Here is a 144179-nt window from a genome sequence, read left to right on the forward strand (position 1 = left end):
GTGCAGAAGAGAAGACCCAAAAGTCCCCTCAATGAACAAGTTTACACCAGATGAGGCAAATTACTGAGAGAGGGCAACGTAAAAACACACACAGCCTGATGTACAGAACGTTTTCCTATGAGATTGCACCATTATAAAACGCTTCTATGAATCAGGCCAACAGTGAATACTGGACTTAGCTTCGAACAAGGCCATTTCCCATGTCTGACGCATCTAACAGAATGCTTCCCCTGAATAAATCAGGAACAAAATCCCCTTCAGTGAACACTGAAAGTACTAAGGCACTTCAAAATGACAATGTCTGCCAGTTGAAGGATTGGAACACACAGAAAACTACAGCCATAATACAAACTGTGAAAGTGTACATCAGAAACTATGCTTCTATTAGAACCGTGGTGTGTTACACACCTGTACACTCCCACACATACACGGAGGATTCCCTGCTCCAACATCTGTTACAGATGGTTACATCATAAAGGAATTTAGCAAACCAAAATTCAAATAACCAAGTGCCAAGAGCGCCCTTTGAAATGAACAATCCAACGGTATGATCAACTACAACAAACACATTGTTCAAAAGAGCGGCTCCTACACATGAGCAATAATGTCACCAATGCATCCAAAAATAAATTCATTAAGCACAACACAAAGACAAAAAAAAAACAACAACAACCACTTGTTACAGAGAATTCTCTTATAAGGCTAATTTCCCAAACCTAGTGAGTCCCCCAACAGCTTTGCTGGATTTTTTTTTTTTCCTGCTAAGAGTGAGACTTTTTTCCTCCCACTCTTAGGCATGATTTGAGGTATGTCTTTGACTTTGTATGTGCTTATGGGCTATGGGGTCTTTTACTCCATAGGGTATCATCTGTTTTTCATGTGTGTTACACAGCACCCTCAGTGCAGTAACACAGTGGTGTCATAGTGACCCCCAAACATAGACTCCATACCCTGGGACTGACTACTGTCTCCAAGGGCATGTATAGTCACCATTGACTTTACTAGTCCAACATTCTGAACAGAACCAGTACAAACCATCTTATTGTGGAAGTACTGTAAGGGATTAATTCGATTGCCCCTGGGTCTGTTTTCAAGGGGGCACTATCCAGTCCCCCCTTGTCGAGTTTCTGGCTGGTGGCAGTGGTTACCACGCAAAATATTCCACCGCAATATTTCCTATGGGATTTTCCCATAGATTTTAAACGCACCACTTTTTGGTGCAATGTTAAAGACACCGCCGGTTTATTTATTTAATATTAAATCAACGTTTCGGTCTTTTTGCCAGAACTCTTTTCTAAAATGGCGTTCATGTCCGTCTCTGTAACTCCAACCAAGGTCGGGCCCTTTGTTCTACTTTTTGGCGGGCTTCTCCACACAAGCCCTCCAAATGGTGCCACTCTGTCTGGGTTCCACAGGATGTGTGGGGAGGGGAATTGGCACCCTGGACTGCATTGCCTTAGCAACCCAAGTCACACTCTATTCTGATTGGCCCAGTGGTGAGCCGCCCGGCTCACCACCTAGCATGTTTGAGTGACAGCTAGGCTGTTGAATGGGGTTTTTTCTGCATAAAAGCAGGGCTTTTGGGACTGGAACTTCAGAAGTCGCCACAGGACCTAAGAATCCGAAGCGGGAAGAAGCTGAGCCATCTGCAACGACGCTACCCCCGGTGGAGCCCTGCTGCAACGAACTCACCACTTTCCCAACGACAAGAGAAGATCTTCTGCTGGACGAGTCTTCTTCCTTTGAGCTAGTGGGATCAACCAGTTTGCCTCTTTCGCCTTCCAAAAATGTCTCTTGGTCGAATCGCCCGTGCCAAGAAGCCCGGCGGCCTGATAGCCAAGCTTCACCACTTTGACCGCGAATAAAAGGAACGCACCTTTTACCCGACAAACTCTGAGGCAGGTTTCATCCCTGTGCAATGCATCGACTCCAAGTTTCCTCCTCAATGAGATCCTCTCTTCCCCTGGTCGAAACCACGAACTGCAACCACTGACAGGAACAATTGCCACCGCTGGAGCTTCCTTTCTCTTTAAGGTACTGTGTTCTGCCTGGCCTCCCTTTCCATGGATTTCTAAAGGTGACCCTTAAATCCTTGGCTTTCCAACTGGGTTGGCCCCAGACCTTCTGACTTTACTTCTTGAATCACCCCAACCTCTTTTGAACATTCTGCAAAGACTTTTAGTGCATTTTAAACTGTGTGATCTTGGGCACATTTCGCTTTGCTCCATTTAAAGTGGGCCTGGCCTATGAACTTTGGCTCCACAGTGTAAACTGCCTTTACTCCCTTACTTTGAACTTCTAAAAGTGTTGGGAACTATTTTATTTATTTGCCCTGCCCTTTTCTCTCCCTTTAACTTAACTATTGGAGTGCCATCTAGGCTACCCGCTCACATCTGTTTTAACAAATAGTGGTGTGTTAACTCTGACTTGTCTAATAGTTATCAAGGGAGGTGTGCACACTTTACCTGACTGTGTATTAACTTGCTTTTGATTTAGAGTGCTAGTGTATTTCCTAAAGTGTGTTTTAAATCATTAATTATATACTTTTGATACAAAGCTCTGGTCAGTGTTTGTTTGCTCTACTGTGTTTTTAGCCCTATTGTGTATACTCTATATACTGCCATACTAATTTTGAGAGAAATCTGACTGCTCAGCCACAGCTACCAGGTAGATCTGGGTGGTACATAGTGCTACCAAGTGGGTTTACTGCTTACTCCTGTAGTCTTAATCTTCTTGCAGTGTTCCCCAAGGGAACTGCACAGGATTCTGCCTAACACCACTTACTGGCAATGCTGAAGGAGCATGTATTGCAGTGTGGTGCATTACTCTTAGTCCCCCTTAATATGCCATACAATCACATGTTCCAGAGTGAACACAGAGATGTGGAAGACTTGTGGGGACTCCTTCACCACATTAACATGAAGCCAATCAAAGTCTTCATTGATGAGCAAATGCAAATCACTATACAAACATATGGTCCTGCTTCAACAGAGGTAATGATTCCTACCCTGATATGCAGCCTGTACACTACTTTGCGGCCACCATCCCGCATTACCCGGTGGCTGGAAAACAAGGCATACTATTTAGGGTAAACATTAGCATCACTGTATCCCACACACCGGCAATGATAGTGATTTTGCATGCCCTGAAAAGCAACTTGGACAACAGGCCGAAAACTTCGGCGGTCATAGCACTATTGACACACCTGTGACATGCCATTCTGGCCAACAGACAAGTGAAAGTGCATTACCATGTGTCTAGCACTAGCATCTTTCAATCAGCAATGGTGTTTGCACATAAACCAGTAACGGGTAAGGGCTGTTGTTGAAATGTACACTATGCTTAAGGTACTTCATATCCTACTGAGGCCTGACCTATCTTTGTATATCTAGGACTTCAAGAGCCATTGCACTATTCATCCTGATCAGCGATGCACATGTACCCACAAAGTGTCCTAAAACATGCAGATGTCTATCAATTGAATTCCAAAATATATATCATAATATGCAAGTAGTTTTAATTTAAGGTCCCATTTGCGAACATTTACAGCTGAATAGTGCATGCATACTTTCTATCCGTGAGTCAGCAAATTAGAGAAAACATTGGATGAAATTAGTTGTTCATAGCGTTTGCCAGCATCTTTTTTCGAGCAGAACAGTTGTGGTAGACAAAGACATTTTATTTTGTTTTTAGTATTGCAATGCCTCAATTTGGCAACATACATCCATTATGCCATTTGTGCAAGGTACATTAAGTGCTTTATAATTTTAGCGATAGATGATTTTGTGACTGTTTAAAATAGAGCTAATGTGACCTTAAGTCACTGTTCCAAGGGCTGGAACGGGGGTAACCGGGCCATTACACCCCCATTCCAGCACTTGGAATGGGGGCTAAAGGCCATTAGCACCCTGGGTTACCATAACCCGGGGTGCTTAGAAAAAGTATTTTCAGTCATTGAACAGGACCCCTTGTGTGTCCCCTTCATGGCTGAAAATACTGTCTTAAGATGGTAAAGGTAAGGGGAGGCTCCATACAAAGCCCCTCTTGCCTTTCCTTAGTGGCCATCAGAGCCTCAATGGCATTTGTGATGTCATGGGTGTTAGTTTTAGCAGAGAACAGTGGTGGCACGAGTTATTGTTGCTTAGCTTCCCATAACTGGTGAATTCATGTTTTTTTTAGATTTTACTTGTAACCATACAATGTATAGGTTTTTATTAGTGCAAAGTGACTATACTGTCCTTTTAACAAAGTTTTTGCACTGAATTTGATAGGTTTTTATAAGCGCAACTTAACCGTAACGTCCCTTTAAGAACGTTGTTTTCACTGAATTTCATAGGTTTTTACCAGGACACCCTTAATTTGTATAGATGTACCGTACCACATACTGAACTCCCTGGCCCAATGCTGATAATCACAGGGTCCGCGAACTATGCGACTGTCCGCGGACCTCGAGTAGCATCCACACTGCCCAAAAGCTCATGGGTTGTTTTACATTATGGTAGCTTGCAGTAAAGAAACTGAACATGTTTAAAGAGCAACACTGAGTGAATTATAAGGAAAAATGAATTAGCTCTACAAACTCTGTACTTATAAAAGCCACAGTGCAATTGCATATGGTGTGCAACATAATGAAATGCACCAAAGACAAAAATAACCTGCACTTCCAACAGTATTAACTTAGTGCTGCTTTACAAACAAACTGAGATGCAACTGTCAGCGGGAGAAGTGCATAGTATTGACAGCAGAACCACACTAGAACGTGGTAAGGACACTATATTTTTCCCTATAACTGTGCAGTTTGTTCTGAGTAAATGACTAGTAAACAGTTTTTTTCTTTTTTTTTACACAGAAATGGCAAGCACCATGGAGTGGCTTGAGGAGAATTTCCCTCTTGATGAAATGAGGGAAGATAGTAACTCTAAAGGGCACACAGTGCAGTTGAAAAGTAAGAGAATGAATACACATTGCTTCACATGTAACTAAAACATGTTTTTTTGTTTAACAGTACATACAGGAAATGAAGGGAATGGCCTAGACGCACAAGCTACTACACAAGTGCAGGAGCACATAGAAACCCAAACTGACAATGCGGCCAATTAACTAGTGAGTGTGGGGGCAAAAACTGACCAATTGAATGACAGTTTTGCAGATTTAAAGTTACTTTTTCAAAGGCAAATAATGGAAAATATAAAGTACCACTGCCCCACTTACACCTGTAGCCCTTCCTCCTGTCCCAGCCTATCATCCCCACAAATTCCCAGTAAGCAAAGTCATTATGATGAGACCTCAATCCCTTCCTCCCCTGATGACCAGCCTGTACAAAACCCCAATTCACCTGTGTATGTTTCCATTTTCGCTACCCCTTCCCTTTTCTAATTGTGAGTATGTGTGTGTGTAAATATAGTGCTATGTGTATACTGTTGCTGTGTGTGTGTGAGGTTTCTTTTTTTAAAGGCCAGTTAGGAGTCTGCGGAAATGTGCGACTGTCCGGCCTGTCCGCAATGAAAATGGAGGTGTTCGTTGGACACTGCGCCTGTCCAGACATGTCCACTAAGATGTGATGTTCTTCTAATTATTTTGGGGAGCCCACCCCTGTCCTGTGGACACCTGGGTGCATGTGCATCACATTCTCTGTGTCCTATGGACAACGCGCATGTCTGGCATGTCTGCAAAGTTGTGGCGTACCTTTAATTAGTTTGGGGAGCCCACCCCTGTACGGCGGAAACCTGGGCGCATGCACATCTCGCCCCCCAAGTTCTACAAACAACAGGCCTGTCTGGCATGTCCGCAAAGCAGTGACGTACTTTAATTAGTTCAGGATCCCACCCCTGTCTGGTGGACACCTGGGCACATGCGCATCACACCCCCTTGGTCCTACGAACACAGCGTTTGTTCGGAACTGTCCACTGCACGTGTGTCGCACTTTTAATTCATTCGTCGAGCCCAATCCTGTCTGTAGGGCACCTAGGCACATGTGCACAATGGATCCCACTCCATAGGTGTCCTATCGACAGCAGTCACATTCCCGAATTTTCACGATGTCACCACGCTGAGCATCGGTTTTTATTTGCAAACCTGGTCCAGGCCGCTGAACAGAAAAAAGTGCTTTCTTTGAGTAATCCAAGGTGTTTTACTGTGAAACCTCACACTTGCAGAGGTCCCAGACCATGCCCTGGCCATCTAGAGACGTTTTGGAACTGTTTACGTCAAGCTTGGGGTCCGAAGTCTTTCCAGAGCATGTGACTGTTCATGGAGCGCTCCCCAGAACCCCTATAAAAGGCGACACCCCAGTGCTGCTCCTCATTCTGTTTCTGGATTTCCTGAACAGAGCACTCTGCCAGATTGCTGGATTGCTGCATTGCTGGGCTGCTGAGTTGCTTGATTAGCTAGATTACCTGAATAATGGCATCCACTGCTGTTGCATATGCTGCCCCTGCCTCAGCACCACTCCCACCATGACCACTACCTTCACAGGGGCCTGGAGAGGGGAACAGGTGTGATGATGCAGAGGGGGGACAAGGAGAAGAAGAGGATGAGGTAGTAGAAGTCCCACTACCAGCTGCTGACATGAGTCTTGGGTGTGGAGGCTTTTTACCACCATTGTGGGGATAGCCAAGGCTAGTGTGGCCAAGGCTTGCTGCAATGAGTGCCCCAGGGTACTCAGTCATGGCAAAATTGGGCTGTACAGTTATGGCACCACCTCCATGTGGTGACACCTGAGTGCAAGCCACAAAGGAGCAGTTTGGAGGGTCGTCCTCTTCGAACAGGGTAGTAGGTTGAACTCTACTGCAGCATCCTCGACATCTGCTCCTGTCTCCACAAGGGACACTCCAGAGGGGCAGCAGATCCCTGACTCAGCCTCGTAGGCAAAATGCACCACAGTAGATCCTTACCTTTGAAAGGTCACTGTATTATGGGTGTACTGGAATACGGTACTCTGCAGGGGTGAGCAGTTCCGGAGTGGTTTTGAGGATGCAGTCTGGGATCACGAAGTTAAGTGCCCCCGACCTCGATGAGGCCCACCCAACATCTTCCTCTCTCCACCTTCCCCTTCTTATCCCTGTGGTTGGTCTTCTCTCCCCTCCCATCCCTTTCCTTCCTCTTGTTGAAAAACTATCAAAAATAATATAAAAAAAGAAACACACACAAAAAACTCTTATCTTTTCAGAACCAACTTTCACAGTGTAAAAATAGACATTGTACCTCGCTTTTCCATTTGCGGACCAAATGAGGAAGAGAGCAGCCACATCTGTCTCTGGGCAATGCACAAAAAATTACTCAAGTGTTTGGAAACATGTCCATGACTTTACCAAGTGGTTTGTTCATCGCAAACTGCAGAGTGTTTCCAGTAGTGTGGCCTAAACTGTTCCCTCCACAATGAACAATAATAATGGCTGGATGATGCTGCGTCCCCACAGTGGCACAAAGGTGAAGCAAATCCAGCCACTTCATGCCACACACTCCATAGCAGTGCACATCCACATGAGGGAATGCAAAATGTGTAGCCACTCCACAGAGCTCTGCATACACCTGCAACAAATGTCTCCAAGAGTCCTCCAACATCCAGAATCTCTGTCTCCTGAAACACACAGCCATAGCCACAGCCATCTGCACTCCTCTCAGCAAACAGAACCTCTGTAACACTCTCTCATTGCACACCACACCCAGGGAACCTTATTGACCAATCCCCTGGCCTCCACAGTCCAATTTCCATGCCTGCCATCCTTAAAAGTCCCGGATGTGGCATATGTGATCCACGACCTATCGCAGGAGTTCACGTATAAATCGGCCACTTCAAGGGGGTTGGGAGAGAAATGTATCCTCTCTTGTGGTGGCTCTGAATTTTTAGATGCTACTGAACAAACACCTTTTGTTTTCTATTTTTGGGGGGTTCTCTTCTTTTCCTCCTTACTGCCTTACATCAACCTCTGCAAAGCATCCTGAGATTCTGAAAAAAACAAGCATTTCCAAGAATGGACAACGAAACGCTGTCTGCGGTAAAATAGTGCAAACTAATGGAGTCAATGTTATGTTTAGAGAAGACAGACATATCAGTATGTCACAAAACTATACACATGCCTCTATTAATGAGGCACCTTCCAACATTTTGCTGGAGATTAAAGACAGTGAAGCTGTTCCATTGTGCTCTAGGTGGTATTTCATAAAACAAAAAACACCTTTGCAGTAGGGAAAAGTAGCATCTGTTCTTTCACCAACAACTTCAGTAGAGCAACTAAACCTGGAGGACTGATGTAGCCCAATTCCTCTCATTCACAGTGCACCACCAACAACATCAGGATTATCAAAAGTACCCATGTTTCTGCAAAGAGCAAACAGTGCCTGCAAATTGAGGCCAGGCACACTGTACCAAAAAGCCTGCAGGCATGGAAAACCAAGATCAGCAGAAACACCTCTTGCCTTTGCATACAAAGGAATCTCCCACTATCCATACAGTAACTCCAACCATCTTCCCTCCACAACCAACACAGCAATGAAAAAAAGTAATACCCTCCCTTCTGGTAAAGCACACCCTCAACACCTGATTGGCTAATCCCCACAGTCCCATTTCCATGCCAGGCATGCTGAAAATCCCCGGATGTGGTACGTGCAATCCTCGAACTACCACAGTGTTTGCAGATCCTGTAACAGAGGGGCAACCCTTCTTTCCTTTCCACTTCAATCTTTGCAGCACTCTCTCATTGGGTACTGTTAAGCAGTCACACACCCTTCCACCAACCACATACAAGATCTCTACATCTTACTCTGTCAACCCAGTACAATACTGCAGATGTACTGTTCAACATGCAGAGTACAGGTCGCCTATGATTCCGAAACACCTGCATCCAAAAGTACTGTAAAACTCTCCAAGATTTCTACTTCCAGATTCATCCACAGCTACACCCATCAACACAAACTACAGGTATGCATATGTTTTGTAATGCACACAGAAGCCGAACACTGCATATATGTTACCAAAGCACCAAAGCATAGCAAGTACATAGATGGCATGCATATGAACAGGGTGCCTCTGACTTGCCCTGCATAACCTACTCAATAATAAAACTCCCATTTGTCCCAACTCCTGACCTAAACTGACAGTTACTTACAATGCTGTTTGCTTTTTTTAAAGGTTTTCTTTTAATGCCCACGTGCATAACAGCTGCAAATCACATGTTTCAATTTCAGCACCACCGTCTGTGATTTTTTGGTAAAAAAACACATTGGGAACATTTGCACAGCAATTTCAAGTGCCAGATCCTATATAAACTTCAGTACGTTACCGTGGCATACATTCTTGCCCATATCACCCACTGAGATGTGCAAACTGTTATTTTCCTCTTTCCTTCCATCACTTTTGCAACCACTTCCCCACACCTGCTGTAAAACGCCCAGAATGCACACCGAAAACAAAAACTGCATATTACCAAGGCATAACAAGTACATAGATTGCATGCATGTGAACAGGGTGCCTGCCACTTACCCTGCATAACCTAAACATGAAGCATAGTCTTATTTGTCCCATCTCCTGACATCAAGGGACAGTTACTTACAATGATGTGTGCTTTCAAAGTTGTCTTTTTTGCCCACTTGCATAACAGCTGCAAACCACATATTCAATTTCAGCAGCACTCTCTGCACATTGGGAACATTTGCACAGCAAGTTCAAGTGCCAGATCATATGTGAAATGCCCAGAATGAACACAGAAAAGGGAAACTGCATGTATGTTAGGAAAGCATACCAAGTGCATACATTGCACAATTGACAAAATGCACAGTTGGAAGGAAAGCAAAGAAATGCATGTGTTCATTGAAAAAGGTCATATCTGTAAATGTGGATAAATAAATTAAACAAAAGGAAAGGATTTCTGCAGTCATGTAGCAAGCATCTATGTGTGAAAAAGTTAACAACATTCCAAACATGGTAACACCTTTCCAATCTGTACATCTTTCTGCCCGTTCTCTCACCTACTAGGACTTGCACTAATCCATTTTCAAAGCAAGTAGTTCAACAACATCACACACACTTCCAAAAATGCATCTGCATAGGGCATAGTTATCACTGCAGCACTGGCCCACATACCAACAATGCTGATACTCCCAAGTCCCCACTCCTATGCAGTGCTGTACAATTGGAGACACACACTAACTCTTCCTGCCAAAAGATCTTACTACAATCTTAAATAATGTGTTCTCCTAGTGTTATTACTGTACCATTAACACCTATATCCACTAACTTTCTTTTGCAATTGCAGTGAAGAACTGCCTCCTAAAAGCCAGTGACGTCTCTGCTGGAAGATAAAACCCAGAACAAACCTACTCTTCACATCCAACAAAATAAGTGCAGTATTGTCATAGTGTTCTGCCTGTTACTCAGACAGTGCAGTGTTGTTGGATTGTAGCCTAGATAATTCTATCCAACCCACAGCACTCACTTCACTTGTATTCTTTGCACCTTAGTAGGCCCACTCTTTGTATTATCAATACCCACTGGATTTATGAAAACATTGGCCCTCATTACAAGTCAGGCGGTGGACCATGGTGCTATTAGCACCATGGTCCATGCCGGATTCCGCCATGGTGGATGGCGGAATTACCGCCCCATTCCAAGGTGAGTGGGGCGGTAATTCCCCATTCACCATTTGCCCTTCCCCATTCCCATTTTTGCCCCATAGGGCATAATGGGGATGGGGAAGGCACTAATTACGGCACCGTAAATTATGGTGCCGTAATTAGCACCAAGGTCGCTTAGCGCCTTGGACTTTAACGCCTGCAAAAAGCAGGCGTTAAAGTGTGAACCAGGCGTTAAGGGTTAGACTTAACGCCTGACTTGTAATGAGGGCCATTGTAATGTCCTTACTTCTTCAAGCACAGTACACGTCATACACACTGAATTAAACCTTTCACACAGGAATACACACACATACCAGTACAACCTAACCAACCGAAAGTAAGAGCCCTTTCCACAATCACACTCCTCTATGTATGCCTACCCTCATTTTCAGACACTCAAGCACAGTGCACACAAATATATTGCACAACTTCCAAACCCACACTCTTCTTTTTTCTCCAACAGACACAAGAGAATGCCTACCAAAACGCAACTCTGTAGAAAACAATGAAGAAATAGAGCAGAGCAGATACAATTCAAACCATGCAAAATAGCATTCAACCTCTAGCAGACCTTGTACACACATTTCAAACAAAACAGCTAATACTGTCACTGACCAAAATGGAACCAGGTAGCAGTACAAAATGTAAAAATAAAAGTAATGTATTAAGAAGAATGCAAATACCAGTAGTGCTAACACTGCATCTACCAATGTTAACATAGCCACAGGAAAGCATTCCAAAAAAATGATTTTATAAAAAATATTCCACCATAGAATCCATCAGAACCTTATAAAACAGGGGAGTAATCACACTCAACCCTTAAAACTTACTGCAGAAAACCGATTGTGGAAGCTCTCAATGACAGTTCAATTCTCCTCAAAAGGAAATTGTTTATATTAAATTTAAAGAGAATGAAACCACTAACAAAATGTATTAATAAACTACAAAAAGTACTTTGCAACGTACAAAGTATCAACATAGATACCTTTGCAAACATCTGTGCAGGTGAGTGGATTCACACAACCAGCACAGAGCCTATTTTCAATGAAGAGGCATACAAACAAGAGCAAACAAACCCTATTGCCATACATAACAGTGGCAGAGAGTAATACAAGTTAGAAAGTATCATTAAGGCAGAAGAAACGCTGATTGAAAGAATATCCCCAACAAACACACCATCAAATCTCCATTCCACCGAACCAATCTGTCCCATCTACAAATGGGCGTGCACCTCAATGTGTAATGTACAAAAACAATCCTTCAAATCTTTGCGGCAGTTGCTCAATTAGTATGTGAAAGCCACCGACAAATTAAAAATTTAAATATTACAAACCAAGGACTCCTGTCCAGTGTGCAAATAGACAGGACTGCGAGGACATTCATTAGCCTGAATTTCTGGGCCTGCTTGCAAAAGCATCTTCCACCACATCAAAAAGTTAGCAACACACCAGTCTACTATATGAAATCTCATTCAGAGACTGTGCTATGCAAAAAAGTCCTGCTTTAGCACTGGAACATTTAAATCACATTCTCCTACATGGCACAGCCAAAGAACTCTGTAAGAAATAGACCACATACAGAGCCAATATTTTGGAAGTGAAGAGCCCTTACAAAATCCAGTAACTTTATAACAGAACAGCGACAACTTTGCAGATGCCAACCTTCTATTACACATGTACACAAAAAAAAATAGCAAAGTTTAAAAGCAGATCTGCTGAAGTACCAAACCATGTATGTGTGTGTTGTCGCAGAACTTTTTATACAAAGAGCACCAACCTGTAGATATAACGTACAAAATAGAAGACAATGAGGAATCCCAATGGTTCCAATAAGCTCTCTATCTTATAGCAGAAAACAAATATGAAATGACTAACCCCTCAATACTTTGCACATACTGCACTGGAAAAATTGATGATAACAAATGCCTACATGGGTTATCACTAATAACTTGAAGATATTCCCACTTCCAAAACCACTCCAACAGCTTTATTTGTATGTTAAATGTTAAATGTTAAAGGTATGTGTACTGCGCACCGTCACACCGTCGCAGAGTTGGTCCTGAGGCGCTCTGGCGGATCTGCAAACGAGAAGGCGGGATGGTTTAGTATGGTGAAGAGTGAGTGGGATAGTGAGAGAGGTGGTGTTCTGTTGGCTGCTTCAGCTCACTATACACTGGGCCTCATTACGACCCAGGCGGTAAGTTACCGCCTGGGCCGTGACTTTACCACCATGGCGTAAACTACGTTTACGCCATGGTGGTTGGCGGACTTACCGCCCCATTCCGAGGTCGGCGGGGCGGTAAGTCCCCAATCCCCATTTACCCTTCCCCATTCCCATTTTTGCCCCATAGGGCATAATGGGAGTGGGGAAGGCGTTAATTACGCCACCGTAAATTACGGTGGCGTAATTAACTCCATGGTCCCTTAGCGCCATGGATTTTAACACCTGCTAAAAGCAGGTGTTAAAAGCGCCATGGCGCTAAGGGACCTCGTAATTGGCGGTAAGGGGTCGGCGCAGCTAACGCTGGCGTTAACTCCTTACCGCCAGGGTCGTAATGAGGCCCCCTGTGTGTTGAGCTTTGGTGCGAGTATCGGAACAATGTCAGTCCTCGTGTAATGTTGGGGCAGCTTATGTGTTGTTGCGGTGTGATGAAGTGCTTGCGGCTTGCTGTGCGGGAGATGGTTGTGTGAGTTCTTGAGTGAGTTAAGTATGCAGAAAGTTTGAGCTTTTTGGTTTGTGGGTTATATGTTTCACAGCTAGTCTTCACAGTATAGCTAAATGCCTAGGGGTACTTCCAGATGTGAAGCAGGCTAACATCCACAATTCTATCCAAGTGAGGCACTTGCCAACCTTCACAATATCATCCAGATGTGAATCAGGCCAACATTCTCAACTCTGTCCAAACGTGGGACATGCTATCAATCACAAATCTGTCTAGATGCGACACAGACTCATCTTCACAACTCTATCTAAGTGTAATGCTTGCTAACATTCAAATTTCTATCTGTATGTGGCACATGCCAATGTTCACAAATCCGTCTAGATGCGGAACATGCCAACATCCACATTATGTCTAAATGTTGCACATGCTAGTATTCACAGTTTTAAGTGTGCCGCTTGTCAACCTTCACAACTTGCAGCACTTGCCATCAATCTCATCTAGACACTACATAGGCTAACATTTGGAATTCTGTCTAATTGAGGCACTTGCTAACTTGAGTTTTACCTCTATGAGAGCACTGTAATCCAAACAGTACACCCATTTCAAGCTATAATACACCTTCAACCAAACACAGCCAAGTTACCTCCTTCTGAATTACAGAAAGGCATTTGTGGCAAAGTAGTTAATATGTCATTAGAAATTAAATAAAATGTAGACACTCTGGGAGTGCAATAGCCAATTGATCAATCTTTGATTATCCTAGTGAATGGTGTACCTACAAAAGAAAAACATATTTGGCAGCAACTAGTAGACTTAAACAAAGTTAGAAAATCTCTGAAATATCTTAAAGAGAACAATGTATAATATAAAGAAATAAATATTGAAGAAAGCTTGAGAGAAACCACCGAAATAATTTAGGATGCCACATCAACTGGCCAATTTGAACTTCTAGATCCTACTACAGCCTCCAATATGTTGGACAAGTATACAATTCACCTACTACACTCCAAAGACAGCATAGGCGATGCACTAGAATCATATCAAATGCGGCAAGCCAAAGGATTTCCAATCAGCATTTGGGAAAAAAGTGTAGAAGCACAAGCCTTTCCTCTACTCTTTCTGACTGGAAAAGGTGGAAGGTATGATGAAATATGCACACAAATAACAGCATCAGTATACCGCTCTTCACAAATGTGTTCTGAAGACCCCAGATTCAGACAAAGTGTTGAATACATATTCCACATCCTGTTTGAAAGTGAATTAGCAACTCTATGTTACGGAGTTGCACACACATTGAAAACAGGTTCCAATTTATTAAGCATGTCAGCTACGCAGCTACTTCAAAAAGTGCAAGAGATGAAGTTTTACAGTCAAGTATTACAAATCTCTTGGAAGACATGTGTGGTACGAAAGAATACTAGTCCCAACATCACACAGATGTACAGTGTAAGCTACGCAACATAGGCCCACCCACATGGTTTGTCCTTTAAGTTGTGCAGAGAATGCATGGGAAGACTTGCACAATATCCTACGCATAGCAAACTAAAACAAAGAAGGGATAGACATGAAAACACCAGGAGAACTCTGCTTTCTTGACCCTGTAAATGTGTCAAGGTACTTCCTTCACCACTTTATTGCCATGATGCACTTCATCTGTAATAAAACAATTCTTCCCCTCAGAGACGTGCAACAATTCTTTTAGAGAAAATAATATCAATCCAGAGGAGCACCACACATCCACATGCTTTTGTGGATTAAAGATGCTCCTATATTTGGTCAGGACTGTGATGCCACTGTTTCTCAGTTCATTCACAAATATGCCACTTGCGGTTTCAAAGACATACATGTAGAAGTATTGTCGACAAAGATATAAAAACAAATTCAAATACTACACCAAATGCTGCTTTGGTTTCCATAGACCAGTTTTAGCAAAAGGACAAGTAACAGGTTCATGTCTTCTGTTAGACACAGTGTGAAAGGAAAATCACCTAAGGACACATACTGCATTAAAAGAAGTGAAACATTAAAGTACATCAATGATTACAATGCAATAATTGCCCTCCTGTGGAATGCAAACATAGATGTGCAGTACATTGCAAACAATTCCACTGCAGTTGCACGATATGTTACAGCCTACTTAACCAAAGCTGAGAAAACAGAGCTGAAAGACCTCTGGGATGACATATCATCTGACAAAACACTGTCACAAAAATGATATAGCTTTGGCATAAAAATGCTCTCCCATAGAGAATGTGGTTGCTACGAAGTCGCAGACCATTTAACTGGCACAGCCTTGTATGGGAAATCTGAAAGCATATTCTGGCTAAGCATTGGTCCTGCTGCAGCCAGAAAAAGAGTTCTCAAATCCTACCACGACATAAGGCCTTATTATAACATTGCCGGTCAGGTAACAGCGGTGCCGGTAGGCTTTCCGCACTGTTGTTACCGGACGAGCAAAATATAAGTTTGCGGCTGGGATGCCGTTGTGAGGGCAACCTTGTTAAACTTACCAAACAAAGCCTGATGAATCATATGAAGCTATCATTTAAAACTCCTCAACATAGAGAACTTTACTAAATGTCCCTACTGCAACTTTTTAAACCATGGAGAAAAAAGAAGATTTATTAGACACCCATGCCTCCTATGAAGATGCTTTCAATGTGGGACATAAACTTCAAACAGTACAAAAACATGTTGGATAATGAACGTCAACAAGAGGAAGAATTTCAAGCACAACTAAATGTAGACACTCCTGAGAGCAGTCAACCTTCTCTTACAGGAAGCCTATAACCACTTGGAGAGCCACTCACAGTAAATGAGGCAGAATTAGCCATTTCTGAACTAGAGAACACCATGGGCCTCATCATGAGTCTGGAGGTAACCCTTAAATGCGGCGGTAGTGCTATTACCACTAAATTTAAGGGTCCACCAGATCATGGCCTTGGCAGATTCCCCCCAGATCTGAGCTGGAGGGAAATCTGTGGCAAATTTGCAGATTCTTGGTGCTATTACCACCTGCGGGAAATCCACCACCTGTGATAGCGCCAAAAATTGGGCACAATGTGGAATGAGGAATTCCCAAATGGGCCCAATGAGGAATGGGCACTAACGGTTCTGCCAAACCCGTGATCCAGCGCTAATAGCGCCAGGGGTTTGGTGGTAGGGCTATTAGCGCCGGTGGTATTACGGCCAGCACTATTAGCCCTACTGCCAAACCCCCCGCCCAACTCATGATGAGGCCCATGTGTCAGTATGAGGAATATGACGAAAACGTTGCTCTACTGAAATCACAACTGAATGATGAACAGCGTAGCATTTTTATGTAAGTAGCTAAAGCAATTGAACATGATGTGCACCATGAAACTTGTACCTGTCAAAACTATAAACTTGTACTCTTTTATGTAAGTGGTGAAGCTGGTTCAGGCAAAACATTCTTAATAAAAATCATCAGCAAGTTCCTCCAAAAAATGACAAATAAGAAGCTTTCAGCTGTTGTAACTGCCCCCACCGGTGTAGCTGCCTAAAACATAGGTTGTGTTACTTTACACAGATAGCTACGCCTTCCAGTAGAACACCAAAACAAGTTTGACTACTACAAACTTTCAGCAGAAGCTGCTATGGAGCTATGCAGAATTTTGAAACACATGAAAATGCTCCCAATAGATGAGGTGAGCATGTTCTCCAACCTAATGTTGGCTTTGATTCACCTCTAATTACAAGAGGTCCATTAAACGGAATACGAAGAAATCTTTTGAGGAAAACACGTTATTGTTTTCAGGAATCTTCTTAAATTAACACCAGCAAAAGGTGAACCTATTTTTAAAATCTTAGGACACAAACTGTGCCGTAACAAACTTGGCAGCATAGGAAATGTACATCTCTGGCAACCTTTGCAATGCAGAGAACTAACAGAAAACATGCGTCAGTCTTAAGACCTCACCTATGCTAACATTTTGAAAAGCATTCAGAGTGGTGTGATTTCTAAGGATGCACAGTCTAAATAGCAGACTTATCCATCAGCTATACGGCCATAACACATCCGCTACTGATGTCATGGACCAATTAGCACACAACAATTTAAAATGTATGTTATTAATACCAACCCTAGCAAGCTGTGCACAATTCAATGAGACAATGTTGAAAAAAGAAATGCAACCAATAGTGCAAATTTACTCCACAGATAAACTGGACGTGCATAGTATAACAGAGCTGGTTTTGAGAAAATCTTAACATTGTGTTTAAACTGTACAGTAATGCTAAAGTGTAACCTTGACGTGGAGCAAGGTTTAGTTAATGGCGCAATCGGTACAGTTGTTGGCTTCTAGACATACCCACGTGACAATAGCATTCTGTTTGTCACCATCCACTCTGACAAACTTTCAGAAGTTAAAAGGATAGGATGTTCAAAAGCCAGATTCCTTCTTTTTAAAGACATGTATGTACGCAGAGAGCAGTTTTCTCTGCCTCTTGCATATTCAGTCACTATTCATAAATCACAAGGTCTAACCCTAGATCAAGCTTTGATTGACATTGGCAGCACAGTCTTTATGAAAGTATGAGTTACATAGCACTGTCATGCCTACGTACACATGAAGGACTATTTCCATTCAATGTTGATGCAAGCAAAGTCAAGGCTGAGACTCCTTGCATCGTAGAGTACAACAGACTATGTGCACTGTACACGCACCCATCTTAAAATCTACCTTGTTCCTCAAAAATACAAACTTGGTAAAAGAAGACTAGTGCAAACACAATTTATACGTGATCTGCCAACAGTACCACCAAATAAATTGAAAGCAGCTGCAACTCCATCAGTTACCACAAACAGAGAAGAATGTACAGAAAAGACAAAAGCATGCGCAACTGCACAAATAAAGAGAAGTACCTTATCATAAAGCAAATGGACTTCCATCAACTGACTCAGACACAGAACTGTCTGGTCCATTCAAATTTTCCAATACAACTGGTGTAAATTGCTGTGCAAATGTAGCAATCAATGTTCTAATTCTATTGCCACCAATTGTTGAAAACATTTACTTATACAGCACAGATCAGATGTGTTTGCAAATGCTACTCCTTCATAGAAATGCAACAAACAATCTTGACCAAACTTACAGTGTCTCAGGAATAAGGCAGGAAATGAACTACTGTGCAGGAATGGTGAGATTCACTATAAACACACAAGTAGATCCACAAGAATGTCTAATGTACTTACTGCAAGTACTGGAAAGCACAAACATACCTATGAATGAGATCCTCCAGATTTCATATGTGTGGAAACATGCATGCACTCTTTGCAGCCATCTGGTACAGAAACAAGTCCCTAATGAGCGCTTTGTAAATATATATATATATATGTCTAACTATGAATCCATTTCATTTCAACAGCTGGTACAAAATGCAAATCGTGGTATATTATGTACTACTTGCAATTCAGACAATTGTTCCACCTTACAGATACAGTCATATAGCCAATATGTAATAGTAATGCTTTTGTGATACAATGCAGATGGTACCAAAAACAACTGCAAGCTTACTAGCTTCAAACACTGGCAAGAATCACTTGGCAAGAAAACCTTCACAACTGTAGGCATAATCTATCACACAGGTGCCAAAACCACTGCAGTCACTACACTGCATACATCAAAAAGAAATGTGGGTGGTTTGAATGCAATGATACTTCCACTACTCTGAAGCAGAGATTACCAGCAAATCTTGCAAATGCCTACTTAATAATCTTGAAACCAAAATGTATTCACTGATCTACAAAAGTAGCATCGCCTACTGCTCAATATCCACCAACAGATATGTAACTGCAAACAAAAAATTACCTTCTGCTCTGTGAAATTGAACAACTGGCCCATGTGTACATCACTTGCGTTTCTATACAGTTTTCTTTCCTCAATGACCCAATTATTATAGTCACAGAAACAACAACTAATATTGTTTAATCCATAGTACTTAAAAAGAAAAGTACTGAGTATGAGGGTCTACCAACTGTCCTCAATGACCTGCAATGACCTGTAAAACAGCCAACTTTTAGAATAAGGCAACAGCTGTCTAACAATGTCCATACTACTGCAATACATTTGCAACTGCATGTAACTACACTCCTAATACTGCAATGACACTTGGCAATAGTGAAACATGGAAATCCACCAACAAGAATGAAGCTGCTTGAAAACATACCCTGCAAAGCTGTGAAACTGTAAACAGTTAGAATACGCCAACTGGTATCTAAGTGCAATCATAATACTGCCATATTACTTCCCATTACTACACAATTTAAAATCCACCCGTTCTTCTGAGGAAACCCTTCAAGACAAATTAAGTATCAACAACCAGAATACACCAACCAGTATCTTACTAGACCCGGAGTACTACAATGTTACTTCCAGCGGTCAAACTTCTAAAATCAACCTTTAGCAATCAAAGTGCTACAAAACATACCCTCAACAACTTTCAAACTACAAACAGTTAGAATATACCAACGGGTATCTAACTGCCCCACAAAACTGCAATATTAGTTTTCAAAAGTACAGTACTTAGAATAAACCAACAGCAATCAAACAGCATAAACAGATACTGTTAAAAAGAGGAAACAGATAAACAATTAGATTACGGCAACTGGTATTTAACTGAAAACATAGCACCACACTTCCAAAAAGCAAAATACATACACTATTTCAATTCCTCATACTGCAACAGGGTTTATAACAGCAAGACCACATAGATGTTCACCTTAAACCTTAAACATTACTGTAAGTACTGCACACATCAATGAAGGAGAGTGTGCCACATAACATCATATGAATGTAGACATTTTATTTTTTTATCCTGCATAGATTTCTTTCCCACAGACCCAATGAGTATACAAAAAAAAACAGGAACTGGGCACATTGCACAGTATACTTGTTTGAAGCATAGTACTTGTAATGTACTAATTATGAGGGTCTTCAAAGGACATACATGTCTGAAATTGAGTTCAATATGACATTATAAAGTACATTCCTTAACATATGATGTTATTTTTTTTATCACAGACAATGAACCAAAGATTCCTCCTGCATTTCCAAATGTAACAAAGAAAATATGTGCCCTCAGTGCCACAATATTCAAATCTGCTATTGGCACTTCAATGGTATTCTTTCACTGAGTTCAAAGAAGGTATACAGTTCCTCAGCAACATATACAGTGAGTATACGCTTATTGGTGTAATGCTTCTTTGTAATCAGCAAATTGCATTTCTATACACGCTTGTGCAATCCATATGCCAGTGTCTCATTCTTGGGTGCATAGCCGTATTATGGTTGTGGCCAGGCCCTAAACTCTTGGGTGTATGGCCTACAGCCTCCAGCCATGCACCCAAGAGTATAGGGCCTGGCCACAACCATTGCAGTATAATACAGCCATACACCGAAGAATCTGCCCAGTAGCCACAACACGCACACATAAGGCATCCACCTGAGGCCCTGTCCAGTTCAGTCCACATACTATTACATTACTTGCACCAACTGCACAGCCTACCATACACCCAAGAATCTCGGGGCAGTCCATTAAGCCACCTGCCACACACCCTTTCCACTTCTGTACACTGTTTGTGCCCTCCCCATCTTAGACGTGCAAAAGAAAAAACAAACACACCCCTGACGGGGAATAAGGCAAAGAGAGCAAGCTGCGAGAGTTCAAGAAAAGGTTTTATCTGATGAATAATATTCAAGAGATATTTGAGAGCGCTCTGCATATGTTATCATTACATTACGTTTTATAGGGTAAATGACGCAACTAACATAGGATACTACATTGGTCCCGGATTGGTCAGTTCACTCGATGTCTCAGGTGGGGTGGCATCTCTTCATCCGGGTTGGTCGCTTGGTTGGCGAGAGGATTGACGTCAGTCATCTGCACTCCACGTAGGTGAAGGTCAGGTCGCTGGGAGGTAGGGTGGTGACTATCTAAGCTAACATAATATATTCTCAAAAAATGCATGCACTAAATAAGAGTTGTTCAAAGACCTTCAGTAGTTTATCATGTCTCTATAAAAGTCACACATTTATCTATACTATCAATAACATAGGATTATACAAGTCTTAGGTTAAGGGTCTTGACTGCTATAATACGCTGGTTGAAGTTAAGGTCTGTGCTCATAAGAATCTCTGGTATGTGGCATTTGTTAGTGGTAGGCAACAATATATTGCAGCATGGGTCTAATGTTAGTTGGGGATCTGCTGGGTGGGCATCATGGCATGGTCAATGATCTGGCACATGAAAGGAATATCTTGCAGGGGCACAGGGTCACAATGGCAGTAGGTTTCCACTGGCGAGGGTGTGGGAGGGGCAACGACACGTTTGTGGAGATGGACGAGCTATGTGCTTAGCTCATGCTGGTTCCCATGCAGGACAGTGATCTCAGAGGAAGAGCGATGTGTTACATTTATTATTGTGTTGCAAGCATCTCCGACTTCAGCGTGAGAATGGGCCTGCAGTGTTTTCCAGTCAGAGTGAGAACGAGGGTGGGGGCCCTGTGCCCTGTGCGCCTGGCCGTGCTGCTGCGAGACAAGGGAAGAGAAGCATTTTTGTACTATTGCAGTGAGGCCTAGTCACCCAGAGGGAGTAGAAAGGGGGTACAAAAATGGATGCCCCGTGTCCTGCTCAGTGGTCCCATCTACGCGAAAGTAAACCAAAGTTAACATCGCATAAGGGCAAGGGGCGAACCCACTACTGGAAGTACTTGGTCCGAGTTTTGTACTGAGAAGTAGTGGACGCGAGGGGCCTGATGGCCCCTCGCACCCACACAACACATACTATTACACTACTTGCAGCCAGTGGGCAGACTCTAGTAGCTGGCCACAATTACCACAGCATAATATAGTCAGGCACCTAAGAATCTGCCTAGTGGGCACAACCCTAAAGGCAGTCCAATAAACCAGCTGCCACGCACCCTGTCCACTTCTGTACAGATACTATTGCAGTAATTGCAACCAGTCAGCAGGCTTTTGGGTGCAATAAGACAGCCGCCTGATGCCCTGTGCACTTCTCTACACATACTATTACAGTACTTTATCCAGTGGGCAGACGCTTGGTTGCATGGCATCTGACCATGCACCCAAGAGTCCAAGAGCTTGCCATGACCATCACAGCATAATACAGCCTATACAAACATCCTCATATCATCTACATTCCAATCAGATATCACACATTTTTGTTACACCTACAATTTGCCTGTTTTTAAAAAAAAAAACTACTTTCACCGAATTTACAAAAGCATGCTTTCCGTACCAAGCTACCGCTCCTGCCACAAATTTGGTGAATATCCATCCAGCGGTTACTGTAGGTGTGAGCAACATTTTTTTTTCATTCAGTCTTTTTTTGGACCCCACTATAACTTTGCCCCCCCCCCTTGGCGAAACCTCACCAAACTTGCCAAAGTGATTCAGAATGGGCCATATACTTGTTTTGCACAGTTTGCTGAGGATTTGTCCAGGGGGAGCAAAGTTATAAGCCACCCAAAAAGTACTCTTCCTATGAGTTGAGCAACTTAACTATAACTACATGTGTGCTACCGCTGGCCTTGTAATGAATTGCCATAAGACTAGAAAACTAGCTATAAACAGTGCTATGTTGTATATATACAAAGAGAAAAGAAGAGGCACACATACACATCCTTGACTTACTCCTTCGATCACAGGGAATGGCCTTGTATTCTGCCCCATACCTGCCAGCACCCCAAGCACACAACCACAAAGTTTAGAGAATAAGACCTTGGGTCCATTACAAGTTTCCCGGTCCAGAAACAATGGTACCGGTAAGCTTGCTTGTTGTTTCCAGACCGGCAAACTACGAGTTCTGCAGACCTCAATGGATGTACCGGGACCATTCATGTATGGTGCCAATGCATCCGTCCTCCCCATTCCCATTGAGTCCAGTGGACTCAATGGGAATGGGGAGTGATATATTCTGGCACCCTGGTAATGGGGAATTACCGGGACCGCCAGGGCTGTAATTCCCCGGTAAGTCCCCATTGTCGGGTGCCTAAAAAAAATAACTCCGCGCAGCCATGCCAGTATTTACTGGCATGGCTACCGCCAGAGTAATGATAAGGCCCATTGAACCCTTCATTGTGGCCATGATCCCCGATGGCAACAATAGGGTCCCCAGTTACATATCTAAACACCATACAAATTGCTTACTTTCCTAGGTCAGACCATATTTGGAGTTGCACGTTCAGGCAGAAGTCTTGTTTGTTTCTGCTAATGCTCCACTTCAATTGCACATTAATTTGAGATAGAATATTGTATTCTAAGGACCCAGAATCTGTTTAGCAACAATGTAGACTTGGGCAAGAAAAGTAGCAGGTAGTTTAATAATTTAAGAGGTTGCCACTGTCACATTCATTTTTATATGTATTGGTATGATTTTAACTCCCTTCCAGCAATCTAGAAATATTAAATTACATTAATGCTCTTAAAAAGTTTCAAAATAGTGGGATTCCAAATTCCTGAATCTTGCTTAAACAGTTCTATCTGCATGCTGGCTGGGAACGTGGCTTCATCTACTTTACTGGATTCTAGTGCCTTGGCTTTTTTTCTGGGGTTTGAATGCCTGTTGATGCACCACTGGTTCTAGTTTACACTGGAGTATTTGTCTAGCACGAGGTAAGACCTTTTGATGTGTCATACAAACTCAGTTGACAATCTATGACTAACAAGAATAACAAATATTCCACGACTCATGAGCTCTACTCCTGGTCTTAATGTTAGCACTTTTTTTAAAGCATCATCATTGTAATCAGTTACTATATTCGTAAATGCATGTTTATACTTGTTATGGCAGTATGCGATAACATTCAATGTAATGTCTTATTTACTAAGACATGGTTGAATCATTGAATGTTTATTAACTAAAAGTGTTGTCTGTCATTCTTTGTTTTAGAACATTTGTATTATGTATTTTAGACAGTGACTTCATCAAATTTCTACAATCTCCACTTTAAATATCATTTCAATTAATCTGGGACCTTAAATTGTGATAGTGTCAATTCTGTATCACCTCCACACACATTGATCTATATGGGATATCAACTAAATTGTGATCCATATTTGCAACTGTATACTACAATTATTGTACTTCTAGCTCCAATATGTTTTGCCCAATGCACTAGTAAACCAGATATTCCTATGCCCAAACTACTGATTGGTCAATTGGTCATGTATGAAGCAGTTGTCGTGCTTATAACTCATACAATTGCCTAAACTACTGGTATGTTCAGTAGACATTTCCATAACCACTAATTAGTCAATACATGTTTTGCCTGGTGACAGTTTTTTCAAGGCTGTAGTGATTGTGGTGCAATCTGATGTAATTAAATGTCATTATATTAAGTTAGATGATCATATAAAAAGTGATACAAATATCAGTCTTTGGTGCTTCCTCGACCACTGATTGGCATTATGGAATCCTGAATAAGTAATTTGATTATTGCTTGTGCCCTCGATTCAATCTATTGCTATAGTTGATAACCTTCGTATTGTGCTCTAATGAACAATTAAGATGTGATCCTGGTTAGAGGGATCATTCATAGTATATAAGGGGGATTATGTTGCTTCCATGTGTCATGAGTCTCCATATTCGCATTCCGTCCCACGTGAATATATTTTATACTTTTTACTTAACCATACCATGTTTATGCTGCACTACACTTAAATCCAATTGCCATGTTTTTTGCCGTATAATTTAATCATGGCCATACAGGGTTTAAAACTGCCTAAACCAGGTTTCTCCATTGAAGTTAACAATCATGCGTTATTAACATCTTCAATGGTGTTCTAAAAAAACATTGAGGTTAATTGCAAATTGGGTGGTTGCAGCTGTGGCGTTCGGCTGAATTATCAATGTATTTATTACAAGATAACGCAAGCATGCACAGACCATCAGGGGTAATTATAATTACATGTGCCAGAATTATCAACAGAATGCAAGTTGTGAATGCAAGTTCGGATGGTAAATCCACAGACTCATTGGGCCTCATTAGAAGTTTGGCGGTAGCCTTGCCGGTAAATCTGGCATGCTGTCGCCAATCTTGCAATTTTTTCCAGCGCCAGCAAATGGGCAATTACTGGGTTATTACAGCCCTGCCGGACCTGGTACTTGCCTATTTGCGGGCACCTGAAAAAAGATGCTCCCCATTCCCATTAGGCCCCATATGGCTGAATGGGAATGGGGAGGTCGGATGCACCGGCACCGTTTATAATGGTGATGGTGCATCTGACAATCTGTGCTCGCAGGTGCCTTTCTGCTGCCAGGTCTGACAAGGTCCCACTACCCAGGTGAGCCTCCCTCGCATATCCACCCACAGGGTCTGATACAAGAGCAATGGCCTTTCCCTGGCCACCTGAAAGGAATATCCAAGGGGAGTCCCTTAGCCTCCTCACAATAGCTAAGGATAGTAATCCTATTACCTAATGAAAACCTTAGAACAAGGATCACGATTATGGTAACCACTGAGACTTAATCTGACACTCATCTACACTCACAGACTGATAACACAATATATGCAACCCAACAAATCTACTGAGTTCACCACGCTTGATTGAATTCACATACCACCTGTCATTTGCTAAACGACTAGAGAGTAAATGTAAGGTGAGGATGTGAGGGTCCATCTTCCACAGTTCTTCTGACCAGTAATAACATTTAGAAATATGGCTAGCTTAAAAACAGAATAGGAAGTCTGGATAAAGAACATTCACACATACAGGTATGAAATTTATCTGCTATAAAGATGGTCTAATCCCTGGTCATACGGGACTTTTGGAAACTCCAACAGGATGATATGATTGTATGCCTAATGCAAAATAAAATCATGTGCAGCATGCTGATTGCGATAGCCAAGTTGAGCACTCTAGTGGCCACATTAAACAGGAATAACCTGCCTCAATACACTGAATAATGGTAACAGGTAATTCAGTGAGCTAATAACATGCATGTATTGACGCACAGGTGTACAATCAGCCTACATCATTGCATTGTCATCTAGCATTGCTCATATGATATTCAGACACCACTTGTAAAGGTCAAAAACTTGTCTCGGCACTGACTTGAGTGCCCCTTCTGCAAGGCAGTTAGGGCAATAAAAGTCAGGTATCCAGGGGCGTGTGATGCACCATAATAGAAGCAAAGTTGCAAAATATTAAGTCTTGGGACAAACGTGATTCACACTACTCTATGTGCTGACAAAGGTGTCCTAAAAATCATGATTCTGAGAACCAGTTTGCAACCCATAACAACCATAGTAAGTTAAATTATCATCCCGTAATTTCACTGCCAGGTAACCACAAGGGCAATAAAGCCTGGCAGTTATGCAACCACTTCAAATGAAACAATTAAAATCAAAATCAATATCAATTCCCTTAGGAGACAGCAATCAGAGTAGGTCTTTCCAATGTATCTCTTGTTATTGGAGATGCTGTAAAATTTTACCACCCCGCTTGGAGACTGTTACTTGTTCCAGGTCGACACATCTTAGTCGAGCCACTGTATGCTGTTGTTCTTGAAAGTGTGCAGCAACTGGTGATTTTTGACTCTTATTCCAGATCTGTGATTTGTGTTCAGTCCATCTCAATTTGACAGGTGTAGTAGTTAGGTCAACATAGTACAATACACAGGGACAGCGTAAAGCATACACAACATTAAAATAATCATATGAAGCAAAACTTGACAGTTGAATCTCCTTCCCACTTGCAATGCTAGTAGTTTTAGGAGGGGGAAGTCCCTAATCTGGTGGGCAGAGTGGACTCCTTACTGCTATCTGCATGTACTAGCATCTCAGAGATAGATTTTGGATTTCTTGATGCAATGAGTGGAGGTGTAGTGAATAGATCTGCAATGACAGTGTCATGTTGTAACACATTCCAATGATGCTTTACAATTTTTTGTACCTGATCAATCTGCCTGGAATATGTATGCACGTAGACCAGAGACATACTTTCTTTATTAGAATGTTACTGTAGCAACTGCTCTCTTGCAGCTATCTCTACCTTTGTGGATGCATCTAGTAATATCAGTTCCTCATAACCTCTGTGTTTAAAGTGGTTTAACATTTCATGACACTGATTATTATAGTCAACAGGTCAGAAATTACTTGTTTCAACCTGCATAGTTGCTATAGGGCAATCCTTTAAATGTACTCTTTGGATGAAAACTGCCACCATGCATTAGGCTGTTATGGTCAGTAGGCTTGACATACAGGCCTGACGTTAGTTTCCCTTCAATGATTGATATATGCATGTCCAAAAAGTCAATCTAATACTGATTGTGGCTCCAAGTAAATTAATCTTGATCCAATGAGAGAAGGAGGTCAGTATATTGAGAGAAGGATGATCAGCCTTTGGATGAATGATTTCTAAATAGCCAACTGAAGAGCATATTTGCTGTACGACTCTCTCAAGGCTGATCAGAAGTCCCAAATCAAAATGTAGATTTAGCCCCAGTTATATGGGACACAAAGTGAGTAACCCCTTTAAAGCCCAATGCACTTTATATTGCGAAAAGAAATGTAAAACTGAATACATATTGTTGCCTCTTAATGATGAATTGTCTTTGTATAATTAATGTAGTAGTTTATATATAACATTTGTGGCTTATGCCAACTCAGTGTTTACTTGGGTCATGATATTGTTGAAAAGCACCATTGCCTAGAGGAATATTATACATTCATGCAACTAGGGTAAGTCAAAGATTAACTGTTTCCACAACAAAATGCATGCTGAGATAATTATGTATATTTAAGATGAATAGTGCTAAGTACAAACCCCAGAATTTCCTTTTCTTTCAATGCACATGCAGACTCATATGTAAAGTGGAAGGTTTGTTTATTTTAACTACGAGCATGTTACAGGGGAACGCCTCATTACATGTATGCTGGTATTTCAGAGGTAAATCCTCTGAGATAACACCAAATGGATTTACAGTTACCACCACTGGGTCCCGTGGGATTACTACAGGATTACAAATGGTGGTAGGCAGCATAAATGTGGCAGAATTACCACTGATTGAATTACCTAGTGGTAATTCCATCAATTTTTATAGGAAAAGTGGAGGATTCACCTCCAAGAATAGGTGGAAATACCACTCAGTAATTCCACCAATTGTAATTCTGCCAACACCTGTAATTTGGTAGTGCATAAAATATGGAATTAACTGCATTACCTCCACTTATTTCCAGCACCACCAAACGTGTAATGAGGCCCATGTATTTTCAGCCCGAAAATACATGCAGGCTGAAAACCATATACACAGATGCATTAAAGGTATGCAGGCATACATAGATTGAAAAGTTGCATATGCAAGAAGCTTGAAAACAGTATGCACACGTGTGAATTTAAAGTTGTATATTTAGCTTCATTCGCAGTCATGAATATACACACAAGTGCATACTACAAGTAACATACTCATGTTTTGTGAAAGTGGCACATGCTTGATTAGTGAAAGCTACACCCACATATTTTGAGAACACAGTATGAATATGTATTCAGAATAGAATTATCAGATCCCTATGATTTTTACAGGAGAATGCAATCTGGCCATGGTCTACATGTAAGTGGCTTAAATGGAGTCCATGCATTCAGTACTTCACGCTTATATATAGGGAAGTTCATGTGAATTCATATGTATTCTAGATACATTGTTCAATTAATTTTCTCAGATACCATAATTTGATTGATACTGGAGACAATAAGATGTTTTAAACACAGTATGTTTTGCCTTATATTGAAATGCTTTGAATTTCTAGTATCATTTAGAATGCAAGATATTTTGAATTGAGAGTGAATGCCTCATTGACTATCAATAGTGAGATTAATATAGACAGGTAGTTTTTTTTTTAAGAGTTTTGCAATTGCCATACTTAGCCTGTTATTCTCTATGGCATAAAGCTGGAGACCAAGATGGTTGAAATTACATTATTCTTTTAAATATATTTTGATTTCTTTCTGAATAGTTCTATGTCTATGCCTTAACCAGAATTGTGGGTTGGGATTGTATAAATGGGAATGTGAGACTGGCAAACAACACCTATGTGAACCAAGTCTATAAATAATTAAGTACATAACATATTCAAAACTGATAAAGGGTTATTTCAAATAGTGGAGTGGACAAGTCTACTGATTGCAGTGTGATTTACAATTACATTAAAATGTTTTTGCCCACATTCGTTTTTGTCTGTGTCACACTTTAAGAAGCTAATCAGATGTTCAAGTATTTTTTAATAGGGGCATGTACAATTAGAGCACATTTTTTAAAAATTTGGAATTAACACAGAATATCTTGGAACTATCATAGATACACTTATGACACAGTGAAACATGCAGTTCCGGCTTTGTCTCGTTTGCTTTTATTTAAATTGAGAATCACTTCCACTTAACTTAAATCACCAGTGAGCATACAATATAAATGTCTTTAAAACATGTTGATTAAACATGATTTTAATTTGGATGCCCTCAAAGCTAACATTAATTCAATTATACTTTTAAACAATCGATTTTGGAAAATGCATATAGTTCCTGTAATAACCAACTCTGAAATTAATGTATACTTAACTAAAGTTGTTGAGAAGTGAAGCAAAGCATGACGCAATAGACCACATTTTGTTAAAAAAAAGTAATTGTCCAGAGAGGACCGTTTCCATTTGCACTAACGTGCAAACAGGTCCCCCCTGGTCCTTTGCATGGCAGAGTGCAAATGAGAAGTGTAAAGAGATGAGGACACCTTGTTACACTTCTATATTTGCACTCAGAAGTGCCAATAGAGTAAAGGCCATCTAACCACATGGCAGGCATGGTTTACAATGATTTCCTATGAAAGACGTCTACTTTTTGCAAAAAGCATGTGGTGTCAATGGAAAATAATTAGTTCCACACATGCATGAATATTTCATGTTGGTGAGAAACCAAGTTGTTTTTGAAGGAAGAGGTCAAACGGGTTAGGAAACATAACGCTTTCCCCAGCCCTCCACCATCAAAAACAATGTCTATCCCCAGAGGCAAAATGGAGGCATTAAGTCAGTAGTAACTGTGTCATGCTTGCCTTTAGCTCTTCCATTTTTGATTTGGGGAACAGAAAAATGAACTCCAAAGTGGTTTCAAATATTTTGAATCAGCTTGTGTCAAATCCAATGAGTCCTTTTTTTGCAGTAAAATGTTCAAATTGGGTAAACACATATACATTTCTTTGTAATCTTAAGCCTGATGTTGGCCTTTAAGAATATAAGGGTGCTTCAGTTAATAGATTTGTGTGCAAATTCTTCACGGAACTTCCCAAATCATTTTGAGAACAGAATATAATATAAAATAACGTATCTCTCACCTCCTTCACCTTGTCTTTGGGCAATTCTCCTCCTCATATCCTGCAGATTTACATGCACTCTGTTCTGTTGCACCAACCCAGTAGGACATAGTCTTGATTTTCCTTTCCTCCCTCTCATCAAAACAATTGCCACCTCTCCAGTCACCACATTTGTTGAAATTCTCAAAGTACCAATTCTCTCCATCACCGCCTCTGTCCTTTCCATTCCACACACTCCTGTCATCCTAATAGCATCCATAATGCAACAGTATACTCTAACTACAACTCCAATTTCCTCGGGTGGTACAAATCTGTATTTTTGTGCACGATGCCACACCTCACAAATGATTTCCCATTACCTTCCCACACACTGGGCACCATTATCCATAAATATACTCACAATATTTCTTTTGCTCCCAAAACCATCCACTAAGACATGCCAATATCAAACTTGTGTGAGTCTCCCTAACAAGTTTAACCTCAATCCAATGAGAAAGACAATTCACCAGAACCACAATAAACTTTTCCTTGTCAATGCCTGCATCTACCAGCCCTATCGTATCAATTGCAACCGCTGGGCACACCAATGGACTTAAGCGTGCATCCATCCACTTTCCTGCTGTCTCGCACACTAGACACTCTTCCAATCTTCTTTCCACTGATCTGCCAAATCCTGGCCACCAATAGTCAGCCATTAGAAACCGTTCAATCTTAGCTATACCAGTATGCCCTATATGTGCAAAATCACTCAATTTGTCCACTAAACAACCAGGGACCACCACCATACCTGACCTGTGAAGCAAATGACCCTCAATGCTCAACTCATCCCATTCTTCCTAATACGCCATCATCTCACCTTCCATTCTACCGTTACTCGGACACACTGACTGAGCACTCTCCATTGACATTATTACCCCACTATGTCCTCCCCCTTCCTCCTTCGATTCATGTGACTTTTAACCCCATCAAGGGTTACACACAGTTGTTGCCCTGCCTCATCTTTACCTCCTAACCATGACAAATTATCAGTCAATTATTATCACTCCATGATAGCACTTCCCTTTCAAAAGAATTACACTACATCCTTGTACCCCGACTTGACAGTCTATGAAACATATATTCCAGCAACATTGATTCAGAAATTCCCTTCAAAGGACTGTGATTAATTTGTAAAACAAATTCAAACCCCCAAACAAACCTTAGTAACTTCTGAACTGACCATTGGCAAGCCAGCAACTCCTTATCTTGTTTCTAGTTCTGTCGATAACCTTGAAGAATGCACAATTACCTTGTCTTCTCTATCCCCAACCCTGTGAGTCACAACAGCTACAAGCCCATTATCACTTGCACCTCGGTGATAACAGTTTCTCTGCTTGTGTCAAACTGTTCTAATGTTATAGACATCTCTATTTCATACTTTAATCTACAAATCTCTTCCTAACACTTCCAGTTTCAATCATTGTCTAGACCTCTCCTGATCAACCTATGGATCTCACCTACTCTTTATGCAAAATTGTTCACTAATTTCAGGGAGAACACCACCATACCCAAAAAAGACTGCAATTAATTCTTATTTGTGGACGACCCAACTTTCTTCATCTCCTCAACCAATTCAAGCTTGAACTCTCCCAATACGTCATGCCCCAGGTTTTCCATGAACATTTGTTGAAAAGCCACTTCTCTGTGGTCAAAGCTAACCCTCTCTTCTCCAACACACCAAACACTCTGCCCAAAATGTCATCACGTTCCTCTACATACTCGTCTCATATCAAAATATGATCCTGAAAGCAATGCAAGTTTTGCATCCTTCCAAACAATGCATTGCCTTCTGAAAAACAGAGGATTTTACTTATAATGGGCCGGGAACCCATGAGCATCAGGGCTTACAGAATCACAAGGATATGAACATATATAACAGGAGTCAGCTAAGGCCATTATAATTTGAACAGTCAAGTTGTTATATTGAATGGAAGGGTTCTAAGTAAACAGGCAGGTTTTCAATGTTAGGTTAAAAATGTCCTTTCATTTTCGTTCAGGCGTAGAGTGCTTGGCAGTGAGTTCCATACCTGTGCTGCCAATACCGGGAAAGACCTTCCTAGGCCCTTCGTCCTTTTGAACTTGAGGCTGTTGATTAGTGCAATGTTAGCAGAACAAAGGCTGCAATTTGGTTCATACAAGTAAATATGTGCTCTTAGGTAAGCCAGAGCTTTGCCATACAGGCATCAGGCATTTGTGTCCCAGAGAAGCCATGTTGAAATGAATCCGAGCAGAAATGAAAAATTGGAAGCTAGTGTAATGATTGTCTTGGTACACCTTTAACAATGTGCACAGCGTCCTTATGGAGGGTCTATAGTTGGTGTATGCATTTTTTGCTAGCTCCCACCAGTAAGGCATTCAACTAATCAAGACGTGAGAGAATAATGGCTTGAGCAATTGAGCAGCAGTTAGCTTCGGATTGATGTTTTATAGAATTTCAGATGGTAATGGCTGATCTTTGAGATGGAATTGGAATGGCTGAGGGATGATTGGAACAAAACCCCAGGCGTCTTAACTTTACGGACTACTGGGAGGTGGCAATCCTTAATACTGAAAGGAGAGATGGGTGGGCACCACTGATATGTTGAACGGTAATTGGAGATAACACAAAAAATGGTAAATTCAAAATTAAATTGACCATACCATTAAAGCCTTGTCACAAGGATCTAAAGAATCCAAAAAAGAAGAACTAGGAAATAATCCATAGTTCATAATACGCGCATGCTGTGCACTTGAAACAAGTTGCACTTGTTTGCTGATTGTTCACATAATGTTCCTAAGATTTCAGAAATATAGGCCATATGTCTTTAGGAAAAAGTTTCCCAATTACTTTAATTACATGAACGGCAGTGTGCATCCAAAAATATGGTGTCCCAGCAGTATTTGTCAATGCATTTCGAAAGTAAATCAGTCTTCAGGGCTGGACACTATATACATGACATTAGATCAAAATATGAAACATGAATATTAATTTTAAAAAAATCACTCAGGAGTGAATACATACCCCACACATGTCGTTCACACCATATAGTCGATGTGGAATAGAAAAAATTGAAAAACCAGAGTCAACTCAAATGAAAATTCGTCATGCTTATGGGATTCATCCATTAACACTCAATAGCTCTCTCTATCAAATTATCGGGCTGATTCATGGAATAAATGTGCGCCGAAAAGGGGAGCGCAAGTGGGAAAATTGCAGCGCAAATGTGAAAATCGCAGCGCATGCGTGCCAAAGCCGCGCACAACGATTCATGGAATTCAGTGCACGTGTAAATCCTGGGATGTGCGCTAAAATCGGGGTTGGCGCACGCAGGTGCACACATCATTAAACGGCATGTGCTATGCGCACAGGGAAAGCGCCCATAGCGCAGCGCACACAACAAAAGTGGGTGGAACACGGGGCGTAACACGCGGAATGGGGAACAACACGCGAAAATGTGGGCGTTACGGGGGAAGTACAGGAGGTAAATGCTCGCAATGCCCACACCCGCGCCAACAACACGTATTCATGGAATCAAACGGGGAAAGGCATGCGCCAAAAAATATGCGCTAATCCAGAAACACGTACGCCAGCAGGAAGCAGGCATAAGCGGCCCCGCGAAGCATAAAAGTGCACGCAAACAACAAACAAGCTCAGACGCTATGATGAATATACTGTTCCTCGCAGCAGTGGTCGTGGGACACCGCAGGAGGAGGAGGATAGTCAGGCCGCACATTTTTTTTACCCAGGACCAGCCTTTTAGGGATGCCTGATGACCAGGTGTATGGGAGGTACAGGTTTCCACCACACATAATCCTAGAACTGGTCAGGGAGTGGGAGGATGACCTCACATCACCCACCCTGTGCTCACAAGCACTGAGCCCCTTGGAAAAGGTGCTCAATGTACTACATTCTTGGCTACTGGGTCATTTCAGCGGACAAGTGCCATAGTGGGGGGTGTGTCACAGGCCATGCAGTCACGCTGCCTACACCAGGTGTTGGCCATCATGACTACACGCCCTTCAGTGCGCAGGCAAATATACATGCCCAGAACACCTACAGAAAGTCAGGCCGTGGTCCAGTACTTTTACGGGGTGGCACACTTACCCAAAGTGCTATGTGCCATTGATTGCACCCATGTGGCTCTACGTCCTCCCATGGCCACTGAGCACATCTATTGAAACTGCAAGCACTGGCATTTAATCAACGTGCAGGTTGTTTGTAATGCCAAGGGAATAATCACTTCAGTATATGCCAACTATCCAGGGTCAAGCCATGATAGTTTCATTTTCAGAATGTCACTCCTAAACCGGGACCTGGAAGCTGGGCGGCATGGAGACACATGGCTAATTGGTGAGTATAAATGCCTCTGCACATGCATGCATATCAGAAACTGAGAAATGGGAAAACCCACTAATGAGAACCATTATCACCTCCCCAGGGGACAGTGCCTACCCTCTGAGCACCTACATGATGACGCCAATTCGTAACCCCACCACACCACCCGAATAAGATACAACACAGCCCATATTGCAACCCAGGGCATAGTGGAGCGCACATTCGGAGTGCTCAAGTCACGCTTTTGCTCCCTTGACTGCTCTGGTGGGCAGCTGCTATATGCGCCCCCAGTAGTGTGCAGGATCATAGTGGCAGCATGCCGGCGCGTGCCGGTGGACATGGTGGTGCCCCCACATCCCCAACCACATGCATGGCTGCTGCTCATGGGAGGTGAAAAGGCACGTGGTGAGGCAGCCCGTACCCAGCTTGTGGCACATTACTTCACCTAAAATCACACCCCTGCGGAGTGCACACAGCCCTGGCACATGCTACAGTGGGAGAACTGCCGTGGCTCTCTTCACCCTCTGCTGCTAGATCAGGAGGTGGCCGTGATGTGGGAGGCAGCCCACGCAAAGCCCTGGTAGGGTCCTCCATGGCAGCAAGCATGCGGGTCTGGAAGGTTTGGTTCTGCAGGATGATGGTATGGAGATCCCCATGCAGCACCTCACGGGTTGCCTGCATTTCTGCCTGCATGGCCTCCCGTGATGGCCGGGTTGCCTGGAGCTCAGCTGAGAGTGAATGTGTGAGCTGCTCCAGCTGCTGTTCTGACCTAAAATTCCGGGAAGCCTCAAGTTCACCCAGAGTATCTCTGAGGAACCCGTGTTCTAACCTCAGGGCTTCCCTGTGGGCCTGTGACTCTACAGATATGGCTTCGCGCAGAGCTTCCAGTCCAGCCCGTCGGTCCCTGTTGGATGCCAACATGTCCTCCCTGTGTAAGTTGCAAATGGAGTCTGTTGCCTGCTGCTGGAGCTCCACCTGCCTTTCAGGGGGGAGAATGGAAGTGGCCACCCTATCCATTGCCTGAGCCAACATTTCACACAATGCTCCCTGTTGTGCTGCAATACTGTAGATGGAGTTCTCCCACACAGTATTGCCTGGTGGTGCACGGCCACCGCGTTGACGGGCACCACACCTGTTTGGGGCAAGGCGATCTGCACCTTGCTGTGCTGGCACTGCCTGAGGCTGCAGGACTGCATTCCTCCTTTGATCTGCTGGCCCAGGAACACAAGCAAATATTGTGGAGTGTGACCCTGCATCCATAACCGCCACAGGCAGACTTTCCAACACTGACATCCCCAGAGAGGGGTCTACCCCCGGTGCAGGTGGGTTGGACAGAGCAGCATCCCTGCCAGAAACACTCACCTGCGATGGCACATATGTCCCACTGTCCGATTCAGCACCTGATTCATAGAGGTCTCCGGAGGTGTACCCAGAGACACCCGTGGATAGTTTGGTCTGCAAGAGAATTGGGTTTTCACCCACCACCACCCCACATCCTCCACTGGTGCCCGGTTGTGGCTGAGATCCCTCCTGGGTGTGCACCAGCCCCTCCTCCACAACAGCATCAAGTGCCTCATCACCTGCAAAAACATGAAAGACAACAAATGGAAACAGGCATGAGCACCATAACACACACATAGGCCTAACGAGCAGAGATCCAGTACATAAATTGCACATGTCCCACATGAAATAACTCTGGCATGTATGCACTGTCAATGAGTTGGAAGGGGAGGCAAAAAGCACACACTGAGGACTCCAAGATGGAAAAACAACACATGTGCAGCATGCTGGATCGCACTGGCAGCACACATTAGCCTGTGAGTGGCATGTCCAATACACATACATGACACATGCCATCGCACAGATGTCACATAACATTGCCATGGTACATTTGACAACTGCAGCCATATGGTAGTGAATGAGTACTGTCACCCATCCATGTGAGATGGAGATGATGAGATGAAACATGCAAAATAGTGTGACAAAATACGCATGTGCCACACACTGCAACACATCCAGTGTTCAATTACACAGTGATGGCAGGCAGATGGATACATCAATGGTCACTTCAACATGACAGAAGACAACAGTCATGTTCTACATTCAAACAGGGCCCAAAAATGATTGTGTGCAGGCCATTACTCAATCAGCCTGAATGGTTAAATCATTCCCATAGCAAGGTAATAAATGTGGGCCATTGTGGGGTGTAATCTATGACAGAAGCATGTCACATATGTGGCAGTAGGGTAGAAAAATGCATCGTAAAAATGGCAAGGATTGAAACAATCAGGCTGAATGAATAGGAAATTTTTTTTAACAATGTTGTTGCAAGATGACAGTTGATGGGCAACTGCAGTAATCTGGTGCAAATTGTGACTGTGGTCAGAAGGGATACTGTCATACCCAAAACCAAGGCCGGGGAATCGTTTGGAGGAACAACATGGGTGACCCATACCAGTCATTACTACACACCCTCACCTGGTACTCAATCAGAACACATCACCCAAGCAACATACACATGGATTACACACACATGCATGGGCACTCACCGGACAATGCTTCAAGATCTGGTAGGTCTCCAACGCCTCGGATCTGTTCCTCTGTGACGAAGGTTCCAGCGACAGATTCATGTTCAGTGAATTGGTCGTCTTCTGGTCACCAGAGTAGAGGCATGTTTGGAAGCCAGCTTGTTTGTAGCTCTGCGTTTCAGGTCATTCTACTGCTTGTAGCAATCATCAGCGTGCGCCTCACAAATCTAAGGGCACAAATGTGGTCTGCGATGGTCTGCCAGTGGGCCCTACGTTGAGCAGGCGTAGTCTTGCACCCGCAGTCACCCCCCATTTCACGTCTATGTGCCAACACATAGGCCACAAGTGCATCTAGTTCGGCGTCATTGAAGCTAGGCTTCCTTGATGTGCCAGAGTGTATAGCCGTGTCTGGGGTCTCAGCCTGTAGTGCAATAGAACCCTCCTTCTTCTTGGAAGGTGGTGCAGATCCTGAGCGGCTTATGCCGCTCTGGTTGGTAGGGCAGAAGCGCAGGTGGACTGGGTACTGTAAGTTTGCGAAGGCACAATGACCAAAGGACAAGCATTGGCTGCAGGGTGATGTTGGCAGGACCAACATCGGTGTGATGGACTTGGACCGACACTGTCCCAGCTGGGAGACTCGGAGCTGGGGTGGATTGAGCTGCATCTGCCCCTGCAGCCTCCTCACCCTGGCTACTTGGGGCAGCAGATGACATTGTTGCCCCAGATCCATGTGGCCTGGTGACAGCAACTTTCACCGCCACACGTGGCTTAGACTTGGTGACCTGGAAGTAAGCCTGGGAGTTATCCTGTGCCGGTTCAGTTGACAATATGGGTGGGTTTAAGAAGGGCTGAGGTGGGATGGTGTCAGCTAAATTTCCCACAACCATTGGGGGGGCATAGGTGGCCCCGATTGGTCCTCCACACACTGGCCTCTTGGGGCACCCTGCACATCCTAGCCACGTCCCCTACCCGCCCACTTTTTGGAGGTTGGCCACCTTTCCCTCCCTTACTGCTTGGTCACCTTCCAACCATGGCACTGATGTTGTGTGCATATGGGAGTTGCAGTAAACAATTGTCTTGGGCAATTGGGGTGAAAGGGGTAGGGTACTAGATGGAATTCGTACCCTAGTGCTCTAGCAAGGCCCCTGGGGGAAGATGACGGGTCACGCAACGGCACCCCAAAAACAAAAGTAAACGACACACAACCCCTGGTAGACCACGTTCGTGGAGAAATGAACCTGCACTATGCTGTGGCACCCAGAAACACAAAAATAAGCATACACGTGTTACACACAGCCTACAATGACCTCTGAAGGGGTACGCGACACACGGGGGCAACCACAGTTGGTAAATACGTGCACGGATCACTGTCTGCCTGGAAAAATAATGTGAAAAAGACACGCATGTGTGCGTTGGCAACACCCCCGCCAAAAGAAGAAATGAATGCAGTCTGAGGAAACAGGGAGTACGAACTAGAACCGTTGTGAAGTAATTGCGTGTGAACCGACAAGAAGTACAAAAATCACCCGCTCGCTCTCCACAAAAAGCACGTACAAGAAAATGGTGTCCTACACGTACCTTTTAAGCCAGCCCACACGTGCAACGTCACTTAGGCGCCGACGCGCTAAGGGCCTTTCCTCCAATCACACGCAGTGACACCCAGACATGCAGTTTTTTCATGTGTACAATAAACATGCACCCGTGTTGTGGGAAATGCCCGTGCGTGTAACGTCACAGGCGCACTTACCCGGTAAGGGCCTTTCCTCGAATTACACGCTAACGTGCTGTTTTTTCACGTGCCAAATCACTCCGTATCAAGCTGGTCACGCAAAAACACACGGAAGACCACACTCCTGCCCAGAAGGTCAAATTACTGAGCCCCAAACAAGCTCCCACCTGCCATCTGCTACTGCCTGCCTGCTGGCCACGTGCCCTGCTATTTGGTGCCTGCATGTCAGCCATCTGCAAGCTTCCAGTTGCTGTGACCACCCCTGCTGGAACAGAAGACTCCCGACTGGAGTACCATCTTGCTCCACAGCCCAGCCCCAGGACCCAATTGCCCACCCACACCTGCCTCGGGGGTTGCCATGTCGGACACAACACCATCTGGCACCACTGGCAACCCCCAGCCAGAGAGGCAAAGGGCTACCAGCTTCAGTGCTGCAGAAGTTGGTATCCTGGTGGAGCAAGTCCTGGGGCATTATGATGCCCTCTTTGGAAGTTCACGCGCCGACAATGAAGGACGGAAGAGGATCCGGATGGACATCGTGGATGTCATCAACGTGGAGGAGGTGGCAGCCCGTGACTTGCAACACGTCCCGAAGCGCTGGGAGGACTTCGGGTCCAGGACTCTCAGCAAGCCCCAGCGTCTCCTGAAGGCAAAGCATGCAAAGGGACACCAGGTCCGCCTTACCAACATGCAGATAAGGGTCCTGGAACGCATACACTCAGCACTCCACCTCCAGGTCCTTGGGAGGCAGACCCGTCCGGAGTCGAGCGGTAAGTGTGCATGCATACTGATTGGATGCTGTGCATATTAAGGTATGGCAGGTGTGTGCAGTTTGCACATATGTCTTGGAAGGCCCATGTATGGATGTGTATGTACACGGACAGGATCCTGCTGCGATAGAGTCCAGTCATGTCTGAGGCACATCAACGGTGTATGTGTACAAAAGAATTATGGCCAAATGCATGTTGGGGTGCACACATGTTTACATATCTGAGTATGTACCATGGCATGGTTGGGGTGTGACACATGGATGCGGGTTCCACCTTCATGTACGTGCACGGTGTACATGTGTGTGTGAGGGTATTTGACATGTGTGCCACTGTGATACACCATGGATGCATGTGACACTGACATGTAGAAGGCTGATTGGCAGATGTGACATGGATGCTGAGGATTTCACTGCAACAGGTGGTGTAGATGTACAGATGCATGTACGTCTGGTGGTGTGCGTGCATGCGTTTGCCAATCCCTGTGTTGCAGGTGACGTCAGACTAACCTTCGGATGGTCATGGTGTTGTACGTGTATGGATGGTGCTGGCTGCTGTAACATTCCTGTTCATTTGCACGTGCGTGTCGCTAGAAATTATATGTGTGTTGGGGAGTGTGATGCCATGTGTGAAGTTTGAGACTGCCACTCATCTGCAACTGTCATGTGTGTATCAGACCATTGTACAGTGCCCTGATGCCTGCGTTCTGTCTCTCCCTGTCTGCAGTGTCAACTGATGAAGAGGGCGGAGACGGTACTGTGGAGCACACAGGCAGGGATCCCACCGCCAGCCAGAGAGGCAAGGCCCAGCTACCCTCCCAGGTTGCCATCTCGTCGGGGAGTGAGGAGTCTGGTGCTGCCTCCGTGGCCACAGCTGCCGGGGGTAGGTCCAAGAGGCGGAGGTCAGAGGTGGACTCCTCGGCAGCAGAAGGGGCAGCTGAGACCCCACTGGGGCCTACGGAGGAAGATGGCACGGAGTCATCCAGGTTGGTGGGGGGTTTGGTTGGGGAGGAGGCCGTGGAAGTCACACACACAGGGCCTGGAGGGGGGATTCCACTGGTGCCAGTGGTGCAGTCCAGGGGCAGGGACAGGAGGCGTCACAGGCCACCGCGGAGGTACATGTGTGTAATCCTGTTCCCGATCCTGTGACTGCATCATCCGGCACCAGCAGGGATGCCTTCGTCCAGACCCGTTTTCAGGGAGGGGATAGCCGCACAACAACTGGCCTTCTGCTCCCTGCAGACGTGGCAATCCGGGACCGGCTTGAGCCTGACCTGGGTGGGGTGGCGTTGCGTTTTTGTGACATTCGGAATGACGTGCAGAGTTCTCGCGAGGACAGCGCACGTCATTTCGAATGTCTCAAAGACTGCGTCAACCTACTGGGCGGGGTCACCAGTGCTGGGTTCCTCCGTGTGCTGGAGTTTCTGCCGACCCCCTCCTCAACTGAACTCCCTATTCGCTTGTCATCCTCTGTGCCATCTTCCTGCCCAAGTATCACCCAGGCACCCTGTGGAGCTGTCCCTGACCCAGCGGCCAGGCTGGTGGAGGACACATCCCTGCCACAGTCGGGAGTCAGAGGTCCAGCAGGGGCGGCCACCCCAACAACTGGACCCCAGCAGGTGGATGACATGCAGGCACAACGGGCAGGGCACAAGCAAGTCAGCAATATGCTCAAGGTGGGAGCGATGATGTCTCGGGGCCAATAACATCAGAGGGGCAGCATCGGCCGGAGGGCAGGAGGAGCCTGGATTGCACGTGTCTTCTGTGTGGCAGCGGTTGGGCCAGGCCATAGATACGGAGCGGGGGCGGGAGGAAGAGGCACGGCTCACAATGGTCAGGGCGGAGAATGCCATGCGCAGGGCGCTGAGGCGGGCCGAGTGCCTCGAGGTAATTCGTAGGGAGTTGGAGTTGAACATGGCATCGTCCCTGCAAAACCTCGGGGACATGGAAGAGGCCCGCCTCCAGGACATAGACCAGGAGTTCAATGATGCGCTGGCCCGGGAAATCGTAAAGTGAGCCATCGGACTAGCCTGCCCCCATTGTATATAGTTTGTAGTGTTAGGTTTCATTTTCATTTTCCTTTATTTTGGGGTGATTGGACTATGCCCCACACTTTTGTATATAGTTCTTTTCTTAGGTAGTTTTTTGATAGGTTTCATTTCTTTCGTTGGGTTCATGGACCCTGGATGAAATCGGTCTACATAGTTGAACAGTGGATTCATGAGAGAATTTGATTTTTTACTCACCATGGATCAATGGATTTGGTGGACCGAGAGTTTGGAAAAAAATTCTTTTGGATCACTTTGGATTGGTTCATCATATGTTTTTTTATTCTGTTTTGGACATACATTTCATTTCATGTTTGAAATATGTTTCATGCTTTCATTTCATTTCATTCATTTTGTTCACAAAACATTTTGATTTCTTACTTCCATGTGTGGTATTCGCTCATTGGGTTACAGCATGTGAAAAAGTGGATGTACACAATCACTGGCACCCAGTGTGTGTGTGTGAGGGACATGTATTGATGTGCATAGTTGACTTTCGGTTTGTGTCATGAAATAGGCATTTCAGTATGGGGTGGATTGAGGACTTCATTGCCTCTCAAGACTGGGGTGGCGTGCTGTGGGATTTTGGTGGACATGAGGCCCATGATTGTGTTGGGGGGGACATGAGTCAGGGCCTGCTGACAGGTGCCCGTCAATGCTGGGTGGGTGGGGGTGCACGGGGACATGAGTGTGGGCCTGCTGGCATGTGCCTGTCAATGCTGGGTGGGTGGGGGTGCAGGGGGACATGAGTTGGGGCCTGCTGGCAGGTGCCCGTCAATGCTGGGTGGGTGGGGGTGCAGGGGGACATGAGTCGGGCCATAACCGTCAATGCTGGGTGAGTGGGGTGCAGGGGGACATGAGTCGGGCCATAACCGTCAATGCTGGGTGGGTGGGGGTGCAAGGGGACATGAGTCGGGGCCTGCTGGCAGGTGCCCGTCAATGCTGGGTGGGTGGGAGTGCAAGGGAACATGAGTCGGGGCCTGCTGGTGGGTGCCTGTCAATGCTGGGTGGGTGGGGATGCAGGGGGACATGAGTTGGGGCCTGCTGGCAGGTGCCCGTCAATGCTGGGTGGGTGGGGGTGCAGGGGGACATGAGTCGGGCCATAACCGTCAATGCTGGGTGGGTAGGGGTGCAGGGGGACATGAGTTGGTGATCACTAGTGCAAGGTGAAATGTGGGCTGGCTGGGGAGCATGCCCATGATGGATGGGCTGCCTGCGGGACATGACCAGGGGTGCAGGGTAGTCCCCTGTGGTGTGGGCTGCCTGCAGGGGCTGGGGAGGGGGTAGAGGGCACACCTGGGAGGACTCACACTGCCAACTCACATGTGAAACACCCCGCGCACCCCACTGAATTCACGTACCCCTCTCTGCAAGCAAAATTGCGTGTGAAACTTCCCGTGCACCCCTCAGAATACACATACCCCGCTCTGCAAGCAGATTCGCGTGTGAAACTCCCCACGCACCCCAGAAATACATGTACCCCACTCGCCCAAGGCCTATCGCGTGTGAGACTCCCTGCGCACCCCACTGGATACACGTATCCCGCTCTGCAAGCAAAATCGCGTGTGAAACTCCTTGCGCACCCCACTGGATACACGTACCCCGCTCTGCAAGCAAAATCGCATGTGATACTCCCTGTGCACCCCAGAAATACACATACCCCGCTCTCCCAAGGCCTATCGCATGTGAGGCTCCCCACGCACCCCACTGGATACACGTACCCCGCTCTGCAAGCGGAATTTCATGTGAAAGTACCCGCGCACCCCTCAGAATACATGTACCCCACTCAGACAGCGAAATCACATGTGTAAGTACCTGCACAACCCTCAGAATACACGTACCCCGCTCAGACAGCGAAATCGCGTGTAAAACTTCCCGCACACCTCAGAAATACACGTACCCTTCTCGCACAAGGCCTATCTCGTGTGACACTTCCCGCGGCCCTCAGAAATAGTTTGTTCCCCACTTGCACGATTGCATTGTAGCGGCCCTGTTAGCTGGTCCAGGGTTAGCGCAGCCCTTTGCGCTGCATTGAGGATTTCAATGGTTTTTCCTTGCGTAAGGGGCGTTGTTGGGGGCATAACTGGCGCTGCGGGATGTTCTCTGCGCCAGCGCTCAAAATGGCTTGGCAATTCCATAAATACGCAGTGCGCCAGAATGCTGTTTAGCGCACACGGCTGGCGCACGCTGGCACACGCTCCCTCTCTGCGATGCTCGCATATGCTGCCTCTGCGCTGAAATCTATGAATTACCCCATAAATTGTTTACCTGGCTGTGGAAAAGCCTTAAGTATCTACAAAGAAACGAAAGGGTAACAAAGTAATTGCATAAAATATATGTCTAATACAGTGTCAAAATATGTTCAAAGAATTAACTATAATGCATATATGTCATGTGAGTGAATTATTTATTAATTACCTGGGAAAGTATAATCATCCTGATGACTGAGTAGATCCATCTCTACCTGATGTTATGTGGAAAAAACAAAAATTGATAATAGAATAATCCACTCCTTTGAAAAACTACTAATGTTAAAACAAGGAAGCGTGGATAGCTATCCCTGGATATAGACAGGAAGTCTTACCTGCCACTGTACGGGTTATGGTATCCTGACATCAGGTAGGAGAAAGCTCAGACCTCGAGCGAGTTTCCAATGTTTGTAATTTTGGAGCTGTTGTTGCTAGGTGATGTGATGTCACGTGTACGTGCACACAATGATTTCACATATGCCTCACGTCCCGCGTGTCCTGGGGACAGGGCGCACGGTAAGGCGGCCATGATGTGAATGGCATGTATCCAAACCATCTCTGAAATGTGGATGACATTATTGTAAGTCAATGGCCAATACAGAAATGGATGTTCAGTCAGAATTGATGAGTAAAATACTTTGTCTATAAATGGACCATTGTGATTGCGGAAGTACCCACCGGGGTTGCATTCATATCTGTGCATGCCTCACTTTATAAAACAATATCATATGTAGCTAAACTAATATTATTGTATTAAGTATTCTATGAGAAAGCTAGATATAGAGCATTTTGGTGCTGGACTGCCCCTGGGCAGGACAAAGACTGATATGCAGGGATATTTCTTCTCTCTGGAAGGGACAGTGAGCTAAAGACTTGGTTGAGACTCTCCCGGGGCCATCCACCCAAGAACAGGTCAATGGGCTGTTCTGTTTTTGTGCTGGTATAGAGACTCCCAGCACTCCCTTTGTTTTGCATATTAAGTAACTTTGGGTCTCAGCCTAAGTTAACAGGGGAATCCAGACGTGGACCCCTTTCTCACTGTTCTCAGAGAGGTGCAGTTACACCTCACTGATGATACCCAAAAAGCCTGAAACACGTGAATGGGGTTGCTGTTGGTACTCTTGTTCAGCGGAGAATTGCCTAGCATTTCGGTTCTGGACTGCCCCTGGGCAGGACAAATACTGATATGCAGGGATATTTTTTCTCTGTGAAAGGGACAGTGAGCTAAAGACTTGGTTTAGACTATCCCGGGGGCCATCCACCGAAGAAAAGGTCAATGGGCTGTGTTCGTGCTGGACGAGAGACTCCCCGAAACCCCTTTGTTTTATAGATATTCAGCAGGCTATATGTTACATTAATGTATTCGTAACAACATTGATATGGTTGTCGAGCTCTGAATATGTTTTTCTCAGTACAACACAGTAACAAGTAAAACCAACTAATTCTAAGATCAATTACAATGAAAAGAAAATGAAAAATACAGGTCCATCAATACATGAGGATACTTCTCAAGACTACAGATAACATCAATTATGGAAATAAAATGAATAGACTACAAAACAGTTCATAAGGGTCAGTCAGGATTTAAAGATAACACATGAAATTGATCTCTTCGTTTGTGCCCCCGGTGGTCATGGTGTCGAGTTGCTCTATCCAATAGGTCTCTCTTTGGTCCAGTCTTATAGCTAGGTTCTAATGTGCATTCCGCTTCATAACCACCTCTACTATCTGAAAGCGGATCTGTGTAATATTGTGCTTCTTCTCGACCCAGTGGCGGGCCACTTCTGAGTTAATGTTACTGTTTCTGATACAAGATCTGTGTTCATTCCATCTTAGTTTGCCTTGGCGATTTGACTGTCCAGCATAATATATCCTGCATGGGCACTTGATAGTATAGATAATGTTAGCAGTGTCATATGTTGCAAAGATATTGATCCTAATTTTCTTGCCTGTCTTTGGATGGTAGATGGTATTCCCGTTGGTTACAAAGCCACAGTTGCTGCAATGTAGACACGGAAAAGTACCTTTTCTTGTTGTCAGTGATTGTTTTCTCTTGGTCTTGGAACAAATTATCTAGTATAGAATCACTGGTCAGAGTCCTCCAGTTCTTTTTTATGATTGACTTAATACGGTGGCTTTGTATGGAGTATTTTGAAACTAGAGAGGGGGAAGCTTTCTCTCAGTGAGATGTTCTTCGTGTTGTATATTGATCAGTCAATCAGTTGCTGTTTTAATCTCATCTGTTTTGTAGCCATGGGCTAGAAACCTCTCCCCCATCCTGTCCTGTTGATTTCCTTCACATATTCATTGGGATCCCATGCAGTATATAGTATGTTGGACAGTCGAAATGTCACGGCCAACTAAGATGGAATGAACACAGATCTTGCACCAGGAACAGTAACATGAACTCAGCAGTGGCCCGCCATTGGGTGGAGAAGAAGAATAATATCACACAGATCTGCTTTCAAATAGTAAAGGTGGTTACAAAGTGGAATGCACATTAGAACCTAGCCAGACTGGACCAAAGAGAGACCTATTGGCTGTAAATTGGCATAAAGTTGGGAAATTGTGTGACTGTTTCCAACACACACTGCCGTGGAAGGAAGAAGCATGGCACAAGCAGGTGCAAGGAGTATGATGCAGGAATCAGCACCCAGAAGTGTTCCTTGACCTTTGGGTTGCTGGGGAGGCACAATCCAGGGTAGGCAATGACAAGGTGATTCTTGCTGTTCTCTGCTGCCTCTCAATCATGTTGGCCGGCAACCACAGATGATCCTTCACCTTCAGTGAACAGGCTCCTTATTCCAGAGCAGTCAGGATAGAGGCAGGTCTTCACCCAGAGAACTTCATCCTCACTATTACATGGGGGTAGTTTGGCTATGGGACATAGCTTTCCTCTGCTTTGAATGCCTTCAGTCTCATCTTCACTGGTAAAGGAATGTGGAATTGAATGCATTCCCAACAATGGTGCTGTGAATTCTTCTTGTGCTTCAAGAGTCCAAAGATGAATCTAAGGATAAGGGGTGCCCCACTCCTTTTAAAGACAAACTGTCACAGAAAATTGGGCAAAAGGAAGCTTGCTTTAAGAGGTCCAATTCAGATGGCGAGCACCTGTTAGTAGACAGGAGGGGGCAGGAAAAGGAAGAGAGCTCTAATTGAAAGCAAGATTGTGGGACCTGGCCATTAGCCCACCTCATGGTCAGAACGGTTATAGATCATAGTATCAAATCAAAAGGATCGAATGATAAAAGCGTCAAGTCAATTCGACCGAAAAAAAGGATCAAAGTTTTTTTTTTCTTTTCAAACCCCTGTATTTGGTGTAAAAACACCCTTTTAAAGCTAAACTAGTGCAAAAAAAATAAAAATACATTTCTGTTTTTTTTTATCCTTTGGTTTTCAGTCGACTGCACTCTCACCTTTTGCATTCGATCCTTTTGTTTTCAAAACTTTAACTGGACACCGGTCAGAACCCTGATGTCAAAGTGTCTGTGTTATGTCCATTCGGCTTCTAAAGCTCCAAGTTCTAGGTGACATCAAGGTGGAACCTTCCATCCCACGGGGGAAGGTGTTACCATGCCTGCAGAAGAATCAAAGATAGAGCACCCTGGCTATTCTTCCACATGTTGCTGTGAGGACATTTAAGCCACACTGGATATGTCAGACAGGACGTAGCTGAGTGCTGCAAACAGAGGTGACACTACTTTGATATCAAATTGCTGTGGCTGTACATGTGTGTTCTTCTAGTGTTCCACAACCAGACATGGCTTATATTTAAAGCTTTAAAGCTGTCTGCCCCTGTCTGCAACAGTACCCTACCTAGCTGCCCCTGCCCCTGTGATGGTTGAGTGTGTTCCCTCTCCCCCCTTCCCCCTTGTGAGGGTTGTGTGTGTGCCCCCACACCCCCACACCCCTGTGATGGTTGTGTGTGAGCCCCCATTCCCCCTTACCCTTGTGATGGTTGTGTGTGTGCCCCCACCCCCCTTGCCTCCGTGATGGTTGTGTGTGTGTGCCCCCATGCCACCTTGCCCACCGCGATGGTTGTGTGTGTGCCCCCCTTTCCCCCTGTGATGGTTGTGTGGGTGCCCCTTCCGCCCTTTCCTCAAGATGGTTGTGTGTATGCCCCCACCCACCTCCCCCTCATGATGGTTGTGTGTGTGCCCCCTCCCGTTTGCCCCCATGATGGTTTTGTGTGCCCCCTCCCCCCTTGCCTCCTGTGATGGTTGTGTGTGTGCCCCACCCCTTTTCCCCCCTGGATAGTTGTGTGTGCCACCCTTGCCCCCATGATGGCTGTGTGCGCCCCCACCCCTCCCATCCCCCTGTGATGGTTGTGTGTGCCCCTACCCCCTTTCCTCCGTGATGGTTGTATTGATCCCCCACGCCCCTCGGGTCTCCCTTGATGGTGTGTTGTTACCCCCTTTCTCCCCCTCTACGCTCTCTAGCACTTTGCTATTCATATGTTTCTCCTGAACAGTATGATAGTTGCCTGTCTGTACCCCCTCCTTTTGTTCTTCTCCTACCCCTCCCCTCCAGCACTACTCTGAAAGTTTATCTGGCCTAGTAAATTGGTTGCTTGTTTTGTCCTTCTCCTCCTCCCTCAGGCCTTTGTCCCCCCCCCTTCCCCTCTCCTCCTCTTGTTAAATTCCAGCACTACCTGAATTGCCATCAGGCATAGTAATTGTAGCAGTCTGTCTTTCTCATCCACCTGCCCTCTCCTACTTCCCACCTCTTGTTAAATTCCGGCACTACCTCAATTGCCGTCAAGCATAAATTGTAGCCACCTGTCTTTCTCTTCCACCTGCCCTCTCCTCCTCCCCTCGGTTTACTGTTCTTAGCACTTACTCTATCATTTGTCTCGTGACTTCTGTGATAGCAGTTTGTTTGTCTTCTCCCCCTTCCCTCTTTGTCCTCTTCTCCCACTTCCCCCTCCAGCACTATTATGAATTGTTGTCAGACCTAGTATGCTAGTCGCTTTTTTTGTTCCTCTCCTTCTCCCTCACTCCATATCTCCCCTCCACTCCCCCCTCCTCTTGTTAATAGTCCGGCACTACATCAATTGGCATCAGGCATAGTCATGTAACCGTTTGTTCTGAAATGTTGTCAGACTGATTAAGGTAGTTATTTTTCACATTCTGGATTGTTTCAAGTACTTTTAAGAATGTAACTGTATTCTCCCATGTTCCCTCCCTCCTTGAAGCGCTTTGAAACCCATTGTGTATATGTTCTAAACAAATAAATAATCAATTCAATTAATTAATTGATACCATACTGACAATGCCATAGAATAGGTAAGGTTTAGATCAGAGGTGCCAAAGATTAAATTAAAATTCCACCTCAGTCTGCACAAGCTTTAATGAAGATGGGTGTGATTAATAGACCTCCCATTTAGAAACAAAATTGCTTGGATTCGTTTCTGTTAATAAAAATAAAAATAAAGCTAGGGCTTTCACACTCTTGCAAGTGACAATCCTTCACAGATATACTTTGTTTTCCTAATTTACATAGGACATAATTGCGCAATAAAAGAGTTCATTTCGAATGTTCTGTGCTGATATATCAGTCTAAACTTTGATTTACTAGGTAATTTACAACTTCACCTAATTTCACACTGTTTCCAAATTGGTGGAGTGAATAATACAGTTGATTAAATGTGTGTTCGCCCTAAATACTTTCATATCAAGATGCTCTTATTTCAATGGGTTTTGGGACCTTAGCTGGAATGCAAATTAATACAAAAGCTACCTCATTGAGTGCATTCGTTATACTTGCAGTTTCATATTTCTGACAAGCAAATGCTTTACTCCATTTCACTTTTCTTGCAAGAACCATTACACTTAGAACTCTACAGACATCTCTGTCATGAGATTTGAATGACACTTGCAGTGTAGCATGTCATGTATGTCATATTTTGACATGCAAAATCCGTTCATCCAGAATCTCGCATTCCATACTGTAAGAGGATTCAATTCAACACTACAGCTAAGTCAATGCCTAGTCTGGGATACTGAATGGAAACCCTTATTGATATATCTTTATGTCCAGTTCATGCGTTCTGGATGACTACCCCTATATAACACCCCTCCCTTGGAATCCCCCTGACCCCACTGAGCCAAGAAGTAGTTCTGTTTTGCAAGTTAAAAGGTTTATTTGATAATTTAAACAATAGATATATATATCACACTTTATAATAATTTAATAATTGAATATCACACTGAATCTGAGCAGTAATCAATAATGGATAGTCTGGCACTAGCACACTTCTTTATAATCAATGATGAGTGGTTATAAGATGGATAAGATAGCAACAAGACTTTATGGTTTCAAATGGATGCAAGGTGGAATGAAAATGCAGTACAGAAAATACTCAATATGCGTTCAACAAAACAATGTAATCACTTTTCTCTGGCAATCCACTCCCCCCTTTATGCAATGCAAGGAAATGGAAGGGAAGCACACAGTTCTCAGAAATGCAATCAACTGTAATTCAGTTCACCCCAGCAAGCTTACACTACAGAAGTTGGAAACACAGGCCCAAAATGCTTTTATATGTGCTGGCAATGAAGTGAGGAATATGCTGAAATGCTTTTAATTCCCTCTAGGAGGTTCAGGGTGAGTGAAATATCAAGTTAATATTAGTCTAGGAGTAACTAGCAGGTTAAACGAATTTTTGGCAACTGAAAGCAAGAAAACTGCTGTTTTCACACGTAAAGAAATTTTGCAAATCGTGGCGAATTCGTGAGTGCGTTTTTTTGCGATTACAGAGGAACTACAAGGACTAGCACTATCGTTTTGGGGTCCTAGGACAGCCTAGGATCTCAGCTTCCAGATGAAAGTTACTGCATCTGGAACGGTCACGGAGATATGAGCGATATGGTAAAGGTCGTTTTTCAGATTTGAAATTTTAAAGTTCAAAAAGACAAGTGACAGCTAGCAACTAGAAAATGACAGGTGACAGCTTTACAAATGACAGGTGACAGTTAGGAGGCAGTTCTACTTAGATTAAAATAGCTTGGATTAGATTATTTTAACTAATAGATTGGTTCTGCACAGTTCTGCTAGGTACTCACAATATATTTTTGAAATAAAATGGGCCTCGCCACGAATCTGGTCAGGTTTTAGACTGGACTCTGGTCTGGTCTCTGCACTTCACAGTGATCTGGGTCAGCTCTCTCTGCCTCTGGTTCTGGATATTGATAGATTTGAAGTCTGGATCTCTAGATGTGGATAGATTGAAGTCTCTATGTTGGCTCTCTGAAGGTTGATGGAGGTAAAGTATGGATTTTCCCGGCAGAGCGTCCCGCAGCAAATGGATTTGAATGTCTCTATCTGTCCTGACTGTCTGCTTTTATGTGTTTTGAAAATGGGTGTGTGTGCAGCATCACTAGGCTCTACCCCCCTCCACTTGTCATTGGCCAAGCTTTCATTTCTCCCCTGATTGGGGAGCTAAATTGTGTCAGAGTGATGTCATTTTACAGCCTGCAGAAAGTCCACTCCTCCTGTCAACTTGCACACAAATCTAGATTTGAACCAAATACATATTTGCAGAGGTACATATTGTTTTAAAATCATATGCACCCATCACATATTACAGGAGGTATACCCTGTCCAAATCTGCTCTTCCTGGGAGCTTGCATTCAGAAATGGCGACATTTGCACTTTTTAACTGGTTTCGCAATATCGGACATTACCCCAAATTTACACACACATGCGCAAGGAGTATGGACATTAATTGATGAAGTGTCAGATTTTTAACATGCATACATTTTAAGTAATACCCTCTTAACTGCTAAAACCCCCCTGAACATACCACCGGGTCCTAACACGTCTTCAAATGTGCACCGAAAAATCACAAGAATTATGGCATCATTTAAATAATTATGACAAGTCTGTACTATGAGTTATTCATCTTTTTCTAAAACCATATTCTGGCTACAGGGGTGTGTCTTTTCAAGTCACATGGTACAGAAACCAGTCTTTCCAGTTTCTGCCAAGCTCAGAGACCCTGCCCCTCCCAGCTTCTGCCAAGAGGAAGCTGTTTTACGACACCTGCAATAAACCATCTACCTGGGCCCTGGAAGGCCCATTGTTCAAGAGGAAGCCATTTATGGCCCCCATAATAAAACATTTGCCTGAGTCAGGACAGGGCTTTGTTCAATTTCCTGCAGAGCTCAGGTAATTCAATCAGAGAAATGTCATATCCCTTTTGGTGGGAGCAGCAAAATGCAGGTCGGCCTGGGAACACAGCTGTTGTGCAAGTCTCAACTCCTGTCGGGGGTAGCTGGTGGGCAGAATTCAGTTCCTTAAGCCAGGTTTCAGATAAAATGTCACTTTTTGTTCCCCAGTTTAAGTCAAGACAATTTTTACATATGCAGCTAGAATGCTGATTCTAAGTTCAAAACTATGACATTTAAACAATTGCAACCTATGTGACACTCAAAAGTAGGTCACTCATTTAATTTAAACATTTCGATTTTGGTGGTTTTAATCCAGTTTCAGTTAGGCTGCTGACATGCATAGCTCAGCCAGTTTTGTGATGAACATTGTTTTAGGCTCATCCTCTTTCCAGATTTTGTATGCCCACAAGACTTTATTCTGCCAGATGTCCGCTGGTGTTCAGTGAGATTTTTGGATGTGTTGCAAATAGGCATTTTAAGCTGGCATTCAGAGAAACAAAAGGTGATTTTAAAGTGCGGTTTTTCCTTTGGCACACATTTCACTCATGGCACCCCGGCCCATCCTGCTCGCACTGGTGGGTGGCAAGTTAGGCAACCATTTTAGTGTGCACAACTGCGCGGTTTTCATAGATTCTGGCGCACATGTGGGCTTTTTCGGCCATCTTGGATTTCCTAAGCCCACAGCACCAAATGTTGTAGCATAATAGTCCAAACGTGGGTCAGAACACCCAACAAACCCCCCCGCCCGACGGCACTTGGATTGAGTCGAGGGGTTGTCGGGTGCACAAGGGTTTTGACCCACGCACTGGTATGTCCGCATAATCTTCTTCCAATTCTGCAAATGGCACAGTTCAGCATCTTTTCCTCCATCCGGTACTGATCGATCGGTTCTCCTCGCCGGTCCTGATGGGAATATTGGGCGGTACCCTGGGCCCCTCGCGTCTCTGCTCCCGGTCTCCGGATCGTCCTCCTTGGCCCGTCTCCAGGTTTTCTTTCTCCTAGGACGACAAAGGAAGAGCGGCAATACCTATTCATAGACATTTTTCCACCACTGGTGAGATAGTGGGGCAGCATATGCATTTCATCACAACGAAACATTACATTCTTATTTTGAAAAAAAAGCAGTATAACTAAGAGACAGTTTCATGCAAATCACAATATTTTAGAGACTAGATGTGGTATGTTTTATGGTTGGAACTGAATTAGTCTGACACAGTACCCGCTAGGATTCCAGAGGATTCCTCCAGTTGTTGCAGAGTGTGCCTGGGATGGCAACATTTCAACTGGTTTATGTGGACCCACTTGTCTTCCCCCACTGCCAAAGGACCTTTGGGGATGTGGATTTTGTAGGCCACAGGGGAGATCTTGTCGATGATCTCAAAGGGTCCCTTCCATGTAGGCAAGAATTTCCGCTGTTTTGCCTGGTTTCTTTGGAAGTTGTATAGATATACCCGGTCCCCCACCTGATATTCCTTCCTGGAAGTCTTCAGGTCATAGTGGGTCTTAATGCTATCAGCCAATCTTTCTAGATTCCGCTGAGCGTAAGCAAAAGCATGTTGAAGGTGTTTCCTTAAATTCTCCACATATTCATGAGTTGTGGAGGCATTTATCAGTGTCTGCTCTTGGGTCCTGTAGAGCAAATGCTGAGGAAGCACCATCTTGCGTCCAGTCATCAACTCAAATGGTGACATTTTGGTTGCAGATGAAGGGGTAGATCTGATGGCCATTAGGACCAGAGGTAATTGGATATCCCAACTTGGCCCAGAATCTGCCACAAACTTCTTTAATATGCTCACAATGGTTCAGTTATATCTCTCTACTGCCCCAGAAGAAGCTGGCCTGTAAGCAATGTGTAGCTTCCTTTTAACGCCCAGTATCTCCCACATCTTTGTCATCACTTCACTGGTGAATTGGCTACCTCTGTCTGACTCAATCCTTTGAGGTAGACCGAAACGGGAAAAGATGTGGTTAATCATCAAGGCAGCTGCGGTTTCTGCCTTGCAATTTGGGGCTGGGAGACATTCCACCCACTTGGTAAACAAGCATGTCACAGTCAACATGTACTTATTCCCCCTAGCTGAGCGAATCACGAGGCCTACGAAGTCGATTTGTAAATCTGACCATGGCAGTGTCATCCCCCTCTTTTGGAGAGGCGCACGGTGCGTGAGGGATGATGGCTGAAATTGTGCACACACAAGACACCCCTTCAAGTATTGGTCGAGGTCCTGCCCCATGTGTGGCCAGTATGCAACCTCTCTTAAGATTTCCAATGTTGTGTGAAACCTCCTATGACCGGCGGTGGCCGCATCATGGGCGTGACTTAACAACAGGCTTCGGAATGAGGTAGGAACCACCCACTGATCGTGGCCAGCTTTGGATTTCCTTACCAACAAACCGTCTTGGATCCGGAACATTTTTGGACATTTCATCAACACTCTTAGGTCCTCTTTCCCAGTGTAATCGGTATCCGTCAGGGGAAAGTTCTCAGGGTCATCAAGGTGTTGGTAAAACTTAGCAATAATTGGATCCCCCTTCTGTGCTGTAATCAAATCAGCATCAGGGGTCTCCTTACTCCATTGTGCAATTGAAAGGTCGTTGTGAGCATTTGTCTGGGACCTAGTGATAGCAGTGACCTGGATTTCCCCCAACAGGGACTCAATCTCAATTAGATCCCCTTGGATGGCCCCGGTTTTGGCCAGCTGATCAGCTAAGTCATTTCCAGTTTTGTCTGGTCCCTCTACTTTGGAATGACCCTTGATCTTTTTCCAATAGATGGTCATCTCATTCGAGGTGACCAGATCATCAATGTTTTGGATCAACTTCCCATGTTTCAAGGGTTTGTTGTTAGCACATAACATGCCTCTGTTTTCCAATTAACCAGGTGCTCCACGAACCCGTTCCGTACATAATCCGAATCTGTGATTATGACCAGTTCGTGGAGTTGATGCTGGACAGCAGTGAGGATGGCCTGATACACAGCCATCAACTCTGCCACCTGACTACTTCGGGGACCAATTTTGTACCCAGCGGAGGGTTCTGGCAACTCCTTCACCCATGCATTCCCTACGCCAGCCACCAGTTCTTTCTCCCCGTCGTTGTCAACATGGTAAGAGCATCCATCCACATAGACAGTGGGCATTCCCTCACACTTGTCCTCTTCAAAGACTTTGTGTGGGGAATTAAGGTATGCCTCCGTGTTGTCCTTGATTTTTAGACTTTCGTCCTCGAGACAGTTTTCTCTGGCACAATCATGCAAGTCAGCCAGACCTTGCGCGAGGGGACTCTTCTTGTTTTGGCCATATCTGACCTCCACAGGAAAGCCTTGCATTGACAGAATCCAGGAAGTAATTCGGGAATTACTCACATTTCCGGCCCGGATTCTGTCACTTTGGAGATATTGCAGAGGCTGGTGTGGAGTCTCCACTATGATGTGTTCCCCCTGGATAAACGGGCGGTAATTCTTCAATGCCCACACCGTTGCCAGGAGTGCCTTCTCACAATCGTTGAATTTTTACTCCACAGAGGATAAAGTTTTGCTCGCATAGGAGATTACTTTATTAACCTTGTCATGCTTTTGGTATAATACTGCCGTCAAGCACGTATTAGAGAACCCTGTCTCCAGGAAGAACTCCTTGTTTCTGACAGGGTAAGCTAGGCAAGGCACTTGTGAGAGGCTTCTTTTGAGTTGTCCTACTGCCTCGGATTGTTCTAGACCCCATTACCACTTGACCCCCCCCCTTCAGGAGATGGATCAGGGGTCTGGTGATCTCTGCGTAGCCCTCAATGAACTTTCTGCTGTAATTAGTCAGTCCAAGGAGGCTCCTTAGTTCCCGCAGAGTTGTGGGGTCTTTCAGTTTCTGAAGTGCTTCCACTTTCTTTTCCTGGGGACAGAGACCCTGAGGAGTAATCTCATGCCCCAAGAAATTAACACGGGTTCTGCACCACTGTGCTTTTTGAAAGGAAAGTTTTGCTCCGGCGGCCCTCAACTGCGTCAGAACATAACGGATCTCCGCTATGTGTTCCTCCACAGATGAACTTTTGATGAGGACATCATCTACATAAGCCAGGTTACCCCTCGCACCCAGGTCGGGCATGGCCTTATGTAGGAAAATGTTGAATTCATTGCCGGAGTTGAGGTATCCGAAGGGAGTCCGGGTCCATGTGTACTGCTGGCCCCCAAAGGTAAAAGCCAGCTTGTATTGGTCCTCCCTACTGACAGGCACAGTCCAGTATCCATTGGTCAGGTCTATTGCAGTGAATACCTGTGACCCCTGGATCTGGGCCAGCCCTTGGTCAATGTAGGGAAGAGGCCATCGGGAAGTATGGACCCGTTAGTTGAGCTCCCTGAGGTCGGCGCAGAGTCTCCACTGGCCGTTTGGCTTTAATATTCCCAGCACCGGATTATTGAAGGTGCTGTGGACTGGACAGATTATTCCCCGGGACTCAAGGTTCTTAATTATTTCAGTAAGGGACTCCATTGATGCGAGAGGCAAGCGATATTGCTTCACAAACACTGGAGTCATGCCAGGGTCCGTGGGGATTGTTGTTGTGTGGATGTCGGTGCGACCACAGTCATATGAGTCTACCGCAAAGAGATCTTGGAAATCCAAGAAAACTTGTTTCAACTTTTGCTTTTGTTCCAGAGTCACACAGGCATCAGCTAGGTTGACTCTCTCTTCCACCATCTGCCTGAAGCCTGGAAAGACTTCTGGTTTGGCTATCTCAGCGGCCTCCTCCAGCTGGGTGGAGAAGTCCCTGGTCGGAGTGCTGATTTGGACTGGAGGCTTCAGGTGGGAAAGGCAGCCCTCATGGACCTGGAAAATCACCTCATCCCTCCTGAAGTCACAAGTCACATCTTCCTTACCATAAGGGCAAGAAGTGTACACCAGGAAGTTCCCCCCATACCGGGTAAAAATCCTGTCTGGTGTTGTATTGTCATCACTGTCACTGTCAAAGCAGTCCTTGGGGATTGGCCCTAACAGTTCATTACCTAAATCTACGGAAAAATGTCGGTCATCAACCGCCATTCCAATAATGGTGCCTGCGGCTAGAGTAATACTCTTTAAGTCGCTGTTATCCACCTCTATTGGAATGGTGTCATGTTCTATGTTGACTAATGGTGTTGGGTTTACCCCTAACCCTTGCAGTTGGAGAGAAGCATTTAGATGTATGTAAGCATCAGGGTTTTTCAAATGTTGTCCTCTTTTAGCTTTCGCTTCCAGGGAGAATTGTCGGGTCCTTTCTGAGATGGTGACTTCCTCTTTAATCTGAATTTCAACTGCATAAGGAAGTAATTGAGCTGACCTAAATGCTTTTTCTGGATCATCAAAGCCCATGGGATTATCCGCTAATCGGGACCAAGCTTTGAAGTTTATTAGGTCCAAACTAATGGCAAAGCGATTGAGAATGTCACTGCCTAAGTAAAAGGCGGCAGGGACGTCTCGCACGACCCAACAATTGTGGACTATGCTCTTGTTGCCAATGGAGATTTTGAGCATACACCTGCTTGGCAGGAGATATTTGGAATTAGGTGCTTCCAGGTCCATTTCCCATTTGTCTATCAGTTTGAATGTGGGAATGGCTGGATCTTTTGGAAGTTGGCGAAACATGGCTTCGCTGATGAAGCTCTTACCGTTGTTCACACACACTCGAGCGAGAACAGGGTCCTTCCCAACATTTAACTGAACAGGGATGAACAACTGCTCTCCTATTTGCTGAATATCAGCCAGCCTCTGAGCTGATTTCACATCTTTCTGGACTATAGGAGTGGGAGTTTCTGATTGTGGATTAGTATAGAATCTCAGAGTGTTTCCTTCCAGCGTGGAGTACCACTTTAGACTGGAAGGAAGGTTGATTTTCAGAAATAGAGAGGACCCCCCATCACCAGTCTGTTGTCCTACTGCTATTACTGTCACGTCTGGAATTTGGTTGTTCTGGAAGTGAAATTCTACTTGGTCAGATTTTTGTTCAACCATGTGGCAGGTGCCGTTTAAACTAACATGGTTGACACTCTGTTTTAATTTTATTGGTCGGCTAGTCTGGGTCCAGAGGACCTTGTTTACACAATCTATTAGGGGTGACAACCTTCTCAGGAGGTCATTCCCCAGTAAACAAGGGTGCCCTCTGGAGTCACTACTATGACCGGGTGTTTCACCTTGTGTCGCCCGATCTTAATGTCCAAGTCTGCAGTCCCCTCAACGGGAATTTCCTTCCCGTCAAAGTTCTGCAGTTGTCCAGGAAGAGAGGTGAGAGGAATTTGGTAATTCTTTCCCCTTCCTGCATTCAGTTCATCAAAGGCCCTTCTGGACAGAAGGGTAGCTTGAGATCCCGTGTCCACCAGCGCTAAAATTGTACCCTGCCCCTGTACTTGTACCGGGGCATAGTATCTTCCCTCCTTCTCCTCAAGGGGGCACAGATAATGCACATTTTTGGACAACTGGTGGGCTAACTTTCTGGTTTTGGACATCGCTAGCGAAGAGATTTGGGCAGAATTCTGTGGAGAGCCTTGGGAATCTGAAAGAAAAAGTTGGCAACTGGAGATCAGAGCCATGGTGGGTTCCCCTGGCTCCGGTTACGGGCCGCCCCCCCCTTTTTGGAGGCAGTCACCAGGATGGGTTTGAACCAGGGGATTTTCTTGCTGTTGGTTCTCGGATGAGATGGTGGGCGGCGGTAGCTCAGTCTCCACGTCTCCCCAGTCTGGATTTGCATCCCTAGGGACCCATTTTTCTTTGGGAGGAGTTCCCCCCTCTCTGAAGGAGAAGATCCTTTTCCCAGGATCCTCTGAGGATCCCTCTCCCTCAAATTGGAAGATCTGTACCTCCTCCTCAAACTGTGTCTGTTTGGGTCTTTTGTTTCTCCTACCCCCCCTCTGTTCCTTAGGAGGCAGACTTTCAGGGGCAAGAGATTTTGTTTCCGGTTCCTGGGTTTCCAGGGGCTGTTTACAAGTGAGGAAGGAAGCTTGCTCCAAGGCTTTACACCCCCCTTCCCTTTGTGCCTCCTCCCTGGGAACCGGTGAGTTATCGGGGTGCTGCCCCCGTCATTGTTCTGGAGCACCAGGTCCAGAGTTGGGTGCGTTCTGCGCTGGCATGCCGATCTGAGGGTTCTGCTGAGCCCTTAGTGACCCAGATCCCGCGCCATGTTTTGAACCTGGCGCTCTAACTGGGAAACCCACTCAGGCTGATACGGGGCCCTGTTTTCTCCCCTGGGCTGATCCCGGGAAGGGTAGCTATCCCTTCTTTGGTAGTACCCCTGGTTGGGAAGATTTTGGTACCCCTCCACCCTTGGCCTCCCCTCTCCCGGATTAGGTTGTCTGGGCTCAGGGATTTGGGGAAAGAAGGATGGATGATTTTGGGGCTGGAAATTGGGTGGATACCTGGGGAAAAAGTTCTGCCCAGGATTTGGTGAGTTTCTGCCCTCCTGTGAGAAGTTGGGAGGGAAGTTCTCTGGGTTAGGTGCTTGGCTGGATCCCCCCCTTGGGCTGGAGGAGTCCAAACATAACCCAGGATGGGTCTGTTTCCTTTGTACCGGGGGCTTACATAATCAGGAGAGCGAGGGACCCCATTTGTGGGGCTGCCTCCCTGGCTCCCTGTCTGTGACTGGCCCGAGGACCTTCTGGGCCTAGCATTATTAGGTGCAGGTAGGTTTTTAGGCCCCCCCATCTCCAACTCTAAAACGGGGGTGACCTTTACCTCTGCCACCTTGGCAGCAGCAGGGGTGCTGTTAGTTTTGGGGTTTTTGGGCTGGTTTTTGTTTTCCACCGGTTCCTGCACCTGGTAGATGCGGGTGGCTTGTTCAATGACCCATTCTAAAGATCTTTTTTCATGAAAATCTCTCACGAGCTGGGTCATTATGTATTTGGGCAAGGCATGGAAAAAAGTTTTAACAAATTCTCTGCTGTCTGTGCGCACCCTTCTGGTGGTCTGCGCAAAGGCACGTTTCAGTTCTTGCACAAACTCTTGTGGGGCCTGATCCTCCCCACATTGCAAATTGTAGGCTGCCTTGCGAGCCTCTTGGGGATTTCTGTGAACAGAAAAATGTTTTAATATGGCCGCCCTATAGGTGGACCACCTGGAATGATTTTGGTCCTCCAGCCCTGCAAAGAAACTGAAGTACTCTGGGGAGAATGTCCACTTTACATATTGGATACAGCTTTGGCTGTCCTTCAAATGAAAAGTCTCCATCATTTGCTCATAGAGCTCCAAGTGTTCCCAAACAGAGTACTTGGCGTTCTTATGATAAGGCGTGATGACACTCCTGATTGCCTTAATCTGTTTCAATGGGTCCTTAAGCAAGGCCCTTTTTGCCTTATTGGCCTTTTTGGTTCGGGTAACCCTGGTCCATTCATCTTCTGACTCAGAGGCACTGCTCCCAGAGGTTCCCGTCTGTTCTTCCAGGTTTTCCCGGATTCTGCGAGCCTGGGAATGGCTGGCAGAATGTGGGGACCTGGTCTCCTGTGTCCTGTACCGCTCAGAGGAGTCTTCAGATCCCTCCTTGCTGCCAGGATTTGATGGGTACCCCCCCCCACTGACCTAACTGGGCAGAGGTTTTCAGGATGCCCTTAATGGGCCTACTCTCCTGGGGTTCCCCATCAAATTGCACTGTGCTTGGGTGCCCATACCCGGATGCCCGCCCATCCATTCCTGGGAGGTACTGGCCTATGAGCCCCATGCTTCTGGCTGGATAGTAATCTGCCATCCCTGTGGCCCTGTGCTCATGTGCGCCAGGGGACATGGGGGTGGCAGAGTCCAGGGACTGAGAGAAATAAAGGCCTCTGGTACTAGGGCTCCTGGGGTTATGCTCAGGAGTTTCTCTTTCCCAGCGAACCTCATCTCTATCCTCCCCTGCTCCCTGTTGCAATGCAAGAGCCTGTGCCTTCAGTTCCTCAGTTAAGGCCTTACTAGACTCTATCAGTCTCCCTTGCATCATTGTGCTGGCAGAGAGCCTCATTCTCTCTCTGCGTTTCCTGATTGGTCCTGGAGCACTGGGCCAGTCTTTGCTGCAGGAGGGTTACCTCCTGAGCTTTGTCCCTATTGGCCTGCTCCTTTCTTGCCAGAGCATCCTCCACCTTCCTGGTGTGCTCTAACAAGTTATGGTGTTCTTTTTGGAGGTCACCCAGTGCTTGGAGGGCCAGGTGATTTTCTTCCATTTTCCTTTTTAAGTGGCAGACTTCCTGGCCTAAGGTATCCCTTTCCTGACTAAGAGCCTGCATCTGTGCCGCCAGGTCGTCCCTTTGCCTTTGGAAGGCACCAGCTTTCTGGCGCTCCTGGTCAAATTCTGCCTGAGTATCCAGGTCTTTCAAAATCAGTTTATTGCTCTCTGCCTTCTCCCTATCTAGGTGGCTTTGCAGGGTGGCTACCTGCTCAGCACATGCCCTATTGAAGTCTAACTGTTGCTCCAGCTTTTTATGGCTCTGCAGTAGGGAGTCCAAACCTTCTTGGTACTCCTTCTGCAAGGCCAGAAATCTGGTATCCTGGTCAGCCTTTTCCTGTTGCAGGATGTCCATGTCCCTCTTTATTTTAATGATGTGCTGTCTACTCTCATTTTCTGACTCCTGGCTCCCCTGCAGCCTCTGCTCAGAAGAGACCAGGTCAGATTGGACCTTCTCTAACGCCATCTGTCGCTTATTCGCCAGATCTTGGCTTTCAGTACATTTATCCTGCATGTCTCCCATATATAGGTACAGGTATGCCGCTATCCTAACCATCTTGACTTGTTCATCCTTAGCTTTAGGAGCCATGTATAGTTCACTCAGGGCCACATGTAAGGGACCCTGATCTCTCCAGTTATCTGACCCTGTTTACGTGACCTGTTGCGTGATGGCCTGCAACCAGACCATGCGGTCCTGGTGAGTCCACTCACCTCTCACAAATAACTTATGTAAGAAGTGCTCTCTGGCTATTTTCATATCTACCAAGGTCGTCATTCTAGAGATTGGTCTCTGTCCTGACTTACAGAAATTAGTATTTTATTTTTGCAAAACAGACCTTTTCCTTAGAGCGTTCCTTTGAGGAGTGCTTTACAGCGTAACACAGCGTGGTGATCCGACCGGATATGTGTATCTGGTCAGCTGGCACACTGTATTAATCTGCACAAGTGATAGATCTAACCCAAACGTCCGGCACGAGCCCCCAATTTGTAAGAGGATTCAATTCAACACTACAGCTAAGTCAATGCCTAGTCTGGGATACTGAATGGAAACCCTTATTGATATATCTTTATGTCCAGTTCATGCGTTCTGGATGACTACCCCTATATAACACCCCTCCCTTGGAATCACCCTGACCCCACTGAGCCAAGAAGTAGTTCTGTTTTGCAAGTTAAAAGGTTTATTTGATAATTTAAACAATAGATATATATATCACACTTTATAATAATTTAATAATTGAATATCACACTGAATATGAGCAGTAATCAATAATGGATAGTCTGGCACTAGCACACTTCTTTATAATCAATGATGAGTGGTTATAGGATGGATAAGATAGCAACAAGACTTTATGGTTTCAAATGGATGCAAGGTGGAATGAAAATGCAGTACAGAAAATACTCAATATGCGTTCAACAAAACAATGTAATCACTTTTCTCTTGCAATACACTCCCCCCTTTATGCAATGCAAGGAAATGGAAGGAAAGCACACAGTTCTCAGAAATGCAATCAACTGTAATTCAGTTCACCGCAGCAAGCTTACACTACAGAAGTTGGAAACACAGGCCCAAAATGCTTTTATATGTGCTGGCAATTAAGTGAGGAATATGCTGAAATGCTTTTAATTCCCTCTAGGAGGTTCAGGGTGAGTGAAATATCAAGTTAATATTAGTCCAGGCTCACTTTAGCAAGGATCTAGGAGTAACTAGCAGGTTAAACAAATTTTTGGCAACTGAAAGAAATAAAACTGCTGTTTTCACACGTAAAGAAATTTTGCAAATCGCGGCAAATTCGCGAGTGCGTTTTTCGCGATTACAGAGGAACTACAAGGACTAGCACAATCTCTTTGGGGTCCTAGGACAGCCTATGATCTCAGCTTCCAGATGAAAGTTACTGCAAGTCTCTAGGACAAACGGTCACGGAGATATGAGCGATATGGTAATGGTCGTTTTTCAGATTTGAAATTTTAAAGTTCAAAAAGACAAGTGACAGCTAGCAACTAGAAAATGACAGGTGACAGCTTTACAAATGACAGGTGACAGTTAGGAGGCAGTTCTACTTAGATTAAAATAGCTTGGATTAGATTATTTTAACTAAGAGATTGGTTCTGCACAGTTCTGCTAGGTACTCACAATGTATTTTTGAAATAAAATGGGCCTCGCCACAAATCTGGTCAGGTTTTAGACTGGACTCTGGTCTGGTCTCTGCACTTCACAGTGATCTGGGTCAGCTCTCTCTGTCTCTGATTCTGGATATTGATAGATTTGAAGTCTGGATCTCTAGATGTGGATAGATTGAAGTCTCTATGTTGGCTCTCTGAAGGTTGATGGAGGTAAAGTATGGATTTTCCCGGCAGAGCGTCCCGCAGCAAATGGATTTGAATGTCTCTATCTGTCCTGACTGTCTGCTTTTATGTGTTTTGAAAATGGGTGTGTGTGCAGCATCACTAGGCTCTACCCCCCTCCACTTATCATTGGCCAAGCTTTCATTTCTCCCCTGATTGGGGGAGCTAAATTGTGTCTGAGTGATGTCATTTTACAGCCTGCAGAAAGTCCACTCCTCCTGTCAACTTGCACACAAATCTAGATTTGAACCAAATACATATTTGCAGAGGTACATATTGTTTTAAAATCATATGCACCCATCACATATCACAGGAGGTATACCAAATCTGCTCTTCCTGGTAGCTTGCATTCAGAAATGGCGACATTTGCACTTTTTAACTGGTTTCGCAATATCGGACATTACCCCAAATTTACACACATGTGCGCAAGGAGTATGGACATTAATTGATGAAGTGTCAGATTTTTAACATGCATACATTTTAAGTAATACCCTCTTAACTGCTAAAACCCCCCTGAACATACCACCGGGTCCTAACACGTCTTCAAATGTGCACCGAAAAATCACAAGAATTATGGCATCATTTAAATAATTATGACAAGTCCGTACTATGAGTTATTCATCTTTTTCTAAAACCATATTCTGGCTACAGGGGTGTGTCTTTTCAAGTCACATGGTACAGAAACCAGTCTTTCCAGTTTCTGCCAAGCTCAGAGACCCTGCCCCTCCCAGCTTTTGCCAAGAGGAAGCTGTTTTACGACACCTGCAATAAACCATCTGCCTGGGCCCTGGAAGGCCCATTGTTCAAGAGGAAGCCATTTATGGCCCCCATAATAAAACATTTGCCTGAGTCAGGACAGGGCTTTGTTCAATTTCCTGCAGAGCCCAGGTAATTCAATCAGAGAAATGTCATATCCCTTTTGGTGGGAGCAGCAAAATTCAGGTCGGCCTGGGAACACAGCTGTTGTGCAAGTCTCAACTCCTGTCGGGGGTAGCTGGTGGGCAGAATTCAGTTCCTTAAGCCAGGTTTCAGATAAAATGTCACTTTTTGTTCCCCAGTTTAAGTCAAGACAATTTTTACATATGCAGCTAGAATGCTGATTCTAAGTTCAAAACTATGACATTTAAACAATTGCAACCTATGTGACACTCAAAAGTAGGTCACTCATTTAATTTAAACATTTCGATTTTGGTGGTTTTAATCCAGTTTCAGTTAGGCTGCTGACATGCATAGCTCAGCCAGTTTTGTGATGAACATTGTTTTAGGCTCATCCTCTTTCCAGATTTTGTATGCCCACAAGACTTTATTCTGCCAGATGTCGCTGGTGTTCAGTGAGATTTTTGGATGTGTTGCAAATAGGCATTTTAAGCTGGCATTCAGAGAAACAAAAGGTGATTTTAAAGTGCTGTTTTTCCTTTGGCACACATTTCACTCATGGCACCCCGGCCCATCCTGCTCGCACTGGTGGGTGGCAAGTTAGGCAACCATTTTAGTGTGCACAACTGCACGGTTTTCATAGATTCTGGCGCACATGTGGGCTTTTTCGGCCATCTTGGATTTCCTAAGCCCACAGCACCAAATGTTGTAGCATAATAGTCCAAACGTGGGTCAGAACACTCAACAATACATACAGTTTTATGGTTGGTTATACAATGGTCTAAGTTCCTCAATTTAAGTTTGCCTCTATCCTGCCGGTGATTCTGGTGAAATATCTGCAAACTGACACACTGTTACCGGTGCCTAACATCACAGAATTTCCCGGATATTATAGGTGCTGGTAAGAGTGTTAAATACCCATCACTTGGAATCCAATACGATTCCATGGAGTGGTTTGCCGGTATTTCTGCACCAGTAATATCTGTGACAGAAATAACAGCTGTTTTTTGTCGATGGGGTCAAAATTTACCTCTAGCTGTTGGCTGGAGGTAAAATAGGGATCTGTAATTTGCTGGTGCAGGAAACGTGGCAGTCACGGAATTACCACCACTTTTACCAGCACTTTTCCCGCACTGGCAAACTTATAACGATTTCAGCAGTTATATACTTTAAACACAGACAATGTAAATAATTTGCTTCTGTGGATTGAGAATGCTTAAAGCTTTGTTTTTTTCAACAGTTTAGTCAAACGTGTTTTCGTTCATATTCCGCTCAGCATTTCGCAGGCATCATGCCCGTCAGTAAAATCATGAAGATTCTACCACGTTGGGGATTTGAGTACCGCATTGTTCTGCCTCACCTCATCACACATCTATTACGTTTTCCTTGCCAGTGCTGGCTGCTGGAAAAATAAATCTTTTCATTGACATAAAAGGCAGAAATGTCTTGTGTTTCCTGCCGCGAGGAGTTGGTATTGTGTGGCTGTTTATATATGTAATTCTCCATAGCCTGGATTAAATAATAGTCTCGGAGGGAAAAACTGTGAAACCAATTGAATAAAAATAGGCTTAATGCCAGTGGAAACAGCGCAAGCAAAATATGAGATATGGGATTCATTGCTGAAGAAATAATCAGTTTTACTGCAAAACAAAGGAATGTAGTAGAAGTATTTAGATCCACAGCTGGCTTAAACACTTAAGAGCGTACTCTTCGCCAGAGCGCAATGTAAATGAAAGGTGCAAAAGCCTTGCGTAAGGTTTTCCTGCCTTTCATTTTAGGTCACCCACATTCTCATTCATTTGTACAGGGGAGAGGTGGGGTGGATTGCCCCTTCTTCGCCGCCAAACATTTTCCCCAGCATTTGCGCCAACATGCATTTTCATGCTTCAGTAGGTGCTGGGAATTCCTATGGGGTCCGCTTGCTTTTTTCACCAGCACAATGCAGACAGACTCCATAGGAATCCATTAGGGCAGGTGACATGAACTCCATTTGCATGGTGGAGTTCTAAAGGGCTGATACAAGCTTGAACGCTGCCTTTTCACCCTCCTCTTTTGCACTTTGTCATGCAATTGAGGAAAATGACTCAACAGGGATATGTTTGCGTTAAAGTGTAACAATTGCCCACCGTGTCTTTGTGGGGAACTCGATAATCAGCCACATTGTGTGGTTGTCCTTTTTAATTGTGAGACTTTATTCAAGCAACCATGAGTTAGTGAGCATTGATTAGGAAGTGCATTAATCATGAAAATGAAAAAAGAAAACTACTTTGTTTGGCAAAGGATTACTCACCATAGTGCATTCTAACATAGAAGGAGGGACACGATGTTGGGCCAACAATTAAGGAGATCCATCGGCTGAACCAGATCTTTTTTTCACTGTTCCATTCAATGAAACCACTTTCAAGCTTCACTAATGTTCTGACAATTCAAGCAAAATCGTGGATGTTTCTGCGTAGAGACCATGCATTACCTCTCCACCTTCCGGGGTCACTAGACAGAAACCCCACTGCATTGCTCTCCAGCACGATCAAATCCCAGAACTTCAGGAGTACTGCGGCAAATAATGGCTCATCTGGTCTGTTCTAATCACAACTGTGTTTGCATGCCCACTAACACATGCCATACCCGAATGTTCAGTGTGTGTGTGTGTGTGTGTGTTATTTCATGATGCAAATGTGGAGCAACCATGCAATAATGTATGGAGGCATGTGTTAGCATCCTGGAAATGTATGGTCCCCTTTGATGTTCTCTCTAGCAGAAGTATGGATTAGCACATTTTCAGTGGACGATTCCTGTCTACTCGAAATGCAAGGCACGTTTGAGCCCGTTTATTACAGTGTGTTGACAATAATGTCCATGTATGCGTAGTAGTGTATAGCTATTAGGAATCACATTCATTGAATGGTCCAGCTCCCTTATACAACTTACTAACAGTGTCCAACATGCCCCCACTCGCTTCAGCTGGTCCAAGGGAAATGTCCATCAGTCTTTTTTGTGTTGTGTGGAAGGGATGGTAAACTATTGTATTTTTGTGTTGTGTGTAAGGCACCGTTTACTGGTATCTACAGTGACACACCTTTTCAGGGCTAATTTACTGTCTCACTCAGGTGAAACGTGTTGTCCCGCCTCTCTAATCCGGTCTGTGCTATCACAAGGTCATGCCTACCCAACCAGTCTGAAAACGGTGCAATGTAAGACTTTGTTAGTCACAATGCATTACTTAGCACCATATGGAAAACAATAACGCAGGTTTGTCCATCGTAATACACACATAACAGGACTAATCTATATATGCTTGCAGAATTATAATAACCAACACAAGTGTGTGCAGAACCCTTTTGCATCTGCATCTACCAATGGGAGGCATGTTAGTCCTGCTCTCTTTAGAGACACAAGCTCGCATGGTTTTCCAGAAGTCAGAACTATTTTGATTTACTGATGCCCTGATTCTGAAATTCTCATGGCACATTGTGCTGTGTGCTACACCAGTACCGTGTGTGTGTACCCTTTCTCTTAACTGTGTAGCAATTTCGAGATTTCATTCATCCTCATTTTCAGTATGCTTATATCAACAAACTAGTAATGTCATGTGTTTGTGTTTAGTATTTATTTATTCTATCTATCTATGGAATATATATATTGCACTAACATGCCATAAGGCATCAGAGTACTCACATAACATACAATATTAAACAACAAAAGAAGGGACGTCAGATGGAAGCATCGAGCCGGAGAAACAGGTGTTCGCAAGATCTTAATCGACTCCTTTAACATAAAGGAAGGTGTTCAAGTTTTTTTGATTGTGCTCTAGATGGAGTGAGTCTAAGTGAACTTGACAAGGTGTTCCATGTGGCAGGTGTGCATACATTAAAACTGGATCCTCCAATCCTTTTCAATGTACAACTTGGTTGGGTCAATAAGTAATCATTATTTGAACGCAAAATGTGTCTAATAGACACTCTTTTAATTCATGAGAATAGATAAATTGGACCTTCTCCAGCAAAACATTTATACACCAATGAGGATGCCTTAAAATGTATTCTCTGTTGTACAGGGAGCCAGTGTAGTTTCCTACGGTCCTGAGACATGTGAGTCCTATGGTCCATACCACACACGTCCTCCACTGCTCCATTCTGATATTAGTCTGGGTAGTCCCCACCAATAGACTATTACAATAGTCTAGCATTGTGTTAATGATTGCCACTGTAGTCAAGGCTCCATTTCTTTCTGTACCAAGAATCAGGATCTCAGTTTTTTTGTCATTTAGACCCATTGAGCTCCTGGCCATCCATGTCTTTATGGTACCAAAGACCTCCTTTGCCCTTGCCAGATCCTTTGCATACGACCCTGACAACTCCAGGATGATATGGGTGCCATCTGCATAATTAGCAAACTGCACACCGAGGTCATCCAGGAGATTGCACAGTTGTCTTGATTATATATTAAATATAAGTGGAGACAAGCATGAGCCCTGCGGAACACCACAGTCAAGGAGCACCTGCTGTGATTGATAGTCATCCTTAGCCACTCGTGCCATCTTTTGCCCCAAGGAAGGACATGGACCATTTAGCTGCTGCAACCAATAATTTACCAATGCCAACCAATCTGTCCAGCATCATCTCATGTTCACCAGGTCAAAAGCGGTGTACAGGTCGAGTAGCAGGAGCAGTGCCAAACCAACCTTAACTATGGTATTGTCTAAGTTGGATTTTAAATCAAGTAATGCAGTCTCAGTTCTGTGCTTTGTTTGAAAACCTGATTGTCCCACAGCAAGGATACCTTGCTGCTCAATATAGTTTTGATACTGTGATAGGTTACATTTAACTTTCCACACAATCACAATCATAGCAGAATACAGACATGTTCATAAAAACATCATCATATAACATCATATTACATCATATAAAATCAACAAACGAACTATTTTTAAAGTGTCTTTACATGTTTCCTGTAACACATATACTAGTATCAAACCAATCCCACTTCTCTTAAGAATAAACCTAGAGAATCGAGGCTAAGTGCGTTTACAGAGTGTTTATGTGTGTCATTGTAATAGACCACAGGGCACACAGAGAACCAGAGAGAGTATTGACTGACCCTGAAACGCAGTAGTCCCAAAAAGCATCAGTAGCAATATTATCATAACTGTAAAGATTTTGGACAGTGCTTTCCCATAGAGAGGCTTTAAAAAGGAGTAGCACATTAGTAGATGACGCATAGTCTCTAGCTTTGAATGAGACTGATATAATCTGCCTAGACAGGAAGAACAAGGGATATGTGATCTGGGGACAATGGTCATCAAGTAAGGTAAAAGATTAAAATATAGTAACATTATGAACCTGCGTATCCAACTATTAGAAATCGTGGTTAGATATTTCTGGGGTTTCCTGGAGTATTCAGCTAACATGATTTTCGATGCTAAATTAGACAATTCTTTAGTACGATCCCACAGTAAAACTTTATTTTTGAGTTGAATGCATAACGGGCTAAATCCAATAGTCCAGTCACAAATTATGTATATTCTACTATTCATCTATGGAAATTCCTTCGAGCACAATCAAACTCCTGCAATTCCTTAGACTGGCTCCCAACATCATTCTAATAGCCTCTGTGGGGAAGCAGGTGTGCAAACGCAAACCAGTTTTTCAAAGATTGGTTTCCACAACATCTACCCACTTACATTTAGTAGAAAAATAAGTTTCCATACTGTATAGCATGCTAGGAACAGTACAGGCCTTAAATAATTATATAAGGCAGGAATAGAAAACCCCCAAGCCGTACTAATACCGTTTATGACCACGAAGAATTTGCTTAGTGCTCTAGATTTGTCTACTAATGTTATCAGATTTTCCATTTTTACTACGTAGCAGTGCCCCAAAAAATGTGAACAGTCAAAACGTTAATTTTTTGCCCTTGCATTTTCCACATGTATTTATTAAGCCTCTTATCAATTGCCAATTTTCATGATTTTGTTTTTCCGTGATTTATTTGTAGACTATGGTTTGCACAATAGACAGCCAGTGCCTTCAAACAATGCTGCAAAACAATGAGCATCTTATCTAACAGAACAATATTGTCAGCATACAATAGTCAGGAGAGTCGTTTATCTCCTAATTTAGGTGGACAATGTTGTGCCACCTATATTGCTTCATGTAGTCAGTAAGTCAGCCGTAAAGATATTGAAAAGAAAACGTGCCAATACACAGCCTTGTTTGAGGCCTTTATTTGTGAATATCGCACTAGGTAGTGTACCATTGTTATCACGTTTCAACACTATTCCCTGTATATACTTTTTGAATTAGGAGAAATACCAATGCTGCATGCTTTGCCACCGGAGGTCACGTTTAATTAAATCAAATGCAGCAGTGTAATCTACAAACACAATATAAGGATTGATCCAGGCTATGTTACATAATTTCCATACATTGTTTTATTATGAGGATGTTGTGGATAATACTATATATAGCCAGGTCTAAAGCCCAGGTGGTATTTCCATAAAAGGCCGTGCTCTATAGACCAGGCTATAAATTCCTTTAGTAACAATTTTGCAACAATGTTGCTAGGGACATCAGATATAGCTAGAAGGCGGTAATTGTTAGGATCATCACGTGGGACGTTCTTATGTACAGGAACAGTTGTTGCCCTGTCCAAGAATTATGGATTATAATATCCCATGCAATTCTTATAAACATGTCATGTAAAATATAAGCCCAACAATAAAGTGCTATTTTTAGAATGGCATTTTGTTAGGCCATCAGGGCACAGAGCTTGTAATTGCTTTAAAGGTTTTAATAGTATACACAATATTCTCTTGCGTGAATTTGTAATGGAGAAATGGAGCACAGATACAGCCCCCAAAAGTTTGAAGTCAGCCCTTTCATAAAAAGACTTAATAAATAATAAATTGCTGCCAGGCAGCTTCAGCAATGGGATCAATATCATTTGAGTTGCTTTTTAGCCATGGATTTATTATAGAGAAGCCAACGTTTTTGAATCGTGTTGACTGATCATGTTACTTATTAGATACCAGTATCTACTTGTTCAATGCGCCTTCTAAGAACTCTTTTGCATGAAGCAATTACAGCATCATAAGGTAATGCCCCTTTGTGTTTATAAATGTCAACTTTATATATTTATGTACAAAGGCTCGATTCCATGGTCTCTAGTCACATGGAAGCATGAAGTTGGATGAATGAGATGGTCACACCTATGCACAAAGGCAGACTGTGTTTCTCTCTCCCTAATTTTCTCAGCGCTAAGAACACTAAGGGCGAATTTCAAAGGTCTAATTGACAGTAGACCACTGAGGTGATGATAGATTGATATGCTAATTGGTGGGAAGCTAACGTTAAAGCAACCTCACCAGCATCTGGATGGCCAGCCTGCAGGCTGCTAACGTAGGTGGAAAAGTACTGAAGGGGGATAGAGTGCCAACCAATTGCACAGGACCTGCGTATTTAGGGGTCCTATAGTTGTGTAAACCAATGGGACGTTGTGTATTTATTGACATTCATAGTGGTCATTTTTAAGGGAGGGCTTAGTTGCCACACCCGATGTTGAGTAACCAATCACATAGCTACACTTTTTTAGACTAGTATGGATCACTCAGAACCAATAGCCCATGCTTATAAGTTATTTGTAGTTTGCCACGTAGGAAGACGTTAGTACACATGTGGCTTAGATGTCTTTGATGACACCTTTTGCTTATAAAAGTCTGTTTTTTCTTAAAGTACTTTGAGTTTGAAGATAGACGATTGTGTTGATGTTCTTTATGCTCCTTGTTTTAGATAATGATATTAAAACAGTCTTCCTTTTGTCAACTTCCTGAGTCGGCTCCATTATTGATATATGAGTAAGGTCTGCATCCCCATCTATCTCGAGGGTAATTGCTACTCATCAAAGAGGCTTGAATAGTGTTGTCAGTGGGTCAGTACACAGCAACATCTACAATTGCGTGATGTTTGTTTAATGTTTACCGATGGCAATAGAGTGACGGTTACCATTTGCCATCGTAACCTGAACAGGATGTGTTCAATGGAGAGGGCTGATGGTTGTAGTTGAATACAGTATGCATGTCTATCAAAGTAATTTATTAAGTAATATTTAATAATGTAAATGGGCATGACATCTTTTATGTCCTGTCTGACGCAGAGCTACATCCATTCAGGTTAGGGCTGTCCCTATTTCTTGAAACTTGTTGGGTATTTTGTGTAGATTTGGAGCCTACCGGTATTTTCTTACCACCAAAAACAAAAATAGTTTAGTAATAACCACTCCTCGTATTTAGATTAGGTTTGGTATTATAGTGATATAGTAGCTATGCATTATTTCAGTACACGGATACATTAAGATGGTATGCATTTCGCTGTGATATAGTGATGAGCATAATTTCTTTGTTTTATTTGTGGCCCCGACATACAAAACCCCTTTCTTTTGTTTAGACTGTTCTTGTGATCTCTAGAGGCCTCAGGCGTCTACATTATTCAATAACACCTCATTTTCATATGGAGTGCCACTTATGGCTGTTGTCACTGATTTATCTACACCAGCGAGCTATGCTTCCATAAAGTATTCACAATAACATGTGGTATTATCACTAATTTATTTACATTAGTGAGATTATGTTTCCATGGAGTATTCACAATAACATGTGGTATTATCACTAATTTATTTACATTAGTGAAACTATTTCCATAGGCCTCTCTCTCTGCTGATTCATGTACGCCCAGCAGACTATCGGATTGTGTTCCACTCAGAAGCCACACACATATATACACTGAGTGGAACCACACACACAGCTATTTGTATTTACTCATAACATAACTTTTTCCACATAGGATGCTTGGCATATATTACCTAATAACCTCCCCTTTTATCATGTGATATGGGCTAACTGCACCAGAGAAAACAGAAGCAAAAAGAAGCCTTTACACAGGTTGTGATTTACATCAGTTTCATTGCAAAAATCATACATTACTAGCTTTGCGAGGCAGTCTTTTCTCGAATAAACATAAGAGAAACAATTGCAACATACATGGCATTTCATTAGATTCTTTGCAACAATAAAGAAAACAATGCATCAGTGGACTTGGATTTAGATGGCAACTTTAGAGTGTAGCATTTAAATACAGTGTTTCTTCAATGGAAGCTATCGCTACGCTGCCTGCCTGAAATAGATTTCATTCACACAACGCACTCTCACTTTGTATCAGATAATTACCAGCAACTTGTAGCTGTTCAGCACGCAAAATCTCTGGGCTGGTCGCTTTCTTTAGATGGCTCAGGGCTTCCTTTTAGAGCACCCCAGCGAGAACATGCAGAAGAACATGCAGTTCCAATCTGCAATCTTTTATTCTCAAGCCGGTGCTCATCGACTAGAATCCCCAGCCTGTGAAGGTCAACAGTGCACTGGAACGACACCTCTCAGCCAGGCAACCCCACAGGCACTTCAGCCACGTCTTCACCGAAGCTATGCAAAATGGACACTGCCTTTCTTCCTCCCCGAGGTGCACCAAGAAAACTCTGTTACAGCCCCTAACGTGACGCCTGTCCAATAAAAATCCATCATGTCATACCCTCCTTCTTCAAACAATAGCTCACTTTTACAGTAAGCAACTGTAACAAAATTGATTTCCTGCTTATTCGAGTTTTGCTTCCTGAGCAAGGACCGTGAAAAGCACAGAGAAAAAAAAAGAAACAAATCTGCATGCACGTTTAAAGTGAGCCTCAGCCTGCCTCATTTTGCACATAGAGAACACATTACAATATTAAGAAGTTAAAATCGTGTTGGTATTTGTTAATTATATTAGTTCATTAATTATCTAATGTGTCTCCTGCAATAGAGGCATTTCAGGTGAGAAAAGGAAAAAAAAATGGTGCGCTTTTAAATGAGAAAATGGTTTGTTTTTGACCTGTGTAGCCTGTCTTCATTTGCATGTCCATATGTTACACTGGCAACACATGGCTTGCTGTACTGCACTATAGCAATACATTGATCCCATGCAGTGGCGCTGCACTCCAAAAACACGCTATATATTGATCCCGTGCAGTGGCGCTGCACTCCAAAAACACACTAAATAATCCTACAAACTCCTTGCCAAATATTTTGGACTGGCACTTCCATCAGACCAACCCAAGAAATTCACTGCAATTGAAATTTTGTTTAAAACATCGTGATTAACTAGGGTGGGGTAGACCTGTGGGGCAAATTAAGAAAGATCACATCAATTAACATTATGAAACATTACTAAACACATTACATTTCACCACTTACTGCATGCTTCACAAGTCATCATTGTCAACCCCTGATTTCCTGACTTTAGGAAGCATGCAGTAAGTGGTGTAATGTAATGTGTTTAGTATTGTTTTAATAATGTTAATTGACATGACCTTTACTAATTTGCCCCGCAGGTTTGGCCAAACCCTAGTTTATCGGGATGCTGGCACAGAAATATACCGTTTTTAATCATGTTATTGATTGGCATGTAGTGATTTATAAAGATATATAAAGCAGATATGGATTATTAAATACATATACTATGTAAATAAAGGCATGCATGGTGAAATGAGCCAACAGTCATTTGGGCGTATAATATCTGAGTTGGTTATTGTGTGTCTGGGAGAGTTTTTTGCGCTGAACCAAGGTGGATCAGAGAGGCACTTGCCTCAATTAAGATGAGGGAAGCAAGAGAGTCGGGACTTAATAGATGTCAGTGGAGCATTCAGAAGAATATATTTGTCCTATACTTAATATGCTCGGTAGTAGGGCTGTGTGTAATTATTATTTCTTATGGTAAAGAGATTTTCCATGGCATAATGCACTTTGCCGCAATGTGTGTGGTTGCTGCCTGACGGAAGATGCATTTTTATTGTTTGCTCTTTTTCCCTTTGTGTGTCTTCCCCCAATGTGTTTGTCAAATCCCTGAGCCAAATCTCAGCATGAATTATTTATTTTTTATTTATTTATTAATTAATTTATTTATTTATTTGTAAAATGCCTAAGCCCGTGGGCATCAAGGTGCTGTTGCATGACCAGTTTCACATATTGTGGATACAGGGGAAATACAGTTATTCACCTGTATACACATGAATACATACTTGTGGCTCATAATGTTCTCATTAGTATCTGTTAGGCAAACAGGCAAGTTTTCAGTGCTTTTCAGAAGGCCCAATATGAGTCCTCTGCCCTTAGGGCAGGTGGGAGAGAATTCCAGAGATGTGTTGCCACTGTGGCGAAGCTCAAGCCTCCTCTTCTAACCCGCTTGAATTTGGGTGGGGTAAGGCAATGTGAGTGGGCTGACCTTACAAGTCTGTTGCAGTTAACTCTGACAATTCTTTGTGATAGGTAGACAGGTGCTGAAAGGGACAGACATCTGTAGGTGATGGAAAGAGTTTTGAAGATTATCCATTCTAGGATGTGGAGCCAGTGGACTTCCCTTCTGGCATTATAGATATGCTCTTGTTTGGGAATATTGAGGGCAGAGCGTAGAGCATTGTTTTGGATCAGCTGCAACTTACTGATATTCTGCTTTAAGGTACCAGCACAGAGGGCATTGCAGTAGTCGAGCCTTGATCAGATTATAGCTCGAGCAATCGTAAGGCAACTAGCTGGCATGAGCAATTGTCCGGCAGCATTAATCAATTTGGTTGTGTAAGCTGCCGAAGAGGCTACAGCTTTCACTTGTCTTTTTATTGAGAGGGTGGCACCCAGGTGGTTTCCCAGAGTTTTTACTGAGCTGGAGACAGGTATCTATAGGCTGTCATTGGTGAAGGAGGTGTACTTGACATTGAGCTTCTTTAACACTGCTGGAGAGCCAACCCACAGGAGCTCTGCTTGCTGTCATTTAGGCAGTGATTGTTAGTGGCCATGCAAGCCTGAATTGTCAAGCAGGTTTTACTGAGGGTAGTGGAGTCGTCGTCGTTGTAGTTGCCCGTCAAGGGAAGGAGAATGTGGGTGTCATCGGTATAGTTGGTATACAATATGCTGATGAAGTCCATAAGGTCAAAGAGAGGTTTGGTGAATACATTGTATAGGGTGGGGGATACACAAGATCCTTGAGGGAGACCACAGGAGATGGGTGCTGGAGGGGTGCTAGACGAGCCTGCAAATACGTACATGGATCTACCTTCAAGGAAAGAGGTGACCCGGGTCTTAGCTTCTGCTGGATCCTGGCTTGGTCTGCCTATACGGCAATAGGCCCATGGATGAACCATAAACGCAAAATGCTGGTGAGGGCCAGTTTTTGTTGGTCAAAGTGGGGAACTTTTTTGGCCAGTGATTTCCAGTTTGATGAGTTACTTTACTATGAAGCTAATAGTTTTGACTAATGTTGCTGAATAAATATTCTCTAAAATGTACAATTTGCATCACATTTGATAAATAAAAAACTCCCTAATGGGTACTATTTAAACAGTATCACAAAAGGAATGAATGACCATTTGCTACTGTGGGCCACTTTTTCATTGGCGCCCAAGAAAATGTTATGACCCAGTCCAACCCCAACTGGATCTAGAGTGTTTTTGTTAGCAGGGTGAGGACCCAGAACTCTTTTAGTGGGACAAGGATCGAGGCAAAGGAGGTGTTTATTAAACCTAGTGATAGTGATAAATGGGACTAGTGCTTCTGAGCAGGCCTTGATGAGGGTGGCTGGGCAGACATCACACCTGCACCTGGATGATTTAAGACTTTTGAGGATTTTGGAAGTTTCTAGTTAAGTGCCTTCTCTGAAGTGGAATACAGAGTTTTTGAGACTGGTAGAGGCAATAGGTGAGGAAAGTTAGATGTTTTGATAGTTGCTTGTTTTTGGGCAATTTTCAGATGGACAGAGTATAATTTACCTAGTATGGGTTTTTGGACCTTGGTGCACCGAGTTTCATCTTTGGTAATAGTGGTAGGGGGAGCAGACAGTGTTTCTAGTTACCTGAGTATTTTGAAAATGTCTTGGATGTTAGACTTGGCATTGGAAATACTGGTGTTTCACCTCTGTCTCTGGCATCTCCTGCAGTGCGTTCGTTCATCTAATGCCCATGCACGGCAGTCTGCAAATACCCCAGTGAAGGAACAATTTTGTGTATTTTATTGAATTAGACAATGGCCCTCATTACAACACCGGCAGTAACCAATGGCGCTATTAGCACCATGGTTGCTGCCGGTATTGTAACAAGTCCGCCATGGTGCAATGGGGAATTACCAACCCATTCCAAGGTTGGCGGGGTGGTAATTCCCCATGCACCATTGGCCCTTCCCCATTCCCATTTTTGCCCCATAGGGCTCAATGGGAATGGGGAAGGCGGTTATCACGGTACCGCAAATTGCGGTACTGTAATTACCTCGAAGGTCCCTTTGTGGGTCCCTACTTTAAGGTCGGGAGCCGCAAAGGGACCTCGTAATTAGGCGCTAAGGGGTTAACGGCGCTGCAGCCTTTTACGGCGCCGTTAACCCCTTAGCGCCAGGGTCGTAATGAGGCCCAATATGTTTAAGTGTATTGGCAACAGTGATGCTTGAAAGTCCCCGGCAACATACAAGTGCAGGGAATTCGGTGGTCCAACAAAATGGACCTTGAAAATCATGGAAATCCACAGCAGAGAAAACATTTTTGCAGTTTTCCACAGAAGCTTTGGAAGCAGATATAATTCAGTGAATTCTGGATTTCTCTTGCACTAGCAGAAAATGTACCCATCCCTATTTAGGAGGGTCCCACAAGAAGCATGAATGTGTTAAGGTTATTATGGTGGTCCGTGAAATAAGAACCCTATGAGTAAAGGTTTTTGAAGAGCGTGCATACCAACTTGCCAAGTGAATGACCGAGATCTAAACCATCACTTGCTCATCTTCTGCTGTTAAAGTTCTAAATGGGTAGTCATGCAGGGTTGCACCAGTTTTCTTCTTTCTTTAAAACATGGGATTGCATAAGGGATCGATACTACCATGAGGCTCAACCATAGAAGGGGTGAAAAGAAGAAATGTGGATATCAGGGTGCTGTCCATTCAATATGCTTGCAGTGCTGTGGATGATGCTACCATAGGCAATAATGTCAGTAAGGCAGGAATTGCAAAGAGATTATAGCCTGCCCCATGTCCTCACCACCACAATAGAGGCACTGGATGAATTCGATCTCATGTTATCACTTTATCATTTATGGATGAAATACCTTTGAACAGGAGTCAAGTCCTCAATACAGTGGGGGGACTATTTAACATACCAATTGAATGTGGCATCTCCAGAAATCAGCATATCAAAGTGCCTTCTCAGAAAAGTGGGCGGAGTCTTTAAAAAAGTGTGGGGGGCATCCATCCACATCTACACCCAACTTGAACCTTGCCTTTGAACGACTTGTGGTACAGTTGTGGTGGGTGGGTGATAGTAGTTGATTGGGGGCAAACAACATGAAGAACAAAGGAGCCTCAGGAGGACTTATCAAAAGGAGCCCAAAATAGCCCAAACAAAACCCACCCAACACATGGAATGTTTGTAGGGTGGGTGGGGTTAGAGAAAGTGTGACTGGGGTGGGTACAGGTAGAGGGGGTGAGGCTGGGGTAGATGAGTGGGTGGCTTTGAAAGGCAGCTTCAGGAGGACAAAACACATATCTGCTATCAAAGGTAGCACATACATAGCCAAATTGCCCAAAAACAAACAGCACAAAAAGCCCAATCTGAAATCATTGCACTACTGGGAAATGGAAAGCGCAGCACCCGATTTGCCTCTTATAAAGCTTCTAATTGGAGAAAATATTGTTAATGGAACGTCTCATTGGCTAGTACGGCGCCACAAAAATGTGCCAAAAACAAAAAAGTACCAGAAGGACTGTGGGTCATGTGATAGGTTCCTGTGATGGACGCATCAGCCTGCTCTCATGCCCAGTGTACGTATTATATATCCTACTCGTAATGATGATTCACAGGAAAAAGTAAAACAAAAATGCTTGAGCTTGGACCAAAAGAATGCGTGTCATTTGGCCTATGCAAATATTAGCTCGCCCAAACTTACTGCTAATAGTTGTAACTTTACAGCACAATTCCATTGTTGCACATTTTACTTAGGAAACATGTGTACCTATGAAGCACACTCTAACTACCTAACTATGAATGCAAACATAATGTGTATTGTATTTTTTAACACTTGGCATGTGAATATATGGCTCCTTTACATATTTATTAAACTGTAGCATGACCTTATTTACATTAATTGCAAAGCTATTCCACTTAGCTTCAAATAACCAGTCAATCTGGTTTGTCTTCATTTCATGTACTCGCATTATTGTATCTAGGTTTATATGCCTGAAGTCAAATGTATCTTATCTTTCTTTAAAATGAAATGAGAAAATAAAGGCACAGAGATGTTTGTAGTCATTTTTCCAAAACTATCAGATATCCCTATTCTCTCAGTAAATAGTGTTTTAGTGCTACATTTCCAGTGTTGAATATTTAGGCACGTTATATTCTTTTGTAAACAACTCTAATGGTTTTCAATATTTTGAGGCAGTTGGGCATGTCATATCATTATTGAGATTAGAAATCCTCGCACAGACTATGAATAATGCATGCGATCTAAATACATGTATTAACGTACTTTAACTTCTGGATGTCACGCTGACTCTTAAACTTCAAAGGAGACTAATCCCGTCGCACTAACGATACCAAAACAATGAATTGCTTTCACTTTTTATTTCCGCACCTAGTGCCACATTTCGTGAACGATTGGTTGTATTCGCCCAAGGATTGTACCTTTTTGCAATACGAAGTTTTGATCAGGCAACAATGAATTCAACACTGGCACATTGTAGTGTCAAAATGTGACCCTCACAAGTATGCACCATCCGAAAGGCTGGGTGAATTTTACAAAAAAGCATACTTTAGCTTTGAAGATTGTGCAACGCTTGTGCTCCGAAATCATTCAGGATCCCCTTCCAAACTTCACTTTTTGTTGAGGCCGTGCAATATGCAGAGCAATGCAATGTGTTTTGAATGCAGCTGATGGCAGAAATAAGCATGGTTGAGGCTATGCGCTAGTTTTTTTTAATGAAAAACAGAACGATGAACTGCCCTTTTGAGGAACGTGAGCTCATTCTTTTTTTTATTAATGTACACATATTAAGACTGCTAATTCGAACGTGGGGAATATTTGAAGGATTCGGATTTACAACTACATAACTCAATCAATCTGCTTTATTTCGACTGTTGCCATGAAAGTAATAGCATAAATAAAATACAACACAGAACAATCAATAACAAAAGTAATCGATTATAAACTTCATTGCAGTTAAAAAGCGACTCATGAATTGGCAATATAACTAAATATATATATATATATTCAGTAAAAAAAAAAACTGTGTTAAAGGGACGTTATGGTTAAGTTGTGCTACTAAATGACATTTCTGATGTCATCTTTGATGTCCTGGGTGTTAGTGTTAGCAGTGCACTTTGGTGGCGCGAGTTATGGTTGCTTAGCTTACCATATCTGGCAAATTTCAAGGTTTTTTCGGTTTTACTTCGAACCATAATGTCCCGTTAACAAAGTTTTTTTTTGTGAATTTCATAGGTTTTTAGTAGCGCAACTTAACCATAACTTCCCTTTAACAAAGTTTTTATTACTGAATTTCACTGGTTTTTAATAGGGCAACTTAACCATTACGTCCCTTTAACAAAGATTTTTTACTAAATTTCATGGTTTTTTAGTAGCACAACTTAATCATAACATCCCTTTAACAACGTTTTTTGCTAAAGTCGATCGGTTTGTAGTAGTAGCACGTAATCATAATGTAAAGTAACATCTGACTTCATTGCACACCTTGTGGAGAATGCCACATGACCAAATGCTGGTGCACAGCATGGTGATGTGTCCGAGAATCCGTACACACTTAACAATAAGATGTATGCCTCGTGGACAGTGTGGAAATACATTTTTTACTGATATAGAAACTTCCACCTTCAACATTTCCCTTGCACAGCTCGAACACTTATCTGTAGTCAGCCATTAACAATGTAGTACACAGTACATACTTTTAGCAAAAGTACTAGTTATATAAAAACGACATGAGCTAAGGCCATCCCTCCTACCCAAGAAACAGCACCACTGCTGTAATGAAGGACCATGAGAAACACTGACCCTACCTTACGAATAACACATGCACAACATTTTCCCCCGTCCACCTACCCCCCCATATTACTGTTTGTTGCCTGTTTGCTCATTTCCGTCCGCAACTTTCCTTCTTAGCTGTCTTTCCCAAAAAAAAAAGTCATCCGTAAACAAAGTAAATGTTCCTTTAATAACAACCTTTTACAGTTTAAAAAAATATATTTTTTTAAATCGCATACACCCCATCTACGTTATATTTCTTAGTAAAGGACATAGACGCAATAACATTTGCCATGAACAATCTAGATTTGCAAAGCAGTAACGTGTGCTACTGAAAAAGAGGATTTGTCATTCTAACGCCTGTGGCGCCCCGGATTAGAAAACAAAATCCTTTTCTAAGATGGCCACCATAGAAAGGGAAGGTGGCTGTTCCACACATGGCCCCTTTTCACTTTCCATGGCAGCTCCTGCCGCAAATTTGGTGAAAATTCGTCCAGCCGTTTTTGCTGTAGATGTGCACAAAGTCTTTTCAGTCTATGGGAAAAAAAGACGTTTTGGGACCCCCCCCTATAACTTTTCCCCCCCTGGACCAAACATCACCAACATTTGCAAAAAAAAATCACAATTGCCCATACACTTTTTTTGCAAAGTTTGGTGTGGATTCTTCCAGGGGGAGCTATAAACTGCCCAAAAAGTGGTCTTTCTATGGAAACAGCAACTTAGCCATAACTACACAGCCACTATCGTGGCCGTGTAATCAAATAGACACACAAATAATCCATTATATATCACATTACATTAATCAAAAATGTATTGTTATGGTGTGTGAGCAACAGCCTGCTTGCCCCTGCGTATCCAAGATAAATATATAAACAGATAAGAAGATCACAGAGTAGATGGTTTGCAGAGTTATAGCCAAACTAATATTCCTTACCCCATGCCATTTTAGCAATGGTATCAATCAATCAAAATAAGTTTATTCGGCCATCAGACCATCAAAGTACATCTTAATACAACACATCCATAGATTTCCAGGATACATCAAATCCATAAACCAGAGAACAAAAACACACTGGAAACAATAAGCTAAAAAAAAAACGTGATGATCCCTTACCTGCTAGAAAACACAATACGCAGTATGGAGCTCCACAGGCCCAAATCCCAGTTAATTCACAGTTGGCCATGTCCCCAGGGGTGTAAGATTTGCACCCGATAAGGCATGATTTGTTGTGGACCTATAGAGTAGACCCCTAGTTATTGCAGTGGGGTTTGAACTAATTGTAATCACATTCTTAGTAGTGTGACCATAGCACCTAGATCTTCCCAAAACCCCATTAGCCACTCTTTGGTCCCAGATTACCAATTGGACAGAGTGATAGGGATTGTTATTTTTGCTGGACATTCTGTAACACACCTCCAAGGCTTCCCTGGATACAAACACACAACCCCTTGCAGTGCAGAGCTAATGCAAACATTTGTTGGAAAGGGTGTCCCTTGGTTCTCGCTTATTTGCAGACAGTTTGGGCACCCCATGGAGAAACACTATGGCTCTTCTTGGCCCCCCACGCTTAGTCATGCTCACCCCAGAACAGTGGCTGCTTTTACCAGAATCCTTCACTCAGGGGTCTTGAGTTCCCAGTATCCTAGGCTCACAAGTCTTCCAATCATCATGCTTTCCAAGGAAATTGGGAAACTTACTAAGCATGTTATGCTGCAGTCAGTGCTCGGGCTGTAGCTGTAGCTTGGGGGTGAGTACCTTCTCATCAAGCATCAGCTGCTCAGCAGTGGCTAAATGAGTGAAGCAATCCAGTGTTGGATTTTGGAGCTCCATGGCAACAGGTGGAGCACAAGGTGAGCCTCCCCCCCAACTCACCGGGGACCTCCTTCTCCTCCCCTACCCTGTATCGCTATCAGGACCAATAGCAGTTTTTTTATGGCTACCAGTTCGACGAATACCCGTTCACAGTTACACCCCCGTGCAAAATGTTCCTTTATTTATTTATTTATTTCAGTTCTTGTGGGGCGCTACACGCCCGTAGGCCTGAGAGTGCAGCATGTGAGATGGAGAGGAAAAAATGGGACAGTGATAGGATCTATTCAGGAAGGTTAAACAGATATGTTTTGACATGCTTCTTAAAATCTGCGAGTGAAAGAGAGTTTTTGATGTCTATAGACAGGGCGTTCCAATCACGAGGTGCATTGACATCAAAGGTACAATCACCAGGCGAGATCTTGACTGGCTAAACAGAAGAGTGTCAGAAGAGCTCAAGGATCTACTGGATGCTTTCTTCGTAACTCTGTTAGTGAAATAGGACGGTGGCTTGCCATTTTGGCATTTGTAGGTGAAGGACAGAGTCTTATGTGTCATTCTCTGTTTCATTGGCAACCAATGAAGTTTCCTTCTAGCAGCGGTAACATGGTCCTGCCATATTCTGAATGGTTTGTAACTGCTTCAGGTTGCCTTGAGAAGTACCCATGAATAAGCTGTTACAATAATCCAAGTGTCAGTTGATCAGTGAAGAGGCCAAGAGGGATCTATTAGTAGTGCCTAGGTAGGGTCTAATCTGATGTAAAAGTTTGTTAATATATCCACAGGATGAGCGAATTTGGGCGACCTGATTTTTCATTGAAAGCTTTGCGCCCAGAATTACTCGCAGAGTTTTCACTGATTTGCTGACCGGAATGTTATTACCCGCTATGGTGAAGGATTCATAATGATGGGATAGGTTCTTCAGTTTAGGACTAGATGCTAGAATGAGTAACTCTGTATTAGAATCATTCAAAGCTAATGAATTAGCTACCATCCACGTTTGTATTTTGGGATAAGTATGATTCACACCCTCAGCATCCTTCTGATAGTTCCCTGACAGTTCAAAAGGATCGGCATGTCATCTACATAATTAGCAAATTTGACACTAAGGTCCTCCAGCAGATCAAGACAAGGTTGACCATAGATATTAAAAAGCAGGGGAGATAGAAAAGAACCCTGCAGTATGCTGCAAGTATTGAGTAAGGGGATGGCTTGAGAGTTCTTGACTGCAACTCTTGAAGATCTTGGGCCCAAAAAGGATGCAATCCATTTTGCTGCATTATCAGAGCAGTTGGCTATAGATACTAGTCTCTGATGGAGTACTCTATGGTCAATGATATCAAAAGCTGATTAAAGCTCTAGTAATAACAGTGAGGGATGTTTTTTCTCAATGACATCAGCGATGTTGGATTGAAGTTCCAAGAGAGAGGTTTCAGTGCCATGTTGTGACCTGAAACCGGACTGATTAGGATTAAGAATGTTATAGTTCTCTATAAATGTCTGCAGCTGCATTAACGCCACTTTATCTAAGCTTTTCAAAAGATAGGGGACTTTAATGATGGGCCTGTAGTTTTTAAAAATAGAGGGGTCGAGAGACACCTTTTTCAATAGTGTTGTTACCCAGGACTCCATTAAAGCAGCAGGGACCATGCCAGGCATGAGTGAGGAATTAATCTGTTTTGTGATCCATGGCAAAAGAACGTCCCAGGAATTCTTTAGAATATCTGCTGGACAGATATCTCCAAGACAGGATGTGGATTTCATATTTATAATAAAGTCTTCATCTCATGTTCAGTGCATGTATGAAATCCAAATTGAGGCATATTATGAGCCTGGATGTTACTTTTGCAATGGGTATTGGGACAATTGTTTTTGACAAGGTTTGCCAGTTGTTTAGCAATCGCATGGAGATGAACAGTTATTTTATGTGTAAATGTGTCCTGCATTTGCTGACACCATGCAGAATCCCTAGGAAGAGGAGGATAAGAGAAGTATTTTTTTCAAAGCCTTTCAGTACTTTAAATCATTCCTTAGAGCTGGTTTTTGCCCTTTCTATACGGGTATTATAAGAGTTTGTTTTAGACTCAATTATAATCATCTTATATTTTTGAGTGGATTTCTTATATTCTTCTAAGGTGGTCAGACATGGATTCTTTCTTTATTCTCACGCGTGCAATCTCTTAATTTGTCTAGCCTCTATAATCTTGTCAGTTAACCGAGATGTGTGAATAGTTTCTGTTTTAATGGCCCAGGTCTTTTCTGGAGCTGACATGTCTACGGTATCATTAATAGCAGATGATAAGTGTTGGAAAAGTTTAAATGTGTCTCCATCGCACAGATTGATGTCGCCCAATTTCGTGGATACCAAAGAAGAAAATAGGACGATGTAACATTTTAAACATTTCAACTGGTTATTGTAGATCTATCATTGGTATCGTGTTTTAACAGTGGGCTGAGTAGTGTAATCATACTATTGACAATGGGATGATCAGACCACGAACACACCAGGGTACCAATTGCAGATGTTTGCACACTACTTGTATGGATTCCTCCTAGCAAAACTCACCAACAACCCTAAAACTACAACTTACGTCCTGGTCATTTATAGATCACTCAAAGTCAACACCCACCTGGAATTATATATCCCTCTCCTGTTGGCTCCTTTCATCAAACCTAACACCAGATGTGTCATCCTTGGTGACATACATCAATTTAGGTTTTAATGATAATAAAGATCTGAAAGCCGAAGCTTTCCATGCTGCACTCAAAGACATGAACTTTATTCAAAAAGTGAAGACTCCCACCCATATGAATGGCAGACATCTTGATCCGAATACCCAAGTATCTATTGAGTATATCCTTCCTCTTGGCTGGACCGACCACCACTGCATCAACATCACTTTCAACAACAGTGAGACAAGTGCCCCTAAAACCATGAGAATGGACACATTCGAGACAAGAAAAATAAGAAAGCTCACTGCTGATAACCTTTCTCCTTTACTTACAGAAGCTTTGTCTCCCCATGTTGCTGCAAGTGAAAATCCATGTCATCTTGCAGATATTTACCATAAGTGCCTCACTACTACTATTGATGCAGTAGCACCTATTACAATCAAAACACGACGTGCGGACAAACGCACTAGCTTCTGGTTCAATGTCGAGCTAGTCGCGCTTAGGCGCACTAAGAGATCCCTTGAACATATTCATAAAAAAATTTGCACTTTCGAACCGGCCCTAGCATTCACTGCTGCCAACAGAATATACAAAACAGTAATCATAACCCATAATGTCAATGCATATAACACCTGTATTAATAACACCACCTCAAATGCTAAGGAGTTTTTCACTAACCTTAGGGAATTGGAAAACCCGACCCCAGTCACCACACCGGCCAACGCCAGCAAAGAGTTGTGTACCACTATCCAAAACGCGCTAGCTTCCAAAATTGATCTACTCCAAAAGAAAATTATCTCTAAAAGAAATCTTAGTGGATCAACACATCCCCACATCTGTTATCAATTCAACCAATGACAGCGCCAATACACCGTTCCAATTCATGCCAGTGACTCAAGAATTAGTACTAGATACCATTTCTAAACTTAAAGCATCCAACTGTAAAGGGGATAACTTCCCGACACACATAGTCTAACTATGTGCCCCTATTTAGTGGACCATGATAAACATTGTGCCACACTAGCAAATGACTTTAGTTTCTCAAAAGATGGCATCCTCTGGATGACATCTTTTTTAGCTGAACACACGTCTAGATTATCTATTGGTAAAGAAGCTGCTGACCCCATCCCAGTCCCTATTGGGGTATCCCAAGGGTCCTGTCTCTCGCCTACTCTATATAACGCGTACACCAAGCTTCTCTTCTCGGCCCTGGACACTATGGGTGTCATCTACACCAACTTCGCAGGTGACACCCAGATCCTCATACCAATCACAGGGAACTATGACCAAGACACTCTGGTCATCAATAAAATCTACGCAATAATACAAAGTTGGATGGCTCTGGGTAGCCTTTCCTCAACTATGAGAAAACTGAGATGCTCATTGTAGGTTCACAAGCTAAAATCAATGCCCACACCCTGACTATACATCAATCCATATTGATGGCACCCTGATTCCAGTCTCGAAACAGGTAAAAACCTAAGGAGTCTATCTAGATACTAACCTAACCATGACACGACATGTAAAGGCCCTATCTTCATCCACCCCCTACACCTTCAAACAAATTGCTTTAAGTCACTAGTTCCTCATGCCTACCAACTGCATCACCCCAGCTAGGGCACTGATATTATCCAAGTTGGATTATTGCAACATACTCTTACTAGTCACCTCTGATGCTAACTTAGGCAAATTACAACTCCTGAAAAACAAAGCACTGTGAGCAGCCCTAAGGCTAAAATAGTCAGACCGTAATATAATATATCTAATATCAGGAGGGAGAAGCATTGTCTAACTATCAAGGGCAGAAAACTTTTCAAATTATTATGTATCGCCCACAAATGTCTTGCCTAAAAAGCACCAACCTACATCAATAATTCAACAAGTACAAAAGAATCTAATAGAACTCTTAGATCTAATGAAAATTTGCTTGTTGTGGTCCCACGCTACAAAAGCTCCAGAGCTGGAGGAAGTAGCTTCCAAGTCATGGCCCCTAATCACTGGAACATCCTACCTTTAAATATTAAAGAAGAAGACTCTTTCCAGAGCTTCAAAAAACTACTAAAAACGTGGTTGTTCAAACAATTCTAGCAAAGGACTCCCAGATAACTATAGTCAGCGACTCCCCAATCTAAATAGATAACTATGAAGCAATAATCATTACCTAAATGTACAAATAAGGATCAGCGACTTCATAATGTTATGCAATTTTAACCAATGTTAAATACTCCTCATTTTGCCAGTCTGAAAATGTATGATATATGTATGTACTGTGAATGCTAACTACGCCATGATACCTCAGGGTCTGGGTGTAAAACAAATGCAAAAAAGAAATAAATAAAATAAATAAACTATGCACTAGTAACCAATCCAGAGTGTGACCCCCTAGGTGTGTAGGTGCATTAACCTGCTGAGTGTATCTGATTGATTCCAGTGCTAATAGAAGAGAAGAGGCAGGTACGCCAAGAGGGTCTTCCGCGCATACATTGAAGTCACCCATAACAATAACAGATGAGTTCATTTAGTTATGTTATTCAGGATATCAAGTAACTGTTCTTCAAACAGTGGGACAGATTGGGGGAGGGGTTGTAAAGCATGATTAACATAAGAGAGGTATTTTGGTGAATTTGTATGTTTACTATGAGAAGTTCAGAGTCATCTAAGTGATGTACCTTAAGATCATGACAGTTAAAAGTTGTTTTCACCACTATTGTAACATAGAAAGGCAGAATTGCATTATTTATTGCCATCTGGGAACAGTCTGATAGCCATGTTTCAGACAAAGCAAGTATGTGTGGTTTCCGGGTTTTTAAATAGTCCTCAATGTCCAATGCATGCTTACCCAATGATCTTGTGTTTACAAGGGAAATAGAGAGAAAATTGGAGCCCGGTGTGTGTACTACGTAAGCCGGCATATGGATAGTGTCATCATTTGCTAATGGTGATCCGCTACAAAGAGTGGATTGCAGCTGTGGGTTGAATACTGGGTGCATCATACCGTTACTCAAGACAAAACTGGCTGAGCTGCAACATGATATGGAGGGTCAAGCTGAATGGCAACCAAATAATATGGAAGCACACACTTACCTTTGTGCACAAGGGCGTTTGAGGTTGTTGGCCGGAGAAAGGGATGGCACGCACTCCACGCACCTTAAAGAAACCAGGACTAACAGGTTTAGTCGTGCCGGCACAGTCGCGCCTGGAGGAGTATTAAGGAGGGCACAGAAACCACTGTATTTCTGGGAAATGTGGTCCAAGAGCATGCACAGTATAGTTAAGAAAACACTGATTCAAATTGCTTGATGGCTAAAGTGCAGATCGGCACCTGAAGTTTTTAAACAGATTCAGGCAAGCTGAAACAATTACAAAGCAAATATCTTAGAGTTCAGATTAATATATGTTATTTTTATTATTTTATTTTTTTATTTTTATCCGCCCAGACCAAGAGGTATCACAGCGTAGGTTACAGAATGCTTACTTATCTGGTTACAATGCAGAGTCAATACAAAAGTTACAAGGTGCTTACGTTTCTGGTTAACAGGTCACAATCATTACATGAGTTACATTTGTACATAGGAAATGTTATAGATCTGATCAGGAGCGAATCACAAGTTACAAAGTGAAAATGGTTGTTATGGTTCATTCATACACGTTGAAAAGCCAGGTTTTTAACATTTTCCTAAATATCTGGTGAGGGGGTTTGGCTGTAATTTTGGAGGGAAGAGTAGTCCATAATTTCGGGGTCAACACTGCAAGACTGTGACCCCTGCCTTGGATCTTTGGTAGCGGGGGACGAAGAGCAGTGAATTGTTGCCACATCTAAGGACTCTGGTGCTCTTTATATGGGCGATGACATTGTTCAGGTAAGTGGGAGCTATGTTTTGAGGCACTTATGGGTGATACATAATGTTTTAAAGAAGATTATGGGTTTGATAGTGAGCCAATTGTCCTCCCTTCTGATCTTTGAGATATGGTTGGATCTTGTTATGCCTAATGCTGCTCGCAGTGTTTATTTTGTCTGAGTTGGAGTTTGGTAACGTTAGCTTTGGAAGCACCTAGCATTAGTATGTTATAGTAATCTAACTTGGACAGGATAAGTGCCCTAGCTAGAGTAATGCAGTTTTGGGGGGTCAAACATTTCCTAATCAGTGCAAAGAGCTTAGTGGTGTAGGACATGGCTGAGGAGAGTGTGTGGGCATGTTTGGTCAGTGTTAGGTAGGTGGTGAGGTGAACCCCTAACGTTTTGGCTTGGTTGAGAATGGGGATGGGCGTGCCGTCAATAGTTATGGCATTGTAGTCTTTGTGGAGGGTTTTAATCTTTGCTGGTGATCCCACAATTAGGATCTCTGTCTTTTCGTCATTTAGACGAAGACTGTCGTTTGCCATCCAGTTTTGGATGATAGCATAGATTTTGTTAACTGTGATTGTGTCTTGCTCATGGTTGCCCGTAATCGGGATAAGTATCTGTGTGTCATCAGCAAAGTTCGTATAGAATACTCCCATGGCATCTAGTGCTGCAAAGAGTCACTTGGTGTAAGCATTATAGAGAATTGGAGATAGGCAGTAGCCTTGTGGCCCTCCTATCTGAACTCGGATAGTTGTGGCTGCGTCCTTTCCAATGCTGATTCTGGAGGTGCAATCAGATAGAAATGATTTGAGCCAAAGTGTGGCTTCTTCAGAGAAGTTGAAATGGTACGCAGGGTATTGCAGAGTTTTTTAGGTCCACCAGATCGAATGCGGCAGATAGGTCTAATAGTAATAGAATGCTAAGGTTTCCAGTGTCCCTTATAATATCCGTTTGGATATTATAAGGGACACCGGATGGCAAACTATCCTGTTGTTATTTCGAAAGCCCGACAGTCATGTCTCAAAAAAGCTTTGTCCGGTTGTATTGAGTTGCGGACTGTATCTGCAGTAGCAGTGTTCTTGAAGCAAACTCTGTCCGAACGGGTGGATGAGAACCCTTGTCTGGACGCCATAAGTGTCTACAGTGGCGTGTCCTATCCTTGCTTTCAAGGAAATAACTTTTCCGAAATGTGCTACCTCCGATGCACTCTTCATTGGAGTTCTGTCCTAGTTTGGTTCATCTAATCAGATTGCGGTTTTTGGGGTTAGAAGATTAACATCAGCCAAAATATTTTTTTCTGTCCTGACGAAGGCCTCTTTCATCATCAAGGGAAGACCACCGCATGCATGTGGACTATCTCATTTTGAAGGCCGAAACGCAGTGCATCGACACCACTTTTTTTGTTTATCCATTTATTCACTTTTAATGAAGAGCAGGGTGATAATCAATGAGCACCCCAAGGCGACGGTGCGCAGTACCAAAAGACAAGACAGTGACGGAACACAGAGACATGAGATAACTCTCAGGAAATACAACTACACAACTGTGAAGTGTGACTATTCTAAATAACTTTAGTCCAGTTTATTTCAGGCAACAAGAACATTTGTGATTCCAATTTGTGTTTTGTGTGGTACATTGTGGCAAGACACTGCTCCAAATGTGATGTTCGCATATTTACCGGACCTTTTATAGAACAATAGATAGGAAAGTATGAAAAATGTGATGGCACAACAACATAGGCGAAAAATGAACTACCTCATATTGAATGTTAATGTGTATGATGGAGATTGGAATTTTTTTAGAAGTGTTTGTATGATTTGGGATGTATAGGCAATCAGAGTCTTTACCTATATGTATACATGATTTTTTGAATAAATATGTGTTTTTGATTAAGAAACAGGGTAGTTTCTTACACACAGTGCTCTGTTGTAGAGTGACACTAACAAGTCACTCCTTAGGGTTGTGGTGATTGGTACTCGACTATTATTAGTCATAAAAGTAATAGGAACAGGAGGAAGCTTGTGGTCCACCCGCTTTTTTTCATTGTTATATACCTTATTTGACCACAGGCCCGTCGGAAATCAAAAATTCTAAGGTATGACCTATTTATACACCCACAACCCGCCACATAGGCCACCAACTGTGGTTGTTGCCCCTGACAGAATGACTTCCATGGACCCCAGAAAATGATGAATCTCTTTGATCAGGGAGTAAGACTTCCGTGAAATTGGAAGTACTGCTGGGGTTTTCCCCAGAAACAAAGTCAGTATCAGGGGCACATTTCCTTCCATGGCCCACCCCCTTTTTCTCCTCACAACCAGAATCTTACGCTCAGACTTGAGTTCAGGTTAGTCTTGCGAGAAGGGCTGAAGGGTAGGTGGTTTGCAGAAGAGAAGTGGGGGTTGGGTGAGGTTGGCAAGGGCGAGGGGGGTCTTCAGCACCTCCATTGGGATATTTCAGCAATACTGGGTTGACTGAGTTCTGGGCACGCAGACAACCACCAGAATAGCCTCTGCAACCCCCCAGCACAGTCCAGCTATAGCTTGCTCTCCCCTTGCTTTGTCCTCGATCAGGACCTTTCTTCTGGAAACCTGTTCTTTGCAGTCCAGTAATCCACTTCTTGGGCCAGATATTCCATCACACACCTTGCTTGCTCGGAACACCCCTGTGGCATGCAACACCCTCTCCCTTGGACCCTGTGGGTCTCAGTAGCAGTTTTGAAAGAGGCAGTGGTAAGGGGGCATGGCCTAGCGCTCTGGATACAGTGTCCCTCCTGGCATAGATTCTGTAACACCCCTGTGGCGTGCAACAGCCTGCACCTTTGGGACCCTGCCGGCTTCGTGGTCCTCAGTAGCAGTTTTGAGGAAGGCAGTGGTAGCGAGTGTGGCCTAGCGCTCCGGTGATGGTGTCCTTCCTGGGACAGATTCTGTCACACCCCTGCGGCATGCAACACCCAGTGCCCTTGAGACTCTGCATGCTTGGGCCCTGATGAGCTTCAGTAGCGGTTTTGAAGGAGGCAGTGGAAGGGGGAGTGGCCTAGTGCTCCAGTGACAGTGTCCCTCCTGGAACAGATTCTGCAACAACCCTAAGGCGTGCAAAACCCTGCCCCCTTCGGACCCCCTACTTGTGCATATCATATAATTATTGAGGTTAGCATTCCTCGTATGCGAAGTTCCTAACAGACTATGAATAATGCATACCCTCTAAATACATGTATTGAATACTTCAACTTCTGGATGTCACGTTGAACCTTAAACTCCAAAGGAGACTAATCCCGTTACACAAACAATATCAAAATAATTTATTTCTTTCACTTTCACTTTTTATTTCAGCACCTAATGCCACATTTTGTGAAAACTTGGTTGCATTCATCCAAGGATTGTAACTTTTTGTAATCAGGCAAAAATGTATTCAACAATGGCACGTTGTAGTGTCAAAATGATAACTACACACTGGATGCACCTGTCACCATGCACAATAGATATGTCGTAACTCAAACCTTCAGCAGAATGTCTGGGTGAATGTTACAAAAAGGCATACCTGAGTTTTGAAGATTGTGCAGTGATTAGGCTACTAAATCATTCAGGATCCCCTTCCAAACTTCAGTTTTTTTTATTAAAAAAACCCTTTGAATTGAGGCAGTGCAGCATGTAGATCAATGCAGCTGATGGCAGAAGTAGGCATGGTTTAGGCTGCACACTAGTTTATTATGCAAAACAGAATGATGAACTGTCCTTTTGAGGAACGTGAGCTCATTCTTTTTTAATAATGTACACATATCAAAACTGCTAATTCAAACATGGGGAATATTTGAAGGATTCAGACTTACGCACACATAACTCAATTAATCAATCTACATTATTTCGACCATTGCCAGGAAAGCAATAGCATAAATAAAACCCAATACAGAACAATCAATTACAAAAATAATCGATTTTAAACTTCATTGCAGTTGAAAAACGACCCATGAATTGGCAATATAATTAACATTATAGGCCACCCTATAGTTAAGGTGAGTCAGAGATGCATAGGAACCCCTCAAAATTCTATTCTTAATAACCTTAGATTCGAGTAAAGGATTTGGCAGTAATTTTGAATGTGAGTAAAGGTCTGCGGGCCCCTCCAGACTGCAAAGATTCATAAAGATTTGTTCAAAAATGAAAAAGTTGAAGAGGAAGTGTCAAGTATCGCCCCCACTCCAGCTGCCCCCCTCGTAGTGCCCGGTACTTTCACACCAAAATATGTGACGTATGATGAACAGATAAAACAGCAGATAGCAACACATGGGCTCTGCCTAGTACCTATCAGAATAACTGCACCTATTGAAGTACCAACACCTAAGAAAACATGGACAGTAAGGTATCCAATGAGAAAGCCATATTCACAGTTGAGACAATATGACGGTTGTCAGAAGGGAATACCCAAAGAAGCCATGAAGATAATGAAGGAACATGAATGGTGACGTCATGAGGAATCAGACTGACACAAATACAGAAGATATGATGACCTGAGAATGCCAACAAAAGACGAGAGACTATGGATGAATGACATTTTGAGCCCGCAATGAAGAAACTGATGCCAAAATGAAGACACTCATGCCACATACATGATGAAGATATTCAGTCAGTTTAAACATCTACAGATGTAAATAACCGCAAGAAGCAAAGAAATTGTGAAGCTTGCTTATGCTTAGTAGTAAATAGCCTGCGGCAAGTGCCAAAATGTGGAAGTATATACCTCAAAAGTACTTTATATAGAAGTATAATTCCACTGCGCACATGAGCAGAATGAACAAAAGGTTACTAAAGGCCTCAAAAAAGAGTGTGTTGCAGGAAGAATTCGAGAATCAAGGCAGAAAGAAACCCAGGTGAGGATGATCTTGCCAAGAAACTGAGGACTTATCAGGCTGGAAAATGCCATTATTGGATACAATTAAGGAGAAAAGAACAGACAATCATGTTCAGGAAGGTCAAGATAAGCCACAGATGGTGGAGGACTGGTAGAAACAGATCAAATATACAAAAGACACAGAGAAAAGTAAATTTCACGGTGTCCAGTCACGTGACAGGCAGACCTGAAGAGTGAGACTTTCACACCTACGCATGGATCTCTGGCATGCCCATACTCCTTAAAAGTTCTCAAGACCACAGAGCAGACTCAAGGCCAGAATAAAAAGCAGTAATTGACACATGGCTACTGAAGTGATGATTGATTGTAACATAATTGGTGGGGAGCTTGGGTGAAGGCGCACTCCTCTGCAACTGGATGTTATTTCTGCGTGCTGCTAGATGTAGATCGGAACATATGAGTGAGGTTGATGCCAACCCAATCATAGTGGACCATGTAATTTAGGATCCTATAGTGAATAGAGCCAATGGGACGTCATACTTTTAGTGACGTTTAGAGTGGTCAGTTTGAAGGGAGGGCTTAGTTGCCCCTCCTGACATTGATTGTCCAATCCCCTCTCCCCATTACCACATACAGATATAGTACGGTGTCCAGTCATAATTTCGAAAACATAATTTCGAAAGTAAAAAAAGTCGAATCAAAAATGTCGAAAAAAAAAATGTTGAATTGTTTTTTTTTTCGATATTTTTTTTTTGGCTCTAGTTTCTGTGAAAAAATAGGTAAAAATAAAAAAAGGGGGGTTGGGGGGAACCCCTCCATTTCGAAAAAAAAAAGTAATTAAAAAAAAATTCGACATTTTTTTTTTCGACGTTTTTTTTTTTGACTTTTTGACTTTCGAATATTTTGTATTCGAAATTATGTCTATGAACCATATAGTACCTATGTTAAAGTTACCTGCCTATATCCAATCACATGGCAGGTTAGGTTTTTATGAAATGCCACGTAGAGTGATGTCAGCAATGACGAATCATTGCTATAAATACTGTGTTTTTTCTAAAAGTGAAGCGACCGAAAAGATCGAGCGGTTGCTGATGTTTGTTCTACTCCCCGTTTTATGTACTTGTCATTAAACGGATTCCCTTTGCCAAACTATTGAGAGGCTGATTCATGGAATTAATTTGAGCCGTGCAAGCGTGTGAAAGCGTGCGAATCGCAGCGCAAGCGTGCGAAAGCCACGCACATCGGTTCATGGAAGTCCGTGCGCGTGTAAATCCTGGGATGTGCACTAAAAATCCTGCGTGGCGCACACGGGCGCACATGTCATCAAACGGCGTGCACTACGTGCACAGCGAAAGCGCACATAGCGTGGCGCACACAACAAAAGTGGGCGTAACACGCGGAATCGGGAACAACGCATGAAAAAGAAGGCGTAACTGGGGAAGTACTGCAGGGAACTACACGGAACGCCCACACGCACGTGAACAACCCGTATTCATGGATTAGAATACGGGAAACTCACGCATGGCAAAAGACGCGCATAGGCGTCAACGCGTCCTCCACATGAAGGCAGGCAGAAGCATCCCTGCGCACAGTATAAAAGTGCGTGTGAACAAAAACACGTATATACAGCTACGATGAATGCCCCATTTGTCGCAGCACTGATCGTGGGACACCGCAGGAGGAGGAGAATAGCCAGGGCCTGCATTTTTTCACCCCAGACAAATTTGGGAAGCCTGACGACCAGGTCTACGGCAGGTATAGGTTTCCACCTCCTATCATCCTAGACCTGGTCTGGGAGTGGGAAGATGTCCTTACATCCCCCACCCTCTGCTACCAAGCATTGAGCCCCTTGGAGAAGGTGCTCAATGTCCTGCATTTTTTGGCCACTGGGTAATTTCAGTGGACTACTGCCATAGTGGGGGTGGCCTCACAGGCCACGCAGTCACGCTGCCTACACCAGGTCTTGGCAATCATGACAGCGCGCCCCTCAGTCCGAAGGCACATATACATGCCCAGAACACCCCCAGAAAGGCAGGCCGTTGTCCCGGACTTTTACAGGGTGGCACACTTCCCCAAAGTGCTTGGTGCCATAGATTGCACCCATGGGGCCCTACGTCCACCTAGGGCCACTGAGCACATCTACCGAAACCGCAAGCACTGGCATTCCATCAACGTGCGGTGGTATGCGATGCAAAGAGAATCATCACCCCTGTCCATGCAAACTACCCTGGCTCCACCCATGACAGTTTCATATACAGAATGTCCGCCCTGAGCAGGGCCCTGGAAGCTGGGCAGCATGGTGACACATGGCTCCTAGGTGAGTACAAATTCCTGTGCACATGCATGCATGTCACAGAAACACAAATACACAAACCCCAATAATCACAACCATCATCACCTCTCAAGGGGACAGTGCCTACCCTCTGAGCAACCACATGATGATGCCAATCCGGAACCCAACCACACCACCACAGGTAAGATACAACACAGCCCATATTGCAACCAGGGCCATAGTGGAGCGCACATTGCGAGTGCTCAAGTCACGCTTCCGCTCCCTTGACCACTCAGGCAGGCAGCTGCTCTATGCACCCCCAGTAGTGTGCAGGATCATTGTGGCAGCATGTGTCCTGCACAATGTTGCAACACGGCAGGGTGTACCGGTGGACATGGTGGTGCCCCCACATGCCCAACCACAGGCACAGGTGCTGCCCATGGGAGGGGGTAGGGCATGTGGCAAGGAAGCCCGCACCCAGCTTGTTGACACATTTTTCACCTAAACTCCCACCCCTGCGGAGTGCACACAGGACTGGCACATACCAGGTGAGAATCGATGATGACACAGAGACAGTCAACTGTCACAACCTTACCACCCTGAGAAGGTTGCCATGGAAGTGCCACATTGTGTGGATCCCTAGCTACTTAAACATAAACAATCCTGTGTGACCAAAAGGCACACATGCAAGGTGTGAATCACACAAAACAGGCCATGACTATCACTGGTATGTCACCCAAACCCTCCCAAACCACAATGTGACATGGCAAGCAATAGCTATACACCAACACAGTACCAATAAGGTACACATTGACATGTGAAAAATGTAAAGTGGCATCAGACAATGATGCCTTACATGGAATCAGATGAAATGACTGACCAACAACCTCCCACCCAAAAGAAGGCATACCAAAATGCATTCCAACAGTTGTAGTTGTAACATAACAATGAATGCCTGTCTACATGCACATTGTGCATTGCAAAATCAACACTGCAGCTTCTGTGTGCCGTGTCCACCTCCTGCAACACACTGCTCAGCGCAAAGCATAGTGAACAGCCATTGTGTGTGACACACACCCTCAGCATCACATCTAAGTGACAAACTACATCAAAAATCAAATTACGCATGTACAGGATCCATAATTGGTCATATATCATGTGCTGCAGGGACACAGTGGGCACCAGAAGGCAAACAGAGTGTACATGTGGACATGGAAGGGTGGTTGTACATGTAGTGGATCATAGTGCGAGTGTGTGGGTCAGTAGGGACATGCACTCAATATATGCATGTGCAATCAAGTGACCATTAGTGTCCTCTACACATAACATGTGAACACTGACCATGTGAACACCCCAGCATGTCAAGCCACAACTATTCCCTCACACCTGAAAGGTAAACACAACACATGAACAGGCATTGATCAGCAGAATACATCATGTACATAGGATACCACAATTACAATGTAGGGGTGAGCATCACACTGTAGGGCAAGGCAACTGTCAACAACAAAACACCCCCCTCCCTCACAAATCACCATGATCCACTGAACAACTGCACCTGGGTTATGTAGCCTTCATTCTTGAAGTTCACCTGGCCACCGGATCACCCTTCCCCTTTGTCACCATCTTCCACCTTGTGTTTAAAAAATGTCCAGCACCCTCAGAGGCCACCAAATCAAAGAGAACTCAAAGCAGGCCAACACAGAAGCCAAGCAAAAAGCCTGCAGGCAGCAAAACAAACCAGAAGAGCCTCCAGTAGATGACTTGAAATAGCAGTACGTCACAAAGCCCAAGTACTACCACAATGACGTAACAAACAAGGTAGCACAGTAAAACAATGTCACAACAGGATGTGTACCATGTGTGGTATATAACACAGAATGATGCACCACAAACTGATGTGTACTGTCACAGCTTCCGTGTACAGGCGCAGGAGTGGCACGAACCAACCACCCCCACCGTGGTCTGGGTGCCTGCAAGGTCAAACTCACACAGGCCTCTGAGACCCTGGTGGGGAAGGAGGATCAGGGATATGCAGTCGGGACAGGCATTGCTATACTGGATAACCGGAATGAGGGGCAGGAGAGGGGAGTAGGATTGACACAGGAAAGTAGGAAATACACAAAACTGTACTACTCACATTAACACAATTACACCAAACTTGATCATGCACATAGTAACAAATCACTCAAATGGAAGACAAAGAGAAACGTATCTCTGGGGTGAGTGCTGGTCTCCTGCCTGCACACTCTCAGGTCCGGTAACAGGAGCAGTTTAATGCTGCAAAGAGAGCCACAGTTACTAATCTGTGCATGCCCATAACACACAAACACACCACCATATATGCCCCAAAATAGCAAACTACTCTACAAACATACAATCTGGTGTAGATGCTTCGTACCAATACGTAACATTACCCCTGTGATGGTTCATACACAGTCAATGCAGTAAGTCATGCGCCGGTGAGTGCATGGCAAATAGAAGACCAATGTGTCACAATTCAAACAACATGCAATGTTCCCTGGGTAAGCAGCCAGACGCATATAGCAAGGTATGACTTCAGAACAAGTCGTGTTCCACCATGACCGAAATAAAGTAGGTAGTGCATGTGTCAAATTCTACATGGGAATGAAATGCACTGCACACGAGTTTGTCTCTTGCTGTCTGTCCCTGTGAGCTGCTTCTTTCCATGTCTTGGAATGCTACATGGCTAATACAAGTGCCTCAATGGACCATGGTGAACCGGAGGGTATGTGCCACTGCCCATTCAGGTGCCCCAAACAACTTTCCCATCAACTAGCCATTAGTCCTCCAACGCATCTCAGCTGTATTGTGTGCTTCAACACCAATATTTGTCCAAGCTCACCATCAGTGCTGCTACTAAGCATGCATGTGCAACTGGCCTGGTGAAAGGTTTGCTGCGTTGTTGCCCCCCTGTGCTGCTCACCTTGCCTAGAGTCCCTTGAAACACGTCAGCTGTTTTTGGATGTATGAGCGCAATCCCTGGGCCTCTGCTTGCGCACACATGCGCATGTCGGCACCACCAAACGTGTCCAGCTACCAGACGTCCAATGGGCCATGTCTGCGGGCAAAGGTGGTCTGGAGGCTCATCCCCCTGCAGAAAGGGCATGAAACACATGATTAATGATTTAAAATCATCTGTGTGTGTCTCTCCAGGCATTTCATGACTGGACCATGTCAGAGACGTACATGAGAAATCACATCATCAGTGCGTCTTTCACAGGCAAAGTGTGGTGCACACTATCTACGGCATGAATTGCAACAAGCACATGTACAGTAAAGATAAGAAACATACTACACAATGCATAGCAATTATTGTACACATGAATCATGAAACCCCCCATCTAGTGAAAGAAGAACAGTGGTCAATAACACCCCTATTATCCCCACTAGGGGTGTTAACACAAGTTGGACAGCAGCAGACATGCCACAGATATGACAGTCCAAAGCCCTTGTGTAATAGGCTGTTACACCGAACCATCCTTGCAAGCCCATGGATAAGGGAAGAAGGAGTGGCATATGTGAGTCAGGACCCCAAGCTGCAAAAACATACACAAGACAAGCTTGAAGGGCCCAGCTGGAACAGACAGTGGATGCTTTCAAAATCCACAAAGCACCACACCGTCACGTGAAAGCACAATAGAAAAGTAATTTTAAACTATATTAACTAATTACACTAACTATGAAAAACCTACATTGCCTGATTAAACTAACTATCAAATTGAAACTAAGCTAACTAAACTAAAAGAAAAATCAAAAATGGCCACATGCAACCCGGGGGTGGGAGGCACCCAGGAGGGGGGACGTACAGGGTGCTGCTCAACACCCACATGCGATGATGTTGAGGAAAAAAAAAACCTCCATGGGCTCAATGCCTGCACAGCCCGACCTATGTGGGAGATAAATTGTCGTCCGAGTCTGGCTCTTCCTGGAAAGGAGGACGTGACACAGGAGCCTGACCACGCCTAGCCGCAGCTTGCCCCTCGTCGGCAGCAAGTCTGCCGGACGGGTGAGCCTGGTTCTGTGTGGCGATGACACGCAGGTCTGCATGCAGAACCTCCCGTGAAACACGTGCTTCCTCTTGCAAGGTATCACGTGTAACACGGAGTACCTCATGCAAGGCCTCGCTGGACAACTGCTGCACCTCCTGGCAAGCATGCAGCTCAGCCGAGATGGTACGCTCAAGCTGCGCAAACCTCTCCTCTGCCCACACCCTCTGGGACATCATAAGGACACCCAGAGTGGATCTGAGGGAAGCATACTCCTGCCTCAGGGCATCTATGTGTGCTTCTGCGTGAGCAGCAATTGCTTTACGCAGAGACACCATTTCAGCCTGGCATGTCCTGTCTGAGGCCGCCATGCCCAGCCTGGGCGAGCGGGCTGTGGACCGTGCCGCCTGCTGCTTGAGAAGCACCTGCTGAGCAGGGGGGAGCACGGATTGGGCCACACGCTCCATGCTGTCAGTGATGTTCTCCATTGCTACCCCCTGTCATTCAGAATTGGCAGTCATGTCTTGCTCCCACTCAGTATACTGTGGTTGCGTGCGGCAACCGCATTGCTGGGCTTTACCCCTGCGGGACCCAAGGACCGGGTGTCCTCGTTGTGTTGGCACCGCTCGCGGCTGTACGACTACATGCCCCCGTCGACGTGATATCCCAGGCACATCAGTGACTGGTATGGAGGGCGACCCTGTGTCCTGATTCCAACACTGTCTGACCCCTCAGTGCAGGTGTTGCGGACAGAGGAATGCCCACATCAGAATCACTCACCCCTGACATATGGACCTGATGCACATCCAACTCGACATGGACGTCAGAGTGTTCATCAGGGCAGGACTCATTGCCAGCCAGAGACAAGATGGACTGTAGCACATGTGGGTTTTTGTGGCCTACCACCCCACGACCCCCACTTGTGCCGGGTTGCTGTAGTGATATCAGCCCTGTGCCTGGCATGACAACACCATCCTCTGGCTACATTGCGTCATCATCTGAAAAGTAGAGAGAAAGAAGGTCACTACACATGTTTGAAGCACACAAAACACACACACACAGACATCACACAGACACCAAACACATCAAGCAGACATGTCACACACAAAATAGAACCTGCCATGCATGCTGGGTCAACTTGACATTGCTTCTGTGATTAGGCATGTAGAATAGTGTCAGTTTGCACAGAAGTGGGTCGATGCAGTGCAGCAAATTTGTACGTTACTCACTATCTACATGTACAAGTACTTCATGATGTCTGTCAGAAAATGTGAAGGCAGTGCAAGGTCAACTTCAGGCATCACGTGCAATGTGCATTCAATGGGTAGCATGGCTACAAGCAAACCACCCCTCTCCCCAAGTGCAAATGCAGGGATGCCTAGCATGGTATCAAAAGCTGACCATAGACCTGTGTATTGACAGACAGTGTTGACTAGCATTAACTGCATCATGTGAGTCAAGTGACAACACAGCAAATGATGATGGGACAGTAAGTAGGACACATGATGAAACCTCTGAAGTGCACCCACGTGTGAAGAAGACACTACACCAGTTGGACAGAGTCATTGGCCATTAAACAGGCTGAGGCCTGTGACCCACACAGACTGTCACACCCTAAACATGTGTGCAACGCAGGACTGAGACACAGTGGACATGGGAAGGCTGATGAAATGCCATGCAATGTAGGTCACCCTGGGTTCATACTACAATGATCATCCAGTCAAGGACACATAGGGGCATGCGTGGAATACACATGGAGCATGAATTGGCGCTCATGTCCCTGTGTGGCATCTGACCTCTGCTCAGTCCAAGTGAGACACCTTGCATCAAGTACAAAGGATGTAACACACAGCATATGTCTGGCAGATTGGCCGCTGGAAGTTAGCATGTACACAGGACGCATGAACAGGGAAGTACTCAACGGCAAAATTGAAGCAGACCAGTGCTAAGGTGGAATTGGGGTGCAGAGCGGGGGTGGAGGGGCAAGGGAGAATGCCTACATGGAGTACCCGCATGCAGGCAGAGGACACATGCACGTCAGTCATGCTATGACATAGTCCCTGGGCTGAGAGGAAGGTCACCCCACGCTACATGCAGAAGGGCCAGTGAGCTGGAACATGGACTGGAGGGACATCCTGGTGACCAGCATGTGAGTAGGGTGCAATAGTGGTGATGCGGACAGTCTCCGTCCACTCCACATGTCCACCATCCAGCAGAGCAGCCATGCATCAGGAAAGCATTGCATTACTTGCACATCAGAACCATGTACACGTGACATGTAGTGGCAGTCATGCACGACACATCACACGAGTAAAACACACATGTCCTCAACAAACACGCAGCAACACTCACTGGACTGGGCATCAAAGTCTGGCATCTCTCCCACTCCTTTGACCGATTCAGATGGTATGAACTCTGCAACGAGTGACTCATGCAGAGTGAGGTCTTCCTCCTCAGGTGCAGGCCCACTGCCAGTCACCAGAGTCAAGTTGTAATTTGAGGCACGCTTAGCCTTAGCGCTGCGTTTGAGGTCATTCCAACACTTTTTGCACTCTTGCACCGTGCGCACCTCATGGCCGAATGCACTAACATGTTCCGCAACTTGCTTCCAGTGGGTATCACGGTGGGCAGCCATAGTCTCACAATTAGGACCCACTAGCATGTCACAGCTGTGGTCCCGCACATAGTCCACAAGGAAGTCCAGTTCCTGGTTGCAGAAAGGCTTCTTCCACGACATGCAGGAGGTTGTGGCTGTGTGTGGGGTCCCAGCCTGTGCTGCAGGTGAAACCTTCCTCCTCTTGGATGTGGCGCAGACCCTGGCTGGCAAATGCCGCCCTGATCAGTATGGCCAGTGGCACCGGTGGATTGAGCCAAGGGAGTGGCGAGTCGAGGGACGACCAAAGGCCCGACTTGCGTCAGTGGCAGCTGGGTGCCCTCTAATGGACCCTGCGCAGCAACATCTGCTGTGGAAGGGTCGTTGACCCAGACTGTCCTGGTTGGCAGACTCACAACCGAGGTGTTGTTGGCTGCATCTGCCCCTGCACTTGCCAACACCCGTCTGTTCGGGGCAGCAGATGACATTACTACCCCAGGGACACGTGTGTTGGTCAGGGCAGCCCTGCGCGCACCTACAGTTTCCCTCCTGGCCTGTTGGAAATCTTCCAAGGACTCTTCAAGTGCCAACAAAGCCTGCACTGGCAGACCCTGAGCCTGGGTGGTGGTGTCCACAGCTGCACCTGCAGCTACCACTACCCTTGGGCCCGTGGAAGTCAATGAAACGGACTGCCGGGTCACACGGGCGCCAGTGCCAGATGAAGAAGCTGCATCTCCCGGAACCACAGGGGATGGTGGCATGACTGCACTGACACATGGCACAACATCGTGCTCAAGTGGCGCCCCCCTGCCTCTTCCCCCTCTGTGGCCACCCTGGACAACCTGGAGTCCCCATACTCCCTGGTCACCCTGGCCACATCCCTGACCACATCCGCCACGAGGATGACGCCCAGCTGAGGCGCCCCTCACTTTTGGTGGCCTCCCAACCATGGCACAGATGGAGTAGTGCTGGCGCAGATGGAGGGGTGCCAATGGGAGATGTACACCACAATTGTCCTGGGCAATTGGGGTGAAGGGGGTGGGATGCAAGATGTTAACAGCCCCCCTGCACCTGCAAGGCTGAATGTGACCCCGTCTGTCTCCACGAAAGACACGTACAGCGAACTGCTGGCCCCGCTCACCTTTAACCCGTGCTGAGGGAAACGCCCGCGCGCGTCGCTTCTCTTATATGTATAGCCCCTTTCCTCGGATTACACGCATTCACACACAGACGTTGTTAGGCGGAACCTGTGCAGTTCCCTCTGGGACCACTGCAAAAGATTTAGGACTACAGGTGTTTGGCAGTAAACCCACTTCGTAGCAGTCTGTACCACACAGATTCACTTGGTAGCTGTGGCTGAGCAGTCAGACTTCCCTCAAGAAGAGTTAGACAGTATGTGGAGTATACAATATAGGGCAATTCACACAGTAGAACAAGCAAACACCGAACAAGGCTTCGGTGTAAAGATATAAAGGCATTTATTTATAACAACACATCTATAGAAAACACTCTGGCACTCTTACGGCAAAATAACTTCAATCACAAATTACTATACGAAGAAATAGATCAATCCCCCTAACAATATTTCGACAAGTCTAGGTTCACCAGCATCACTTATTTGCAGACAGAGGTGTATGCGTTACCCTAGATGGCACTCTAGTATTCGTTAGGACGGGAGAGAAAAAAATAAGGCAGGTTATGAAATCAACTCAGTACCAATACATTACGGACAAATGCAAGGCAAGTAAGGCAGGTTACTGCAGATCACAAAGTTCAGAGGCCAGGCCCACTCGGAGAGAGGCAAGGCAATATATCCAAAAGTGTCTCAGTGGAAATGCGCTTCGAGTCTTTATCGCAAATTGTTATGGAAAGGTTGGACCAGTTCAGAACAGAAATGCTAAAGAAAGCTTGGAGGCGACCCAAGGGAAAGGCGAGGATTAAGACACCTCACTCGATCCGGCAGAACGGGAAGCCAGGCGGGTACGGTACCTTGTTTGTGGTGAGACAGCTCCGGCGGGGGCAGTTGTTCCTGGTGGTGGATGCATGACGGTCTTTGCCAACAGTAGAGAGGATCTCGTCGTCGAAGAAAAGTGAAGTCCGGTGCACCACCAGGGAAGAGACCAGCCACGGAGTGCTCCGTCACAAGGCACCACCTTTTGGTCGCGGTACAGGGGTAGTGGCTATCCGGTTGCCGCTGTGCTCTGCACGGGCAATTCGACCACTGCGTCCTGGGTGAAGAAAAAGCAAAGGTGACTGGTTGTTCCCACCAGTCAGGGGAAGAGACTCTCCGGCAGGGAGATCTCCTCTGTCATCGGGAAGTGGTGAGTCGGTTCAGCAGGGCTCCACCGGAGGTGTCGTCGTTGCAGGTTGGCTCAGCTTTACCCTCGTCAGATTCTTAGGTCCTGTGGCGACTTCTGAAGATCCAGTCCCAAAAGCCCTGCTTTTATGCAGAAAACCCCCATTCATTCAGCCTAGCTGTCACTCAAAACACGCTAAGTGGTGAGCGGGGAGGCTCACCACTTGGGCCAATCACACCAGAGTGCGACCAGAGTTGGCAAGGCAACTCGGTCCATGGTACCTAAACCCCCTCCCACACCCCTGTGGTAACCCAGACAGAATGGCACCACTTTGGAGGGTCTCGGTACAGACGCCCGCCAAAAGTGGAACAAAGGGCTCAACCTTTGGTTTAGGAGTCACAGAGACGAACACAGACGCCATTTTAAAAACCGAGTTCTGGCAGAAAATACCATCCGATAGACTTATTTAAGATAAGTAAACCGGTGGTACGTTAGAGATTAACGGGAAAAAGGTATCAATCGCTAACAATGGGAAGAATCCCATAGGGTTATACTCGGGGTCGAATATAACAAGTAGCTTCCATTGCCACCAGCCAAAACTCGACGAGGGGGGACGGGACAGTGCCCCCTCGAATAACAGACCCAGGAGTAATCGAATTACCCCCACTAGTACGTCCACAATAGGATGGTTTGTACTAGTTCTGTTAGTAAATTTAGGTCTAGTAAAGCCAATGGTTACTTTACATGCCCGGGGAGACAGTAGTCAGTCCCCGGGTATGGAGCCTATGATGGAGGTCCGCTAGGACGCCCCAGTGTTACGGCACGTAGGGTGCGGTGTAACACACATAGAAAAACATATGAGACTCTATGGAGTAAAAGACCCCATAGCCCATAGAACACATTGACATTTCAAGGAATTACACACATTCATGTCCAAGAGTGGGAAAAAAAGAGTCTCACTCTTGGCAGGATGGAAAAAACAAACTCCAGAAATCCAGCAAAGCTGCTGGGGGACTCACTAGGTTAGGAAATTCAGCCTAAACAGAGAATTCTCCCTAACACTCGCCCCCCCCCCCAGATTAAGGGACAGGAGGATTTAATCCACTCCATTAATCCCAGCATTTTGGTGGGGACACCCTGACCTGTGCTCAATGGTGAAATCAAACCCTTGCAGGCAGATCGACCCTCTCAATAGTTTTGGGTTTTCCCCTTTCATTTGCATTAACCATCTCAAGGGTTGGTGGTCGGTCTTAATGACCAAAGTAGACCCGTACAAGTACGGCCTAAACTTCGTCAGAGCCCACACGATAGCAAAGCACTCTCTTTCGATTGTTGCCCACCTTGTTTCAGGATCCTTCAGCTTGCGGCTGATGAAGCAAACGGGGTGCTCCCTACCTTTCCCATCCAGTTGACTGAGTACGGCACCTATTCCCACATTTGAAGCATAAGTCTGCACAATGAAGTGTTGGCGGTAATCAAGAGCTCTGAGTACTGGGGCTTAGCAAAGAGCCTTTTTCAGGTTTTCAAAAGCCTGATTGCACTCCTCGTTCCATCTAACCTTTTTAGGAAATTTGGGTGAGGAGATGACATTCAGTGGAGAAGCTATGGTCCCATAGTTCTCTATGAAATTCCTGTAATACCCAGTGAGGCCTAGGAAGGCTCTCACTTGGGTTTGAGTAGTAGGTGTTGTCCAATTTTGCACAGCTTCAATCTTACTGAGCAAAGGCCTTATTTCTCCACCCCCTACCTCATGTCCAAGATAGACTACCTTACTCTGTCCAATTTGGCACTTACTTGCCTTTATGGTCAGATTGGCTTGTCCAAGAGCCTGCAAAACATCTCTCAGGTGGGTTAAATGTTCTTCCCAGGAATTGCTGAACACTGCTATGTCATCCAAGTATGCCATGCAGAAGTCCTCCATCCCATTCAGAACCTGGTTTACCATCCGTTGACACGTAGCAGGTGCATTCTTCAATCCGAAAGGCATTACCTTAAACTGGTATAAGCCAACGGGGGTAGAAAATGAAGTTTTCTCCTTGGCATGGTCTGTCAGGGCTATTTGCCAATAGCCTGACGTCAAGTCAAATGTGCTGAGGAACTTGGCGGCGCCAAGTTTATCCACCAACTCATCTGTTCTTGGCAAAGGGTGGGCATCAGTCTTGGTGACTGCATTAAGAGCTCTATAATCCACGCAGAATCTAAGCTCTTTAGATCCAGCCTTTGGTACTACCACAACTGGGCTAGACCATGGACTAGTAGAGGGCTCTATTACCCCGAGATCGAGCATCTTGCTGAACTCACCTTTGATGTGGGTTCGTACGTTCCCTGACATTCGGTATCCTCTGGTTTTGACTGGCAGACAGTCACCAGTGAGTATGTCATGCTGGCCCCAAGGGGTCAAGCCTGGTGAAAGCGAGAACAGAGAGGCAAACTGATTCAACATAGATTTGCACTCTTCTTGCTGCTCGGGTGTCAGATTGGAGGAGAGATTTACTCCTTCAATTTTTTCGTCTAAAGGTAAGCCTCTGAGGAGATCCGGAAGAGCTTCAATCTCTTCTTCTTCCTCGGACGATGCTAGAAGCAACGCTCCTACATCCGGTCTTGAGACATATGCTTTGAGTCGGTTGGTGTGGAAGACTGTCGGAGCCTCCTTGGGATTGCCCAAGTCCACCAGATAGTTGACCTCTCCGAGTTTACCCACAACTCTGAAGGGTCCCATCCATTTGTCTTGCAAGGCCCTCTGCCTTGTTGGGATCATAACGAGAACGAGCTGGTCTTGAGCAAACTCAACCATGTTAGCCTTTTGAGCGTGCCAGTGCTTGACCAATGCTTGTCCAGCTTTCACGTTATTGCTTACTTCCGTCATAATGTGCGACATTCTCCTCCGGAGACCTATCATGTAGTCAGTCACTCTGACTGGCTTGGGGGAAGGAGCACTCTCCAGCCCCTCCTTAATCAGGGCCAATGGACCTCTGACGGGATGACCATAGAGAAGTTCGAAGGGAGAATAACCTACTCCTTCCTGAGGGACTTCTCTATAAGCAAATAGAAGGCATGGCAGTAGAAGGTCCCACTTACGCTTAAGGGGTTCCTCTAAAGCACCTATCATGCTCTTCATGGTTCGGTTGAACCGTTCTACCAACCCATTGGTTTGTGGGTGGTAAGCTGTTGAGAACTTGTAAGTAACTCCACAGGTTTTCCACATGGCTTTCATGTAATGGGACATAAAGTTTGACCCCCTGTCAGAGATTACTTCCTTAGGAAACCCGACCCTGGTAAAAATACCAAGGAGGGCCTTAGCCACAGCCGGAGCTGTAACAGTCCTCATAGGAATTGCCTCAGGATTCCTAGTAGCATGGTCTACTACAACAAGTATAAACCTGTTGCCTGAGGAGGTTGGAGGATCAAGGGGACCAACAATGTCAATCCCTACTCTCTCAAACAGGACTCCCACAACTGGGAGAGGCACTAACGGTGCCACATTCTTGGAGCCAACCTTACCAGAAGTCTGGCAGGTATGGCAGCTCCTGCAGTGTTTTTCTACTTCGGCCCCCATCTTTGGCCAATAGAAGTAGAGAGAGAGCCTTTCCTTAGTCTTCTTGAAACTCAAGTGACCAGCCAAAGGAATCTCATGGGCTAACTGCAAGAACTGAGGTCTGTTCTCTTGGGGTACTACAAGCCGCTTGTAGTCTCCAGGTGCAGACTCGGTCGGTTCACTGTAGAAGAGGCCATCTTCCCAGTGCAACCTGTATTTCCCAGGCTCTTGCCCTTCAGCCTGAGTTTCAGCCTGGTGGCGAAGACCTTCCAGAGTTGGACATTCTCTCTGTCCCTTACTGAAGTCTGCCCTGCTGGGTCCACCTTCTGCCAGTAACAACTGCAGCTCAGGATGGTCAACAGGATACAGATCTCCAATGAGTTCCTGGCCTTCTATTAGCTCTTCTTCAGAGTCTAATTCTACCACACAGGGTTGTACCTCCCTCTCAGCCTCGGCTGGAGGTGGAGGTATGGGTGTAATTTTGGACAACCGCAGGGAAGTCCTTGTTGGCTGCACTGAAATGCTGGCTGCTGGTTTCGGGTTAGAAGTTTTAGGTTTCCCTTTCGCTTCTGATTTCTTCAAGATAGCTGCCGACAATTCCAGTGGAGCAGGAGTGATCTCTTTCTTCATCATCTCCTGGAGAGTACCGTGCATGGTCCTCTCTCTTGCGGGTCTGGTTAGCTCCTGTAACCGTTTACTAGGGGGTCTGGGAGTATGCGATACAACTCCGAGAGTTTTCAAATCGTTACCCAACAGTATGCGTCCTGGTACCTCACTCTGTATGCTGACAGGTATCTTTACAGTCATGTCGTTACACTGGATGAGAACTGGTAATTGGGGTAGCATCTGCACAGGCCCTCCAGCTAACTTGGTGAGGCGTTTGGGTGCCTTAGCAACATCCTCACCTTGAAAAAACGATTTATCCACCACAGTTATGGTGGCCCCAGTGTCCCTAATGGCAGGAGTCTCCTGACCATTCACCTGGACACTGTCCTTATAATACTCTTTAGTATTATCGGGGATAGAATTATAGACATCTAAATTCTGTTGTTCCCACAACCCCAGAGATACTAAAGAAACGCTGGCTGAGACTCCAATGGGTTCGTCAGCCAGTAGTAGAAAGTTTCCACTTGCCATTTGGACTTCCTCCTCTGGAGCGAAGGCTAAGGAGACAAGCTGGACCCCTGAAGGTTTACCCTTACATCTGGGATCTCCTTTCACGTGGTCAGTCGAGCCACAAACAAAGCATTTACCGAATGCTTTCTGGAATGGTGGCTTGTTCTGGCCTCCTTCCGGTTTGGCACCAGAAGATACACTATTCTGCTGCGGTTTTCCTTGTGGCTTACCCTTCTGGTTTTGTTTGGGGCCCTCTTTGGAATTTGAGTTATTCGAATTCTCTTTTGAGTCTTTTTTAGGCTGTTTTCCCTCATCCTTTTTCTGAGTTGCCCCAGAATCCTTGTGAGTAGCCCTGTTGGCAACCCACAAGTCAGCAGCCTTCGCCAGCTTCCGGGAATCTAATTCCTTCGAATCAGCCAAGTGCTGTCTGAGCTCAGGAGAAAAGGCATCATAAATAGACTCCAACATAAAAAGATTCTTCATACCCTCATAAGTGTTCACTTTGTAACCCTTAATCCATCCCTCTAAGTTGTTCAACCCTTCACTCACCCAGGTAGCCCAAGGGGTACCATCATGCTTTTTGAGGTTTCTAAACCTCTTAAGATACTGGGAAGGGGTCTTCCCGAATCTAGCTATCAAAGCTAGTTTCACACTTTCGTAATCCGTCTTATCCGCCTACCCCAACTCCATTACCACATCAGTTGCAACAGGGGGGAGCCTAGAGAGCAACCAGGGAAGCAAATCATTCCCGGTGATGTCCTGAAGCCCATGATTGTACTCAAACAGTTTTAACTAATCTAACACATCCAATCTCGGTTCATACATACCCACTAATTCCTTCGGCATCCGGGGTCTTTTGGGACTGGAGCTCCTAGAGGAACCAGAGGAGAGAGAAGCATTTTCTATAGACAACTTTTTCATCTCTAACTCGTGATTAAGTTCTATTTCCCTGAGCCTCAACTCAGCTTGCTTCTGTTCAGCCTGGGCATTCATCCGTCTGAACTCGAGCTCTTGGTTTCTTTCAGATTGAGCCAAGAACCGTTTGTATTCTAATTCGAGCTTCATTTTTTCAAGTTCAAAATAAGCAGGGTTACATGTGGGACCTGGTATGGGCCCTGTAGGTCCAGCTGGTAAGGAAGGTAGAGGAGCAGGGGAGACATTTTCGTTAGCCTCTCCTTCCTCTTCAGCCTCTTCATCACTATCATCAGAATTATGATTTAGATCAACACCATCACTGTTATCTACATTTGCTGGAGACATTGGTTCCTCTGAACCAGTACCCAGACTCTGGTTTTCCAGCAATCTCGCTATCATTTCTAACTTCTTGCTTAGTACAGAAAGATTCTCTTGCCTACAGAGAGCTCGTAAACTCTCAGTATTTTCACCTGACAAGGACTCTTGACTGTATGCTTCCATAATAGACATGTTTTTGAAAGTTGCTTTTTACTGCTAAGCTTTGTGGTTAGTTATCCTAAAGTGTCGAAAAGCACTCTAAACTGTATACTCGATACAAATCCCACCGCTGTACACCAGTGTTAGGCGGAAACCTGTGCAGTTCCCTCTGGGACCACTGCAAAAGATTTAGGACTACAGGTGTTTGGCAGTAAACTCAATTGGTAGCAGTCTGTACCACACAGATTCACTTGGTAGCTGTGGCTGAGCAGTCAGACTTCCCTCAAGAAGAGTTAGACAGTATGCGGAGTAATCAATATAGGGCAATCCACACAGTAGAACAAGCAGCAAACACGGAACAAGGCTTCGGTGTAAAGATATAAAGGCATTTATTTATAACAACACATCTATAGAAAACACTCTGGCACTCTTACGGCAAAATAACTTCAATCACAAATTACTATATGAAGAAATAGATCAATCCCCCTAACAACATTTCGACAAGTCTAGGTTCACCAGCATCACTTATTTGCAGACAGAGGTGTATGCGTTACCCTAGATGGCACTCTAGTATTCGTTAGGACGGGAGAGAAAAAATAAGGCAGGTTATGAAATCAACTCAGTACCAATACTTTACGCACAAATGCAAGGCAAGTAAGGCAGGTTACTGCAGATCACAAAGTTCAGAGGCCAGGCCCACTCGGAGAGAGGCAAGGCAATATATCCAAAAGTGTCTCAGTGGAAATGCGCTTCGAGTCTTTATCGCAAATTGTTATGGAAAGGTTGGACCAGTTCAGAACAGAAATGCTAAAGAAAGCTTGGAGGCGACCCAAGGGAAAGGCGAGGATTAAGACACCTCACTCGATCCGGCAGAACGGGAAGCCAGGCGGGTACGGTACCTTGTTTGTGGTGAGACAGCTCCGGCGGGGGCAGTTGTTCCTGGTGGTGGATGCATGACGGTCTTTGCCAACAGTAGAGAGGATCTCGTCGTCGAAGAAAAGTGAAGTCCTTTGCACCACCAGGGAAGAGACCAGCCACGTAGTGCTCCGTCACACGGCACCACCTTTTGGTCGCGGTACAGGGGTAGTGGCTATCCGGTTGCTGCTGTGCTCTGCACGGGAAATTCGACCACTGCGTCCTGGGCGAAGAAAAAGCAAAGGTGACTGGTTGTTCCCACCAGTCAGGGGAAGAGACTCTCCGGCAGGGAGATCTCCTCTGTCATCGCGAAGTGGTGAGTCGGTTCAGCAGGGCTCCACCGGAAGTGTCGTCGTTGCAGGTTGGCTCAGCTTTACCCTCGTCAGATTCTTAGGTCCTGTGGCGACTTCTGAAGATCCAGTCCCAAAAGCCCTGCTTTTATGCAGAAAACCCCCATTCATTCAGCCTAGCTGTCACTCAAAACACGCTAAGTGGTGAGCGGGGAGGCTCACCACTTGGGCCAATCACACCAGAGTGCGACCAGAGTTGGCAAGGCAACTCGGTCCAGAGTACCTAAAACCCTCCCACACCCCTGTGGTAACCCAGACAGAATGGCACCACTTTAGAGGGTCTCGGTACAGACGCCCGCCAAAAGTGGAACAAAGGGCTCAACCTTTGGTTTAGGAGTCACAGAGACGAACACAGACGCCATTTTAAAAACCGAGTTCTGGCAGAAAATACCATCCGATAGACTTGTTTAAGATAAGTAAACCGGTGGTACGTTAGAGATTAACGGGAAAAAGGTATCAATCGCTAACAATGGGAAGAATCCCATAGGGTTATACTCGGGGTCGAATTTAACAAGTAGTTTCCACTGCCACCAGCCAAAACTCGACGAGGGGGGACGGGACAGTGCCCCCTCGAATAACAGACCCAGGAGTAATCGAATTACCCCCACTAGTACGTCCACAATAGGATGGTTTGTACTAGTTCTGTTAGTAAATTTAGGTCTAGTAAAGCCAATGGTTACTTTACATGCCCGGGGAGACAGTAGTCAGTCCCCGGGTATGGAGCCTATGATGGAGGTCCGCTAGGACGCCCCAGTGTTACGGCACGTAGGGTGCGGTGTAACACACATAGAAAATCATATGAGACCCTATGGAGTAAAAGACCCCATGGCCCATAGAACACATTGACATTTCAAGGAAATACACACATTCATGTCCAAGAGTGGGAAAAAAAGAGTCTCACTCTTGGCAAGATGGAAAAAACAAACTCCAGAAATCCAGCAAAACTGCTGGGGGACTCACTAGGTTAGGAAATTCAGCCTAAACAGAGAATTCTCCCTAACACTCGCCCCCCCCCCAGATTAAGGGACAGGAGGATTTAATCCACTCCTGGATGAATCTCATACCTCTAGTCGATGACATACATCCTAGAGAGACCATCATCATTTTGGTGGTGACACCCTGACCTGTGCTCAATGGTGAAATCAAACCCTTGCAGGCAGATCGACCCTCTCAATAGTTTTGGGTTTTCAACTTTCATTTGCATTAACCATCTCAAGGGTTGGTAGTCGGTCTGAATGACCAAAGTAGACCCATACAAGTATGGCCTAAACTTCTTTTGAGCCCACACGATAGCAAAGCACTCTCTTTCGATTGTTGCCCACCTTGTTTCAGGATCCTTCAGCTTGCGGCTGATGAAGCAAACGGGGTGCTCCCTACCTTTCCCATCCAGTTGAATGAGTACGGCACCTATTCCCACATTTGAAGCATCTGTCTGCACAATGAAGTGTTGGCGGTAATCAGGAGCTCTGAGTACTGGGGCTTAGCAAAGAGCCTTTTTCAGGTTTTCAAAAGCCTGATTGCACTCCTTGTTCCATCTAACCTTTTTAGGAAATTTGGGTGAGGAGATGACATTCAGTGGAGAAGCTATGGTCCCATAGTTCTCTATGAAATTCCTGTAATACCCAGTGAGGCCTAGGAAGGCTCTCACTTGGGTTTGAGTAGTAGGTGTTGTCCAATTTTGCACAGCTTCGATCTTACTGAGCAAAGGCCTTATTTCTCCACCTCCTACCTCATGTCCAAGCTAGACTACCTTACTCTGTAAAATTTGGCACTTACTTGCCTTTATGGTCAGATTGGCTTGTCCAAGAGCCTGCAAAACATCTCTCAGGTGGGTTAAATGTTCTTCCCAGGAATTGCTGAACACTGCTATGTCATCCAAGTATGCCATGCAGAAGTCCTCCATCCCATTCAGAACCTGGTTTACCATCCGTTGACACGTAGCAGGTGCATTCTTCAATCCGAAAGGCATTACCTTAAACTGGTATAAGCCAACAGGGGTAGAAAATGCAGTTTTCTCCTTGGCATGGTCTGTCAGGGCTATTTGCCAATAGCCTGACGTCAAGTCAAATGTGCTGAGGAACTTGGCGGCGCCAAGTTTATCCACCAACTCATCTGTTCTTGGCAAAGGGTGGGCATCAGCCTTGGTGACTGCATTAAGAGCTCTATAATCCACGCAGAATCTAAGCTCTTTAGATTCAGCCTTTGGTACTACCACAACTGGGCTAGACCATGGACTAGTAGAGGGCTCTATTACCCCGAGATCGAGCATCTTGCTGACCTCACCTTTGATGTGGGTTCGTACGTTCTCTGACATTCGGTATCCTCTGCTTTTGACTGGCAGGCAGTCACCAGTGAGTATGTCATGCTGGCCCCAAGGGGTCAAGCCTGGTGAAAGCGAGAACAGAGAGGCAAACTGATTCAACATAGATTTGCACTCTTCTTGCTGCTCGGGTGTCAGATTGGAGGAGAGATTTACTCCTTCAATTTTTTCATCTAAAGGTAAGCCTATGAGGAGATCCGGAAGAGCTTCACTCTCTTCTTCTTCCTCGGACGATGCTAGAAGCAACGCTCCTACATCCGGTCTTGAGACATATGTTTTGAGTCGGTTGGTGTGGAAGACTGTCGGAGCCTCCTTGGGATTGCCCAAGTCCACCAGATAGTTGACCTCTCCGAGTTTACCCACAACTCTGAAGGGTCCCATCCATTTGTCTTGCAAGGCCCTCTGCCTTGTTGGGATCATAACGAGAACGAGCTGGTCTTGAGCAAACTCAACCATGTTAGCCTTTTGATCGTGCCAGTGCTTGACCAATGCTTGTCCAGCTTTCAAGTTATTGCTTGCTTCCGTCATCATGTGCGACATTCTCCTCCGGAGACCTATAATGTAGTCAGTCACTCTGACTGGCTTGGGGGAAGGAGCACTCTCCAGCCCCTCCTTAATCAGGGCCAATGGACCTCTGACGGGATGACCATAGAGAAGTTCGAAGGGAGAATAACCTACTCCCTCCTGAGGGACTTCTCTATAAGCAAATAGAAGGCATGGCAGTAGAAGGTCCCACTTACGCTTAAGGGGTTCCTCTAAAGCACCTATCATGCTCTTCATGGTTCGGTTGAACTGTTCTACCAACCCATTGGTTTGTGGGTGGTAAGCTGTTGAGAACTTGTAAGTAACTCCACAGGTTTTCCACATGGCTTTCATGTAGTGGGACATAAAGTTTGACCCCCTGTCAGAGATTACTTCCTTAGGAAACCTGACCCTGGTAAAAATACCAAGGAGGGCCTTAGCCACAGCCGGAGCTGTAACAGTCCTCATAGGAATTGCCTCAGGATACCAAGTAGCATGGTCTACTACAACAAGTATAAACCTGTTGCCTGAGGAGGTTGGAGGATCTAGGGGACCAACAATGTCAATCCCTACTCTCTCAAACAGGACTCCCACAACTGGGAGAGGCACTAACGGTGCCACATTCTTGGAGCCAACCTTACCAGAAGTCTGGCAGGTATGGCAGCTCCTGCAGTGTTTTTCTACTTCGGCCCCCATCTTTGGCCAATAGAAGTAGAGAGAGAGCCTTTCCTTAGTCTTCTTGAAACTCAAGTGACCAGCCAAAGGAATCTCGTGGGCTAACTGCAAGAACTGAGGTCTGTTCTCTTGGGGTACTACAAGCCGCTTGAAGTCTCCAGGTGCAGACTCGGTCGGTTCACTGTAGAAGAGGCCATCTTCCCAGTGCAACCTGTATTTCCCAGGCTCTTGCCCTTCAGCCTGAGCTTCAGCCTGGTGGCGAATACCTTCCAGAGTTGGACATTCGCTCTGTCCCTTACTGAAGTCTGCCCTGCTGGGTCCACCTTCTGCCAGTAACGACTGCAGCTCAGGATGGTCAACAGGATTCAGATCTCCAATGAGTTCCTGGCCTTCTATTAGCTCTTCTTCAGAGTCTAATTCTACCACACAGGGTTGTACCTCCCTCTCAGCCTCGGCTGGAGGTGGAGTTATGGGTGTAATTTTGGACAACCGCAGGGAAGTCCTTGTTGGCTGCACTGAAATGCTGGCTGCTGGTTTCGGGTTAGAAGTTTTAGGTTTCCCTTTCGCTTCTGATTTCTTCAAGACAGCTGCCGACAATTCCAGTGGAGCAGGAGTGATCTCTTTCTTCATCATCTCCTGGAGAGTACCGCGCATGGTCCTCTCTCTTGCGGGTCTGGTTAGCTCCTGTAACCGTTTACTAGGGGCTCTGGGAGTATGCGATACAACTCCGAGAGTTTTCAAATCGTTACCCAACAGTATGCGTCCTGGTACCTCACTCTGTATGCTGACAGGTATCTTTACAGTCATGTCGTTACACTGGATGAGAACTGGTAATTGGGGTAGCATCTGCACAGGCCCTCCAGCTATCTTGGTGAGGCGTTTGGGTGCCTTAGCAACATCCTCACCCTGAAAAAACGATTTATCCACCACAGTTATGGTGGCCCCAGTGTCCCTAATGGCAGGAGTCTCCTGACCATTCACCTGGACACTGTCCTTATAATACTCTTTAGTATTATCGGGGATAGAATTATAGACATCTAAATTCTGTTGTTCCCACAACCCCAGAGATACTAAAGAAACGCTGGCTGAGACTCCAATGGGTTCGTCAGCCAGCAGTAGAAAGTTTCCACTTACCATTTGGACTTCCTCCTCTGGAGCGAAGGCTAAGGAGACAAGCTGGACCCCTGAAGGTTTACCCTTACATCTGGGATCTCCTTTCACGTGGTCAGTTGAGCCACAAACAAAGCATTTACCAAATGCTTTCTGGAATGGTGGCTTGTTCTGGCCTCCTTCCGGTTTGGCACCAGAAGATACACTATTCTGCTGCGGTTTTCCTTGTGGCTTACCCTTCTGGTTTTGTTTGGGGCCCTCTTTGGCATTTGAGTTATTCGAATTCTCTTTTGAGTCTTTTTTAGGCTGTTTTCCCTCATCCTTTTTCTGAGTTGCCCCAGAATCCTTGTGAGTAGCCCTGTTGGCAACCCACAAGTCAGCAGCCTTCGCCAGCTTCCGGGAATCTAATTCCTTCGAATCAGCCAAGTGCTGCCTGAGCTCGGGAGAACAGGCATCATAAATAGACTCCAACATAAAAAGATTCTTCATACCCTCATAAGTGTTCACTTTGTAACCCTTAATCCATCCCTCTAAGTTTTTCAACCCTTCACTCACCCAGGTAGCCCAAGGGGTACCATCATGCTTTTTGAGGGTTCTAAACCTCTTAAGATATTGGGAAGGGGTCTTCCCGAATCTAGCTATCAAAGCTAGTTTCACACTTTCGTAATCCGTCTTATCCGCCTAGCCCAACTCTATTACCACATCAGTCGCAACAGGGGGGAGCCTAGAGAGCAGCCAGGGAAGCAAATCATTCCCGGTGATGTCCTGAAGCCCATGATTGTACTCAAACAGTTTTAACCAATCTAACACATCCAATCTCGGTTCATACATACCCACTAATTCCTTCGGCATCCGGGGTCTTTTGGGACTGGAGCTCCTAGAGGAACCAGAGGAGAGAGAAGCATTTTCTATAGACAACTTTTTCATCTCTAACTCGTGATTAAGTTCTATTTCCCTGAGCCTCAACTCAGCTTGCTTCTGTTCAGCCTGGGCATTCATCCGTCTGAACTCGAGCTCTTGGTTTCTTTCAGATTGAGCCAAGAACCGTTTGTATTCTAATTCGAGCTTCATTTTTTCAAGTTCAAAATAAGCAGGGTTACATGTGGGACCTGGTATGGGCCCTGTAGGTACAGCTGGTAAGGCAGGTAGAGGAGCAGGGGAGACATTTTCGTTAGCCTCTCCATCCTCTTCAGCCTCTTCATCACTATCATCAGAATTATGATTTAGATCAACACCATCACTGTTATCTACATTTGCTGGAGACGTTGGTTCCTCTGAACCAGTACCCAGACTTTGGTTTTCCAGCAATCTCGCTATCATTTCTAACTTCTTGCTTCTTACAGAAAGATTCTCTTGCCTACAGAGAGCTCGTAAACTCTCAGTATTTTCACCTGACAAGGACTCTTGACTGTATGCTTCCATAGTAGACATGTTTTTGAAAGTTGCTTTTTACTGGTTAGTTATCCTAAAGTGTCGAAAAGCACTCTAAACTGTATACTCGATACAAATCCCACCGCTGTACACCAGTGTTAGGCGGAAACCTGTGCAGTTCCCTCTGGGACCACTGCAAAAGATTTAGGACTACAGGTGTTTGGCAGTAAACCCACTTGGTAGCAGTCTGTACCACACAGATTCACTTGGTAGCTGTGGCTGAGCAGTCAGACTTCCCTCAAGAAGAGTTAGACAGTATGTGGAGTAATCAATATAGGGCAATCCACACAGTAGAACAAGCAGCAAACACGGAACAAGGCTTCGGTGTAAAGATATAAAGGCATTTATTTATAACAACACATCTATAGAAAACACTCTGGCACTCTTACGGCAAAATAACTTCAATCACAAATTACTATACGAAGAAATAGATCAATCCCCCTAACAATATTTCGACAAGTCTAGGTTCACCAGCATCACTTATTTGCAGACAGAGGCGTATGCGTTACCCTACATGGCACTCTAGTATTCGTTAGGACGGGAGAGAAAAAAATAAGGCACGTTATGAAATCAACTCAGTACCAATACTTTACAGACAAATCAAGGCAAGTAAGGCAGGTTACTGCAGATCACAAAGTTCAGAGGCCAGGCCCACTCGGAGAGAGGCAAGACGATATGTCCAAAAGTGTCTCAGTGGAAATGCGCTTTCAGTCTTTATCGCAAATTCTTATGGGAAGGTTGGACCAGTTCAGAACAGAAAAGCTAAAGAAAGCTTGGAGGCGACCCAAGGGAAAGGCGAGGATTAAGACACCTCACTCGATCCGGCAGAACGGGAAGCCAGGCGGGTACGGTACCTTGTTTGTGGAGAGACAGCTCCGGTGGGGGCAGTTGTTCCTGGTGGTGGATGCACGACGGGTCTTTGCCAAGAGTAGAGAGGATCTCGTCATCGAAGAAAAGTGAAGTCTAGTGCACCACCAGGGAAGAGACCAGCCACGGAGTGCTCCGTCACAAGGCACCACCTTTTGGGCGCTGTACAGGGGTAGTGGCTATCCGGTTGCCGCTGTGCTCTGCACGGGCAATTCGACCACTGCGTCCTGGGCGAAGAAAAAGCAAAGGTGACTGGTTGTTCCCACCAGTCAGGGGAAGAGACTCTCCGGCTGGGAGATCTCCTCTGTCATCGGGAAGTGGTGAGTCGGTTCAGCAGGGCTCCACCGGAGGTGTCATCGTTGCAGGTCGGCTCAGCTTTACCCTCGTCGGATTCTTAGGTCCTGTGGCGACTTCTGAAGATCCAGTCCCAAAAGCCCTGCTTTTATGCAGAAAACCCCCATTCATTCAGCCTAGCTGTCACTCAAAACACGCTAAGTGGTGAGCGGGGAGGCTCACCACTTGGGCCAATCACACCAGAGTGCGACCGGAGTTGGCATGGCAACTCGGTCCAGGTTGCCTAAACCCCCTCCCAGACCCCTGTGGTAACCCAGACAGAATGGCACCTCTTTGGAGGGTCTCGGTACAGAAGCCCGCCAAAAGTTGAACAAAGGGCTCAACCTTTGGTTTAGGAGTCACAGAGACGAACACAGACGCCATTTTAAAAACCAAGTTCTGGCAGAAAATACCATCCGATAGACTTGTTTAAGATAAGTAAACCGGTGGTACGTTAGAGATTAACGGGAAAAAGGTATCAATCGCTAACAATGGGAAGAATCCCATAGGGTTATACTCAGGGTCGAATATAACAAGTAGTTTCCACTGCCACCAGCCAAAACTCGACGAGGGGGGACGGGACAGTGCCCCCTCGAATAACAGACCCAGGAGTAATCGAATTACCCCCACTAGTACGTCCACAATAGGATGGTTTGTACTAGTTCTGTTAGTAAATTTAGGTCTAGTAAAGCCAATGGTGACTTTACATGCCCGGGGAGACAGTAGTCAGTTCCCGGGTATGGAGCCTATGATGGAGGTCCGCTAGGACGCCCCAGTGTTACGGCACATAGGGTGCGGTGTAACACACATAAAAACATATGAGACCCTATGGAGTAAAAGACCCCATAGCCCATAGAACACATTGACATTTCAAGGAATTACACACATTCATGTCCAAGAGTGGGAAAAAAAGAGTCTCACTCTTGGCAGGATGGAAAAAACAAACTCCCCAACAGACGTGCAGTTTTTTCACATGCGCGCTGAACCACTATGCCCACGTCACGAAGGAAACACCCGTGCGTGCTACATCATAGACTCGCTTACGCGCTAAGGGCCTTTCCTCGAATTACACGCTGATGTGCAATTTTATCATGTGCCAAATCACTCTGTATCAAGCTGGCCACGCAACAACACACAGAAGACCACACTCCTGCCCAGAAGGCCGAATTACTGCCCCCCAGAGCCCCGAGCACGCTCCCACCTGCCATCTGTTTCTGCCAGCCTGCTGCCCACGTGCACTGCTGTTTGGTGCCTGCACGTCTGCCAGGGGTGCAGTTGCTGTGACCACCCCTGCTGGAACTGAAGACTCCCGACTGGGATACCATCGCTCCACAGCCCAGCCCCAGGACCCAGTTGCCCACCCACACCTGCCTCTGGGGTTGCCATGTCGGGCACAACACCATCTGGCACCACTGGCAACCCCCAGCCAGAGAGGCAGAGGGCCACCAGCTTCAGTGCCAGGGAAGATGGTGTCCTGGTGGAGCAAGTCCTGGGGCAGTATGATGCCCTCTTTGGAAGTTCACGCGCCGACAATGAAGGACGGACCAGGATCTGTATGGACATCGTGACTGCCATCCACGAGGAGGGGGTGGCAGTCCACGACATCAAACATGTCCGGAAGCGCAGGGAGGACTTCAGGTCCAGCAGCAGCGGAGGGGCGCCGGGGCCACCTGTCCGACCACCAAACGAGGGTCCTGGAACACATTCGCCCAGCGCTCCACGTCCAGGTCCTTGAGAGGCAGACCCTACTGGAGTCGAGCGGTAAGTGTACATGTATACTGATTGGACCATGTGTGTGTTGTGGTGTGCCAGTGTTTTTGTAGGGCCATGTATGGATGTGTATGTACAGGGGCGTGAGGCTGCCACATGTGAGTCCTCTCATGTGTGAGACACATCGATGGTGTATGTGTTGCTAACATGCTGGTCAAATACAGTTGTGGGAGCACACATGTTTGAATTTCTGTGTATGTACGTTGGCATGGTTGTGGTATCACACATGGATGGTGGTTCCTGCTGCATGTATCTGCACTGTGTACATGTGCATGTGTGTCTATTTGACAAGTGGGAAACTGTGATGCAGCATGGATGCATGTGACACTGACATGTATGAGGTTGATTGCCAGATGTGACATGGATGGTGACATTATCACTGCAGTGGTGGAGATGTACAGATGCATGTCAGTCTGGTGGCATGTGTGCATGTGTTGTGACGTCAGGCTCACCTTCGGCTGCTCATGCTGTTGTTTGTGAATGGACGGTGCTGCCTGGTGCAATATTCTTGTGGATTTGCTCATGTGTGTGAGTTGAAATGACGTGTTTGTTGGGGAGTGTGATGCCATGTCTGTAGTTTTACACTGCCACTCATGTGCAACTGGCATGTGTGTATCAGTCCATTGTACAGTGCCCTGATGCCTGTGTTCTATCTCTCCCTGTCTGCAGTGTCAACTGATGAAGAGGGCGGAGAGGGTGCTGTGGAGCAAAGCAGCAGGGATCACACCACCAGCCGGAGATGCAAGGCCCGGCTCCCCTGCCAGGTTGTCATCTCGTCGGGGAGTGAGGAGTCTGGTGCCACGTTCCAGGCAGCAGCTGCCGAGGGTATGTCCAAGAGGCGGAGGTTGGGGGTGGACTCTTCGGCAGCAGAAGGGGCAGCTGAGACCCCACAGGGTCTGATGGAGGAAGATGGCATGGTGTCATCCAGGTTGGTGGGGGGTTTGGTGGAGGAGGAGGCTGTGGAAGGGACACACATGGGGTCTGGAGGTGGGGATTCCACTGGTGCTAGTGGTGCAGTACAGGGGCAGGGACAGGAGGCAGCACAAGCTGCCGCGGAGGTGCCTGTGTGTAATCCTGTCCCCGATCCTGTGACTGCATCATCCTGCACCAGCAGGGATGCCTACGTCCAGACCGGTTTTCAAGGAGGGGATGAGCGCACAACAACTGGCCTTCCTCTCCCTGCAGACGTGGCAATCCGGGACCAGGTTGAGCCTGTCCTGTCTGGGATGGTGTTGTGTCAACGAGGCATGCGAGGTGACCTGCAGTGTTTTCGTGAAGACACTGCACGTCATCTCGGATGCCTCTTTGACCGCGTTGACCTACTGGGACAGGTCACTAGGGCTGGATTTCTCTGTATGCTGGACCTTGTTCTGACCCCCTCCTCACCTGAACCCCCTATGCGCCAGTCATCCTCCATGCCATCTTCCCACCCATGTATCACCTGGGTACCCTGTGGAGCTGTCTCTGACCCTGCGGCCAGGCTGGCGGAGGACACATCCCTGCCACAGTCGGGAGTCGGACGTCCAGCAGGGGTGGCCACCTCAACAACTGCACCCCAGCTTGAGGAGGACGTGCAGGCAGCAAGAGCCAGGGCCCAGGCACAGGCACAGCAGCAACAAGGTGGGAGCCATGATGGCTCGGGGGCCTTCAACATCCGAGGGACAGGCATCGGCCAGAGGGCAGGAGGACCCAGGATTGGAAGTGTCTTCCGTGTGGCAGCAGTTGGGCCAGGCCATAGGTGCAGAGCGGCCGCGGGTGGAAGAGGCACGGCTGACAATGGTCAGGGCGGAGAACTCCATGCGGAGGGCACTGAGGCGGGCCGAGTGCCTTGAGGCAATTTGCAGGGATTTGAAGGTCAACATGTCATCGTCCCTGTGAACCCTTGAGGCCATGGAAGAGGACCGCCTCCAGGACATCGAGCAGGTGTTCACTGATGATCTGGCCTGGGAAATCGGGAAGTGAGCCGTCGGACTAGCCCACAGCCATTGTATATAGTTTGTAGTTTTAGGTTTCCTTTATCTTTTTCATTCATTTGGGGCGCTTGGACTATGCTCCGCCTTTTTGAATATAGTTCTTTATTAGGTCGTTTTTTTGCTAGGTTTAATTTCATTCGTTGGGCTCATGGACCCTCGATTACTTCTTTGTGCATAGTTGAACAGTGGATATATCTATTATTATTTTTCTCACCCTGGAGCAATGGATTTTACTATTTCCATTTCCTTTGGATTTGATTTGGCGGCCGGAGACTTTGGACACATTTTCATTTCGATTTATTTGGATTCAGACCTCATGTTTTTCTTTTTGTGTTTTGGACATGCTGCATTTCATCTTTTTTGCAAACATGTTTTTCATGTTTTCATTTGATTACATTCTTTTTGTGTTCAATACATTTTGGTTTATTACTTTGATGTGTGGTATTCTCTCATTGGTTTCATGCATGTTACGGTGTAGGTTTTCACAATCACCAGCACCCATTGTGTGTATGTGACGGACATGTGTTGATGTACATTCTTGCCATTTGGGTTGTATCATGTAATGGGCATTTCAATGTGGGGTGGATGGGATACTTGGTTGGGTCTTTGCACAGGGGTGGCGTGCGGTGGGATTTGGGAGGCCATGAGTTCCATGATTGTGGATCATGTGACGTGTTGGGGGGACATGAGTCGGGGCCTGCTGGCAGGTGCCCCTCACTGCTGGGTGGGTGGGGGTGCTGGGGGACATGAGTCAGGGCCTGTGCCTCACTGCTGGGTGGGTGGGGGTGCTGGGGGACATGAGTCGGGGCTTGCTGGCAGGTGCCTCTCACTGCTGGGTGGGTGGGGGTGCTGGGGGACATGAGTCGGGGCCTGCTGGCAGGTGCCCCTCAGTGCTGGGTGGGTGGGGGTGCTGGGGGACATGAGTCGGGGCTTGCTGGCAGGTGCCCGTCACTGCTGGGTGGGTGGGGGTGCTCGGGGACATGAGTCGGGGCCTGCTGGCAGGTGCCCCTCACTGCTGGGTGGGTGGGGGTGCTGGGGGACATGAGTCGGGGCCTGCTGGCAGGTGCCCCTCACTGCTGGGTGGGTGGGGGTGCTGGGGGACATGGGTCAGGGCCTGTTGATGGGTGCCCCTCACTGCTGGGTGGGTGGGGGTGCTGAGGGACATGAGTCAGGGCCCGAGCCTCACTGCTGGGTGGCTGGGGGTGCTGTGGGACATGAGTCGGGGCCTGCTGGCAGGTGCCCCTCACTGCTGGGTGGGTGGGGGTGCTGGGGGACATGAGTCGGGGCCTGCTGACAGGCGCCCCTCACTGCTGGGTGGGTAGGGGCGCTGGGGGACATGAGTCAGGGCCTGAGCCTCACTGCTGGGTGGGTGGGGGTGTTGGGGGACATGAGTCGGGGCCTGCTGGCAGGTGCCCCTCAGTGCTGGGTGGGTGGGGGTGCTGGGGGACATAAGTCGGGGCCTGCTGGCAGGTGCCTCTCACTGCTGGGTGGATGGGGGTGCTGGGGGACATGAGTCAGGGCCTGAGCCTCACTGCTGGGTGGGTGGGGGTACTGGGGGACATGAGTCGGGGCCTGCTGGCAGGTGCCCATCACTGCTGGGTGGGTGGGGGTGCTGGGGGACATGAGTCAGGGCCTGAGCCTCACTGCTGGGTGGGTGGGGGTGCTGGGGGACATGAGTTGGGCCTGAGCCTCACTGCTGGGGGGTGAGGGTGCTGGGGGACATGAGTCGGGGCCTGCTGGCAGGTGCCCCTCACTGCTGGGTGGGTAGGGTGCTGGGGGACATGAATCAGGGCCTGAGCCTCACTGCTGGGTGGTTGGGGGTGCTGGGGGACATGGGTTGGTGATCACTAATGCAAGGTGACATGTGGGCTGGCGGGGGGGCATGCCCATGGTGGATGGGCTGCATGCGGGACATGACAAGGGGTGCAGGGTAGTCCCCTGTGGTGTGGGCTGCCTGCAGGGGCCGTGGAGGGGGTAGAGGGCACACCTGGGAGGACACACAATGCCAATTCACGTGTGGGACTCCCTGCGCACCCCACTGGATACATATACCCCGCTCTGACAGTGAAATTGTGTGTGAAATTCCCCTGAACCATAGTAATACACGTATCCCGCTCGCACAGGCCCATTGCGTGTGAAACTCCCCGCGAACCCCAGTAATACACATACCCCTCTTGTACAGTGACAATCGCGTGAGAAACTCCCTGCGAACCCAAGTAATATACATACCCCGCTTGCACAGGGCCAATCGCGTGTGAAACTCCCCGCGAACCCCAGTGATACACGTACCCCGCTCGCACAGGGCCAATCGCATGTGAAACTCCCTGCGAACCACAGTAATACACGTACCCCGCTCGCACAGGGCCAATCGCCTGTGAAACTCCCTGTGAACCCCAGTGATACACGTACCCCGCTCACACAGGGCCAATTGTGTGTGAAACTCCCCGCGAACCCCAGTGATACACGTACCCCGCTCGCACAGGGCCAATCGCGTGTGAAACTCCCCGTTAACCCCAGTAATACACGTACCCCGCTCGCACAGGGCCAATCGCCTGTGAAACTCCCTGCGAACCCCAGTAATACTTGTACCCCACTCGCACAGGGCCAATCGTGTGTGAAACTCCCCGCGAATCCCAGTGATACACGTACCCCGCTCGCACAGGGCCAACCACGTGTGAAACTCCCCACGAACCCCAGTGATACACGTACCCCGCTCACACAGGCCCAATCACGTGTGAAACTCCCCGCGAACCCCAGTAATACACGTACCCAGAGAATTCTTCAGAATGGCTAATTTCCCTCAGCAGCTTTGCTGGATTTCTAGGATTTTTCTTTTCACCTGGTAAGAAAGTGAGCCTTTTTTTTCCCATACTTACATGTGTTGTGCTGTGTATGTTTAACATTTATGTGTTCATAGACTGTGGAGCCTCACCTACTCCATAGACATCATCTTCTTACTGTGTGTCACACAGCACCTTTAGTGCAGTGACACAGGGTTGTCTTTTTCAGACTTTCCACTTTAAACTCCATATTCTGGGATTGACTACTGTCTCCCAGAACATGTAATGTTGCCATTGACTTTATTAGTCTTTTTAAATTCACAGACCCAGTACAAGCTATCTTCCATAGAATACTGGAAAGGGTTAATAGTTATCCCTTTTTGTCTGTCTCTCATTGAACATTATTTCATTCCCCTTTCATTAAGATTTGGCTGGTGGCAGTGGTATCTACCCTATTTTTCCTACCGGGGTCTATTTAAATAGCCTTGGTACTGTTTTAGGCTACGTTAGTAGCCTCGAACTTAAAACTGCTGGACCCCATCTACTTTTGTTTGGTTCCGGCTGGGTTATTCACCATTTCCTTTTGTAAAGGTCCTTTTTGTGTTTTAACCAGGTTTGGTTCCTTTGTTCGCCGTCCTTTGGTGAGCTTCTACACAGAAACCCTCCTTAGGCGCCTGAATGTCAGAGGGGGACAGGATGTGAGGGAGGGGTTTGAGACTCCCTGCACAGGGTCTCCTTGGAGACCCATGTCACACTCTGTATGATTGGCTATGGTGACTGTCTCGCCCGGACAGCCTCCCTGCTGCGGTATTGACAGCCAGACTGTGTGAATGGGGGAAAACTGCATGAAAAGCAGCTCTCTGGGGCTTGGAAGGCAGAGTTGCCACTGGATAAAGAGAACCGAAGAGAAGCTGAAAGAAGAGGACCACTACCACAAATTAAACTCCCGGTGAAGTCCTGCTGCAGGTCCGAATCTACAAAATTCGATGACAGAGAAGATCTGCAAGGAATCTTCTTCCCTTGAGCTGGTGGGACCAACCAGTTCGCCAAACACCAAGCAAGGCCTCCCTCCCCATGTCGAATTTGCTGTGAACAGCTGCAGTGAACCGCATAGACAGGAGGACCGGACCCTGTTTGGGTTTTAAGGAGCGCACCTTTTATTTGTTGCTTTGCTCTGCTGCTGGTTTCTTCCCTGGGCAGTGCAGGACCCTCCAGTCTTCCTACTTCATGTCAGTCTGACAGTCACTTCAGGAACCATGAGCCTGCAGGACCTGCCAGGAACTTCTGCCTCAGCTACAGCCTTCTTCTTCATTTAAGGTACTGTTCAAACCCGGTTGTTCCTTCCGTCCGACCATGGTGAAAGTGTTTGAAATCTTTCGCCAATCCGAGGGCTTGTCCTTCTCTACTCTTTTAAGTAACTTTTCTTCCGACCAACTTTGTTTCGAACTCTTGGCAAAGACTTAACCACAAACTACTCTGAACTGTGTGATCCTCTGCAAAGACTATGTACCATTAACATTGGAAAAAGAACAAAGATAGGTCAACTACCCCTTCCTTTTGCCCCTGAGTAGCAACAGCTCCCATTGCTTCAGCCAGTGTATAGTAATAGCGCCTGCAGTCCTCTTTTACAACTCCCCACTTTAGGGTTGTATTATGCTAAATTGATAAGGCACTCCACAACACATGAGGGTTTTCCTAGCATACACCCCCCCCACTGCCTCAGCCCCTGTATGTAATTAACGCCTGCATTTCACGGTGCCACATAACATCTCTGATATTTCACCAGCTTGCCATTATAACGTGACAGGGCCATAAACATCACCTCAGCCTCGGGCTGTTCACCACACCCACACCACGCATCGTCGCCCATTAGCTCTGTTGTCCCAAGAGTATGTCAGTACAATGTGGCATAGACACAACATCTCCTATCACCTCCCAGCGCATGCGTGAGGAGAGTAGTGTCCAACATTGGCATCCGGGACTCCACACAGTGCACCAGTGCCGCGGTACTTACTCCAAGTGCATGCGCATAGCTGTGCGCCAAAATCGAGCCATCTCAGGCACTTATCAAAGACACATGCGCACAACCAACAGCACACCGCTCTGCTGAGATCCAGTCCGGACACAGTCCTGAGCCCGCCACCGGCTTGCAGCAGTTTACCACGCTTCCCTCACCAGTCTATTGGAGGTAGGCTTACGTCTTCAGCAGCCAACAACAGGCTTGCTCACTCTTCCAGCCTATACCAGATTGCACTCTCCAGAAGCAATTTTTTTTTAAAGGCTTGCCGTTTTCATTTTACAGGAGCCTCCACCACATCAGCTCACAAGTCCCATCTATTTGGACAGTTTTCGGCCACGTGTAGCTACATTATTCACCATGGCCCAACCTCCATCTCAGCTGAACAGCAGTCCGCTCCCATAGTAGGTAAGCTCATGGTACATGTCTTCTCACCACCAGCTTAAAGATGGCTCCTAAGCATAGCTTCCAACAAATAGTATTCTTTCCCCACTTTTCTTTTCTCTTCTTTTCTTGATGTGTGCTAGATCTCCAGCTTTCCCAGCGGACAATCCTGCATACACCAGACCAAATCTAGAATGCCATACTAAGGTCTCACGTGCATACTGTGACTGGATCTTGATTACCACGTTCCAGTTCAAGTTTGATTTCTACCCCTATCTTGCCAGCCCGGACCAACCCAAGGTTAGTTATTTGTATCCCTCACAAATCAGAATACACATCTACATGTGTTTCTGTGATTCTTTTTTAACTGTTAACCTAGAACGACCTGCTGTAAATGAAAAATATGAGCAAGTTCTCTTTCTAAAACAGACCACCTCTGTGTTCTCTTCTTACACATTTTTTAGGCTGTCACAATCCTATTGGCCCAGAAGAAGGTTGTCCATTCAAAAGCCGAAACGTCACTGCAACACCTTAACCTGCCGTCAGTCTAACACCAGGGAAGTTTATTTCCCGATGTAGACCAAGGATTGGCCACTTCCCAACTAATGAGTAATATCTTGCCATAAAAACTCTGCTTGATTAACAAAAAGCTAGGCTCTGTTTTCCCCCAAGAACAATGCACTTGGAACATTTTCTTTGCCTAACCAAAATGTCATGTTTATAGTTAACAAACGACATCTACACCGCAAAATGTACTGAATCTTGGTTGTTAATGTGTTTGTTGTCACTGCATTACAATTAGCTGTGTAAACACCGGATGTATTACAATCCATCTATGTTTGTTAGAAAATTGCAGAATCAGTAGAATTGCCTATGATCAACTTTCTCGGTTTAAATATTAGGAAGAAATTGTTTTTAAGAATGTTTTCATGAAGAAAGTAAACTCCTGTTAAATCCAATATTGTTTTCCACTCCTATCCTAGAATATATGCTTAGTTTAGATGTGGGCAACCCTGGATTTGAATATTGTCTCCATTCATTGATTACACATGATGACAATGATTTTTCTTTGTGTATATATGTTGTCTACTTGATTCTCACTTACAATACATGTAAATAAACACATGTCCCCTAAATTAAGGGGTTTATAACAGTTGTTATGATTTATTTGAAAAAACCTGTTATCTCTTTACAATGTGAGAAAAATTTTTGGAATAGGGTGATTACTCCTAACACCTTTACAGTTCCTTGTAATCAATACAACATTCTATAATTCAAGAATGGTTTAATTCTTTCGGCTGCTACCATCCCCCCAGTTATACATACCTGAGCAGCAACAGGTCAAATCCAAGACAATCTAGCCAACTCTCAGATTGGTAAAGGCCACAACTTATTTGAGTTAATATAACATATTCTTTTATTGCAGTGCATCTTCAGCACAGCTTAAAAAAGGACTGTATATGGGTCGTATATGCAAAACAGAAATAAATAAAAACAAAACTGTGTTAACCACTTACATTCTAATTGGTGTAGTTACACCATGCCATCAAAGTAAATACAAAGTGAGAATCAAATCATTACATTATTTTTAAGGGAAAACAGTATAAAATCATGTTGTAAAGTGCTAATTGGTCACCAATTCTGGGATCAGCAACCCTGATTACTCCAGCATTTGTTAATGTGGCAGATGTCTAAGTGGGCTGCTGATTCTTTGTTCATGTACCACATATCTGCAACCTCTCAATATTACTCTATATCATAGGTACAAGGTATATATAATGCTTTACATTCAACAAAAATAACCTTTACACTTGTTAGTATAGATAGAGACATAGGAAAAAAGGTAGTAGCAATTTCCTAATATTAAGTCAACATAAGTTTTGGCCATGTAACCTCATACAGATCACTCTCACAGTGCTGTTGGTTTCGTTGGTACAGGCCGTCTTCAGGACAGAACAGCAAGTTTTTTGAAAACATGTAATTTATACTTTCCCAGGTTCAATATTTCTTGTGTTACGATCTAAAACATTTAAAAGAAAAATATTTTTTAGAGGATAATCATGTTCTTGTCTTTAAATGGTGGCTATGGCATATTTATGTTTGTGCCACTACATGGACTAACCTGTTTTTAACTCAAACTTACTTGTTAGTGCTGCTTAATTTTGTATAACCTTATCTTTCCCTCCCTTATAAATTGCTGGAGTGCCATTTTGCTCACACTTCATTTTGAGCTTAACTTGTCCAGAATTCATCAGGTGTTGTGTAGTATATTAAGAGTGTGATTTTTCTGCTGCTTCACTTAGTGAATTGTTTTACAACTGTTGTGCAAATAATGTATATTCTTTTACCCAGAAACCTTGAATCAGTGTTTGTTTGAACCATAGTAATTGCTGTCCTTTGTGTAACTATTGATACTGCTCACTTTACTCTTCAGATAAGTCTGGCTGCTCAGCCATCACTACCACTTTACTGTGTAGTACAGGCTTGTACCAAAGGTGAATTTGTACTGTCACTTGTAGTCTTGATTGTGTGTGGTGTTCCCAAACGGTACTGTATATGATTCAGACTAACACTACCCATTCATTTTCCCATAGATAAAAAAAGGTAAATGTATGCCAAAGCACACAGCCTAAAACGCTGGACAGATTTGGACAAGGTCCGAAACTGACTAGCAATCCTTTTGTGTTTTGAGATAATTCCGTGCTGTGGTTGTTTTAAAATTTGATGGAGAACGGGTTGCCCCCGTCCCCACAAGAATTATATTTATTTCTCCCATGGTGCATTGCAGGATTATAGTTTTCAGAAATGAATTGACCACCATCTTATTTTTCTCTCGATGCAAAAGATATTCATGGCTATAGCCGAGGTTATGGGAAAATGAAATGCAGTAAAAAGCTATTTATCGATGCAAACTGCGTCACAGAAGCAACATGTGTTCTGGGGTGAAAGGGAGAGGGCAGAGGAGGTGAGAAAGCTGTCTGGGGAGCTGGCACAGATGAAGGGTCAATTGGTGTGTGCCTGAGAGGGCAGGGAAGCATTTTTCTTTCTGCCATTTTGACAATATTTTAGGCTATTTTTGAGACTACAAAAGACTACAGATAGCCAAAGGTATGCGTGGTTATGGGAAAATGAAACGCAGTTAAAAGCTCTTTATAGGTCAAAAAACATACAAATGTCAGGGTAGAGGTGGTGGGGTGGCCATAGGGCACTTAGTTAAATTTGGGAGTTGGAGGGGTCTACGGGCTGCATTTGCAGCACAAAGCTTTCTGTATACTCATCTGTAGCCACAAATAGCCGACATCTCGATGCAAACTGCGTCACAGAAGCAGCATGTGTTCTGGTGTAAAAGGGAGTGGTCAGAGGGGGTGAGGAGCCTGTCTCGGGAGTAGGAGGAGCTGGCACACATGAAGGGGACAATTGGTGATGTATTTAGGATTAATTGGAAGTAAATTGGATCTTTCACTGGCAAAAAAAGAGTGAAAATCCTGTGAAAAATCCTATTGGTAGAACATAATATGATCACAAATACACATGTATGATTTAATTAAGAAGATTTAATCAGGTTGTGAACAGCCGACACATGTTTCAAGCCGCCGGGTCGTTCTCAAGGCTGTGTGATATATAAAACAAAAGAGTGTTTGCCACAAATTAAACTGCAATAAACAAAGAATGAATAAAAAAACAGAAAGCAATTCACAAGTTCATTATAGTACAAAAGGGTCCATTAGAGATCAACTATAAAAAGCAACAGGTGAGAGAAGAAGAAAACAACTGAGAATAACAATCAAAGTGTAAAAGCTATCAAGAATGGTTATATCTATTCAATAGAAAAATTGCACCTCATTGGCCCAAAGCCACCGTGTTGGAAAGAAATTCAGGCCTGCACAAACGACACATACATGGTAGCGTGGCCAATGCTTTTGTGCTTAAAAGTGGGTGGATGATGGAACCGTGAGCTAGGTGAGACCAAAGACAAACTGATCTTATGTGAGTGCACTCTGTGGAGCAGCAATTAAAGCATGCTAATACTGTCATGTACCCGGTTGACCGGATGCTGGGATACCCTAATTTCACAATGAAGAGTAAAAGCCTGTTGGTCCAACAAAACTAAACCTAAGAATAAAAATGAAATTAGCTGGTGCGATTAGCTTGACCTATATGAGCAGTAAGTGCCCAAAAGCAAATAGGATAGCAAGTAACAGTCAGAATTACCATCTATTGGTTTTGTCATGAAAATAGCCTCAACAGACATCTGTAGAGTTGGGGTGCAACCAAATAGGTCAGAGAAAATCACCAAACATCATGTAGACCATGAGTCTTTGAGATGAAACTCTGCGTGAATCAAGAAACAAAAGAAAAAATGAGAGACAGCATACGTCTCCTAAGTAGCCAAAATCTGGGAAAAACAAATGATGCTTAGCATTGAAAGGTATAGTCAAACTGAAAGATTTCAATGTATGCAAGGGAGTCCTCATCAATTGCTGTATTGACAGCAAAAAGCTCTTCTTGTGGAGGCAGAAAAGAAGTCTCTCTGCGTAGACAGAAGTGTGCGTCAAATCGCGTGGAACAGTGTATGTCATGCCTATTGAAGATAATCAGAGATAGGGTGGTTCTATCAGATAAGAATTTGTGAAAGAAATGATAAATTAAGATATGCACAAGCCCTGATCCCAGTGATGCCCGATACTGACGGTATGATGGATAGGCATAAATCCAGCTCACCTGTAATGGTGTCTGGGTCGAGTTTGGAAGTACAGGAGTGTGGATGGCTTAAATTCCTGCGCAAGTCACACCAAATGTCTGACACTTCTACTGATGTATGTGTCAAGTAGAAGAAAGAAACAGAACAATGTCATACCGCAACGTCAGGCCGTGATGACATCAGGCGCAGCCGTGCACGTGATGTCATGTGTCAACAAATAACGTCATGTCTAAAGGACAAATGACAGAAATCTTCAGGTATTGTTACTATGGAGAAAGCATCAAAAAAGTCCCAGAGGTGCTAACTGGCAAGGTCAACACCTCAAATAACATCATGTCTGAAGGACAAATGATGGGATTCATCAGGTTTTGTCATTAAGGTGGCAGCATCAAAAGTCCCAGAGGTGTTACCTAGCATGAACATCCACAAATGAAATTAAGGGTCACATGACCACGGTGTGGGTAGCAGATAGTTAATAGGAGAACTGAGAGAGAAGGTTGGTTACTGGAGGAAATCTAAACAGCATGAGGAAAGATGTTAGGAGGCTAATGTGAAGATATTAGCTGTGGAATGGTTCTTTCAAAAACACGGCAAACAGGGTATGTGATACCATGGAAGAGGATGTATGGTGAGCAAGGATGTTAAGAAGAGTGATAGGCCATAGGCAAATGAGATACAATTCAGATACATTTCACATGTATATTACCACTGCAGATGCACACTGCAAGAAAATTTGGTAAGAGTGAACACTTATGGAACAGGTATGTCCTGAAGCAACAGACATAGAACAAATGCATTTTGTTTAGGTTTGACAACAAAAGGGTGACAGAGAGACATGCTCACATGGAGCTGAATATTCTGATATCCTGGCGTAATAACAAAATATGCATTGTATCACAGAAAAACATGCATTTCATGGTCTGTGTTCAGACCATTTAAAGTACATCTTAAGTAACAAATTAGTTTGGATTCCATTTGTCGGAGTTTCAGCAAAAGGTCACCACCTCGCTTGCCCTTTCTGGCTCGCATAAGGTCTATACATCGTAAATCTGACTTGTCAGCCAAGTTGCCAGTGCATCGTAAGAGGTAGTTTGGGGTCCTTTTTGTTGAGACTGGCTAAATATTCCCTTACCCATATCTGTAACTTTCTAATGGTGCTGCCTATATACAGTCTTCCACAAACACAGATAAGGGCATAAACCACATACTTGGCTTTACAGTTTGTAAAATCCTTGATTTTAACAGTTGTTCCTGTGGCATCATTGAATTCTTGGCAATTTCTGTAAGCAAATTTGCAAGTATTGCAGTGACCACACTTGTGAAAACCTACTGGCAGTTGTAACCAGGTGGTCTCAGGTTGAGGTTTTGTTAAACTTGGATTAAGGAAGGAAGGACACAATTTGTTCTTAAGAGAGTTAGCTCTGGTAAATATAAATGTGGGCATGTCAAAGAGGTAGGGGAGAAGGTCAGGATCTAAATGTAACACATCCCAGTGTTTAGAGACCCGTTTGAAAAGAGTGGAAGAATCCTTTGAGAATTGGGTGATAATGATTATATTTCTTGTCTTGTTAGAATCCTTCAAAAGGGATTCAAGCACATCTGATTTCTGGACCTGCTGGTATTTACCAGCAGCTTTCCTGATCGTGTTGGGATTGTATCCTCTTTCACAAAAACGTTGTGTGAGTAACATGCATACTTCAGTAAAGTCAGTATTTTTTCTACAGTTTCTCCTGGACCTATAAAACTCCCCTCCTGGTATGTTATTGATTGTGGCATGCTGGTGACAATGCTTTGCATGCAAAACAGAGTTTACTTCCGTTGATTTTCTATACGTTTTCATTTCTAGTTTACCATTTTCAAGGAAGATGTCAGATCCAGAAAAGTAATTTGTGTAGTACTGGCATGTCCAGATAAAGTAATGCCAAAAGTATTGTTATTAGTATATGTGACAACATTTTCAAAGGAAGTTTGTGATCCCTGCCAAATGACTAAAACATCATCAATATAATGTTTCCAAGTGATTAAATTATTGGTAAAGGCTATGTTGTTGAGTATATGGGGCTGATTCATGGAACAAATATGTAACAAAATTTGTGGCGCAAGCGTGAAAAAGCAAGCAGACGCATGCGATTCATGGAAGGCCCTGTGCGCGTTTTCCCCGGGATGTGTGCCAAATCCGCACGTGGCACACACGGGCGCACACATCACTGCAACATCCCAAACGCTGTGCGCGACGTGAAAGCGCACAACGTTAGCACACACACCAAAAAGGGGGCGGAACACGGGGCGGAACATGCAGAATGGGGAACAACGCGTGAAAATAAGGGCGTAACTGGGGAAGTACTGCTGGGAAGTACACTGAACACCCACACACACGCAAACTATGACATGTGTGTAATTGTGATACGCCATGGATGCATATGACACAGACATGTAGGAACCCAATTTGCAGATGTGACATAGTTGCCGTTGATTGCACTATGACAGGTGGTGGATATGTAGAGATGCATGTCTGTCTGTTGGCATGTGTGCATGTGTTAGGCACTCCTCATGTTGCTTGTGACGTCATGCCAACCTTCAGATGTTCATGCTGTTGTGTGTGTATGGATGCTGCTGCTTGCTGCACGATTCCTGTTAATGTGTGCATGTGTGTGGGTTCAAATGATATGAGTGTTGGCGAGTGTGATGCCATCTGTGAAGTTTGACACTGCCACTCATGTGCAACTGTCATGTGTGTATCCAACCATTGGACAGTGCCCTGATACCTGTGGTATGTCTCTCCCTGTCTGCAGCGTCGACTGATGAAGAGGATGGAGACGGTGCTGTGGAGCACAGCGGCAGGGATCCCACTGCCAGCCGGAGACGCAAGGCCCAGCTCTGCTCCCACGTAGTCATCTCTTCTGGGAGTGAGGAGTCTGGTGCCACGTCCATGGCCGCAGCTGCCGAGTGAAGGTCCAAGAGGCGGAGGTTGGAGTTGGACTCCTCGGCAGCAGTAGGGGCAGCTGAGCCCACACAGGGGCCTATGGAGGAAGATGGCACAGAGTCATCCAGGTTGATGGTGGGTTCGGTTGAGGAGGAGGCCATGGAAGGCCCACGCATGGGGCCTGGAGGGGGGATTCCACTGGCGCAAGTGGTGCAGTGCAGGGACAGGAGGCAGCACAGGCCACCACGAAGGTGCCTGTGTGTAATCCTGTCCACGATCCTGTGGCTGCATCATCCTACACCAGCAGGTTTCCCTTCGTCCAGACCCTTTTTCAGGGAGGGGATGCGCAAACTACAACTGGCCTTCCTCTCCCTGCGGATGTGGCAATCCGTGACCGGATTGAGCCTGTCCTAGCTGGGGTGTCGTTGCGTCAAACTGGTATTCAGGATGACGTGCAGGGTTCTCGTCTGGACAATGCACGTCATTTAGAATACCTCTTTGACCGCGTCAGCCTACTAGGACGGGTCAGCGGCGCTGGGTTCCTCCATGTGCTGGATCTTCTAGAGACCCCCTTCTCAACTGAAACCCCTATGCGCCAGTCGTCCTCCGTGCCATCTTCCTGCCCAAGTATCATCTGGGCACCCTGTGTAGCTGCCCCTGAGCCAGCGGCCAGGCTGGTGTAGGACACATCCCTGCCACAGTCGGGAGTCAGAGGTCCAGCAGGGGTGGCCACCCCACCAACTGGACCCCAGCAAGAGGAGGACGTGCAGGCATCGACAGGCAGGGCATATGCACGGCAGCCGCATGCTCAGGGCGGGGGCGATGATGGCTCAGGGCCATCAACATCACAGGGGCAGGCATCAGTCAGAGGGCAAGAGGACCCTGGATTGGGAGTGTTTTCCGTGAGGCAGGGGTTGGGCCAGACGATAGATGCAGAGCAGCGGCGGGCGGTGGAGGCATGGCTCACTATGGTCAGAGCGGAGAACTCCATCCGCAGGGCATTGAGGCGGGCTGAGTGCCTCAAGGCAACTCGCAGGCAGTTGGGGGAGGCCATGGCTGCATCCCTGTGAGACCGCGAGGCCAGGGAAGAAGCCCGTCTCCAGAACATTGATGTGGAGTTCGATGACGCCCTGGCTCGGAACATCAAAAAGTGAGCCGTAGGACTTGCCCGCCGCCTTTGTGGATAGTTCTTTAGGGTTAGGTTTCCTTTGTTTTATCTTTTTTTTTGGAGTTCATGGACTTTGCTCCACTTTATGTATATCGTTTTTTATTCATAGTACTTTTATGTAGGTTTCCTTTTGTTTAGGGATCATGGACCTTTTGGACTTCCATTGTATATATAGTTCCGGACTTGTACATACTTTCATTATTTGGACATCCAATGGATCAATGGTTTTTTAAAAAAAATGCTGTACTTTATTTGGACATTGGCAATGGACCACTGCTCTTTTTTTCTGTTGTGGATTTTTGCTTTACATTGGATTTTTCTCTTTTTATTTGTTTTACTTTCATTATTTCTTAATTTACAAGTTTGAATTTTCATTATGTTTTTTCATGATGTTTTTAAATACATTTCATATATCTTCATTATTGGTGTTGTGTACTCTCATTGGTTTTGTGCATGTCTCTATGAGCATTGCCTCAGTCATGTGTTGCCACTGTGTGGCTCTGTTGTACATTTAAATTGCAAGAACAAGTAAGGTAATAATACCCTACTTAAGACTGGTGCTTCTCAGTTGACCTTAAATAAGGTTGCTCAAACATATATAGCTCTTGCGTAAAATAATTCAAATGTCAAACAAAATATATTTCCAAATGGTACAAAGTTTTCCAAGAGAAATGTTTAATTCACATTTCTTGGTTTTATATTTCTTGATTAGTTCAGATATTACGAGGCAACTCAAAATCGATAGGTCAATTATTCACAATAGTACATATACCAATGCATTTCGGTCTGGAACCATCTTCAGGGCTGTACTGAAGTGAGTGTAGAATCTACACAATGTTAACATCAAACATTCATCGCAATACACATAAATATAATCGATAATTCAAAATAAAGCAAAGCACATACCCCAAATAGATCCAAATAGATGTTGAACATGTAGGAGAAAAATAAATATGGAAAATATGTCAACACACATCATATCTCTAACAATTCATAGTTGTTTACCATCTTTGTATCCCGTGCCCTGTACCTGCTAATTGTGAGTTATCCTCTCCTGTGAATGCGTTCGTAGAACGTCTCCAATATTCCTGTTAATTGTCAGAGGGGAAGTATGTATTACTATTACTATCGCTATATCCAAATATGTAGCTATTTAAGCCGAAGAGGTTAAATGGGCTCTTACCTGCACACGTATGTTTCGCGCGCGGGACCGATCGCGCTCGCTGTACAAGCGAAAGTGAACTGCGTGCGGCCAATAATGCTTTAAAGGGTAGTCATGGGAACCTGGGCGGGGCGTCGAGCAGCAGCAATGTTGCTGCTGCACGTACGCCTGTACGCCTCGGGACCCACCGCCCTACGGGAGCGCAGGGGGGCGGGACTGTTGCCATGACTACAAGGTGTGTGTATGTAGTGTGTTGCTAATGATGGAATTAACTTGTGTGGATAGGGGAGGAGAGGTGTGGACAAAGCCTAAGCAATTAGTTAAAATAATCCACCTGACTACGTTCTATATCCGTGTACGTGTTCTGTGAATGTCAACAAACGTGGGTATTAAATTAGGTTAGAACCTGGTTATATGGAGTGGATCATGTGACCCATACATGCATTTCTAAATATATTAAACTGTTTCATAATGTGCAATTAGTGCATGTTCATGTAAGTGCAAGAATACCAGAATACATCATCAAGTTCAATCACACATTTACAATGTGTCCTCAGTTGTGTCTGGATCTCAGTCCATAGCGCTTCTCCATCCAGGAAAATAAAATAAAATAAAGAATAAAAAAAATAAAAAAAAAAAAATAAAAAAAAATAAAAAAAAATAAATAAATAAAAAATAAATAATAAATAAAAAACCATATTCCTGAAAAAAACGTGAATCTGGCTTTTTTAGAGGAAACACATATAATTAATCTCTTCATTAATTCCCTTCGGTGTAAGGGAACTTAGTCTGTCTATCCAGAACGTTTCTCGTTGATCAATTCTTTTTTGTAGATCCTCATGTCTTTCTCTTCTTTGGACTCTTTCCAGGACTACAAATTTGATCTGTGCCAGATTGTGTTGTTTACTCTGCCAGTGTCTTGCTACTGCCGAGCTTGCAGTCTTGTTCCTGATACAAGATCTGTGTTCGTTCCACCTGATCTTTGCTGTGCGTTGTGTTTGTCCGACGTAGTATAAACCACAAGGACATTTAATTCCATATATGATTCCTGCCGTGTCACATGTGGCATAGCATTTCAGTTTAATTTTTTCTCCAGTATATGGATGATTTATGGTTTGTCCTTTCATGATATATCCACAGTTGCTGCAGTTAAGGCATGGAAATGTTTCTATACGGTCTGTGCTTTTCTTCTTTTGTGGGGGTCTGGTGTGGACTAATCTGTCTTTCAAATTGGAACTTCTCTGGTAAGCAAATGTAGGGGGTTCTTTAAATAGGTGTTCTACCCTCTTGTCACATGTTACAGTGTTCCAATTTTTCTTTATGATTGACTTAATCCGATTGCTTTGGCGTGAATATTTCGATACAAACACTAGTGGGGGACAGATATCCTGTTTGTGTGTTTTGGGTTTGAGTAGTTCTTCTCTATCCTGTGTAACCGTGCGTATTTCTGCTGATGTAACTTCCTCTGTTGAATAACCGCGGGCCAGAAATTTCTTACCCATCTCTTTTATAGCTCTTTCGTATTCACTCTGGTTACTCACAATCCTTTTCACTCGAAGCAATTGACTGTAAGGTAAATTCTTGATCAGACTGGGTTGATGAAAACTAAGTCTGTGTAACAGACTGTTCCTATCTGTGCTTTTCCGATAGATAGTAGTTTGATATTCTGTTTCTGTGACAGTGATCTCAACGTCTAGAAAATGAATGGATTCACGTGAATATTCGTATGTGAACTGTATCCGTGGGTCTATGTTGTTGATGTATCCAAAAAATTCTAATAGGTGTGATTCTGTGCTCTTCCAGATGCCGAAAATGTCATCTATGTACCGGATCCAGGTGATAAGGTCTTGATTCCATAAGTTGTTTGTCAGGACATGTTCTGTTTCGAATTTGTGCATGAAGGAGTTTGCATATGATGGGGCCATGGTTGCTCCCATGGCAGTGCCTGCAACCTGTAGGTAAAATTCGTCTTTAAATTGGAAGTATGAATTGTTACTAATAAATTCCAACAGTCCCATGATGAACTCTTTTTGTGCAGCTATTTCTCCTTGTGTGTTGACATATTTTCCATATTTATTTTTCTCCTACATGTTCAACATCTATTTGGATCTATTTGGGGTATGTGCTTTGCTTTATTTTGAATTATCGATTATATTTATGTGTATTGCGATGAATGTTTGATGTTAACATTGTGTAGATTCTACACTCACTTCAGTACAGCCCTGAAGATGGTTCCAGACCGAAATGCATTGGCATATGTACTATTGTGAATAATTGACCTATCGATTTTGAGTTGCCTCGTAATATCTGAACTAATCAAGAAATATAAAACCAAGAAATGTGAATTAAACATTTCTCTTGGAAAACTTTGTACCATTTGGAAATATATTTTGTTTGACATTTGAATTATTTTACGCAAGAGCTATATATGATTGAGCAACCTTATTTAAGGTCAACTGAGAAGCACCAGTCTTAAGTAGGGTATTATTACCTTACTTGTTCTTGCAATTTGTTTAGTGCGATCCGGATGCCACAGGATCACTTATAGACTGGTAGCTCCAGGTTAAAATATTACACAATTTTCTTAAATGAACTTTATTTATATTAAAGGACCCAACCTTTGTGGTGCCCACCTTCACATTGTATTTCTGTTGTACATTTATGCATGGCCATGGTGGTTCTTTTAAGACTCATTTGTGAGTGGGTGCAGTGGATGGTTGCATGCTTGTACTGCGGAGCAGGGGGAATTTGGGTTGGCATTGGGGCCATGGGTCTGTTTTGTTAGGACATGTTGTTTAGTGGCCCATGTGTCGGGGCCTGCTGGCAGGTGCCTGTCAATTTTTGGCGTGGGGGATATGAGTGGGGCCTGCTGGCTGGTGCCCGTCAATGGTGGGTGGGTCTTTGGGTTGGGGACATGAGTCGGGGCCTGCTGGAAGGTGCCCGGCAATGGTGGGTGAGTTTTAGGGGTGGGGAACATGAGTCAGGGCCTGCTGGCAGGTGCCCGTCAATGGTGGGGGGGGTCGGGGACATGAGTCGGGCCTGCTGGCAGGTGCCTGTCAATAGTGGGTGGGTGGGTGGTGTGGGGAACATGAGTCGGGGCTCCCAAGTGCATGGTGCCATGTGGCCTGCCTGCGGGGCACAGACTGGGGCAATGGGCTACCTGCGGGCCATGGACTGGGGTAATGGGCTGCCTGCAGGGCATGCCCAGGGGTAATGGGCTGCCTGCGGAGCATGGTAGGGGGTGATGGGCTGCTTCTGGGGAATGGCCAGTGGTGTGGGGCAGTCCCCTGTGGTGTGGGCTGCCTTTGGGGCATGCCCAGGTGTGATCGGCTGCCTTCAGGGCATGGTATGGGGTGAGGGGCTGCCTGCAGGGCATGGTATGGGGTAATGGGCTGCCTGCGGGGCATGACCAGGGGTGATGGGCTGTCTGCGGGGCATGGTATGGGGTGATGGGCTGCCTGCGGTGCATGCCCAGGGGTGGTGGGCTGCCTGCGGGGCATGGTATGTGGTGTGGGCTGCCTGTGGGGAATGGCCAGGGGTGTGGGGTTAGTCCCCGGTGGTGTGGACTGCCTGTGGGGCATGGGGAGGGGCGGGCGCACCCGGGAGGGCGCACACTGCCAAATTGCGTGTGAAACTCCCTGCGCACCACCGGAATAAACGTACCCGCTCGCGGTAGCGAAATCATGTGTAATATTCCCTGCGCACCCCCAGAACACACGTACCATGCTTGTGCCAGGCCAATCACGTTTGAAAGTCCATGCGCATCCCACGGAATACATGTACCCCGCTCGTGCTAGCGATATCGCGTGTGAAACTCCCCGCACACCCCCGGGATACACGTACCACAGTCGCGCTAGCGAAATCGCATGTGAAACTACCTGCGCATCCCTTGGATACAAGTACCCAGCTCGCGCCAGCAAAATCACCTGTAAAACTCCCTGCGCACCCGCGGGATACAGGTACCACGCTTGCGCCTGTCCAATCGCGTGTGAAAGTCCACGCGCACCCCCATAATACGTGCAAGCAGCCCATCCACCCTCCCCATTCCCCGCAGGCAGCCCATCACCCCAGTCCATGGCCCACAGGCAGCCCATCACTCCAGTCCATGGCCCGCAGGCAGCCCATCACCCCTGGGCATGCCTCGCAGGCAGCCCATCACCCCAGTCCATGCCCCGCAGGCAGCCCATCACTCCTGGGCATGCCCTGCAGGCAGCCCATCACCCCAGTCCATGGCCCGCAGGCAGCCCATCACCCCAGTCCATGCCCCACAGGCAGCCCATCACCCCTGGGCATGCTCCGCAGGCAGCCCATCACCCCAGTCCATAGCCCACAGGCAGCCCATCACCCAAGTCCATGCCCTGCAGGCAGTCCATCACCCCACTCCATGCCCCACAGGCAGCCCACACCACAGGGGGGACTTTTTCCACGCATTTTACCTGACGCAGCGGGGTACACATATTCCGAGGGGTGCGCAGGGAGTTTCACAT

Source organism: Ambystoma mexicanum, chromosome 11, assembly GCF_040938575.1.
Source record: "Ambystoma mexicanum isolate Mex_15411 chromosome 11, UKY_AmexF1_1, whole genome shotgun sequence".
Classification (NCBI taxonomy): Eukaryota; Metazoa; Chordata; class Amphibia; order Caudata; family Ambystomatidae; genus Ambystoma; species Ambystoma mexicanum.